Source organism: Diceros bicornis, chromosome 4 (genome assembly GCF_020826845.1).
Source record: "Diceros bicornis minor isolate mBicDic1 chromosome 4, mDicBic1.mat.cur, whole genome shotgun sequence".
Classification (NCBI taxonomy): Eukaryota; Metazoa; Chordata; class Mammalia; order Perissodactyla; family Rhinocerotidae; genus Diceros; species Diceros bicornis.
Genome location: NC_080743.1, coordinates 49,258,977 through 49,383,707, shown reverse-complemented (window position 1 = coordinate 49,383,707; position 124,731 = coordinate 49,258,977). Strand labels below are relative to the sequence as shown.

At 44.1% G+C, this 124,731-nt stretch overlaps 2 protein-coding genes across 3 annotated transcripts; both read right to left on the bottom strand.

Moving 5' to 3' along the window:
* Positions 1 to 9,374: 9,374 nt before the first annotated feature.
* On the bottom strand, positions 9,375 to 51,272 carry CD101 (CD101 molecule). Of its 2 annotated transcripts, XM_058538899.1 has the most exons (10): positions 51,122 to 51,272; positions 42,705 to 42,822; positions 34,986 to 35,366; positions 33,217 to 33,633; positions 29,278 to 29,664; positions 25,915 to 26,298; positions 24,804 to 25,208; positions 21,773 to 22,187; positions 18,806 to 19,197; positions 9,375 to 10,607 (listed from the first exon to the last, which is right to left on the bottom strand). In XM_058538899.1, exons 2-10 carry the CDS (start codon positions 42,745 to 42,747, stop codon positions 10,372 to 10,374), a joined length of 3,060 nt encoding a protein of 1,019 aa, XP_058394882.1. In that variant the 5' UTR covers positions 42,748 to 42,822; positions 51,122 to 51,272; the 3' UTR covers positions 9,375 to 10,371. The 2 variants fall into 2 exon arrangements, with proteins under 2 accessions (XP_058394882.1, XP_058394883.1); XM_058538900.1 differs by lacking the exons at positions 9,375 to 10,607; positions 18,806 to 19,197 and having other exon boundaries at positions 22,095 to 22,187; positions 25,105 to 25,208; positions 51,122 to 51,240.
* A 44-nt stretch (positions 51,273 to 51,316) lies between these two features.
* Positions 51,317 to 119,797, bottom strand: PTGFRN (prostaglandin F2 receptor inhibitor). The gene is made up of 9 exons (XM_058538901.1): positions 119,578 to 119,797; positions 90,562 to 90,930; positions 87,516 to 87,929; positions 82,750 to 83,130; positions 70,569 to 70,994; positions 68,169 to 68,588; positions 60,912 to 61,019; positions 56,353 to 56,658; positions 51,317 to 54,834 (listed from the first exon to the last, which is right to left on the bottom strand). Exons 1-9 carry the CDS (start codon positions 119,780 to 119,782, stop codon positions 54,668 to 54,670), a joined length of 2,796 nt encoding a protein of 931 aa, XP_058394884.1. The 5' UTR covers positions 119,783 to 119,797; the 3' UTR covers positions 51,317 to 54,667.
* Positions 119,798 to 124,731: the final 4,934 nt, after the last annotated feature.

Sequence of the window (124,731 nt, the reverse complement as noted above, 5' to 3'; positions counted from 1 at the left end):
AAGCATGTGACAAAACAGGCACCTATCATTGTTTTCTGTCCCAGTGCTCCTCTCATTACCTGTGTGTACTGAGCTTTGCTCCTGGTGAGTTGGTAGAATCTTTACAACTCAAGGACGCATACTGTGATAGAAAGAGCGTTGCTTTTGGGGGCCGGCCCCATGGCGTAGCGGTTAAGTGAATGCGCTAAGCTGCTGGCAGCCCAGGTTCGGATCCCGATCCCGATCGCGCACGGATGTACCGCTTGTCAGGCCGTGCTGTGGCGGCATCCCACATAAAGTGGAGGAAGATGGGCATGGATGTTACCCCAGGGCCAGTCTTCCTCAGCAAAAAATAAATGAGGAGGATTGGCAGATGTTAGCTCAAGGCTGATCTTCCTCACACACACAAAAAAGAGTGTTGCTTTTGGAGTCAATGCACCCGAGCTTAAATACTAGCTCTGCCACTTAATGATCAGTGACCACAGGCACAATACTTAACTGCTTTTTCTTGGTTTGTGGTTTAATCTCAGCTTCTTCACAAGATTGTCGTAAGGATTCAATCCTCATAACACATGATGGCTCCTCAATAAAGTAAACATTAACTCCTTTCTCCTTTCCTCTTTGAGGGAATGGATGATGTCGGTTATTTCTGCATGTCTAGCTCCTAGTGTGTGTCTTGGCACATGCTAAATATCAGAAAATGCTTGTGAAATAAATAAATCTAAAATTTCTCTTGTACATTAAAATCTCTCTGTGTTAGTCATCTAGCTGTTCTGAAATACTTTTTGAAAGAAAGATGCTTTTTTTAAAAAAAAACTTAGGTTTAAGTTATTTACATGCAGTTATTTATTGTTATGTTTATATTATATATTTTTTAAGTTATATGTTAAGGTATTTACATATTATAAAGTACTCAAATCTTAAGAAGACAGCTCAGTGAATTTTTACATATATATAACACCTATGAAACCACCAGCTAGATCAATTTCAGTTTGCCCCAGAAGATTTCAGTTGCCCCAGAAGATTCCTTCATGCTCCTTCCTGCTCAATACTCCCCCTGCCAGAGGAAGTTATATTCTGACTTCTATCACTATAGATTCGTTTTGCTGGTTCCTGGACTTCAAATAAATGGAATCATATGGTGCATACCCTTTGTTTCTGCCTTCTTTCACTCAACAAATGCTGTGAGATCATCCATATTGTCATGTATGTCAGTAATTTGTTCATTTTTATTGCTGTGTAATATTCCATGGTATGTATAAAGTATAATTTATCTATTGACCTTCTGATGGACAATGGGGTTGTTTCCAGTTTTTAGCAATGATGAATAAAGCTGTAAATATTCTTGTATATATCTTTTGATGGAAATAGGCATTTATTTCTCTTGAGTAAGTGCAAGTAGTGGAATTGCTAGGACATAGGGTAGATACATGTTTAACTTTATTAGAAACTACCAAACTATTTCACAAAATAGTTGAACAAATTTATACTCCCACCAGCAATGCATTGAGTTCCTATTGCTCCAAATTCTTACCAGCATTTGATATAGTCAGTCTTGTAAATTTTAGCCATCCTGGTGTATGTATACAGATATCTCATTATTGTTTTAATTTGCATTTTTTTGATGAGTAATTATGTCGAGCATCTGTGGCCATGGAGCTGCACCACTCAAATCTCCCTGGGAACCTGCTGCAGGGAGCATAGTTGATTGACAACCTACAGCAGCTAGATCTTTAGATCTATCACTGTTTGCATGCTGAGGCCATGTTTCCCCAGGGCTGCTCCCAGCAAAAGACTAAGCATGGCAGAGATCCTAGAGCTAGGCCATTTCTGCCCCATGGGATACTCCTCCAATAGGCAACCTTTGTTCACAGCTCCCATCAGCTTGACCCAGATTATTTCAAAACTGTTCTAAGTCTGAAACTCTTCCTATACGATCCTTCCTTCCCTGCTTCCTTCCATAGATGTCAGTCAAGGGCTCTCTCCACCTTCTCCTGCGCCATCTCCCTTTTTCCTTTGCAGGCTTTTCCCTCAGTAGACCCCTTGCATGTCTAATCCCATCTTGGCATATGCTTCACAAAGCACCTGAACTTATATCTGCTTATTGCCTGTTATAATATCCTCTTTAGTGAAATCCCTGTTCAAGTCTTTTGACTATTTGTAAATTGAGTTATGTGCTCCTCCTTTAAAAAAAATTGGTTTATAGGAGTTCTGTATATTTTCTGGATATGAGTCTTTGTCAGATATGCTATGTGAATATCTTTCCCTCATCCTTGGCTTGTGTAATCACTTTCTTAATGATGTCTTTGATGAACAGAAATTTTTTATTTTAGTGATGTCCAATTTATTATTTTCTTTTATAGTATAAAATGTGAGGTAGATGTCAAGATTAATTTTTTTCCCCATATGATTGTCCGATTGCTTCAGTACCATTTGTTAGAAAGAGTATGATTTCCCCACTGCAGTAGCACCTATAATGGAAATTAGGTAACTCTATATGTGTAGATGTATCTCTGGACTCTATTCTGCTCCTTTGGTTTCCTCGCTTATACTTGTACCTATTCCACATGGTTTTAATTATTGCAGCTTTATAAAATGTCCTGGAATCTGAGACTGTAATTCCTCCAACTTTTTCTTCTTAAATACTGTCTTGCCTACCCTAGATAATTCATATTTTCATTTATTAGAATGAGCTAGTCAATTTCTAAAATTACCTGGGATTTGGATTAGGATTCCAATAAGTCCGGGTTTCTCAGCCTCAACACTAATTGAAATTTTGAGCCAGACAATTCTTTGTTGTGGGGAAAGGGAGCTGTTTAATCATTGTAGGATGTTTAGCAGCGTTCCTGGCCTCTACCCACTAGATGCCAGTAGCACCCCCTCGCCCCGCCCCAGGTTGTGACACAAAAAATGTCATCATAAATTGCCAGATGTCCCATGGGGAGCAAAGTTGCCACTCCTTCCCTCCCCCACTGATAATCACTGCATCAAGTCTATAGAGCAATTTGGAAAAAATTGACATCTTAACAATATTGAGACTTTCAAGTCATGAAAATGAAATATCTCTTCATTTAGTTAGTTCTTCTTTATCTCAGCAATGTCTTATAGTTTTCAGTATAGAATTCATGCACATCTTTTGTTAAATTTATTCCAAGGCATTTGATATTTTTATGCTATTATGAATGGCAATTTTCAAATTAATTTTTCAATTGTTTATTTTTAATATATAAAAATATATTTCATTTTTGTATGTTGATCTTATTCCAGAAATCTTGTTTGTAAATTGGATTTTCTACAAATGTAATAATGTCATTTGTAAATAAAGACAGTTTAACTTCTGTTCCAATCTTTTTACCTTTATTTATTTTTCTTGTGTTATTGCATTGACGAGGACCTGCTAGCCAGTAGGATATTGTTCAATAGACACAGTGATAGTTGACATTCTCATCTTATTTCTGACTTTAGGAGGGAAGTATTCATTATTCCATTGTTGAGTATGATATTCTTTATCAAATTTAGAAAGTTCCTTTCTATTACTAGTTTAGTGAGAAATATTATCATGAATAAATGTTGAATATTATAAAATGCGTTTTCTGCATCTGTTGTGATGATCAAGTGCTTTCTTTATTCTTTAAATATAATGAATTACATAGATTGAATTTCAAATGTTAAACCAACCCTGCATTCCTATAATAAATCATGCTCTATAATAAATTGTGATTAGTCATGAGTGGTTGTGATTTAATATATCACTGACCTCTATTGAGGATATGTGTAGATTTATTAAACAGTATATAAAAACATATACATTCACCTAATTGATGTTATATATGCCACTATAGTAGGAAAACATGCTTTTTTGCAAAGGGGGTGCTGGGGCAATTGGATAATTACATGGAAAAAAATGAATCTTGACCCTTACTTCACCTTTTATACAAAAATTAATTTGAGATGTATTATAGACCTACTTTTCAATGATAAAATAATGAAGCTTCTAGAAGAAAAAGGTAAATTGCTTCATGACCTTGAGATGTAGGCATAACCTTGAGATGTTTTGTTTCTTGTTTTGCTGAGGAAGAGTCACCCTGGGCTAACATTTGTCATCAATCTTCCCCCTCCCCGTTTTTTTTTGCTTGAGGAAGATTTGCCCTGAGCTAACATCTGTGCCAGTCTTCCTCTATTTTGTATGTGGGTTACTACCACAGCATGACCACTGACGTGTGGTGTAGGTCCATGCCTGGGAACTGAACTCAGGCTGCCAAAGTGAAGCATGCTGAACTTAACCACTAGACCATGGGGCCAGCCCTTGAAATGTTATTTTGATGGTAAAGTTTTAGTATCAGTTGGTGGCTTTAGGATGTGACACAGGGATTACAAAGGACAGAATTCCACCCCAACATGTCTTACTTACCTTGCACAACAACTTATATATCAAATTTAGGTGACTAAATAGATACATATACTCCAATTGCTCTAGTCTTCATCACTGCCTCTGGACTTTCCCCAGACTAACTGATTTTCTCTTAATTTACCTGCTTGGACCCTGAATCACCTAAGTTTATGATCCCTGGTCTATAGTATTAATGTACCCAAAGAACTATTCCCGATATACCTTAATTAGGGACTCACAATATATATACACATGCATTGCATCAAAGAACATTTATTGCTATTGCCATAGTCTATCTCTGTTCTATTGTCCTGGGACTCTCAACGAGTCCCATGATAACCACGAATAGTTAAAACTTTTTGAAACTCCTCACACTGAAAAACTATTTATTTTGTACATAATAAAAGGTAAGGTAGTAGGCTTTAAATTTTCACAAGTGATATATGGCAGGTTCCATATTACTTTATCTCTCCATGTGTATGGCATGCACGTACATCAGGCCACAGAGGAACACCTCCCCACACAGTATGCTCATGGAGGATAGGACCCAAGATAAGATTGTGGAAGTTCATAATCTTATAGTTACCAAAAGGCATGATGGGTTAGGGGGCTTTCTGAGATTTTTGCTTGCATCACAACTCTCTCCATATGAACACAATCCAGTCCAAAATATGCAAATAAAAGAACAAACAGCATTGTTTCCCCCTACTAAGTATCTTAGGCTGACACTCTCAGCGCTAAACAAATACTGAAGTCAATTGAGTGAGGACGGGCTGGATCACAAAAAGGAAAAAAAAATTCCAAAATGGAAGGCACAAAATCAGGAATACAGTTGGGAGCCACCAAGTAACTTGGTGAGGCTGGAGGACAGGGCATCAGAAAGGCACTAGGGTGAGATAAGTCCATCCAAGGATCATGTTATTGAACAAGGCAATTTAAAACTGAAGCACACATCCTCTCCACCCCCTACCATTGAGACCTTAAAGGTGTAATGAATTTGAGTTTTCACTTACTGATTATTTACAACATATGAACTTATTAATAACTCCTTATCCAATGTGGTCTTCCATCTCAGCAAATGGTTTAATATGATAATTATGCTTCTAGTCAAAACATCTCTATTTGGCAGTCAGAGCTGGTCCAGAAGGAGCCTGAGATTCAGAGATGATATGGTAGAAACTCCAAATTTCTAAAAAGTAAATTAAATGTAAAAGCAAGTATCAAAAAGATCAGGTAAATGGAAAGCCAGTTAAGATAGCGAACAGGATGTAACTCTCTCATATCTCTACATTTATCAGTAGAAAATTAGATTAACAAATATTTATTAAACAGAAGAAAAACTTCATGACATGTGTCATTGTATTTAACAATATATATTAGCTGCCTCTATGAGCTTGATATAATACTTGAAACTTTCCAATAATTTTGCTCAGTCCTCAAAACCCTCACAAAATTGGTATTTTCTCCATTATACAGTTTAGGAAGATGAAGATAGTTTCCTGAGGTTAGCTCTTGAAACTATATTTCCTGTATTACCACAGCCCTCGCCCCAACCCCCATCCTTCATCTATGCTGTCGCTTTTTCACTTCTCCTAAAGGACAGCTGCTCCTTCCCTACTAAATAACAGACGGCGGCTCACCATTGTCTGCCAAATAAAGTCCAAGTTCTTATGCCTGCCCTCAGAATTTTGCTCTAACTACCTTTCCGTGTATATCTCCCATTGCTCCCCTCCATAAATCTGACACTTACATCAAACCAAACCTATTCTACATACTATGCTTTTTTTTTTTTTGTGAGGAAGATCAGCCCTGAGCTAACATCTGTGCTAATCCTCCTCTTTTTACTGAGGAAGATTGGCTCTGAGCTAACATCTATTGCCAATCCTCCTCCTTTTTTTTTCCCCCAAAGCCCCAGTAGATAGTTGTATGTCATAGTTGCACATCCTTCTAGTTGCTGTATGTGGGACGTGGCCTCGGCATGGCCGGAGAAGCGGTGCGTCGGTGCACGCCAGGGATCCGAACCCGGGCCGCCAGCAGCGGAGCGTGTGCACTCAACCACTAAGCCATGGGGACGGCCCTACATACTATGCTTTTCATGGAGCTACCTCTGCCCCCAGACTGTTTACCCCAACTTCCTGTCAAAATATTTCCTGACCTTTGAAGCCCAGTTCAAATGACATCTCCTGTGTGAAGCTGTCTCTGATTTCTCAATGCCCACAGCACTTGACTGCATTACGGGTAAACATTAATAGCCAGCATAACAGAAGTCCCAGCTGAGCCTACAGGTAATGCAAACTTCTCTGGACTTGTTGGATGAGTGGGGACCCTCCCCACAAACATAATTTGCATGACCCACATGCAGGAGAGAAAGGGGGCCTGTGATGAAGAGGTCAGTACAGAGGTTCCTGGGAGCTGAGAATGGGAAACAGACAGCATAGCATGAAGTCTGTCTCCCAGACTGGTCCCGGACTGGCTGGTCTCAGGACCCTGTGGAGAAAGGAGATATTGGGCAAAAGCTAAAGGAGCTGTTTTCACAAGAGAACCTTTAGAGAAATGGGATCACAAGCAATCTTGGGTTCGTTTGCAATCCAAACAGAGTATAATGCAAAGACAGAATGAGAGGTAGGCACTTTTCCTTGCTTACCACTGAACACCGTCTAGCTTTGGCATCTCATGTGCTCCAGCATGCCAACTGCAGTGGGAGCTCGTAGATCTGAACAGAACAGCAGGAAACCACGTGGGAGTGGACTTGTTTGTGAGCTCATATGAATTTCCAAAATCTTAGGGAATGCCCAGAAATACTGAAGAACACTTTACAGATGGCCAAGACTCTGCGTAAGCAGCCTGGAGCAAAAGTCTGTAGAATTTGGATTATTAGTGATGATACAGACAGGTAAGGCTTGGAAAAACTTAAGTTATGCCAACCTTTATTTACGACTTGAAATGGTTTAAAACTTATCTCCATATAAGTACTGATTTGATCCTCATAACAGCCAGGTGAGGTGAATATTATTATCACCAGATTTCCCCTTTAGCAATGGATTTGAGCCCAGTGTTTATCGTGGAAAGAGTTTGGAACTTGTCATCAACAGACCTAAATTTGAGCTCTTACTCTTCTGCATATGGCTAGGTGATCCTGGATGAATCCCAACCTCTCTGAGCTTCAATTTCTTACCTTCAGGACAGGAATAACAATCCCTTTTGCATGAGGATGCTGTGAGACTCTGAGATGATGAACAACTCCTGTAGAATTGTAAGAAATTATTATGGCATGTGACTTTCTACCATTGCATTCATCTTCTGCCATAAATCAGTTGTTCCTATACATGTCTCAACAGACTAAAAATAATGAAAGAAGCCTTATTCCTACCTTACTCTTCTGTGTCATCTCGTCCTGCACAGAGTAGGTACTCAATAGGATGGTGTGGAATGGGAGTGATGAGTTTCCCATCTCTAGTAGGAGTGGAGTAGAGAAGATGCAAACTTCACAACTGCTTGGACTAGACACCAATCCTGAGAGACTCAGCTTATTTATTAAATTAATCGGATATACAACAGGTACAGATATAATAAGTCAAATCAAGTTTCCCAGGAACATAATATATGACTAAGACAGATAGAACATCAGCCACTAAGAGAGCAGGGGTTGGCCAACTTTTTCTGGAAAGGGCCAGATAGTAAACATTTTAGACCTTGCAGGTCATACAGTCTCCGTGGCAACCACTCAACTCTGCCACGTTGTGACAGCGGCCACAGATAATATGTAGGTGAATGGGAGTGGCTGTATTCTAACAAACTGTATTTAAAAAAACAGGTGGTGGGCTGCATTTGGCCTGTGGGCCATAGTTAGCGAACTCCTGAGACAGAGGTTTGTCCTGTTGCCAAGGAGGATTTATAACACAAGAAGCTGAAAGTTAAACCAAGCGGTAACATAGAATGGAGAAGTTGAAATCAAGGTATAAAAATAAAGTCCTCCATTAAGTTTTAAAAACTAAAATGAACAAGTACATAATTGGAGAGAAAAGAAGTTTCATGTAATATGTCTACTGAATTAGATAAAAACAAATTTTATTCTAGAAGTTCAAAAAGGAAAAAAGAAGACTTTGTGGTTTTAGTTGCCTGAAAACTCACTATGGACCAAATAGTGCAATGTGGCTTCTTAGAAAATCTAATGTGCTCTAGATCCCATCAATGAAAGCAGAGCATCGGAACAAACAGAATGATAATCTCAGGGGAGCAGGGCTGTGTCTGCCTGAGTCCCCACTGGCTCCCGCACCCCTGTTCCAGCGCCAGACACGCAGGAGGCTCTTACTGAGAGGTCATCATGCCCATGCTCTCTTTGCGTGGAGCAGTTGGATAGCTGAGTGTCTGCTCCGTGCAATCTCCGTGCTGGATTCAAACATGAAGACGTGGTGTTTGAGCTAAGAGCTGAAAGGTGGTATCCAGGTGAAGAAGGAGGCGAGGGGCTGGGGAAAAGAGAACCCCAGGAAGGCGACAGCACCAGAATCTACTCTGATTCTCTGACAGGGCTCAATTCCACTCTTTTTTCCCTTCAATATTCCAATTAAAATACATGTTTCTAAAAAAAAATGGGGGGTATCATACTTTCTAAGAAGTCTTGACTTTACCTTTGTTTTCTGAAAAATATGCTCCCTTACCTGAGAGAGAAGAAACAAATATGTTGAAATGTTTAAGGCAACATTTGGAGTATTTCAAACGAAGCTATAAAGGGAGATGAATTTCAGGAACCGGTAGGTCTACAGTGGGAGTTCCCATAGCCACCAATAATCCCCTTGCAAAGGAACTAATTATGTTTGGAGAGGATGTGTGTGCCTGATAAAATAATTAAAAATGAATTATTCTTCTTGGAAATGCAAATTACTGAGTGTTAAAGCAACACTGTTGGTCACATAGAAAATAAATTACCTGTGTTTTCTCAAGTCTGTTAGGCGGCGCTGATTGATTTCCAATTCTGGCTACAACAGGGCCTGAGCAGCTTTTGAAACAAAGACGAGGGGACCTCAGGGCCAGTGGGGACAGTTGTTGTCTCCTGGGGGACAGGTTTTGAAAGCCTTAAGCCATGACACCCCACCACCACCAACAACACCTCTGACTTTTCCTGGCTGGGAATAGGAATCTTGAGGAACGAGACCTGACCCACTGCTCCCCCTGAACTCCTAGCCCCTGCTGGAGTAGGAGGGGATGGTGGCAAAGAACTACCACCACACCCTTTCCTACCACCTAGTGCTGTCAAGTCAAAGAAAATAAGGCATCGGCTAAGAACCAGAAGCCAGCTGGACCTTTTGGTGTGGGGAGGAAGGGGAGACCTGAGCCCTTGGGGGGCTGACTGGAACACTGTTGGGAAATTAACGAGAAAAAAAAGCTTTTTCCTTAGCAACGACTTAAAGAGTCTTAAAGAAAAGAGAAAAAGAAACTCAGGCCACGAAATGTGTTATCATTTTATCAAAGGACCAATATGGATGAAGCACCTACTATGCAGAGCTTGCTCTTGAGTCGCATTTATAGATAAGATGGAGGAAGAAAATGGGCTTTCTGCCTTGAAGGAGGTCACGCTCTTGTTGGGAGGCAGATTTGATGGGCATTTCCGAGGGGATCAGTGACATAGAGAGGTGGACAGCAGAGGGAAGCCTCACCCTGGGCTTTGCCATAGGTCTCATTTAACCACCAAGAGGCTATGTGAGGAAGGCACTTTCCTCCTTACACATGGGGACCCTGAATCTCTGTGAGGTGTGGCAAATGTGAAATGGGATAATGATGCTATCTAGCTCCTAGGGGGATGCTAGGGGTGGATGAGGTAATACACAAAGAAACACTTAACAGTGCCTTGTACCATGCACTCAATAAATGTCCCTGTGATTCCAAGGTAAGTTATCCAAAGCCACAGACACAGAGAAGGACAGAACCAGGATTCATTCATATCCTAGTCAGTCCAATTCCAAAGTCCACACTCTTTCCATAGGGCTGCAGGCGCCTCTTGAGAGTTAATTGTCTTTATCTTCCTCTTCTCTCCTGTTTGTGGTCCTGTCTCCAGCCTCTTTCAAGTCTATCCAGAGAGCCTTTTCATTCTGTGCGTTTAGACTCAGTCTTGACAACTTCCTGGTCTTCCAGTATAAGCAGAGGAGGGAAACGAGCAGAAGAATGAACAAAACGATGGGGCAGACGAATAGGAAATAGCGTAGAGGTGCTGATGAGCAGATCCTGGAAGGAAATGTGGGCTCTGCAAAAAAAAGGAGAAACATGAAGAGAATACAGTCTTCAACTTATTTGTACTAATCAATTATAAACACTTCTGGGATTTATTATTACAGGCAAATATATGTAAAAATAACAGTGCCAACTGGCAGTCGGCCCCTTAAATCTTACGTGAGCAGCAAAGGAAAGAGTGCTGGGAGAAGAAAACTCCAGAACGGTGCTCTTCCAACCTAACTCCCCCTCGCCCAGTAATTTCCAACCACTGGAGGTTCCAATGACCTACTTAAAACTAACAGCCAGAAAGCAAAACAAAACAAAAAAGAAAACCTCTCCTTTAATCTTCTTTTCTCAGAAAAGATATCTATAATTCAACCTTCGTTCTCAACTCTGTTGCTGGTCCTGAATTTTTAACTGAGTTATTCCCACTGCTGCTTCTTACACACACACACACACACTCTGCACGGTCCTTATAAAACAACAGCACCTACAGTGAGAAGCACCATCCCTTCCTGACTCTGCAACTGGGTCTCCCACTCCTCAGGCACCCTCCATTCGGCTCCTTTCCTGTGTTACTCTTACTGTCCCCTGCATGGAGCATGCTCTCTGCACCCTAACCCTCTGGGTCCTTCTGGCCTAGTTCAGCCCACACTTCCTCCCCCAGGTCTTCCTACCTCAAGTCAGGCAGAGTTCTTCTCTTCTAGCCTTCTCTCACACATCCCTTTGTTTAGACCTCTTTCATTCCCTTTTAACCATCTCCTTTGTTTCATACTTGAGTATATCTGATAGTGCCATTTGTTTCTATATGCCCGACAGTGCCTAGAACATGTGCTTGATAACCTTTGCTGATCTGAATTAAATTGGACTGACTGCAACCACACAGACAAAAGATACTATATAAAGGCATGCTGAAGCATATGACCATCCAGCAGCTGCAGTCCGTGGGGAAGTGCAATTAGCATACAGACACTCAGAGCACGCACAAGCAGCCCCAAAGAGCTTCCTGGCCACACGGAGCCAAGGAAGCAAAGGTGAGAGGACTGCAAACACCACAGGTTCTAGGAAACAGTGCCTTGAGTTACTAGTCAAAGGACTGGGTTTACAGTCATTGACGCAGAAAGACACATGCTTAAAGAGACACCAACTACTAAATGTAGCTTTCCACCTACACTTATTTATGACAAGATATTTGAAATCAGGGCTGTTCTGAAAAATCTGATGCTAATAGAAGCTGTGCTTTTATTGGAAAATTGCCATGACACAAGCAATTTCTGCTTCAAGGGTTAAGCTATAGGATTCATGGGATTATAGACTCTTAGAGATCAAAACAACAGGTTTCGACGTCATTTCGACCAACCTCATGCTGCAAGAATTCCATTTTCAGCACTGCTGATGCATTTTGCACCTTGAAGAATGTCTCTTTGTTGGAAGTCAAGGAAGAATCTAAATATTTGTTCACCTCCTGCATTGTGAATTCCTGGAGGACAGGGCCTGTGTCTTATGCAACTTTTTATTTGTGCAGCACTTTGTCCATAGGTCATCAATGGAGACTGACGAATGAATCAATTGCATGAGTGCATTCCACACGCAGGAACCCAGGGGTGGCTGCCATCACATTACACAGAGTAAAGATCATCACTGAACATTAGGCTGGCAGCCCTGAATGGGGCTGGCAAGCAGCTGCAGGGGTTTGTGGCCTGGATTTTCTCTGGTCTCATTTGTATTCTACATCTTTTTTTTTTTACTTTTTTTTTTTTTTCACCCAAAGCCCCAGTAAATAGTTGTATGTCATAGCTGCACATCCTTCTAGTTGCTGTATGTGGGACGCGGCCTCAGCATGGCTGGAGAAGCAGTGCGTCGGTGCGCGCCCGGGATCCGAACCGGGGCCGCCAGCAGCGGAGCGCACACACTTAACCTCTAAGCCACGGGGCCGGCCCTGTATTCTGCATCTTAAATTTGGTTTTTGTTTTTGAAAGGGTAGGTCATGATAAAGCTAGATTTTGAATTCTTTATCACGCCCTCTCCATATCTGACCTGACCCTTCTCTCCAAGGCCCTACTTGACTGCAATAATTCTCCCAGGTCTTATCTGAATACATTTGAAGGCATGTGGTTAAGAAGGAGGTATAGACTGCAATGCTGAAAGAAAATGGAGCTGTAGAACGAGTGGGTAGGAGTACTGGCCTTGACACTTCACGCTACTCATGTGAAGGGTGGTGACTGAGCACCTACTACATCTCAAAGAGAGCTATGTTCAAATACTTCTCTTCAACTTACCATTATTAACACTGGACAAGTTACGTATCCTCTCTAATCATTAGTTTCCTGGTCAATCAAATGGGGATAATAATTTCTAGAGTTGTGGTGAGATAATGCATAATAAAGCATTTAACGTGGTACCTAAAGCATTTGTTGATTCAGCAGGGAATGTTAGCTAGAATGCTACTGAGAACGTTAAGAAAATGACAGATAACCTTCTCCCGAGAGACGAGGCAGGGAACAGGGTTGATTACTCACTCAGGGGCCACAGGCTTGGCTGTATTCATCCACAGGCCAAGTCTTTCCCTGAAACCTCTGATCTTGCTGTCCCCAAGACTAGGTGACATTCATCCAAGACTCAAATGATTACTCAGGAGACTCTGGCTTCCTTTTCCAGTCACAGGAAGCAGAGAATTGGGAAGTGAGAGTCCATGGTATCCATGCATCACCATTACTAGGATGGTGGTGTGATGACGGGGAGAAGGGGCCGGCACATAGAAGGTGGGAAGAAATCGGGTACTTGGCTTTGCTGCCACTGAGACTCTAATCTTCAGCGTGAAGGGACTGCCAGAGGGCTTGACTATCTTACTAGGGAGGAGGCTGCTCTGCCATCAAAGGACAGAAAAGTGCCCTCCTCACAGTGCTGAATTGGCCAACAGCAAGCAACTGTCAGCTCCAGTGCTTCTAAATTACCTCTCCTGGGAGGGCCGTGTTTGCTCTAGATCCTACCATCACCATTTCCCACCATCTGCTTCTCACTCAAATCTGGATTAGAATTGGTGAAATTCGAACCCATTAAGGTTTGGCATTTTGAATCAATCTGAGTAAGTGCCCAATGCTCAAAGTACAAGGCCTGCAAGACAGAGCCAAAAATGTAATGAGAACACTTCATCATGAGGTTTAGTTTATAACTTGCTTCTACCCACAGCCAAACAAATCACAAGGAACATTCCTTTTTGATATTACGTCAGAAATACTGACTTTGGAAGAAGAAAGGTATGCGATAATGAGGGGGCTACTAACTCCTCCCCCACCCCAACCAAAACTTGGGCAACTGACCATGCCATGTGTGGCCATGTAGGAGAGTTGGCTCCTGCCAAGAAATAAAAAGTAAAGTAAGGTAGCCTGATACAAGTGCATGCCAGAATAAGTGAACCTCTGACAGAATCCTGTTTCAACCTAATTGAAGACTAGCTTGCTCATTCTTTCATCAAGCATTTGTCGAGCACTATGTGCCAGGCCTTACTGGAGGCACTGGGTAGCGTAGATAAATGGCATGGTTTCTCCAGAAACTTCAGTGTGGTAGGGGCACATATCTTCTTTGGGGATCCACTTTCTAAATATATCCTTCCCCAAATAAAAGCTGGGAAATAGTAAAAAATACCATACTACTACAAATAATCCAATCCCCAGAAAGCCTGATGGTCTTGCCTATTAATTAATCACAGAGAATTCTCTAGAATACAGTATTTATGTCTAGGGTCTGCGAGTAAGGTAAAAAGACTCAGGTAGCTGTAGCCCCTGCCTTGGCTTAGTCATAGCTAAGGAAGAAAGATGGAGAAGAAGACGCAAGGTCCACTCCCCCAGGGAAATGCCTCTTAACTTTTCTGCCTTCACTTGAACCACATGCTCTAGAGTTTTACTCTGTATTCCTAAGCTAACTCAACTTGGAATTGCCAAATAGGGGTAGTGGAAAACTACTTGAGAAGTGCGAATAGGTAGCATATTATAGTTGACCTGGACTTTATTAATATATAGAGCTGGTCCTTACCAGGAGTGCAATGACACTGTGATTCAGTATTTGAGCATCTTCTATGTGCCCTCAGGCACTGTGCCCGTGCTGGGAATGAGACACTGAGTCTTTGCCTTCTCAGAATGTACAGTCTAGCAGTGACAAAGGATGTTAAACAGGTGTGATGACTAAGAGAATAAAGTAAGTCACTGAGAAAGTGGCAGTTAAGTTAGCAGATGAAGGATGATTAGATGTTGGCCAGGGAAAGATGGCATGGAGGAGCACTCCAGTCAGGAGGTGGTATAAGTTCATGCGAGATGTTGGACTGTCAGTCGTGTCTATTCTCTTCTAATCTTCATCCTCTTCCTCTCCACTGGCTCTTTCCCCTCTAGAATGTAAACGTGTTCAAGTCCCTACCATCTTCAAACCAAAACAGAACAAAGCAAAACTTTACTGACACCTCTTGCCATTTTTTATTGTCTTCTCTCTTTCCCTTTACATCAAAGCTCTTGAAAGCCGTAGTCCGTATTTGATGTGTCCACTTTCTCACTGCAGTCTGACTCTTCTCATTACTTTTCTGTAATTGCCTTATATTGTTAAATCCAATGGATATTTTCCCATTCTTATCTTAATTGACCTCTTCACAATAGATGAGTCTGTTGGTTCTCCCTTCCCTCTTGATAACCTCTCTGCCTTGGGTTTCTAAGACACCATCAAACCCTGGTTCTCCTCCTAACTCTCGGCTACTCCTTTTCTTCTCATTCGCAGTCTCCTCTTCTGCATTCTTCTGATAAATAGTGGTGTCTCTCAGGGGCCCATCCTTGGGCATCATTATGGCCTATAAGTTGATGACTTCTAACCTACAACTCTGGCAAAGATCTTATCTGGAAGTCCCTATTTCTATTACATAACTCTCTCTGGATAACTCACAGGTACTCCAAACTCAATTCCAGCCCAATTTACTCAAAATTGAACTGATCTCCCTCTTCAGACCTTTCTCTTGTATTATCTAGTTTAGTGAATGTCCCCACTATCCACCTATGCAAGAAACTTGATATTCATCCTTGATTCTCCCCTTCAGCTCATTCACCCTCCACATACATCTAATCAGTCTCTAAATCCTGAAGATTACATCTCCTAATACTGAATGTGTCTCCTTCTCTCAGCCCTCGTGGGCACTGCCTTAATTCAGGCCTTCATCTTGTCTCACCTGGGTTCTTACAATCAATTTCAAATAGTTCTCCCTGCTCTGTGTCTGCCTTTCTTCCAATCCATCTTTAACATCACTCCCAAAAGGAGCTTTCTCAAATGCAGATCAGGTGATGTCACTCCCTTGCTTGAACTTGTTCAATAACACTTCATAACTTTCACTATAAAGTCCACTTTCCTTAGCTTCATACCCAAGACACATTTGAGATCTCTACCCTTCCCACCTCACTAGCCTCATCTCTTGTCATTGTATCACAGTTTCTACGATAATCTTGAATACCCTTTCCTTTTCCTAAAGTATGTTTCTTCCTTTTTTATAGGCCCCATACTCTGGGGAATCTTCTGAGGTCTCCTCCCCACGCAGCCCTTCACTCAGCCCTGCCTTTGCTCCTCCAGTAATATCCTGAGACTACTTCTTTGATGACACCTATCATGTTGGCTTCACTTCCCCCAGGAATGAAGTGGGGGCTCAGGACTCTGAGCTCTGTGGGAACAGACTCTGTAATACAGTCATGCATCGCTTAATGACAGGGATACTTTCTGAGAAATGTATCATTAGGTGATTTGTCGTTGTGCAAACATCATAGAGTGTACATACACAAACCTAGATAGTATACTGCATACCTAGGCTCTATGGTACCAATCTTACGGAATCACCATTCAATATGTGGTCCGTCGTTGACCAAAATGTCATTATGCAGTACATGACTGTACATGCTTTTGTGTCCTCAGAACTTCATATAATTACTTATCGAACAAATTAAAATATTTTGTCACATATATATATGCATATGTATGTACTTACGTGTGTGCGTGTGTAGCATGTTTAGAGGCATAAGGGAAAAGGAGTTAACATCTACTGAGCACTTACAATATGCCAGGGACTCTGCTAGATACTTTAGACACATTTGTGTTACGGTCCTCATTTTATGAGAAAGCTGAGGCTCACAGCAGCTGAGTAACCAGGGTATGATTTCATAGCTAGTAGGTAGGTGGTAGACCCGCAATTTGAGCCTAGGTCTATCTGGTTCCAAACCCTGGGATTTTTCATCACCCCATGCTACCTCCCCAACTACCAGAAAGGAACAGCCAGGTAGAGGAAGCCAGATGCTACATGACAAGGATTTACTTGGGAACCCTTAACTGTACTTATAATGCAAACTCTCAGGTTGTCATGTCACAGGCTTTGGAGCTTCTTCAATTGTGAAGAATACAGACCACTCCATTTTTAATCTTTTCTTTCCAGAGTTCATCTTTTTAAAACCTTACATTTGTTTTACAAGGATTCCACAAAGATTAACAGTATATGTATGCTGTAAAGGATCCCATCTGTCTCAGAAGAGATGCGCTTTTTAGTCACAGAATATACACTTTTTACAGTTATTATCTATTTATTCTACTGCAGAAACTGCTGAGTCCACAGAGCCTAGGAATTCCAGTGGGAAAATGTATATGGAATGTGCTCAGGGGTGTGGGACTTCCTGTAATTGTTGGAATGGAAGAAAAACTGATAGGAAGAAAAATTCTGCCTGGACACTTGGGAGAAAAAATCTGTTGAAGAATGGACAGAGGAAGAGGGTGATGGACCACCAGGGAACAAATTAGATAACTCTGACTTCCACTCTAGAAGCCTTGCTGGGGTTGAGATGAAACTATCCCTACTTCTGAGAAGTTGCCACACATTCTCGGTAGCACTCTTTTCCCCCTAAGGAGTGTCAACAAAGCTGGCTGGTGGTTTAGGAATTTTTTTTTTTTTTTTGGTGAGGAAGATTCACCCTGAGCTAACATCTGTTGCTAATCTTCCTCTTTTTTTTGCATGAGGAAGATTAGCCCTGAACTAACATCTATGCCAGTCTTCTTCTATTTTGTATGTGGGTCACTGCCACAGCATGTCTGACAAGTGGTGTAGGTCTGTGTCCAGGAACTAAACTGGCGAACCCAGGCTGCTGAAGAGTGTGCTCCAAACTTAATCACTAGGCCACAGGGCCAACCCCAGGAATGTTATCTTTAATGATCCTTTTTACTCATCCTGGTGTGGGGCACCAAGATCACACCTCTGCCTCTCCAATAACTCTTACCACTGTAAGTTTAACTATAGTCATCTCTCACCTTCTCCTTAAACCCCGCCAGAAACAAGTGGCTCAGAGAATGAGCTAGCTATAAAATCTGCCAGCTCATTGATCACCAGGGAAGATTTACTGGGCTGGCTGGAGAAATTTTTGCTTTCATTAACAAATGCTTCATGAATGCCCATTATATGCTTGGCACTGTACTGGCTGGAAGGATTCCCTCTTCTCCCTCACAACCTCTGGTTCCACATCCCTCCCAAAGCTGTGCACTCAGCTGAATATGACGACCTTCCTGCATAGAGAAGGATCACCCTTTGGCCAATGGTCTTCAAGTAGCTGCCTTCCTTGGTGGAGCCTGTAAACAAGTTCTGTAGGGCACACTTCCTCCTTTGGTGTCTTTCGAGGTGAAATTAGGCACACCAAATGATTTTCATTGTCAAAGTCCCGGTAGTTTGTCGAGCACATAGAGAGATACGAAGCTTGGCACTTATTCACTAAGAAAGGTTTTTTTGTTTGTTCTGTTTTTGACTCAGGGAGCATTTAGAGGTAGCTGATTTTGGTTCACTGGTTTTGGTTCAAACAAAAAGTCACCATGTCCCTATCCCTCATTCCCACTCCCACTGCAGATCAGCATTCTGAGATTAGAGAGTTGGCCAAGAGGTAAGGATGTCTGCTTCGAACATTATTTGGTTATTTAAAGGGATACAATGTTGATGGCTTTTTTTGTTCGGGAGGAGAAAGCGTGGAGCAGGTCAGATGCCCCTGACACTTAAATGTCTATGCCAAAACCTCATGTAGACCTTGTCTGTCCAAATGAGTTACTATTGAGAGAAATGGCAAAGTCATTTTCTTTAAGGAGTCTGTAAAATTGTTTTCAGCCTGAAGACGGAGCAAAACATAGCTGGGAGGAAAAACATAAGAAAGGACCATGAGTCATGGCAGATTAACCCATAGTTACCTGAAGGCAGCACCGTGAGTACCATCCGCTGTGACTCATCTGACGCTTGGTTGACCCACTTGCTTGGGTTGCCATGTAGCTGCCACTCTGCCACTCTGCACCAATACATTCCAGCATCCTCCATCTCCACCCGATGAAGCTTCAGGACAAAGTCTGTAGGGGATGAACGGTAAGAGTGCAGGTGCCTCCTGAGCCCCTCTTCACCATACTCTAGCAAGCCGTCATGCTGCAGATTCACCAACATCTTACTTCCAGAATTTTCTCTGTTCCAATACCACGTTACAGAGAACAGGGAGGCTGAGCTGCCGGAACTCTCCAAGCTACAGTGGATGGCCACCTCCGTGTGCTCGGTAGCATTTTCTGAACGGTGCATTTTGGAGACACGTACTTTACTTCCTAGGAAATAAAATGGTAGTAAATTAGGGAAAAATTCAAACTTTTAGATTGGACACTTCCTCTGAAAAATCTAGTTCTCATTGAGGAGATCCATCTTATAATCTTTAGACATCAAGTCCTTCATCTTTAACATTTTCCTTGACCCCTGTCCTTCTTCCATATTTGCCAGAACATTCTCTGCTATGAATCAAACCAGCCACTTCCCTTCTTTAGTCCTACCTCTGGCCTGCTGACCCTGCCACTGAAAACCATCCAGCTTTGGGGGGTGCTCTGCCCTGCTGCTTTTACTTCTCCATGGTCAACTCTCCCTTCTACTCCCCAGACGGACCATTCAAAACTTGCAGCCCTCCCCTCAAGTCATATATTTCACCACTACCCTTCATTCTTAGCAAATTACCCTCCTCCCATACACCAAATATCATCTCAGGTATATACGCAGGGAAAGAGGAGGCTATCCAAGAGACACAGCATTTTTACACAAGTTTTAGAATACCACTCAAGGAGACTATTAAATTATTACATTAGACTAAGTTTTAAATAGATTTTGACATTTACATTTTAAAATTTTTCCCTGCTAATCAGCAGGTGAGGACTTGGAACAAAGGCCAGAGTAGTCACAAATAAAATAAAGAAATTATAGTATGCGCTAAATTTTCAACTCTACTACAAACACATTTATTAATCTATCTTTAAAAGAATGACTTTGTCCGATCTTGGATTCTTTTTTAGTTATCATCTTTATTCTCTCCTTCCCTTCATGGTGAAGCATGTGAAATATTAGTTTATATGACACTGTCTCTGCTTCCTCACCTCAAATTACTCCCTACTTCATTGCAATCAGCCTTCCAATCTCTCATCACTCTACTCTGGCCAAGGTCCATAGTAAGGGCCCAATTTCCCAGCTCAAGGGACCCTCCAGTCTTTTTTGTTGTCTCTGTGGTTTTTGTCACTGAAGTCCATTTTCTTCTTGAAATTCTCTCCTCTTTTGACTTCAGAGAAAATGTCCTTCTCAGTATCTTTCCCTGGGGCCTCTTCCTTAACTCACTCCCTACACCAGGTGCTCAGCTGGCCACCCTCAGCCAGCCACATCCAGATACGTTTTGTTTGACATTCTCAGTATTTTAAAAGAATTTGAATTAGTTGTGAACATTCTCAAACTGAGTGATGTCACCAAAAAAGATTTTAGGCATTTCTTGATATACTAAAACATCGGACAACGCTGAGCCCACATTTCTAAACGGAAAGTGCTGGCTGGAGCTAGGAAGCAGCTGCCTCCTTAAATGGGTGTGCACACACTTCAAGATTTGGCTTGGACAACTGGGAGAAAGGGATGCCAGCCACACAAACGGAGAATGCAGAAGTATGCATGAGTCTTGTGGGATAACGGAGATAATAAACACGATTTGGGACATGCAGAGTGTGAGGGACTCTGGGGCATCCAAGTGGAAATGTACAATAGGCAGTTGGGTAGAAAGGCCTGGAGCTCAGGAGATGGGGACTAAGCATAAAGACTTAGACCTATTTCATTGAAGGTGGTAGTTGAAACCTAGGCAGTGTCTAGGAAGTTTTGAAGAGAGAAGAGAAGAAGAAAAACAGGCCCAGGATCTATCCCTGAAGAACACCCACATTTAGCAAGGAAGATAGGCCTGAAGGACACAGAGAAGGGGAGCCAGAGCGGCAGGAAGAGATCCTCATGCTCAGCTACTATTTTGCCCCTGCTGCTTCAACACACTGTGAGCTCCTTAAGGCAAGAGCTGTGTTTTATTTACCTTTGTATTCCTAACTGCCTAACACAGAGCAATGCTCATTATAATCTTATTTTTTTGATGTTACATTCAAAATAGAATTTTAAGCGCCAAACAAGATTAATTTATTTGCATTCTGCTGTTGGATCTTGGCCAGTTCCTGAACCTTAGCTGTGATATTCATTTAATTTTAATCAACATTGGAGGTGACCTAACTAACGCTGAGAGATCTAATCAACCCGGCCCACATTTAGACCGCAGCACTCTTAGACCAATGCAGATGGATGGAACTTCTATTCCATTTTTACAGATCTCCTAAGGAAGAGGAGATTCCCTCAGTAAGCCATTCCAACAGTTAACTACTCTTATTTGCCTTATGTTTAGGCAGCCAAATGTTGAAAAGCAATTTCTCCACACATCCCTATAGAGTTGTACAGTTTCTGTTCACAGTGGTAGAAATATGCTTCGTATTACTCTTTCTTTGCCAAATTACAGTAGAGCCCCACTGGAATGACACAGCTTGTTATTATAGAGATCTGGAGATACGACACCCTGGGTAGCTGCATAGACCAGGCTGCCAGGCTGATAAGCAAACCAATCAAAGGGATCTTGTTCCCATCCAAGCTTCTCGAAACCTCAGACTGATTCACCTTAAGTGACCCCTGCCACCTCTGGTGGGCTGCCAGATCCTGAAGTCATTGTGAGGGTGGACACTATTTCTGTGACTCTAGGTCATATTTTTACCTTCACATAATCACTCCGTAGAACAGCTGCCCAAGAGAAGATGGCCATCCTATAGAAAGACGTGAGAACACATTCATAAGACTTGCCTGTGAGCCTGAGTTTCAATTCTGTTAGACCTGACTTCTTTTCCCCAAGCTTGTTCCAAGCACCATTTGTAGACAAGAGCCATTCCTCCACAGCACAGTGATATCTGCCCTGATCGCTGTCTTCCACATTCAGAATGTGTAGCTGAAACAAGTCTTGGGAAACTTTCTCAGCGTGGAATTTTTGTTTTTTCCGTGGGGTTTGAAATTCATCCCCATATTTTACAACATTGGTCTGGTCCATTTCCAGGATCCTCAGCCAGGACACATTAGTGGTAATGGGGGAGAAGTACCAAATCACAGCTAACCGAAGGTTTCCAGGGGTCAGGGACAAAACGCTACATTCTATGTCAGTGTTGGAGTTGATGGAGATCTCTTGGACTTGACTGCTTGAATTCACTTTTAGCTTGCTCTCTAAATTAAAAGAATGGAAATACTTTTGTTACTTTCCAGAAAAATAGAATTTTAAGGTAGAAGGGATATTAGGTCAACTAGGGCAATACCTCCTACTTCCACCAGATATGTGAATTCCCTCTTCAGCAGCCCCACTGACTGTTCATTCAGCCTCCAAACAACTCACTACCTGACAAAGCAGCCCATTCCATCTTCGAACAGCTCTGCCACAAGAGAATTCTTTCTGATATCAAGTTGAATTTTACCTCTCCATAACTTCCACCCACAGGTCCTTGTTCTACCCTTCCCCAGGGGAGTGGGATAGGGAGGGTGGGGCAGGGAGGAAGTGTACAGAAAAGCCCAATCTCTTCCACATGATAATGCTCCAGTATTTAAGCATGACACCTTCACATCTATAGCATTTCATAAATTAAATCGAGAGAAAGTAGCCCTATTAATGCTTTGCCTGTGTGTTCACTATCCTGAGTACTCCTGGATTCACAATTTGCCAAAGTCTGTATCTGCCTTCAAACATGGGTAAACAAAAGGAATTGTATGTGGGCTATTGAAATTGAATGTCTCTTTGCAGCCACTCTACTGTGGGAATATTGTATAGATAAAGAGTCAACTACCCCTTAACCCCAGCAGCTTTTCTGCTTTGTCACAAAGATGAATGATAAAACCTGGTTTCCAAATCTTATTCTAACTTCTCGCTGACATCACCAATTCTAATTTTGTAACTGCTTATTGATGTTGCCAGTAGGTCCCTTTACTCTTCCTTCAACAAACATTTATTAAGCACATACTATGTTATGTGACAGACTATTCCAGGCTCTGTGGGTACTTCATTTCAATGGGTTCACAGTCTAGAGGGAGAGACTAGTACAAGGACAGAGTCTTAGAGATTACAGGATTGTGTCACCCAAGTGAGACAGAGGTATGCAGAAGTGGCTATCAGAGCACACAGCAGGGGTACCTCACCCAAGTACGGGGGTGAGAGGAGGCTTCCTGGAGGAGATATCTCTAATCTAAGCCTTAAAGGTTAGTAGGAATTAGTCTAATGGAGAAGGGGTTAAGGAATTCCACACAAAAGCAGCTTGAACAAAGACTTTGAAAATGAGAGAGAACATAGAGAATTTGAGGAAGTGCAAGTAGTTCAGCGTGGCTGGAGCTCAAATTCAAGAAGGAAAGTGAAAGGAGATGATACCAGAAAGACATAAAGGTACCAGATTATAACGGACTTTGCATGCCATGCCATGGGAGTATGGGCATGAGGTGGACATGGGGGAGTTGTAGATGACTCAGTTTTCCCACTTGGGTCACTGGTGGATAGTAGGGACATAGAGAACAATGTAGGAGGAGCAGCTTGAGAGGGATAATAATGGTGCATTTATGTTTTGACACTGAGTGTAGACATGTCTTAGCGGCAGTTGCATAGATGAGTCTGGAGATCAGAAAAGTCTTTCAGGATAATGGATTTGGGAGTTGTCAGCATATAAGTTGAATCTGTGGGTAGGAATAAACCTACCTCAGGAGACTGTGTAGAAAGAGAAGAGAGCAAACTGAGGATGAAACGCAAAGGAATGAACCAGTGGAGGAGAAGAATTCTGCAAAAGAGAATGAGAAGGAGCAGTCAGAGTGTTAGGAAGCAAACCAAGAAAATCTTGTGCAACGAGGCCAAAGAAAAAAGAAATTTCAAGAAGAAAGGACTGGGCCAACAATCTCAAATACCACAGAAATGATAAGTAAATTAAGGCATGAGTTAATCAATGAGCAGATCAATACTATGGCCAAAAATATTGTTCCAGAGAAGAGAGAATAATGACAGCTACCATGTGTGGAGCATCTCCTTGGTGTGTCAGGTACTGTACTAGGCACATTATATATGTCACCACTTTTAAATTACACATCACAATTTATTGATGAGGTAACTAGGCTTAGACAAATTAAGTGACTTGTCCAAAGCTACACTGCTATCTAGTGCTTGTCAGATCTAAATGACTTCAAAGTCTTTTGAACACTCTGCCCTAAGAGAATGGATATCATGAAAGAAGATACAGGACACAGCAGAACTTTGCCCACTTTTAACCTCTATGCTCAGTTACCAATTGACAAGGTAAACTATATTTGACTAGAATAATAAATTCTCTAACACTTATATATTAAAATAAGTGGATAAATGTATGCTAATGGAATTTAAATTATCCATACCACTAGAGTATAGATAGACATTCCAAACATTTAATGACTGGTAAGGCATGGGCAGCGACCAATCCAAAAGAATGCCTCACCACTGGAGTTGGTCCTAGAGGCCCCCTGCTATGCCACACGGTACCCTTTAGTTGCTGGGTGGTGAAGACTTAGGGGAAGATGGGGAAGGATCATGGAGCAACAGTTATTATTAATCAGTGTGGAAGTATTTCAATATTTTAACAACCAGTATGGCCATCCCATGTATACTAACTTAACATCAGCCCGGACATCACTTATGTATCACTTATGGATATATATGGTGCTTACTCATACAGTACAAACATGAGGAGAAGGTATTTTATGCTTTAATTCTATAACCTACCCAAAATTGGGAAAATTTTTTTTAAAAAAAAAAAGCAGGGATTAATTTCAAGTAGTGTTTACCTGGTAAAGTGACAACTATCCTCAATGGGGAAGAGATGGCAGAAGCCCTGGCGGGGCTGTTTGTGTGTAGGGAATTTGTGCCATAAACTTCTACTTTACACTGATAAACTCCCGCTTCTTCCTCGGTGGCATCATAGATTAGGAGTTGAGAACGAAATGAAGACTGCGAGACTTTCGTCTTCCTTTGGAACTGGGATAGGAAATCCCCCCATTCAATAGTGCCATTATGGGTGATTAGAATAAGCTGATGAAAGACTTGAGCTCTAGCTGGCTGGAACTGCCATATCACAGTGAGTGGTACCTTGAGGTCAGAGTAGCCAGCCCTCACTATGCAGGACAGGTCAAATGTATTGGTTAATTTCACTTGTGGTTGACGGCTCATCAGATTAACTTGTAAACTTGACTCTGTGGGCAGAAATGCAAAACACAATTTCTAAGATGTTTATCAAATCAAAGTATAGTACTTCCACATTTTCCTAGTCACTACTTCTTCCCATTGAACCATGCATTCGTACATTGGGAGTATCAAATGTTTTGGGGTAAAAGTTGATTCACAGTACAGTCTGTCTTGAATTCTGACCTCAATTTTCCAAAGTTGACTCTATTCTAAGAGTATTCTCAGCAGCAACAACAAACAGGCATTGTTTCTCCAGTCTGCTGCTTAGACAGCTGCTACTGAGTGGGTGGAACGCTCCCCAGCCCCAGTGGCTGGCCTCCTTCCCTTACCCCCACTCATGGGTTCACATCACTCTTTTGCATGTGCTAGAAGAAAGTCTGCAATCCCAGGGCTGCAGCTGTCAAAAACCTGAATGTGTGAGGCTGAGCTCCCCTCTGCGTATCTCTTCTGTAAGTCTACCCCAATTCATAGGATTTTGTTTTTAGCCTTGAATGACAACTTACAAGTTGTATCCTAAATATGATCTTGATAAAGATGAGTCAAGTTTAGAGATGAGCTCACAGACATGGTAACCAGAGACTATGCTCCGTGTCCTAGGGTACACATACCATAACTAGGGGATTCAAGACGACAAACAATAAAACTCCACTGCATTCCACTGCAAAAGGAAGGTACTGAAGATATGCAAGATCAGAGGATTTCTTTGACACTTACGCAGAGATTTGACAGTGACCAACATCTTCTGAGTCCAGCTCAGATCTCTGGCCTGGTTCCAGGTCCTCTCAGACACCCTGCACTCATACGTGCCGCTGTCTGTGACAGTGGTGGAGGTGATCTCCAGTTGGAAGGTGGCCCAGTTCATTTTCTCCAGCCTTGTGTTGCTGTGGTTATTGAGCTCCCTGTGGGAGGCACCCAGCTGCACGGTGCCATCCTGCTCCATGCTAGCCACAAACTCCGGCTGAGTCTGGTCCTGTGGGATGTGCCACCACTTCACGGACAGGAGACCCGCAGCTCCATCTGCCTTGCAGAGAAGGGTTAACGCCTCTCCTTCCCACACTACTTGCTGCTGGTTCTTGGTAAACACAACCACACTTCTTGCTGTGGATTACAGATTTTAGAAGATAAAAGTATTTCAAGTAAGTGAAACTTTTTCTAAAACACAATGAAATCTCATTAATTAGGGCTTGACTAGTTTGTGACAAATCAGATCAGGCTTTTTACTCCTGCACCACCCACAGAAGAAAGATTTACTAAACACTTAAATAGTGGAAGCAAGACAGCAGAAAGACTACCAGAAGACTAATAGGAGAACATATTTACACTTAATTTATAATTTGCCCTTACTTTTAGTGATTTGTTAAATTAGCCCTTCCTTAAAAACATCTAGTTGGAAAAATATCTGGTAATATTTTGTTAGATTAATTAGGGTGGATGTATGAGCCTGAAAGTAATGAAGCTCTGTTTATTTAAATTTTTAGTTTTTTGGAATTCAGACTTTCACAGTTCAAAATGACCTTCCTCTCCCTACTTATCTTTCCCTAATTAGTGTGTGTTCTGAACAGGGAAGGAGTATTAGCAATTAGATTTCTGTTCAAAATACTACCATTAAAAACAATTACTTGGGGGAAAACACATATACACACATATATATATATATTTCTCTTTCCAAAATCATATATTCATTCATATATATATATATGTTGTTGGTTGAAAGCAGACTCTTCTTATATCTGAACCACAATGTAAAACTATAAATGTAAATCTGGCTCCCAGCTGGGAAATTCAAGACGTGTAGAAATGCAGACATTCATTCAACAGACGCTTCCTGTGCAAGGCCTTGTCCCGAGTGCTTTGCGGGTGATGCAAAGATACCTCAGGAGCTCATACGTCCCAGGCAGCCCAGTCTCATGCTTAAGGCCAAGGTCCCTGGAGTCAGAATTATCTTGGGCAACACAGTTGACCTCTCTGAGCCAATTTTCTGTCCTGTAAATATGAGAGTAATTACAGCACTCACCTTATTGCATTGTTGAGAGGACTAAATGAATGGCACATGCAAAGGGCTTAGCCTGGCTGGTAAGGGAAAGTACCCAGTGAAGGTTAGCTGTTAGCATTAGTATATAATGACAGGCATTTAGTGAAAGCAGAGGTAGTTCAAAGCCAAAAGAGAAAAACAAAATAGAATAGAAATCTAAATAGGATCTAAATGAACTTGCAAATTGTTCTTCTCTGCTGAGGAAGGAATTCAGTCCTCTGCTGTTTTAGGTATATATATATATATAAGTTACAAAGGCAGAATGAAGTTTAATGTCCACAAACAGGTTAAAAAAATATATATATATGCAAACCTGCTTCCAAATTTTGGGTATTAGAGGCATGATTATACTTAAATTTTTTTAAGTTGAAAATAGACTCATAACTGAAGTTTAGAAATTAGAGGGAAATTATTACTCATAATCCCACTACTCTAACCACTATAACCATTATGAATAGTTTCAACTAACATCAATTTTTTTAAAAAAATGAGGTTTCCTTAGTTCATTGTGGTCATTACTGCTTCTTGGTAAGAAGTAATAAACTTACCAAGTGTATGTAAGTTACACATTCACAGTGATAGTGAGTACCCCCTTCTATTTAAAATATTCATAGAATGGTAAAACTCTGCTCATACTTCAAGTAATGGTTTGACTTTCAAAACTGAATGCTCAACAGGATTCTTAATAAATTCACTAATAAATTTTTCTGTTTCTACATATTAGGCCTAGTTTGGACTTCAGCCTACATAAAGAACTATTTTTAGCTTTGGAAGGCCACTCTACTGATAGACTTATGATGTGTGCACCATGAAGTGCACCTTTAGATTCCTTTGGCACAAATTCCCTCGTACTAAGTTTAAGAAAGGTCACAGATATGTTCCAGGGGAGAAGGAGATGCACAAAGCAGAGATTCAGCTCTGTGTAAATATGTAAACCCACCTACATGGTTTTTCCTGAATCCTAGAAAGTCAGACCAAATGTTTAGTATGAAAACTAACACCAACACACTTCCTGGCTGCCACTCTAGGCCAAAGCTTGTGCGCCTTCATTCCTAGCAAATAGGGTGACGAAGAACAGCATGAAAGGGAAACATCTATCTTTGAAGATGCCTCCAATGGGCAAGCGTAACAAGGATATCTTTATTTTTAGTTTGTTTTTGTCTTTCTTTTCGATTTTTGTTTTTGCTTTTGGGCAATTAATCTTTCTAGACTTTGAATTTAAAATCCAGCCCAGAGAATCCTAATATTAGTTGTGGATTTGTCTGTTTTCTCTCCACACAAAAAGCACTGATTGTTCAAACACGTTTAAGGTCACTCAACCTTCACAAACTAAACAAGAGCTGAGTGCCTTTCAGTTTCACCTACAGATACTCAGACTCATTTGGACAGGTGTCTCATCACGTCACAGCAAATGCACGGATTCGAGTCTTCCCACTATCATTTACCTCTTCGTTTCTTACTCTGAGTCAGGCTTGGTGAAGAATTAAGACTTAGTATCACTCCCCATATCAGGTTAAGATAACAGAGGATTGACAAAAGACACCTGAAAGATGTTGGGGATGTGGGGGGCATAATGCGGGTGTTCATTCTCCAGGAAGGAGGCAAAGTGTAGCTCTTTCCTCTTAACCTATTTATATCACACAGAACAAAAGAAGACAGAGAGCTCCGTTAACAGAGGTGTTCTCAGCTTGAAGAAAAACCCCATGTACAAATATTAGGACTAACAGCAAATAGAATCAAAAATGTAAGACAGCAAGAAAGACTTAAGGACAGCCTAACTGTATGCCATTATTTTATAGTTTAGGAAGCTGAGATTTAGAGAAGAAAATTTGTGTGTCTGTGGTCAGGGCCCATTTAACAGCTCAGGAACAGGATTTAAGTCTTCAGCTGGTTTGGGTGCTTTCCCTTACTCTGCTTCATCTCAAAGTGATCTGATTGGCCCCCGACTCTTAGGAGCCCTCCACTGTGTCCATAAAGGCACCCTGCAGTAACAAAGGAGGGGATCTGAAAGCAGCCCAGTCATTTCTGGTCCCAACCTCACATACCTGCTGGCTTCCTCAGGTGCACATGGCTCTCTGGTGACTGCTTTGTCTGAAGCACTTGCCAGGAGCCCACCTGAGCTCCTGCCACCTCTGCCACTGCACATCTGTAGGTGCCTTCATCCTCCGGGCCGGCAGTGAAGATCTTGAGAGAGAAAGCCCTGGGGCTTAACTTGGAAACCTGGAGCTGTCCTTGACTTGTTCTCTTTTTGTAGTCTTTCTTCAGGCCCAGCACTCCACCAGCATCAATGCGGGCTATTTCAGTGTCATTGAAGAACCAAATGACCTGAAGCTGTGGGTCCCGGCTGCTGCCCACCACCAGGCACACCAGTTCTAAGGGTTTCCCTTCAATAAACGTGCTCTCAGTCGTAATGTTGACTTGAAAATCTCTCACTGGGAAACAAAAGCAAGTCAGGTACTTAGAGAGGCCACTGCACTTGTCCTTTCAGTACCAGAGAGAGATGACACCCCGTGTAAGGACAGTACAGGTTGAATTTCATGTAGGAGTTCAGTTCTGAGGAGCAGGTAGGCCAGAGAAATGCCTAGAATCAAAAATGTCCTTGACTACCTCATAAATCACCCAGAAAGAACAGCATACGTGGTCTTCTGAATCCAAGCCTATTAAGCAAGATGTCTGCATAGATGTAGAAAGTCTACAGTAATGCATCGTTTTTTAATAAAAATGCAAAACATTTTATACTATGTTGAATTGCTGTAAATTGTGATTTCTTTCTCTTTCTCAGCTCAGAATATCCAGTGGAATTTTCCTAAGTTAAAAGCACGTGTGATATATAACAAGCGCACAGCTAACATCATACTTAACAGTGAAAAGCTGAAAGCTTTTCCTCTGAGATCAGGAACAAGACAAGGATGCCCACTCTCACCACTTCTATTCAACATAGTACTCGAAGTCCTAGCCAGAGCAATTAGTCAGAAAAAGAAACAAGAGGCATCCAAATCAGAAAAAAAAAAGAAGTAAAATTGTCTCTGTTTACAGATGACATGATCTTATATAAAGAAATCCCAAAAGACTCCACCAAAAAATTATTAGAACTAATAAATGATTTCAGTAAAGTTACACGATACAAAATCAATGCACACAAAAAAAGATTAGTTGCATTTCTATATGCTAACAATGAGCTATCAGAAAAACAAATTAAGAAAACAATCCCATTTACAATAGCATCAAAAAGAGGAAAATATTTAGGAATAAATTTAACCAAGGAAGTGAATGATCTGTACACTGAAAACTATAAGACACTGATGAAAGAAACTGAGGAAGACACAAATAAATGGAAAAATATCTGTGTTCATGGGTTGGAAGAATTAATATTGTTAAAATGTCCATACTACCCAAAGCAATCTACAGTTTCAATGCAATCTCTAAATTCTAATGGCATTTTTTACAGAAATAGAAAAAAATCAATCCTAAAATTCATATGGAACCACAAAAGATGCTGAATAGCCAAAGTGATTTTGAGCAAGAACAGAGCTGGAGGTATCACATTTCCTGATTTCAAAGAATATAACAAAGCTACAGTAACCAAAACAGTGTGGTACTGGCATAAGAACAGACATATAGATCAATGGAACAGAATAGAGAGCCCAGAAATAAATTCAAGCATCTCCGTCAACTGATCTTCAATAAAGATGCCAAGAACACAACGGGGAAAAGGTAGTCTCTTCAATAAATGGTGTTGGGAAAACTGGATGTCCATATGCAGAAGAATGAAGTTGGACCCTTATCTAACACCATATAAAAAAATCAACTCAAAATGGATTAAAAATTTAAGCATAAGACCTGAAACTGTAAAACTACTAGAAGAAAATAGAGGGAAATCTTCTTGACATTGGTTAAAGCAATGATTTTCTGGATATGACCCCAAAAGCAAAAGCAAAAATAGACAAGTAATTGCATCAAATTAAAAAGCTTCTGCACAGGAAAAGAAACAATCAACAGAATGAAGAGACAATCTACGAAATGGCAGAAAATATTTGCAAACCATATATCTAATAAAGAGTTAATATACAAAATATATAAGAAACTCATACAACTCAATAGCTTGATTAAAAAATGGGCAAAGGATCTAAATAGACATTTCTCAAAAGAAGATATACAAATGGCCAAGAAGTACATGAAAAGATATTCAACATCACTAATCATCAGGGAAATGCAAATCAAAACCACAATGAGACATCTCCCCACATCTGTTAGAATGGCTATTATCAAAAAGACAGAAGATAATAAGTGCTGGTGAGGATGTGGAGAAAAGAGAACACTTGTACACAGTTTGTGAGAATATAAATTGGTATAGCCATTATAGAAAACAGTATAGAGGTTCCTCAAAAATTAAAAATAGAATTACCATATAATCCAGCAATCCTACTTCTGGGTATACAACCAAAGGAAATGAAATCAGTATCTCAAAGAGATATTTGCACTCCTATGTTTATTAGTCATAATAGCCAAGATATAGAAACAATCTAAGAGTCTGTCAATCAATGAACGGATGAAGAAAATGTGGTATATTATACACAATGGAATATTCTTCAGCCATAAAAAAAGAAATCCTGCCATTTTTGACAACATGGGTGAACCTGGAGGACATTATGCTAAGTGAAATAAGCCAGACACAGAAAGCAAACACCGCAGGATCTCACTTATATGTGGAATCTAAAAATGTTGAACTCATAGAAGTAGAGAGCAGAATGCTGGTTGCCAGGGACTGGGGAAAATGGGGAGGTATTGGTCAAAGGGTACAAAGTTTCAGTTATGCAGGATGAATAAGTTCTGCAGATCTAACACACAGCACGGTGACTACAGTTAATAATACTGTGTTGTATACTTGAAATTTGCTAAAAGAGTAGATCTTAAGTGTCCTCACCACATGTGCGCGCACGCACACACACGGTAACTATGTGAGGTGATGGATATGTTAATTAGCTTGCTTGTGATAATCATTTCACAATGCATACATATGTATATCAAAACATCATTTTGTACACCTTAAATATATACAATGTTTATTTGTCTAAATGAATAAATAAGAATAAATAAAGGCTGTTTTACATTTTTAAAAAATTGTCTTCAAAGAGAGAGAAAGGAAAGCACATGTGATGTGCCCCAATAGGACTCACTGGGTGTAACTTGGACACTTAAGGCCAACAGGACAATTTTTAATGGAACTGAATAACAATCTTCCTAAAAAAAGGAAGAAAACTTCAGTGATCGGCCATCTGATCAGTGCTTTTAGCAATGGATATATATGATTTATCGACCTGCTCCTATTGGACCAAAGCCTCTGTAGAGAAACGCAGGAATCACAGCTGAGGCTCTGCTCGCTTTGATGAAAATGCCAATAGATAGTGAAGAGTGACACCATTCCAAATTGGAAAAGGGGTCAGGTGGAAGGAAATTCCAGCACTGAGACAAGACCTCATGCTGGAAACTGGAGCTACCGTGAGGCCCAGGTGTCTGTGCTAAGTGCGCTTTTGAGAGACTCACCTGTCTTCTCTCACCAACCGGGTGAGCTTAGACCAACCAGGTGAGCTTAGGCAGAACATTTAGCATGTCTGAGGCTCAGGTTCCCTGTTTTTAAAATGGGGAGTCGACCACTTGCCTCATAGGGTGGTTGTTAGGACTAAATTAGATAATGTAGATAAAGTGCTTACACAGAGCCTGGCAGGAATGGTAACAAAACTATCTGTCTGTGTGCCTTGTGGAATCTATCTAACCAGTCTTACCCATGTAAAACCTCCTGTGGACAGAGCCCGAAATGGATGTCCTTCTTCTTATTTATCCTTCCCAGATAACAAAAACAACATTGACTCAAACTCTCTAAACCACTTTTTTTTAGATCCAAAAAAAGATTAGAAAAAAACAAAAAGATATCCCATAAATACCCATTACCTGCATGTTAATGAATTTCCTGAGAAGATAATTACCTGCTGGCTGGATCCTCAGAGTTGTGTGATCTGTTTGCTTTTTCGTGATGAGAGTCCAGGTTTCATCTGGATCCTGAATCCATTCAGTTGCCTCACAGAACAGTTGCCCTTGATCTGAGGGCTGCAGCCTCCTTATGGACAGCCTGAAGGTAGTGACCCCAAGCTTGGCAAGCTGCACATCACCGGCTGCAAACCTCTCTGTATATGAGGGCCCAGGGATCAACATAAAATCTTTGGAGAGGGAAATAATCTTGGTGGCTTGGCTCCTCTCTCCATCCTGCATCAGGTACCAGGTGACAGAGAGGTGGGTATGTTGAGCTGTGGCTTTGGATGCCTCACAGGTGAGTTCTAATGGCTCCCCTTCCTCCTTACTGAGAGTCTGGGAACTCATGGCAGCAGAGAGGGTATCCGGAATAACTGCAAGCAAAGGAACAATGATAATTGACTTGCCCAGTACCTATCAGACTAGCCTCCTTAGATGAAGAATGTGCCCTGACCCACTATCTGTAAAGCACATACTTTGAGTTGCTTTTCCATTAGCCATATGCTTTCTCAGCCATATGCTTTCCATATTGCCAATGGGAACACTGGCGTCTGTGTACATACAGTCTATGGAACTCAGCAAAGCTAATGGCTCCCTGATGTATGGACACTGACTTTACTTTTTTAGGATAGGCTGTAACCAATTTAGCTACTCAGACACAGAGTATTTAAAGGGGAAAAGCAACAGGAGCTGGAAGACCTAGATTCTGATCCTAAATCTGTCCCTATCTAACTATGTGAACTGGAACAAGTCACTCCACTTCCTTAGGCCTTAACCTGCTCCTTTATAAAATAAAGTTCTGAAATAATCTGTTATAATATATCATTCAGAGCCAAAATGCAAGCCTTGCCAAGGTTTTGATAACCATCCTACCACCCTACCATTTTCTTCTTCCTGAGAGGAAATCACACCACCTGAGCATGAAAACAATGCTTAGATTCAATCAATGAATATTTATTGAGTATCTACTCAGTGCTAGCCACTGTGTTAGGGGCTGAGATAAATGTTCTCTTCTCATGGAGCTCAGGGTGAGGTAGGAGAGAATCATATAAGCAGCCAATTATCTCATAAACTGGGTGAGTGCTAATAATAGTGGTATGAAGAGAGCACCAATAGGAAACAAAGATGGGAATACTGCCTGAGACAGTCAGGACAGGTTTCACAGCAGAGGTAATATCTAAACTGGGTCCCGAAATAAATGTAGGAGTTTGCTAAGCTGAAAAAGGGGTGATAAGATATTCTAGGCAAAGGGGCAAAATAGTAATTGCAAGGACTATGACCCTCTCCCCACAGGTAAATATGTTTGAGAATAGCAGTGTGAGTATAATCATTTCCAAGTTAACGACTTACCACCTATGATATTAATACCAGCTCTCTTATCTAGTTAATGTTCTGCCTCTAAGAAGAGACATAACATGGGGAGGACTCTCAAAGCTTTGTCTAATGCTGTTGCTATTATCAACCTATGGATAGCTGTGGACAAGGCTTTGGGAAGACCACACTATCAAAATCTTCATGGCAAAGTTGATTGGAAAAATGAATTGAGAATTTTAGACAATATAAGATAGCTATTTGTGACAAATCTCCAAAATATCCAGAGGGGTACGTGGGCTCTTTTGCCAAGGCAACAACACAATATAAAGCCACGTCACACTGACAAGGCATTGTGATGATGGAGACTCTGGCTTCTCGGGGGCTGACTAGCAGAGGAGGGCAAACAGCTTACCAGTTAGATTAGTCTTCGCACTGTAACTTCCATAGTATTTTTCATCAGTGTTTGGTGTGTGACACTCATACTCGCCAGAATCCTTCATCTGAAGCTTTGAGATGTGCAACAAGACTGAGTTGCCCTGGACCCTCTCCACGTAGATTTCTCTGCTTTGCACCCGCTGTGCATACACCGCGTAAGAGAAGGTGCTATCCTTGGTGCTAACGATCTGGACTTCTTGGGTCGGGGCTGTCGGCAGGTAAACAGACCACTGGAAATCCTGCTCCAAAGGTCCCTGGTAGCCAGTTACATTGCAGCCAATGCTGACAGGGTAACCTTTGGCTCTAAACAGCGGTCCTTTCTGAACTGTTACTTCTCTCTGGCCAATGCTGAGCTTAGCTTGCAAGTAGGAGAGAGAGGGGGAATAAAAATAGATTAGTGATCCAGTTCCCAATGCGCCGCATTATGTAGCTGCTTGTATTACAATTCTAGTAAATGAGATCGCAGGTTATTAGCTATAATCAACTCAAATGTTCAACACCTTCTTCAGGCTGAAGAGCAGTGGAATGGCTTGATGACTTAACTGTTCTCGTATAACTTTAACTGCCTTAGTAATCTCTAGTCTCTTAAAAAAAAGTTCAGCTTCATCAATGTAACACGGCCACTTCCATAAAACATATCTGCTTACCTAAGTGCACTTATTTTAAAGATGATTCACCTTTACATTATTTTACGGGACAATGCAGCATACTTCCTCTAGCCTCCAATTCCTGGGTACGTGATCTCACACAGTGGTTGCTGGAGGGGCAAAGTCTATGACATTGCCCATGGTGCCATGCTTTTTCTTGCTGCTTAGCTGGAACTATTTGTAGCTCCTGGCCAGGTCTGATGCAAGACCAGCTAAAATTAGAATCTAAAGAGGCAGCAGCACTTCCTTTCTATACTGTGGAGGATTTTTTTTTTGTAATTTTTTAAAGAGCCACTACAGCTTTATCGAAAAGCTTCATAACGATGGCTGTCAGGTCCAGCAGGATCTGGAATCAGAATTTATTTTAGTTCTTCTTTTACCCAAAGTTGTCAGTTGGGACCACTATGGAATGTTTCCTGTCGGGGCAAATCTTATGTATTAGATTTAAAGGAGAAAACATTATTAAATGGTAACATTTCCTCTGACATACACATTTTCAAAATCAAGCATTTTTTAGAAATTAAAATGTATGTGTTTGTTTATTATGATAATATTAAAGGCTACTTTATTTTGTGTTACAGAAAGAACAAAGAACAAATGACAGAGATGCTACAAAGGTGAGCAAGGTCTTTCACTAGGGGCCTAGGGCCCAGGGGAAGGGGAAGACAGGGTGGAAAGACATCAGAAGAGTCCAACAGGGAGCCGTTGCTGGTATTAACAGCAATTAACAGAGTGGAGTTCATAAGAAGATATGGACGAAGTAGAGCATCTGCTGAATTTTGTGAATCTACAGGACAAAGAGTAAAGGAGACTGGAGTGAAAAAAGTGAGAGAAAGGAAAAATGACATTACAGAGACCATGATAAGGCTAAGAATGGGAATTATGGAATGAAAACAATTCTGTTAGAAGGGGGCCTACAAAAAAATAGGCAGAGAGTGTAGGTAATCACCTGATGCAGTTAACTAAAAATTGCATATTGTATACTCAATGCAAAACTGGAAAACAAATAAACATCTGACCAACCAATCAACCAACCACACACATTTCCAGTAATAATTTAAAATACACTAATTTATTCATAAATACCAGTTAATATGATATATTTATATTATGCTTTTTTTGTAATAAGTACTTAGGAATAGAAGTTAGACCATCTGAGAAAAATTTAAATTATTACTTACCAAAAAGTTATACAGAGGCAATCTAAAACATTTTCAGCAATGCCACCAAGTCTTAGACATACATTTTAGAGAAACATGTGCACTGTGCACCAAGCTACACATGAAAGAATATCCATAGCAGCACTGTTCATTAGAGCCCCAAATTAGAGATTACCCATATGTCCATCAACAGTAGAATAGACAAACTCTGTACATTCATAAAATGGAATATTATACAGAAATGAAAGTGGATGAATTGCAACTAGTTGCAATAATGTGGATGACTGTGTCTAATGAAAGATGCAAAGCACTTTTGAATCTTTTTGACTATACATTCATGTGTTGCTTAACAACGGGGATAAATTCTGAGAAATGCATCATTAGGCAATTTCGTTGTTATGTGAACATCATAGAGTGTACTTATACAAACCTAGATGGTATAGCCTGCTACACACCTAAGTTATATGGTACTAATCTTATGTGAGCACCATCGTATATGCGTTCCGTCGTTAACCAAAATGTCGTTATGTGGCGCAAGACTGTATACAGAATGATTCTACTCTTTATAAAGTTTAGAAACAGGCAAAACCACACTGTATTGTTTAGTAATGCAAACATAAGGGATAAAAACATTTAAAAAAAAAGAAAAGCTAGGAAGTGGTTATCACAAAAGTCAGGAAAGTCAGGATTGTGTGTGTGGGAAGGGTTGTGATCTGGACGGAGGACATGGCAGGGTAGGTCCTACTACGGCAGGTAGGACATTCTAGGGTCCTCGTAATATTCTATTTCTTGACCTGGGTTGTGATTACATGATTTTTACTTTTTACTTATTTATTAAAATGCACATTTGTTTTATTAACTTTTCTCATGTATTATATTTCACAATAAAAATGTTTTAAAAAATATGATTTCTGAGGTACCACTAACCTGTTTTTATCAGGGCATGTTTCCACAATGTTATTTTTGTGGCTGGGCAACACTTCTTCAACAGTTCTTGACTTTTCAGAGAGATGGGTACCACATTAGAAACATTTTTTTTTTTTTTTTTTTTTTTTTTTTTTTTTTTTGTGAGGAGATCAGCCCTGAGCTAACACCCGCCAATCCTCCTCTTTTTTTGCTGAGGAAGACGGCCCTGGGCTAACATCTGTGCCCATCTTCCTCCACTTTATATGGGACGCCGCCACAGCATGGCTTACCAAGCAGTGCGTCGGTGCGCGCCCGGGATCCGAACCAGCGAACCCCGGGCCGCCGCAGCGGAGCGCGCGCACTTAACCGCTTGCGCCACCGGGCCGGCCCCCACATTAGAAACATTTTATTGTGAAAACTAGCACTTCATTTTCTACTGCTTCATTTGCCAAGTCAATAAATATTTATTCAACCACTTACAGTATTTCTGGTGCTTCAGGGATCAAGATACGAAGATGAGTTTGGGATAGTCTGACTTCTAGATTTTATAATTTAGTCAAGTAGGGTGATAGTCATCTTGCTATGAGAGAGATATGATAAAGGGTTTTGAGGAATTTGAAGGAAGGAGAGATTACATTTTGCGGGCAGGGAAATAGGTAAGGTTTATGAAAGAGATAGTATTAGAAACGGACTTTGAGGAGTTGGAAAGAGTATGACAATTTAAGTGGGGAGATAGGGCCTTTTAGGTAAAGGAGAATTCATGACAAGACTGTATGAACAGGAATCAAAAGACTGGTTCAGGAAACAGGGAGTCATCAGTTGGATTAGGGGGAGAGTTACATGAAGATTAATGGAAGGAGGTAAGATTGGATAAAAATTTTGGGTCCAGAGCATGAAGGACTTGACTATCATGTTTAAAAGTTTGGACTTAATTGATTGGGCAATGGGGAATCCACTGAAAGCGTTTGAAAGGTCTTAGGAAAATTAACCTGACAGTGGTGTATAGGATGATGGAACTAAGAAATAGACATCAGGTGATTATGGTAGCCCAGGAGAGAAGTGAGGAAGGCAAAAGGAATAGAAAAAAAGGGACTATACTTTAAGAGCCACTGTGGAGATAAAATCTACGGTTTTTCAGTGTCTTGGATGCTTGGAGGTAGTAAAGGTGGATGGAAAGATGGAAGGCAGGAAGAAATCAAAGATGATACCTAGGTTTTGTGAGGGTGACTGGGAGAATAACAGTACTGTCAACAGAAATAAGGATATCAGGACGAGTGACTGTGGTGTGTTCAAGGGTGAGGGAGAAGATAATGCATGTAATTTTGGAAATACTAAATTTGAGTATCTTGGAATAAATAGGAAGGGTACCCAGCAGACATTTGGCAATCATATTTAAATATATATATTTGTATTTTAAAATCTACTAAACCCTTTGAAAATATTTGTAATCTAATCCTTTCAAGAACTCTGTGATATTCCCATACTTAGCAATGTCAAAACTTATAAATGGTTGAGCCAGACTTAAACCTAGATTTGTGAATGACAAATCTCTAGCTGTCTTCATTGTTTCTCACAGCTTCCTGTAAATGCCTGTTTGTAACTAGGGAGAGTTTGGGCTATAGATGCAGATTAAGTCAGTTACATATAAGTGTTGGGAAGTGTTAGAGAATATAAGGAAGAGGGCTAAAGAGAGATTACTAGAAAATTTCTCTATTTAGGGGATAGGATGAGGAACCAAAGCTACAGAAGGAAGAGTTAGGAAGGTGGGAGGGCAGCCAGGACACAGTGGCTTGGGAACCAAAATAGGCAAAACACTCCAATAAGAAAGGGCTTGTCAGCACTGCCCAATGCTGCTGAGGGGTTGAGGAGTCTAAAGGCAGAAGAAAGTCCTTATAGTTTGATGATAAGGATGTCAGTGGAGACCTTTGTAAAAGAGATTCCAGCAGAGCAGAAGCAGCAGATTTCAAGGGTAAGAAACAACTGCAGGCAGTGTAAACTACTTCAAGAAGTTTCACGGAGGAGGCAAAGAGAAGAGTAGGATGGCAGCTATTAAGAGTAGCTGGATAGGGAGAAGCACTGAGGACTGGGATGGACACAGACACCACTGAATGTTTAGGGGCAGAGGAGCAGTAGAGGACAGAGATGGATAAAACCAGAGAGAGGATGGTGAATGGAGTAAGGTCCTAGTAGGGGCATGAGGTCAAGAACTTGATTGGGAGGGTACGCTTTCTCAGAAAAGCAAAACAAATGGAGTACAGGTTTCATAGTTACTTTTGACGTGGAAAGGAATGACTGACAGAGGTCAATTTAAATGGCTATGCGTTGGGATCATACACTGAAGCATCTTATTACATATACTCTGTGGGATATGTTGTACATATCTCTCCTCCTCTTAAAAGAGTAAGATACTTCAAAGGACTGTCTATTGCTTTCTCTTTTAATGGACAGAGGGTTAGATACCTTTGCACAATCGCCCAGACTCTTGTTGACTGATGGGCACACAGCTCAGCACTGACATACTACATCGGAGTCATACTTTTGAAACACGAAGAATTTTCTGATGGTATTGCCTTTTTTCAAAAATATCACTGGGGTTGCCAAATTTGCCATTTCAGTATTATTTGAATGGAATTAGATTGAACCATATAAAATGGCCCATATTTGACCATTTTTGATACACAAAAATGATTCCACCTTATACAAAACCTACCTGGAGAACATCAAACACACACAAGCAACTTCTCTTACTTTATACTTACAAAAACCCTTTATGCTTGGAGGCTGAGAGAGCTTCCATCCATAATCTAGCGGAATTTTTTTTTCACGAATACAGTCTCAGTAAGAGAAACAATAGGCCCTCCCCAGGACCCTCCCATGTTAATGGCTTTTCTTTGTAGGACAGCTAGTCAGGGTGAAGGGTGAGAGATCAAGCAGGCAAAGCTAAGCACTAAGTCCAAGAGCTAATTTACCCTTGACATTAACCTCATCTAGCGCCATGTTCTAACACGATTTATCTGTCTTTATATTTATTTTTTAAAAATTAGGACAAAGTATACATCTGTCACACAATGCAATTGATCAATTGATCATTATTTAATTAATTTTCTTCATTTCCCCCTCAATATGTGTAATGACAAACAGCAGGCTTCCAAAGATTTTTCAAGTTACTTTCTGATTTATGTGTTCTTCACATAAAAACTGTGGTTCTATACAAAATTAGTGCTTAGGATGAGTCAGAATTTAGAAGAAATAATTATATAACCTAGTTAAGATAATCGTTTAAATGGGTTAAGGAGAAGCTCCCAGTTTCCCCTTTTTGAACCTCGGTTACTACTTTCCTTCCCCCACGCCTTCCAGTCTGCTCACAAAAAAAAAAAAAAAAGAGAGAGAGCGCATTTGCAATAGTCTGACTTGTACAATATAAGCCACAAACCAAATACACAGTCCAAATACACAAAACACATACACTTGAGGATCACACTCAGGCAACTGAACAGGACAAACAGGAACACACCAGCACCAGCCAACAGTCCCCACAGGATCCTGTCAGTCCACCTAGCTATCAGCGCCTGCCACACTAGCCTAGTGGGCACTGATCACCCAGCAACTGGTCCTAGTAACTACCCTGCAGGCCACTTCTCGCCCCATCAGGCCCCAGATCTGATCCTTACCTCACACTATCCAACGTCCCTTGAGACATGAGCCCAGTTCAACTCAAGCCAATGTTCCTTAAGTACCCTTTGTGCTGAATGCTGTCACCTTTTCATGCTTTAGCCATAGCCCTGGTCACACTGATAAGTTCTTTTAGTTCCCCTATCATCCCTTGCATTCAAGTCCCTACACTAACTCAATCCAGTCCCTCTAAAGCAGGAGTTCTGAACTTGGGTCCAGATATGGCATTGAAGGGTCCATAAACTTGGATGAAAAAAAACCCTATATCTTTATTTTCTTAATCTTAATGGAAATTTAGTATCTCCTTCAGTCATGAATGTAGACAACAAACCATAGATATTTTCATGTCACATTATAGTTGTTGCAGATATCTTGAAATATTGTTCATATTCATCACTACTTTGAAGTTTGGTGGTGAATAGACCGCCTCTAGATCTTGTTATGTAATGTATAAGGAAGCAAATAATTACTACATCACAATTTATTTTAAAATATTTTGATAATTGCATTTCAGTATGATTGATTTCCCATATAATCCTATGCATTTTATTTTAGGCATTTAAAAAGTTATTGTAAGATGGGATCTATAGGCTTCATGAGATGCTAAAGGAACACATGGCACAAAAAAGTACCTGCTACCTGCTCTACCTGCTCTGGAACTATTTCATTCCCTGCCCAGTTCATCTGTTTTCTCATCTACCTCCAAATTCCCCCTTCCTCCACCCTGTTCTAACATGTTTAAACGCCCTTGCACCAGCTAAAGCCCTTCAGCAGAGCCAAGTGAGTTTTCCTGCCCCTTCCTCAGTCTCTCAGTAGTTAATTCCCACCTCAGCTCACAGGTGAAGTCCAGAATCTTCTTTTAGCTTAGCTTAAAATTACTAAATGTTCTCATAACATTTCCTTCCATCCAGCCACATCCCCATGCACACTTATCTAGTCAAGCTCTAACATTAGGCAAACCTTAAGGTCCCCTCTCAGTTGAGAACCTAAGCTTCATACTCTCTCCAGGGATGGGTTAGCCCAGGAAGATAAGATAAAGGCAGGGCCAGCAAAACTGGTAACACAGATAAATGCAAAAAACAGTGGGATCAGGATCATGGAACTCAGCCAACCATTACACCTCCCTGGAAATTGAGGATGTCTAGGTTAGCCAAGAAAACGTTATCAATAAGTCAAAAATTATTGGCAACACCAGAGATGTGTGGCACAGTTTCTCCTGTAAAAACACCAAATTGTCCTGCTCCATCACCCAGCAGCCTCCAGTTGACTAGCTCCTGTGACAATAGAAACATGCAGAATTATGACACTTACTCAGAAAGAGAAGGAAAGATGCCACATGTAGGATGTATGCCATCTGGACCAATACAGACCTTTCCTGGTGGTGTCACTGAAGTTGCTCCGACACTGAGTGACAAATGCTGTGCTCTCACTACAAAGATAAAGAGGAAGCAATAGTGTGGTTTTCAGCCCACAGAGAAACAGAAATGGCTAGCAAAAAGCAAAATTGGTTGCATTATACAGTGCTTTGCTAATCACTCAAATTTGGATGTGAAAAAGTTAGTTATCTTCATGGGTAAGTAAACATATAGATAAAAAATAGGAAAAGATGGGCCTCATCCTGGGTAAATACATATCTATACATAATCACGAGGAATCAAGCAGAAATTTTCTCTTCTTAGCCCTTACCTCTCCTTCTATCTTGGGGGAGGGAAGGACCGAGAAATGAGAGAAAGGCCTCTGAAAAACACGAACTTGGGGAGACACGAGGTGGTGGTGACGACACACTGTCGAGTCAGGCTGCCTGGGTTTGCACGCAGATTCTATGTTCAACAGTTGTGTGATCTTAGAAAAGTTAATTAATCTTTTCTAACCCTCATCTATAAAATGGAGATACTAATAGTATGTACCCCAGAAGACTGCTGTGAAAATTGAACGAACTAATTCACTTAAAGCACTTATAACAATATCTGGTACAAAGTAAGTGCTCAGTGAATAACAGCCACTGTTAGGCGACATTTAAGTGAATCTTCATCTGCCCAATGTGGGCCTGGGCACCAAGGATGGTGGGAGAGCGCCTAAATGTAACAGTTGGCCCTGAACTCAGGCCAACTTAATCCTACTCTAGTCCTAGAAGGCAAGACCATACAAGGGATGAGCTCACTGAGGACATTAGTTCCTTATGTCAAGCCTACATCTAGATAGGTCAGTAACAAACTGGTCTGCTTTAGGTCACAGTTACAGACAGATCCCTGCTCCATCCATCCAACAATTTTTTAGTACTTCTTTGTTCTGGTGCTGTGGTAGGTTTTGCACACACAAAGATGTTAACAACCCTGTCTTTGTTCTCAGCAAACCTCCACTTAATCAGATAATCACAATGCAATGTTGCAAACATAATAATCAATGTGGCCCCTGAAGGGAGTGGGGGAAGTTGGTGGGCAGGAGGGAAGGTCACGATGAGCTGGGCTGGGCCAGATGAGACAATTAGGGAGGAAGAGGGGCGGGGTTGAGGAGAAACAGTCTAGCATGGATAATGACACACCAGCTGTGCCCTCCTGTTGGAGTAGATCAAGTCTGAGGCTAGCGTGAAGGGAGAAGCGTCTATAGAGGTAGGCTGGGGCAGATCTTAGCGCGCCATGCATGCCAGGGGAGCTATTGAGAAGGTTTTTTAGCAGGAGAATAGCCCGGTTGGATTTTCCTTTTGAATTGAATTCCATGTTGTGCATTGCTAACTGGATGAAAGATGAAGGAGGGACACAAGGTTAGAAGAACGAAGGCCAATAGAAGATTTTTGCAATTTTCTGGGAGCAATGATGAGGGCCTGCATTAGGGCATTTAACATAAGGAGAGAGGGGAGACAGATGAAGACGTAATCAACTACTTATAGAGCACCTGCCATGGGATAAGCAGGTGCTAGAGATGCATACGGAATTGCAGTGTAGCTGCTGATCTTAGGAACTTCTATTTGTGATGGTGGAGGTGAGCGAGAAAGAAATAAGAACATGACTGGCTATCACCCAAGGTAAATTAGGTGAGGTCCCCTAGGAGAAATACAAGTAAAGCGATATGGACATTTGAAGGAGGGAGTGAGCATACCTAATTTGAGGAGAATGGGAAACCAGGAAAATCTTCAGGGAAAAGGTGACATTTTTAGTTAGATTTTATTTTCCCAATGGGAATTAGAGTAGAGTAGGGTAACATTCTACAAACTCAAGTCTGGAAGCCTCTAACTTCTATCCTTGTAAAAATTTCTTGCCCCCTCAGTTGGTTTTTTTTTTTAACTTTTTAAAATTGAGATATAATTGACATAAAACATTATATTAGTTTTAGGTGTACAACATAATGATCTCCCTCTGGTTTTATTCATTAGCAATAATACCCAACAAATAGCCCCTCAATGTCACTCAACTTACAAATATTAACGTCTTTAGTAAAAGGCCCTGTACTTCCCTTTTCAAGGTATTATGCAACACTTGGGGGATAAAAGAAATGGAAGATGAGCCCTGCCCCCCAGGAACTTGGAATCTAGTTTAATAAACAACTGTAGATAAGAAACAGTAGCCATCTAAGGCAGCATGTGTTGAGTATCCAGTTGATGGCCCAGGCAAGAAATACCCTAAGAGTTAATAGGCTGGAGAGGCCACAGGAGGCAGGGGGCAGCCACAGGTCATTCAGAAAAGGCTGATTTTAAGTAGGTCCTTGGGGATCTGGAATGATTCACATAAGCAGACAAGAGAGGAGAGGACATTCCAGTAGGAGAAATGAAATGTACAAAGATACAGAGGCAGAGATGTGCATGTTGTACTTAGGAAACAATTAAAAGGCAGTTTACCTAGAATGGAGATTTCAAACTACCTCTCCAGGCTGTTAACTGTAAATCAGTGGGCTTGAAGTACAAGGATTTGTTTACCATTTCAGCTGGAGAAGTCATGGATCACCTCCAGGCACCAAAATTTTAGGCAAACATATGGGTATCAGCTAGTTATTGCTGTGTAACAAACAACCACAAAGTTTTGGTGGCTTACAACAGTAAACATTTAGTTTTGTTCACAGCCTATGGGTCAGCTGGTGGGAGCTGGGTGGTCTAGGATGGCCTTGGCTGGGATCCCTCTCACATCGCTCCAGTAGGCTAGCCTGGGCACGTTTTCAAGGTGATGTCAGGGGTCCAAAAGAAATAGGGGAATCACACTAGCGGTTTTTAAAGCTTCTATTTCCATCATGACTGCTAATATCCCATAGATCAAAGCAAGTCACGTGGCCAAGTCCAAAGGCTAATAGACTCCATCTCTTTAGTGAGGGGAACTGCAAAGTGACAGGGCAACAGGAGAGGTAAAGAATGGGGGCCACCAATGCAATCAATCTGCTACACACTGAGAAGAGAATTATCTTAGAAATAAGCACTGATCACAGAGGCAATTGTTGCCTATAATACAGAGTACCCTGTATTCCTGAAATACATACAAACAAGTAAATGCTATGCAACTTTTCATTCTGGCTGTTGCCAAAAAAATTTTTTTTTCTTTTTCCATTTTACTGGCTCCATTTCTGCCAGAATTTAATATTGACAGGGTGATGTCCCTTTTTTCTCTGGAGGGAAAAAGCAGCTTTCTGTTGTCAAGGAAAAAAAAAAAAAGAAAGAAAAAATAGAGCCAGCGAGAGACAGTTATTCTATTACCTTGGGAATCGCTGCATTCCAATTGTATCAGCTGAAAGGAATGTAAAAATGCAGTTCCTGATTCAGATGAAGGGAGTGGGCCAGTACTGGACAAAGCAACAGAGAAATGTACTAAAGAAAAAGTTCTGTTCCAATTCCAGGAAGATTAAAGAAAAGAGATGTATTTTTTTTCAGGTCTGCCATGCTCAAATATTAACTCCATAGAATCATAGAAATTATAGGTATTGCAGACTCATATCCTAAGCATTCAGGCCCAAGAAATATTTAAACAAGGTCCTTTTACATGTCAGGCTCTGTGCAAGGCATTTTCACATATGCAGTTTCACAGAATAACTCCTATCACCGTGTGTGATAGGTCTGAGTAAACTGAGGCTCACAGGAATCAACTAACCCAGCTGGGATTGTATAGCTAGCCAATGGCTGCATTCTAAGGCTGCCTTCTTACTTTTGGTTCAGTGCCCTTTCCTCTATACCTTCTAGCTTGGCATTCATGATTTTCAGAAGGCAGAATGTGTGTGGGATAGAGAGTGACTGGAGGAAAAAAACCCCAAAGGGTCAGCAGGAAGCTGATCGTGATTTTGCCCCTTTCCCTCCTTGGGCTCTTACAATCCAGGTCAGATTGACGGCTGCTCCACCAGTGTTGGACTTGCCAAGGTGTAGGAGGCCCTGGGGCTGAGCCTTATGCCTACATGTATGGAGTACCAAGCAGTGACACCACAGGAAGGGACCACAGTGATTTCAGTGCACTCCCTCATAGAAAAGAGGAAGAAACTGAGGCCTCGAGTGGGCCCGGTTGTGACATGGGCCCTGTGTCGGAGAATGATGCCCAGGTCTCTTACTTCCTGCTGGCCTGGCTTCACCAGGAGCTGACAACTAGTTAACCAAGGCTGAAGATGTTTTCAAGGCGGATGGCAAGTCCTCCCATCTGTGGGGAAAAGCCTGAACTAGATTTCTCTGGGCAGAGGCAAAGGCCAGGGCATGGGATGGGGTGGGGGATAGGAGATGGGGAATAGGGGATGGTAGCAGAAGAGAAAGAGCCCAACAGACGGATCTTAGGCCATCTGCTGTTTCCAAATACTCACATGGGAAGGGCTATTCCTGAAATTTCTTAGCAGAGATTAACTGACAACCAGCTCTGATTAAAACATAACCAGTGGGGGAGCAGGAAGCTCAGAGGCCCCAAAGAGAGGGAGAAAGGACAAGAAGCTCTCCTTACCTGGGCTCTAGATCCCGCCTACCTCCTTGGACACAGGTGTCCACTCACGGCTTATTGGTCCATAAAGAAGCTCAGGTGTCTCCTACCCTACTAAATAGCCACCTTTTTACTCTAGTTTCAAACCACCTCCTCTTCTCCCCCTTCTTCAAACTCCTGCCAGAGTTTTCCAGTGCTCTGAATGCTGTCTGACTTCCTAACTCCCTGGGACTTCAGCCCACTGTGGTCTGGCTTGGCTCCACCCAAATGGCCAGGGTCACAACAGTGGACACTGCTCAGCTCTCCCCTGACTTGGTCTTCCTGTGGCACCAGGTATGACCGGACATTCGACAAACCTGCTTAGAATTCTCTCTTCCCTCCTCTGATCCCACTGTCTCCCCAGCATTTTCCCTCACTCCTTTGGAAGTTCCTTCTTACTGGATCCTCTTCTCCAGCCCACCTCTGACACTGTGGTCTTCTCCAAGGTTCTCTCATCAACCCTTCACTCCTTACACTGCTGCCTCTCATCCCTCATCCATACACTGACAATCATAAATATATCTCCAACCCCAATTTCTCTCTTAAGCTTCAGACCAATTATCTAGCTGGTGTTGAACATCTTCATCTGAAGGTCCCGCAGGAAACTCAAACTTGAGTCTAAAAGTGATATCGTTTTCTCTTTCACTGGTATTGTCCATTGTGTTGAACGTACCAACATCCACCCAGAGCCACGGTTGGCCTCCACACTCCACTTGCAGTTACAAAGTCCTATCAGTTCTTCCTAAAATCTGTCACGAATTCATTATACCTGTTGCTGTCACAACTGAGCATGATTTTTCACCTGGACTAACGCAGTTCATTCATCTTCCTGCCTTGCCTGCAGCCCCACCTCCCCTGCTGCCAGAGTAATCCAAAATGGAAACATAGCCATGCATTCACTCTCCTGATTAGAGGTTTTCAATGGCTCCCCAAATATTTCTAGATCAAGCCCAAAGTCTTTGACATGACCTTTATGAGCTGGCCCTTGGGAACTCACCCAACATCTCACACTTTGACTGTCACCCTTCAGTATTTCCCTGAAGGTGTCTTACCATCCCGCTTTAACTTTGCAAATGCATCCCCTCTGCTCAGAACCTTGCCCCACCCCTCATCCGGTAAATGCCTAGTCATTTAAAAATTTTTAAAACTAAGTTTGCATCTCGTATGTGAAATCTCTGACATCTTAGAGTTCACCACTCCGTCCTGTGGGCTATGGCAGTGAACTTCTCTAATTTTACTTATTACATGGTAATAAAACGAATTATTTACATGCCTCCCTCTCCTACAAGACCATGAATTTCATGAGGGCAGGGTCCAGCTCTTACTCATCTTTCTCTCTTATTCAACAAATACCTACTGAATGCCTAAAACATTCAGGCACTGTGGCTGGTGTAGTGATCTAGAACACGTAGAGACTTTGGAGTCAGATGTCAGATCTGGGTTCCAATCTTGAGCAAATTATTTAATTTCTTTAAGTCTCAATTTCCTCAGCTATAAGAATGAGGACAATAACAGTAGGAACTTCATTATCTGACCACAATTAGGGTTGTTAGTTGAGTGATTAACAGAAAATGTCAGGTAAAGTTGAGAATCATAAAAGACTCCTAAAATATCTTAAAAACTTTATTTTCACCTCAACCATATATATTCATTCACCAATCTCTTGACACACGCCCAGGTGTTTCCTCTGAGTATGGGTCCATTGTGTGGAGTCTCCTATCACTTTTCTGCATAAACCAAACCTGTAACATCTTTTCTACAATTTTCAGGTTTGATTTTTTTTTTTAATGTAGTAAGAATTTTAAAAACAATTGTGAAGCCAATGGAGTAAAGAATCTTTCCATGTTTTTGTAATTTGTCCCCCTCAATCTTTTACAGTTGTTTTGCCTGTACCTAAATTGATAGCATTTTTTTAGAAAAGCAATTTGCCTCTATTGAGTCTTTGCAGATATTTCATCTTACTTTTATCAACACCTCGTTCTTTGGCACTCAGATTTCAGTGGTTTACATACCTTCAACGTTATGTAATCATAGTAACAGGTGCAAACAGGTTCGAGAGTAAATAGAATAGAGAGGACACGGGAGCGTCACCTCCCAGGGCAGAGCTGAGTCTCCCAAGTATACTGTGCAGTCTACAAGCCCCGGGTGGTGAGGGTATTAATCATGTCACTTTATTTTCTATGTTTTGTTACTTGGACATCTGGAGCCTTGCTGACCTGGAGAGACTGCCCCTCCCAGGGCTAGCCAGTCCCTAGAGAAAGGAAATGATTCACTCGTCTGTGAGCTGCCTTTCTTGTGCGAACCAACCAACCCAGAGCCCATCCCCAACCACTTTTTCCACTGCGCTCGCACAAGCAGCCCCACTGTCCCCTGCTCTAATCACCCCAAGGCCAGGTACCAGATAACTAGGGACAACCCCTATGCTCCAGAGCCCATTGAAACTATCCAAAGTAGTCAATCCTGAGCCTGCGTACCCTGACTTGCCCATTCTGTTCCTTCCTGTGAAAACCACAATAAAGGCTGTTGCCCATGTTTCTCCTTCACTCCCTCTGCCTCCTGACAGACCCTGGTGCTTTCCCGTGTGGCCCCCCAACCCATGGCATGGTGTGGTGTGCCCCCTCCTCCTGGGATCTGTGAGTATAACACACTGTCTTTCCAATGGCAGTCATCTCCTGATCTGTCAGCCCTGCCATACCAAAATAACAATAAAACCTGTATTTTAAAATGGTGTGCCATGCACATTGGTCTGTGGGTTAGAGGAAATGGGAGCGGTTTTTATTGGGAAGATCCAGTCACATGGAGAGCAGGTAAGATAGCTTCTGCTGTAGCCATCAAGGTGACTTGAGGCACTTGGCCCAGTGCGTGGCGCATCACAAGAATCCCAGTTTGAGCTGTTGTCACAATTAGGCACTGGGGCCACAGCGATGAATGGTCCCTGCCCTCACACCACTTTCAGACTACCAGAGCATCTGCCAGGATCCTCATCTAGCCTAGAGGGGCAGAAAAGGCTGCCTGAGACCTGACGGAGAAGTACGAGTTAGCAGGGGAAAGAGGTTTCTAGGCAAGAAAACAGTATGTGCCCAGGCCTAAGAGCTAGTAAGTGGCAGGTTCCCTGTGCTTTGCACAATGCCCAGGCACATAGTAGGTGTGCAAGCAGACTTTTGTTTTGTTTTTAATTTAAACTGAGGCAGGCACAGATTCAGTAATAGGTAGGGGACTGCTGAAGACCAGCTCTGCGTCAGTGTTTTGACAGAAGCAGAATCCTCCCAGTTCACTGGGAAGCATGCCGTGATGGGCCATTTCCCACAGCAGAGCGTTAAGTGTGCATTTATAAACCTCCAGTACCTTCTACATGCTTGGAACTGCGTCATCCCCTGAGCAAGGTTAGTAACCAGGACACAGACCCAGCTCCTGATGACCTCACAACGTGAGGTGGTCCCCGCCCAGGACACAAATAAGGTCCACCAGAGAGTCTGTGCGGCAGGCCAGCCAAGGCCGAGCCGCTGCTCCAGGGTCCAGCAGGGAGTCAGGGCTCCCGGCACTCCCTCCTGTCCAGGCCCCTGAACCCAGCGGCCTGGGGAAGAGCACTGTTTTTATTACAGGGGCTAGCACCTTCTGGACTGTTTGGCTCCAGACTGGGTCATGAGTCAGAAAAGCCGTTCTGTTCCAGTCACAATATGGTCACAGAACTCTGGTGTTTGTTTCCTCATCCGCAGAGAGGAACAACATCTAACTTCTCTCTTTCCTGACAGGAGACCTGTAAGGTCATGAGAATTCACCGAAAGACCAAGAGACTTTCAGCAACAGGATCCTAGCCCTCACCTTTCTGCTTGGTGGGAATCTCAGTATTGATCCTGTTAAATCCATTTCTTCTTTTATCTGTAGTCAAAGTCTACAATGCTTACACAGGATTCAAAGAGATCAGAAGGTGCTAAAGTTGCAAGTGGAATTCAGCCACAATTCCTCATGCAGAGGAGATGAAAGACAGAGGCCAATACCAAGTTCTTCACACAACTACAATTTAAATTAAACTTCCTTTAATGAAATAAAAAACAAATGGTGCATTGCATAATATTTGTGGTCACAGTATAAAACAATACAATTAGTTCATATAACATTGGATATGGACAAAAATACACAAGACCCTTTCTTTGTCTACGTAAAATTCGGCAGATCCTTATGTGCCACGCTAAAAAAGAAAGAAAGTCAACTTTTTTCTCCTAGTGATCTGCACACAATATTTATCACTGAGAATTTGGTCAAACAGCGGAGGAGAACTTACCCAAATCCCAGTTCCCTTCTTCCTCTGTTGTCATCGGTGAAGCTAAAAAAAATGTTTTCTGAAAGTAGCGAGTTGTGTAGTATTGCTTATTATTCCTGCCAAAAAGGCTCAGTCTTTGGCTCACAGACGTCAGTGACAAAATCATGGCTGCAGGCAGTCTGCAAAGCAAGAAGCAAGAGCCTCCGGGGGAAAAAGACAAGGGTCTGGGCAGGAGGGGCCTCCTTTACCAGGTTAGGGAAAGCCAGGTGGACTGGAGGGGGAAACACACCAATAAATACATTTCTAAATTAGAATTTAAATCCAGTTGGTGAGTCAGAGTTCCACCGTCCCATGAAAAATCTGAAAAGTTGTTAAAAAGTCAGAGTTTGCATTTTTTATTTTTTTTTAAAAAGTGAAAAGTGTATGTAAACATTATAAAGTAAACAATTTAAAGTAATTTCGAGGCTTCTATCTGAACATAGCTTAGGCTCTTTCTGGGGGTATTTTTATGATTAGAAGAAAACCCAAACTTTTTATCAAGTTTCTTTTTGTTAAGAAGTGCAATTTCATCCGTGTGAATCGTGGCTAGGTCCTTCTTCCATTCACACCAGTGCTTCTGGCAGGAACCTCTTCTGGAAAAGCACTTTGTGGGGAGCCCTGTTTGGTACAACAAGAGTGTACCTCACACTTGTAGAAGGACACACATTCCACGCGAGTTTACGTCTCTGGAAGGAACGAGGCCTTGGTACAACACCCTGGGGTTTCTCCCCCCTTGTACCAGCCCCCAGACGACTTGCAGTTCGGCCAGCCCAACGGACAGAGGTGGGGCTGGGGTCAACGCCTTAACATCTCCAGCCCTGAACTGCAACAGCAGTTTGAAAGGAAAAGGTACAGTGTGTGAACACGTCACCTTTTACCACTACTGAGAGTCTGGTGTCACCCATCCATGGTTTTACATACATCTGGGGCCACCTGGTCACGTCCAAAGCTGAGTACCCTTTCCTCCCACCAGGAGGGGCCTGTGCTGCAAGAGTCCTGAGTCTTCTTTTAGTAAGTGTGACACTGTGAGGGCTCAGAGGGCACTGGCTGCCACTGACACAGCACCTGTTCATGTGTCCTCTCTCTCATTCCCCTTTGTACAATCACCTGTGACCCACCACCTGTGAAACAGCACAGTGAGGAAATGACATGTAGAAAATACCCAAATCTAGTGCTATCAAGACCTCCTTCTCTTCCTCCAGTCACTCATGCTCTGGGGGGGTATCCCGCTGCCCGTCTTCCCGCCATGACACCAGGCCTGGGATTCATCTGTGCTGCTACCATTAGTGCAGAATCAAGAGTTTCTATCACATGAGTAGTCCCCTCGGTGAGCAGAACAAAAAGGGAAAACTTGGTGGAAATCTGCCTCCTGGGGGCGACTCAGGGATAAATGCAGAATGAATCGTGGGCAGCAGAGCGAGGGAAGCGGAGGGGAGGATGGTGAGCTGGGAGGAGTACAGCTTGTCCGGCCCATTGTGACAAAGAGCCACACATGAATGGCCATCATTTTGTATTACTTTATTGCTCAAAACAAACGAATCTTGTTTCCCCTTTGGAAGACAGAGCAGTGTTAGATCCTTCAGAGCCAGGATAAAAGCACAGAGGATTGCAATGTAGGGCACGAGTCACCAGCGAGCCTCAGCAAACCCCACTGTGGTGCTTCCAAAAGGCCAGTGCTGTACAGGGGGCGAGACACTTCTGGGAGTGACACATCTGTGTTGGCCCACTGTCCTACTCCTGGTATGGGCTATCGGGCACAACCGACTGCTCTCAGATCTACTTTGTAGGCTGTTCACATGGCAATAAATCACTGGGTTTCCTTCGTGTTCCTAATAGGAAAGCAAACAAGCCACAAAGTATACCCTTTCTCACTCACCCTCTGCAGGGGAGCTTAAAAAGACTTGAAGGACTGCAAGGTCATAGAAAATGCATGGTTCTCCCAGGCAATTTCTGATTCCGTGCAGTCAGTCAGTCTTGCAAGCAGCAAGTCACCTTCATGTTAAGGAGCTCAAGCAGTCCGTGAAGGACGTGGGTTATCTATGGGCCCCCCTGGCAGTCCCTTGGTGGCCAAGGCCATTGTCTCCTGCAAGGGCAGGAGAGGAGAATGGAGGTGGCTTCCTCCGCCTGACACACTCCTGGCACCACTGACCCACCTGGCACAAGCTACAGAACTCTAACTCCCAGGACCCCTCCTCTGCTCTCCCTGGGGCCCTCTGAGGCACAGCGGCCTCAGAACTACCAGAGTAAGTGTCTGTTCCTTTCCTTGTCCCCAACCTCCTGCTCCTTGCAGCCCTTCTCACTGCCCTGGACAGACGTGGCTGTGTATTTTTCTTCATATTCATTCTTAAGGCTAAGGTGGCAAGATAAGGTGCTTGGTGGAGAGCCAAATTCTAGATTCCAGGGCCGCCATTTCAGCACTCGCACATAAAGCAACTACAAAAGAAATGGAAAGGGGGCAGAGAAGCAAGAAACCAAAAAAATGCATTTGGGCTCAATAAGAAGTTACATACTGCAAGTTTAGATTTCAAATGTCGTCTAAACCCCTGAAAATAGGGGTGGGGTAGGGTAGTAAAAGCCACAAATTAGCCTTCGGCAGAGGTCTGTGTTGTCGCTAAGCCGGGGTAGAGGGTCCTGCCTCCAACACAGAAGGCAAGCCGGCTCTCAAGTGGGCGGTTACGTCCTCAACCAAGACAAAGAACTCTGAATGCCACCACCCCTTCCTCACCTCAACCCCTGGAAACAAAAGGTATAAACACACACAAGTCAGAGATCTATAAACCAGTAGGAGAAAAAAATTAGACGAAGGTTAACCATTAAAAAGCCGCAGCTGGGAAAACACACACTCGATTGTTCTATCAGAAAGTGCCGTGGGAGGAAGAGCTGTGTGCTGGTAAACATGTCCGCGCTCGGAACTTGACATGCAGAAAAGAGAGAGCGCCAAATCCCACCTGAGATTAGAGAGGACTGGTTTTTAGTGTAACACACTTCACGTTAAAATATCACTGTCCTCTTCTTGCCCAAATTGCTCCTAGACTGTCCCTCTGTCATTGCTTTTCCCGGGCCCCGGCCTAGTCCATCTCCATGGACATGAGCCGGCGGCGCTCGCGCCTCGTCTCCTGGACCTCCTTCTTACAACACCAGTGGGAGCTGCAGTACCCGATGAGGCAGGACAGGAGCCCGATGACAGTGGACAGGCCGATGCCGATCAGCAGCGGGTACTTGAAGGCATTCAGCACTGGGCGGGAGAGATCAAAGGGAAGCCGGGTTAGTGATGTGAGGGAAGACCATCGCCTCCCCTCCCCAGCACAACAAGGTCTCCCCGAGGGACTGGATCTCATTCGTCCGGTATCCAGCACCCAGCACAGCACTGGAGACGGGAGCGGCTCAGCCATATCTGTCCAAAAAATGAGCAAATGTTTGCCCACCCAGTTCTTGGGGAGGGGGGAAACAGAAAAAAGATTTCATTTGATATCTTTGAATGTCAACTTGCTTTTTAGGGTTTTGGCAGATTGATTTTTAAAAGTCAGTATAAGGGCACAGCCATTCAGCAGCAGATGCATCCTTAAAAAAACCGTGCATAAATCAATTCTATGCGTCAAATAGCTGAAGTGTACTAGGGGAGCTATTTTAAGTAACACTATAGTAAATTATCTAGCAAAGTGAATAATCACTCCCTTACTTGTTTGGTAAATCTGCGTTTTCAAATGGAGTTACTTCAAGCAAGGAATTTCGAAGATGCAAAAACGGTATAAATGGCCAAGTCTCAGGAATGCACCAACAGTGTTTAGATCCCACACCCCTAAGTCCCATGTCCCCTGCCCCCATAGGTACCAACACTCCTTGGGTGGATGCAGGCACTGTGGTAGGTGCCTAATATTTAATATGGCTTAATTTTCACAACAGCCCTATGAGAGACTATTATCCCATTTTACAGGAGAGGAAATGAAGGATCAGAAAGGCTGTCAGCTGTGTAAGAGCTGGGGCTCCAATTCCAGTCTACCTCAACTTGACATAAGAGGGAAACACACTCAAAGGCTCCTGCTACTCCTCGGAGGCACCTGGACTGTAATTCTCTCCATGTAGTCTTTTAAATTAATGTTTACTCTGAAGCTTTTTTGCAGAGAAGACATATTTCTTGTTAACCAAAGAGCAACTGCCCCCACTCTAGATGCTCAGGGAATAGAGGGGTGAAAAGGGGGCCCTCTGACCACACAGTTAGGCTGACCGTGGTGGTCAGTGTGGGCCAGCAAGGCCGGGAGCTCCCCCTTCCATCTTGGCGTTCTGTGAAGAACCCTCTCCGTGCTAGTGACACCAGGAGGAGCCTCCCTTTTCCAAAAAGCAAAACCAATAGGAGGGCAAGAGTGGCAGGGACCTACTTACAGCCTTGCCTGGAGACCTGAACTCGCCCTCCACACTGCTCTCTGTCTCTGCCTTGGCAGAATCCATGCCAACCCTAGGACACAGTAAAGCAGGTTTGTATAGAATTATAGAAGAGACAAAGCATCGAAAATCTTTCCAGTAAGTCTTAAAACTAATTTCCCAATGGTGCCTCCAGCACATGATACCAAAGCTGGGAAACAGCAAGGGCTACTTGCACGCCTTCTGGGTACAGGCCCTGGCCAGGTCTAGAGAGAAAGCAGGTTGTGTTGTGGCACATTCCTCAAATGGTGGAAACGGCATTCTGTCAGCTGCAGCAGAGCACAGAGAGAAGACAGTCCCCCAACGCTGAGAATTATTTGCGTGTCATTCTCACCATCCATCTTCACAGTTATAAAGATGGGTTTGGAGTGGATCTCTGCCTCCCTCTGCCAGGAACCTGTTGGTGACTTCACCCACGGAGTCACGGAACAGTAGTAGTTGCCAAAGTCCTGGTCCTCGGAGCCATGCACCTGCAGCAGGAATTCCAGCACGCTCACGCGCTCCAGGCTGAGGTCGCTCTTCCAGTCTCTCTGGGCCGTGTTCACAATCCCCTTCCGATCCAGGGAAGACAGAAGGACCGGAGCCTTGTCCAGGCCAAAGGAGTGCACCGCAAACCAGGACACATCAAAGGCCATGTCATCTAAGGTTACCAAACCAAAAACCCTGGGGTCAGTGCAAGGGGCAGAAATACCACGTATGGAAAACACACGTCAACTTACTGTGGGCCAGCACTGCTCCACATGCCTCAGGTCTCACTGAATCCTCACAACAACCCTGTGATGAAGGTACTGTCATACTCCCCACCCTACGGTGGGACGGAATACCTTGTTCAAGGTCACATGGCCAGGAGGAAGCAGAGCATGCGGCTTAACCCAGGGAGTCTAGCTCCAGAGTTCATTCTCTTGACCACACCACTGCCACTACCCAGCCTAAAGAGCACAGGAAGAAGTGTCAGACCCCAAAACTGTCTCCTACAGAGAACACGAGACACAACGCTGGCACGTGGTGACATCGCATGCCGTGTCTCCCAAAGAAAGCAGGGTCCTTTGACATTTCAGGCAGAAGAACCCAAGACCAGAAGAACACTAAAGTCGTAAGAAAAAAAATGTACATAAAGTGAATCGTACAAAATTGAGAGTTGTAAACAGTTTAGATTTTACTGTTTGCTGCGGCTTTTTTTCCCCTGCAGAAGTGCTTAAGTTCAAAACAAGAGGAAAAAAATGTCAAGCTGAGAAAACTGAACAGTTCAACAGTCCCAGAGAGTAATGCTTCTGAATCATAAAGTACTCTAAAAAATTAAGGTTCTAACAGCCTCAAATAAATTAATATGGGCATAAGAGAAAGAAGACTTTGGCACAAGTGGTAATTCTCATAGAACGTGAAAATAGAGAGCACATCATAAGCCCTTGACCTCTTCTTTGACTGTAACCAACCGATACCAGCTGTGTCAGGTCTGAGATTCATCCAGCAGGCAAGAAAGGACCAGAAGACCACAAATGCTGTTTTATTTTAAATTCACTTGAAAAGGCTTTCTATATAAATGTTAAATAACACAATTTTTGTTAAACAAAAAGTAACATTTGTTCATTCAGTGGAAATAGACTAATAACCTCAAAAAGCACATTATTAGGCAAGTAAATTCTATTCAGATGCTTACATATTAAAAAAGAATGTAAGCAAAACTAAAAGCAAGAATTTCTACAAAATCATCCAAATGATAATTCCTTTTCAATTCACTTTAAAAACGTTAAGGGCCACCGGCAAATCTCAACTCTACCGACACGACGACAGCTCTCCACTCTGATGCTCAAAATATCTTCTTTTCCTCCCCATCAACCCACTGTGGCACTTGAGCATAAAATTTGATTGTTCCCAGCATGTAGGTCACCTCTCGCCAAGACGAACTCCCTGGGGGCAGAGGGAGTGCCGTAAACGCCCTCACACCCTCACAGGGCCGGGCAGATGGGGGACCAGAGCACACTCATGTATTCAGTGAAAACTCAAGCTCAGTGCTGTTGTCACCTGCAGGTGCTGGGTGGTTACTGAAGGCAAAAAGTCACAACTGTGTCCCTGTTACTTGTACCCAGACTCTAATGCCAGTCCCACTGTGCCTTCTAATGTGGGAGCCAGGCTGCAGGGCCAGGCTACCTGAGCTAGACTCCCAGCACCAGCACCTGTTAGCCATGTGACCTGGGTGAGTCACCTAAGTTCACTGTGACTTAGTTTCCTCATCTGTAAAAGGAAACTACACTAGCACCCATGGCTAAATTAGCTATCTTCATAAAATGCTTAGAACAGCACCCGGAATGCAGTACGTGCTCCATAAAAGTTGGCTGCCATGAACATCCTTATCTCCACAGTTCAACATACATGCTCTCTACAAACAGATGCTGTGAATAGGAAGGGCATTACCGCCTGCAGCAGAGGCTCCTGGTGCCCTGCCCAGACCAGCTGGTGCCCTGAGCCCCCAGCTGCTGCAGGTGTTGGCTGCTAAAGCTCTCACACGTGTACCCTTCACCAGGTGGGGAGTGAGAGTGTTTCCTAAGGGTGTCCATTCAGCCTGTGGACAATGGGAGGATATGAAAGCCCAGTAGCTTACTCAAGGAGGTCATACTCTGTGGTACAACCCACGCTGCAGAGCTCCCATGGGGAATCAGAATTGTTTGAATTCACATCTTTGCCTGGCTTCTTTCCCTGCTCTATCTCGACTCCTTCATGGCTTTCTCCTGAGAGCACCTCCTCAATTAATCACTTGCACACTTGTCTCAGGCTTTGCTTCTAAGGAACCTGACTTAAGACACTGCCTCTGAAGGGCCAGGATGTGCCCTCGGCCCTCCTCTTACCTTGGCACTGGAGTGCCTTGGCACTTGGCCCACTTATGCAACATGTCCTTTCCAAAAGAGAATTCCTTCATAGCCCATAGGATGCAAGAGGAAAAATTAAATTACAACTTGTGTTTAATTATTCACAATCTTCCACCCACAAAGTCCCAGAGCATAAAGTTCTGGAAAATTGTGATCTGCAAGATAACTGCTACCTATAGCTTTTACAATTACACTGGAGGAAAAGATTTTTATATTAAGGGCACAATTGGTGACCCATTAATTTACTGAGAAAGAGGATTTAAACAATTTATTTTTGTATATATCCGTAAAGAAGCTTTACGGGTAAAAAGGGCAACGCATTATTCCAACTTTTGAAAAGGCTTTCTCTCCCCTTTCCCTGGCAAATCCCTTCTACCTTCACCTTTGTCTTCACTTCTGAATCCTACTTCGCATCCTCAATCCTCTGCTCCTCAGGCACGGTCGTGGCAGCTCGTTCAAGACCTAGGTTCCCCACTCCTCACCCCATGAACACAGCTAACCACTCTGTTGGTTTGGATGGGTTTCTTTTCTTTTTCTTACATCTTCCACAAACTGTTCTTTTTCCTACCTCTCAAGTTCAACCATGTTCAGTTCCCTAAGGGAGCCAATTTTGGTATCAATCAACTAGTCCAAGGGTCAGCAAACGATGGCCTGCAGGCCAAACCAGCCCACCACCTGCTTTTGTACATGAAGTTTCACTGGAGCACAGCGTGCCCATTTGTTTACATTGCTCTCTCCGGCTGCTTTCACACCACAGCAGCAGAGGTGAGCAGCTGCTGCAGAGAGCATCTGGCCCACAGAGCCAAAAATACTTCCTACCTGCGACCTTTCCCGAAAATATTTGCCAACCCAAACTAGTAGCCACCTGAACCTTCAACTGGAGGTCCTGTAGGAGCTAGACAGAGGGTGGCGGCCATCCAGGCCTCTGCTCCTCAAACCAGCTCTGTCCTGTCCGCTGCTCATGGTATTCACACTGGTTTCACTACAGGAACCCTCACCTTGCTTATAACCTGCCCTTTAATCTGGAATGAAAACCTGCTCCTAGTTTCCACCCTGGACCACAGGGCTGGTGGTCTCTGCACAGAACTTCGTAAACCCTGTACAATTTGGCCTATTCAAGGTGCAAAAATGGCCTGTGAGAGGCTGTGGCTCTGCTTGTGTTGGGGCAGGCAGTATAAACATGTCCAAGGTCAAAGCATGCAGAGAAGACAAGGGCAGCGCCCAGACAGTGAGTCAGATCCTCACGGGCTCTTTAGGAGAAGATAGAGGAGGGTACAGTCCTGTTCAGCAACAGAGACACCTAACTGCATTTAATGTTCTTTCAAACCGTGAGGGCCTAAGAGCACGAGTGGGACATCAACTGGTCACTAAGGGGGCCAAGTAGAAAACGTGTAAGACTGATGGCCCACAACGCTCAGGCATCTGTTGGCAATGCCAATATTTTCTGCAAAGAAAAGATTTACAAAGATCTCCTAAGAATTTACACTACAATAACACCCCCTGGTCACTTGCTACTCGTTTGCTCTGTACTTCACAGCGTTAATCGTTGAGTTATCATATTATATGGTAATTTCTTTCTTGCCTGTCTCCTTCACCAGGTTGCAAGCTCCATGAGGACAGACTTGGAGTGTTTTGTTCACTCCTCTATTCTCAGCATCTAGAAGAGCACTTGTATACAGAAGGAGCTCAATAAATATCTGAATGAACAAACGAAAGACAAAAAGTGAAGGAGCTGAACCTGCCGCTGGGTTTCAAACCAGCTTGAATCAGCCCCCAAAGCGGCCCCCTGATCACCTTGACCACACAGATTCAAATGTCTGGATGTGTTTCCAAATTGTCTAACAGACAGATGCAGCCATCGACAAGTAGTTATTAAACACCTACTGAGTACCAAATACTAAGCTAGGCAGTTTGGGGATAAACAGACAATCCAATCCCTGACTTCCACATCTGTGTAACATAGTGGGGATGATAGAAGAAACATTTACAAAAAGCAATATGGGGAAGGAGAAAGGATGGAGAGAAGTACCTGGATCCAGTGCTGCTCCTTCAACAGTGACGATACAAAACAATTTGATCAGATCTCCCCGGATGACCGATGGTGTGTCCGAATGCACGGAGGCATTAAATATAGGACCTGGAAGAAAGTCATGCCACCTCATTATTCTCTTTCACATCTTGGTTTAAATTCTATTCTTAGTGCTCTAATGCATCTAAACGTGGCTCCCTTTCCTTGGAACAGGGCTGGAAATTCACAAAATAGAAGGTGCTTTAAGGTTGCTTTTCTTCTATTCAGAGAGATATGTGCTATGGGCACATCCAGATGAGCTTCATCTGAAGATTACACCCCCAACAGAATTCTTCCTAAAGAAGTACATTTGCTTCTGGCTTTTTCTTTACCTCTTCTCTGATGACCACCACAGTCTCATTTGAAGGCCACCCCCACCTCCCACCCTGGCACAGCCTGGGTTGTTTCTGGTTCCACATGGTTCACTTCCAGGCCAGCGTGGCTTGGAGATCAGCAGGATGAGGACCACATCAGGGAGCGCTTTTGGTCTGAGGGAGTGATCAGCCTCATTGTGCTGGGTGCTGTGGACAGGGGCCCTGCTGTGAAGAGGTTGAAATCCAGTCAGGAGATACACATGCCAACAATGACAACATTTCTATAAAGCATGATGACAGCACTGAAGACACAGTTCTAATTTGCCAGGGGAAACTGAGGCAGCATGGATGTTCCTTTAAAAAACTACCTAGACTGGATTTGTCTTGCACACCTTCCTGACAACACTCCCTCGATAACCAGTTTACTTTTATAAAAGACCCCTCTCCTTCTTCCAAAGGCCAGAAGATGTTTCTACCCAAACCATGCTAATTCTTCACAGTACTGTCTACGCACTGCAAGGCAGAGGTACTCCAAGTTTTTGAGTTGTAAGGTAATAAGTATACATATGAGCAACAAAATACAGTATAGCATAAAAGTATAAAGACTGAACACATAAAGAGAATTTAGTGCCAGAATTTAATAATATTTACCATAGAGTTAGCTGGATGCATTTGACCGTAGGCATAATTATTATTGTGCTATTTGACTACTAGGCAGAAATAAGTGACTTATTAAATTTTTTTTAAAAAGTATGCCTCGCATGGAAGGAATCTGTGGCTCCTATCCACTCCTTAGGCAGAGAGAGGAGCTAGGGACTGCATTCTTTTTGGTTTTTTTAACCTCTTTATGGCTCACTTTTAGGTGAAAGGATTACATGGCTTTATGTCAATCTGATCATAAGAGCCCAATATTTACCTTATCCGAATTCCTAATATCTAGGAACAGGCAAACCGAAAGAAGGTTCCAGAATACCAATGCTATGGGATTTCCCTTGGGTTTCCTGGGAAGCAAAGAGAGACGGCCCTGCCACTGATTCTGAAACTCAGAAGCTAAGAATACAGGTGTTACTACCTTTTTAATCAGATTACCAGAAAGGAAAAAGTTTTTTTTAACCTCCAAAAGAAATGACTGCGAGAAAGAGAGTAAAATGTCATGCAAACCAATAAGGCAAAGAGTTGAAAAGGCTGTATTTTCATTTCAACATGAGTAGTAAGGTGAATTCATCAAATTGCTTTCCTAACACCAGTACATGAGTAATCTGAGTTTTGCTGGGAGAAAGTTGAAGTGGGTAGACTATGGAAAGCTAGGAGGTCAGGCAGCCCTGGGCAGGTTCTGCTGAGAGTCCAAACCAGCCTGCGAGTAGCAGGAGGATACTTCCCTCTAGGGGACAGAGAATATAACAGAATGGCAGTCCCAGGACAGGAATGGGATGAAAGCAAAGAGAACAATGAAACTTCACCTGGGGCATCATGTCCTTCATTAACTCAGCTCTTAGCTGCAGTTTCCTCAGGTCCTTTCCACTCTGGACCTGCTCTGCTTATGGCAGTGAGGTGGGAAAGGATTAAGCCAGTTACTCTGAGTTGGCTCCCTCAGCGCTAATGACTGGGGGGACTTCATGCCATATATGACCATCTGTGAGTACAGGTTAGGAGCAACCATGGTGAGCAATGGGGATCCCATTTGTTTTCTCCGACTAGAAATTTCATGGTAAGAAACAGAGCTATACTATGGGGCTTTCTTTAAGTATCCAGGCCCCTTCTAAGAGAGCACAAAATGATAAAACATAAAGAAATCCTTGAAATTCTCATAATGTATTTAGGTTTCTATTTACTTAATTTGAAACAGCAAAGAAAGACTTACCTCATTTGGACAAATTTCACTTTACTTTACTTTATATTTGCAAAGAAAACCCCAAATACCTTCTAGGTCACAAGTTACAGTTTTCATTTCCCCTAGGGGCCACAGCTGTGGGAACAACAGAGCATTTGTGCTATGGCTCACCATGCAGACAAGGACCAGGGAAAAGGCTTCATTGAGAGCTATTCACAGAAGTGGATTTCCTTCTAATGAAATCAACAACTCACTGTTAATGTGGGTCATTATCCCCGGCTTAGAAATATTTTTATTATGGTCCATTTCTGTGGTAATGCTGTTTTTGTGAGGGAATTTGTCTGGTTAACTTCACAGATGACAGACTACTGCACAGAGAATTTAAGTGAATAACCAGAGTCACTAGATGTCCCCCGATTCCTAGTCTGCAGAGAGCACACAGACCACTTAGCTTTTAAATGTAAACATTGATGCAAACCACGTTCCAACTCCAGCCCCTAAAAAAAGGCTGTTAACAGCAGTATTTTTGTGAAAGCAAAAAATTACAGACCATCTGCATGTCCATCAACAGGGTAATGGTTCACCAAGTTCTAGCATGTGTAGTCATTAAAGTTGGCATTTACCTAGAACTTGTAACATGGAAAACGCTTAACTTTTAACATTATAGGGGAGGAAAGCGGGTCATAAAATTGTACATACAGCCTGATCTCCAAGTCATGAAGAAAACACGCAAGGGAAAAATTCTAGGAAGACGAACAACACAAATTAACAGTCTCTGGTAGGATTTTGGGTGATTCTCTTCTCCTTCTTTCTACTTTACTCTATTTTCAAATTCTATCTATTCAGGAGAAAAACATTATTATTATTCTTTTAAAAGGCCAAAACCTTTAAACATCATATTTAAACCATATTTTTCCCCCTGACACTTTAAGTCAGTAAAATTCATGACTCAGTAGGGCCCCTTGGGCAACACAGTCTCAAAGCAAGAGGCAAGTGCCTTGAAACCAGGGGACAGAAAGGTGGACACCAGGAAGGGCCTTTTTGTTATACGTATCTTACAGGGTTCTGCTGCTATTTAGGAAGTTAAGGCTCTTCAGTATCAAGTTAATACTTGGTGGGAGCTATTCATGGCTACAGCATTATGCTGGGTGCTGGATTTGATGGCAGCTTCTCTTAACTAACCTGTAAACTGGCCATGACAGCAACATGGATTAAATAAAATAAAAACCTCATGCAGTCTATTCATCCTGGAAGCTACAGTGATTTTATCTGTTATGCTGAGATGTAAAGAACTGAGAAACAGATTCAATACCCATTCCTTACCAGAAATAATACAAAAGATTTTATGTCTCCCCCTCTTCCTCACAACAGTTTTAAAGAAACTATAACAAAAAACAAATGTAAAACAAGATGGAATCAACTCCTACAGACAGCAAAACAGATACACCAGTAAAGGAGAAAACCCACACAATCATCTGATCTCAATAGACACAGTAAAAGCATTTGACAACACCCAACACCTCTTCATAAAAAAAACATTCAACAAACTAGGAATGAAAGGACACTTCCTCAACTCAATAAAGGGCATCTATGAGAAACCTACAGCTACCACGATACTTAATGGTGAAAGAATGAACGCTCTCCCCCTAAGATCAGACACAAGACAAGGATGTCACTTGTGCCACTTCTATTCAACATCGTACTGGAGGTTCTAGCCAGGGCAATTAGGCAAGAATTAAAACTGTCTTTATTCACGGATGATATGATCTTGTATTTTTAAAATCCTAAGGAATCAACAAAAAAATTGTTAGAACTAATAAATTCAGCAACGCTGCAGGATACAAGATCAATGTACAAAAATCAGTTGTGTTTCTATACACTTGCAATCAACAAACAGAAAGCGAAATTAAGAAAGCAATTCCATTTACAATAGCATCAAGAAGAATAAAATACTTAGGATAAATTTAATGAAAGAAGTTTAAGATGGGCCGGCCCTGTGGCTTGGTGGTTAAGTGCGCGCGCTCCGATGCTGGTGGCCCGGGTTCGGATCCCGGGCGCGCACCGAGGCACCACTTCTCCGTCCATCCTGAGGCCGAGTCCCACATACAGCAACTAAAAGGATGTGCAGCTATGACATACAACTATCTACTGGGGCTTTGGGGAGAAAAAAATAAATAAAATCTTTAAAAAAAAAAAAAAAGAAGTTTAAGATTTGTACACTGAAAACTACAGAACACCATTGATAGAAATTAAAGATGACCCAAATAAATGGAAAGACATCCCATGTTCATGGATTGGAAGATGATATTGTTAAATGGCAATACTCACCAAATTGATCTACAGATTTGACACAATCCCTATCAAAGTCACAGCTGTCTTTTTGTGCAAAAATTAATGGGGCCTAAAATTCAGATGGAAGTGCAAGGGACCCAAGATAGCCAAAACAATCTTGAAAAAGAATAAAGTTGGAAGACTCACACTTCTTGATTTCAAAACTTACTACAAAACTACTGTAACCAAACAATGTGGTCCTGGTACAGGAACAGATATATAGATCAATGGAATAGAACTGCGAGTCCAGAAATAAACCCTTACATTTATGGTTAAATTATTTTTGCCAAGTGTGCCAAGTCAAGTCAGGGAAAGAACAGACTTTTTAATAAACGGTGTTAGGACAGCTGGGTATTCACATGCAAAAGAATAAAATTGAATTTCTTCCTCATACCACACACAAAAATTAACTCAAAATGGATCAAAGCCCTTAATATAAGACCTAAAACTATAAAAATCTTAGAAGAAAACATAGGTATAAATCTTCATAACCTTGAATTAGCAATGGTTTCTTAGATACAACACCAAAAATATAAGAAACTAAAAGAAAAAAATAGATAAATTAAAATTATCAAAATTAAAAACTTGGGTGCTTCAAAGCTCACCAATAAGAAAGGGAAAAGACTACAGAGTAAGAGAAGATATTTTCAAATCATATATCTGTTAAGGGACTTGTTTCCAGACTCTATGGAAAACTCTACTAGTCAACAAGATCCCTCCATATTATAGCATGTATCAGTACTTCATTCCTGTTTATGGCTGAGTAATATTCCATTGTACAGATATACCACATTTTGTTTATCCATTCATCCATTGTTGGACAAATGGGTGAATTTTACAGTATATTAACTGTATCTTAATAAAGCTATTATTAAAAAACAAACAAGCAGGGCCGGCCCCGTGGCTTAGTGGTTAAGTGCGTGCGCTCCGCTACTGGAGGACCGGGGTCAGATCCCGGGCGTGCACCGATGCACCGCTTCTCCGGCCATGCTGAGGCCGCATCCCACATACAGCAACTAGAAGGATGTGCAACTATGACGTACAACTATCTACTGGGGCTTTGGGGAAAAACAAACAAACAAACAAGCAAGCAGATACACAATTAAAAAAAAAAAGAGGCCTGTGCTTTCTCTGCTCTTTCTAAATTTATGGGTTTATATCAATATTTACTCTTTATTAATCTAAAGGTTAAGAGATTAAAAGACGTCAGAAGACTATTTTACTCTACATATAAGAGGTTATAATAATACAGAATAATATTAATAGAAAACAAACTTTATTAGGGTCTAGTTTACCTTTAATATAAATGGTAATAATTTAATTCAACAAATATCTTGCATTCATTATACTGATTCAATTAATATCTGAATTTTCACAGGTGCGCATAAATTTACACATTCAGAAATTTCTAACTGGAACCCAGAGCAGATTTAGTGAAAAACATTCAGTCTTAAACTCACAAATGATGATCCTTCACCTTCATATTCTAAATAAGATTGGGGATCAAAAACTTCTAAATTATCTACCTGCTGAAACACAAACACAGACAGGTTTGTCAGAGGAGCTTAATGAATTACACAGATGAACAAGAAATATTTCTATTTGAGAATATGTATCTATGCCATTAAAAAAGTGGACCTTTCCACCTTATAGCATGAAAACATTTCACTTACCAAAGATAAAATCAATTCAAAATAGACGTAAAAATGCTCGTTTTAATTAACTTTCCCATAGATCAACACCACTAATAACTATTCTTAACAAACCAGCTGACAGACATATTCATCCACACCAGCACAGCTCTGCCAACTTGACTATCTGACAGGAAATCGTCTTCTAGTCCAAAAAGCAAGGTGAGGCATTAAGGATGGGATCCTCAGCCTCTGTATGGAAATACTGCTCAGATAATTTGGCCCAAAAATAGTGCCCATCACATTCAGTCCTAGGGACCTCTACGAGTGAAAGCCACAAGGCTGGATAAGACTGGGGTCTTCGCTCTGATTCTTCCACTTTTGGCAACTCATTTAACCCCTCTGGAGGCTCGGTTCTCTCCTCTCTTTATTTATACTCTGCCATGTTCCCTAAAGGATCTGAAATAGCTGAGTTTCAGTATATTTATTCTTTTAAAAAGGGTCAAAATGATTGATGGTAGAATGTGCCCACAAAAATTTGTACACAAATGCTCACAGCAGCATTATTCATAATGTCAAGAACTGGAAATAGCCAAACAGCCATTAACTGATGAATGGATAAACAAAATGTGGTGTATCCACACAATGGAATATTATTCAGTCATAAAAATGAATGAAGTACTGATACACGCTATAACATGGATGATCCTTGAAAACATTATACTAAAGTGAAAGAAGCCAGACTTGAAGACCACATATTATACTCCATTAATGTGAAATGTCCAGAATAGGCAAGTTTATAGAGACAGAAAGTACACTAGTGGTTGCTGGGGAATAGGAGGTAAGGGGGGTGGGGTGGGAATTGAAGGGTGTCAGCCAAGGGGTGCAGGGTTTCTTTGGGGTGTAATGAAAATGCTCTACAATCGGTTGTGGTGACGGTGGCACAACTCTCTGAATATACTGAAAGCCACTGAATTATACACTTTAAATGGGTAAATTGTATGGCATGTGAATTATTCAACAAAGCTGTTAAAAAAGAAATGAAGCCATTGGATCAAAACTCTAGGGTCTCTTCTAGTTCAATCTGTGATTCAACAGGTACCCTGCTCACCTGAGGTTTGGAAGTCTATCTCAATAGGATTGGAGAGACTAGTTGCTGCTTCTCGCCACAGGCTGCCTCTGACAGGAGACCAGGCTGTCACCATGCAGCGGTATAGCCCTGCATCCGACACCTGAGTCTGGTACATTCGATAGCGAAATTCATCTTCCTGCACTTTCTCTAACACAACACCATCCACCCGTGATGCGTCTGTCCAATTCTCCAGTTTCACCACTGAATCTTGGTCCAGGGAGATGATATACTTGGTTTCATTGGGACTGGAGAGGTCCCCAACAGGCTTCTCAGCGGTGATGAGAACAGAGTAGCGTGGTGACTTGATATTCTTGGAAGACACTTTGCAAGTCATCTCAAATGTATTTCCTGCAGCAAAGAAAGGCTTTGGCTGCCTTGCCTTCACCACAAGCACGGAATCTGGAATGAAGTACCAGAAAGAGGTGATTTCCAACAGGATTAGTTAAAATGGATACGCATCTGAAAGCACAATGTCAAGGAAATAAGAATTTATTTGCAAACTGTCACAAATAGCAATTTATTTGCAAATTGCCACACAATAGCATTTAAGAAAATCCGGAAAGTCAGGGGAAAAATCACCTGTATCTGTAAGCAGGCTGAAAACCACCATGCTGGATACAGCAGGGCAGTCTAAAGCGATTTAATGGGTGTGAGGGAAGAGGGAATTGATGGGTGAGAATTTGGGAAGCTACTCGTGCCCTCAAGGATGTGAGGAAGAGCTCACTCTTAGTGAACTGGCGATGACATGGCTCTAGCTGATGCCATCTGCCTCTCTTCCTCTGAGGTTCCACCGGGTGCAAGGAAGGTACCCTTAGCTTAACCAGCCTGCCTGGAAGAGCAGAGCAAGGGAGAAATGCTTTTCCTGGTAGGGCTGAAGGGCTGATGTTGGAGAAGTAACTAGAGGGAGTGATCGAGAAAGACAGAAGCCGTGGTTAGAGGACAGGTTGTTTGGAACTGAGAGTATGGAGGGCTTTCAGTTATCAGAAGTGAGATGGTCTAGTGTAGGGTGTCAGCATGAGAGTGAATCACCAAAATAGGTCAGAGGACATAATGACGAGAGAGAAGGACAAGGGACTGAGAATGAAAGGTTTATCTACATTAGGGTTCTCGACCTTGGCTGCACATGAGAACCACCTTGGCAGCATTTAAAAATTCCAATGCCTAGACTGCATATAACTTCAGGCCAACTAAGGCAGAATCTCTAGTGAGACTCAAGTATCAGTATTTTTTTACAACTCCTCAGGTGATTTCAACGTGCAGCCAAGGTGTGACCCAGCGTTCTATAGGGATCATGAAGCTGGCAAGACAGGAGGAGTACTGGAGAGAGTGGCTGTGAAACACAAGTTAACATCTTCAAAGAACGAATGAGGAGGACCTAGGAATTGACAGGCGATGGCAATGAGAGAAGGTGGTATGATCTGATGACATGAGATTGGAGCCGGATGTTTTTAGGGAGGAGGGAAAATGTTCTGGAAGCTGCAGTGAGGGACAAGGAGGGCACCTGCTCCACATAGGCTGAGTTATACAACGACTGTGGGAAGAAAACACCACCAGTCAGGAAGGCTCCAGAGGAAAAAGAGTGAGGTTGGTAATGTTTAATGTGAGAAAGAGAAAAGAACATTCAGAGATGAGGTTCAGGAAACAGGAGATTTTGCTGAGTTCTAGAGGGTCCTGTTTGGGGTTTGGGCATATAGGAGGGGTGGTAATGAGTCAACAGTAGCATGCAGAGAGCCATATGGTGCTTTACATCCGGGGCATGAAGGAGGACTAGGAGGCCTGGGCTTCCTGTGGTGACAGACAAGGACAGGGATAAAAAACTTGATGAGTCTGATGTCCCAAGGCACACAGTGCTCTGAGCATTCAGAAGGAGATGTATCCAAGAAACTGTTTCCCTTAAGTTCCTGTCACCTCTCCCTAGAAACAATCTCTCTGAATGGATGACTGGCCCCTTAGGGGCAGGCACAATGGCCCGTAGCTGCCCACTCACTCTGTGGCACCTCAAATGTGTCTGCATCCAGCAGGAACTCATGGACACGGAGACATCCTCAAAGGCCTATGTGAAGTTTGGCCTAAGACCACCCAGGGGAGAAAGTGTCAACAGCTTACCCCATGCACACTGTGAACTCCTACAAGATGACCTTCTACCACCGACCAAGCCCCAGCTCTCACTAGGACTTACCCTTCTGCAGCATCATCATCTTAAAGGGGTTCATGCTGTAGATAAAACCAACAGTCATTTGAGCATGCATTTCTCGGATGTCTAGTGTAAATGAAAACCTGCAGGGTGACTGTGCATCTGAAAACACGCAGTGGGATGACTTAAGCCAAGACACAACACAACAAAACAAAAATGTTAATGAACAAGAATAAGGCACCTACCTTCTGACACCCAAAATATGTTAACAGGTTTGGAGAAGACATCCTTGCTCTTCACCCAGCTGTTGTTACGCTGTTTGGTCCAGGCAGACACAACACAGTAATAACTGCCTCTGTCTTCCTCTGTAGTCCTTTGGATTCGGAAACTGAACGCGTCCGTGTGCTCCTTAGAAAAAATAAAGTCTCCATCCTGGGCCCGTTGCTTGCTCCTCTCTCCGTACTTCAGCGTCCAGTCCCCGTTCATAACTGCAAGAAGCTCGCTGGCCACCACATCATCACTGCGCCGGTTCGTCCTGTAATACCACGAAACCGTAAAACGGACATTCGCCTCCAGGTTCTTCTTGTCCGCTATGTGGCATTCCAGCTCTGTGAGGTCGTCCGAAAACTCGGGGACCTTAGAAGCATTCAGGTACACCTGATAGTGTGGTTCTGAACAAAAAAGAGAGGGGCCGGGATAAAAAAAATCAGACAGAGCAACATACCAAGAGCTAACAAAAGGAATGAGACAAGTACTACTCTTGTCCTGACAACTCAATGCCTATCCTACCCACTGTAGTGACAGAAATGAAAGTATTTGCAAGGGTTTGTTATTGCAAAACTTGTACAACAGTGCTCCCTCTAAGCCCCCCCAAGAAAACCACCCAAGGCCAGAGCCAAATGTCCCCAATCTTGATCCTTCCATATGGTTGGGGTCTGCTGTCAGTTTCCCCAGGAGGTGAGAGTCTTCTGAGAAGGATCTCTTAAGACTTAAAGCTTGGTATCCACACTCCACCAAGATTTTCTCTGGAAGGCCAAGCAGCACCCACAGACTTCCAAAGCCCCCACTGGAGCAGCACTGGGAAACCCTCTCCCAGAGTACATTCTAACACTTGAAGCCAATCAACCCTACCATGGCTCGGGTTCCTGCCATCGTTGGCTGTGCCCCAAATACAAGGCCCTCAGGTCATTATTATCCCCGTGCATTCTCATCCTCCCTTTCTGGTCCTCTGACTTTTTCTGCTGAATCTGTGTTCAGTGGTCAATAAACACAACCATTCTCAAACTTCCCAAATGACATTCTTTTCACTGACGCATGTAACCTCCCATATGGTTCTGACAACCTTGAAGCCAGCTCACTGTGATCCTGGCTCTAGTAAGGCCTGCTCACTTATGACCCCCATTTCCCTGCCAGGTACAAATTCTGACAGGGGGTGGGAGGAATGCCAGTGCTCTCTTAGCGTCCCCACTGCCACTGTCACAGTCCTGTTATTTTTCACTTGTATAAAAACCCCTCCTTCCTCTGAGGTTCATTGCATTGATTGAATCCATTTCTGCAATGCCACACTTCTGCCTTCGTTGGCCTCAAGGCCTTCTTCTACACCTGTCAAGGAACTGGTATTCAGACCCTTTGTCGCCTCCTTTCCTCTACCCTCAGCGCCGCTGTGTGTCACACTAATTACCTGAAGTTCTCCAATTAACACAGTCTCACACCACCATGCTGATCTGTTTGCAGTGGCCCTCTCCTCTTGATTGCCCTGCAAACTTCCACTCACCCTTCAGTGTAAGCTGCTCTGTGTCCCCTTTCTGGGTCCCCAGAGTGTGACACCCTTTCTTCTGTGCTCCCATAAGACAAGTAGGTACTTCTGCATAGCAGTAATCCCACTCTGCTATTATTCCTTGCTTGAAGGTCTCATCCCCAAATACACAGCCTTGTATACATGCAGTAGGCACTCAATAAATGTTTGCTGCCTTAGCGCTAAGGCTTTTAGAAAAGGCTATATTTTTCTTTCGCAGCACTTTGCCTTCTAGGAGACAAATAATTCTACCTAAACAGAACTTTCCACTTGCCAACACTATCTTTATTCACATCACCTCCATCCAACAGTTTAGTTTTATTTAAAATTGCTTTTATTTATGACTCACACAAGACTATAAACTGCTGAGGTCAAGGGACTGTTCTTTTATGATTTACACTTCTAATGAAATGCATAACATCATGACTTCTCCAAGAATGATTCAGTGGCCAGGAAATGGAAAGAACTCAAAATCCTAATTCCCTCAAATGTCATCTTCACAAGCATTTAATTGCAAGCGAGGTGGCCCCTGTGTGGTATAAAGTCAGACCACTGCAGCCCCTCCTGCCCGTGGGGGGAAGCCCTGCCTTGATGTGGACACTGCAGAGAAATACCACAGCCTTCTAGAACATCATCCCACCTCCTCATCTTACAGGTGAGTGTGCTAACGTCGCACAGCCAGGGTTTCCCGTCTCCCGGGCAGAGCGCTGACTCACCACACCGCCTCTCCAGCAACAAGTGACTGCAGAACAAACAGCACCAAGATGTATTTATACTGTCAAGTGCATGAGACAAGGTGGTCCCAAATCGCCCCACATCCAAAGTTTCAGACCTTGTCTCATGTCGGATTTTGACACAGCAACGTAGGTGCATACAAGGACCACCAGGTTCACTTAACGTGGAAGGACAGACCTGAACTGGCTGTGCCTACGTATGGCAAGATCACACTCCTCTCAGGCCCGTCAGGCCCGACCTGCAGCGCCGCAACGCCAAGAGCCCCACCCAGCGGCAGTAGCTGCCGTCACTTACGGAGACCCAACTCCATGTCGAGCACGATGCAAAGACCCTTCACGTGTGTTACCACATAATCCTGAACAACAAACTGCGAGGCAGAAAGAGCAGCGGGGAAGAGCCAGGGGTCTGGAGCCAGACTGTATGTGCATCCTGGCTCTGCCACTCACTTGCTATGTAACCTTGGGCAGATTATCTAACCTCTCTGGTGCCTCCCCCGTAAAAATGGGGATAATAACAGTAACTACCTCCTAATGTGACTGCGAGGATTAAAAGCTAAAATATACATAAAAGTGCTTCGACTGGCGTGTGGTACGTGTGTGTATGTATGTATGTGTACACACACACACTCATACACATATACACATGTACATATTTGTGAACCACTATTCACTATTCTCATTTCATATCTGAGGAGGCAGAGCTTTAAACAGGTTAATAATGTGCCCATACAGCTCAAAAGTGGCAGATTTGAACCCAGGGCTTCACCCTTTCTACCACCTTTCCAGTACCTTTCCCTCATCTCCCAGAGGAATCAAACTTCCTGTTTTCCCAACTTAGTATTTTCTAAGTACCACTGACGGGCACAGTGACTTTTAGGAACACTGAAGGCCATGACTGGCATGACACCATGGTTACTGCCACAGGGAATCTGACCCAGGAAGACAGCTCCCCATGGGCCATCACCTCAGCCTGGCTGACCAGCGCCATCCAAAATGCCACAACGCAACCTGTGGGGATTTCTCTCCTTACCGATTACCAACTCTTTAATAATAAACCCTTTGATCCTTCATGGCTTAATTCCACCCCCTGAGCATATTCTTCCCAAGTGACACTTGGAAAACAAAGGCTGCACAAGTTACATGAAGATGGGAGAGAAGCGGTGACTTGACTGACCCATTAGTGGTCAGACCACGGAACACATGGAAAAGGAGGTCACCACTAGCTCCCACGCCAACCACCAGCGCAGCTCTCTCCCCTCCTCCTACCCCAGCCTGGTCACGCCCCAAAGCTCCCTCACGGGGATACTGGAACCCAGCTGCCCTCTGCTCTGGCCCAACTCTTCCTTGGGCTCCAGACGCAAACACTGGCACAGAGCCAGGTTCCAGGCATCTCAGTTGGTGTCTCCACGGCATCTCACACACAGGACATTTGCAATCTAATTCACCTCACTCCTACCTGCCTCTGCCAAGACATACACACATATATACATACACACACACACACACACATATATTCTTTTTTTTTTCTTTTCTGTGAGGAAGACTGACCTTGGGCTAACATCTGTTGCCAATCTTCCTCTTTTTGCTGAGGTAGATTGGCCCTGAGCTAACATCCGTGCCCATCCTCTTCTATTTTTTTGTATATGGGATGCCGCCACAGCATGGCTGGATGAACGGTGCATTGCTCTGCCCCCAGGATTCGAACCCACGAACCCTGGGCCGCCGAAGCAGAGCACACGAACTTAACCACTACGCCACCAGGCTGGCCTCCCACACATATACTCATACACACACACACACACACACACACACACACACGCACGCAGCTAAAACTCCACTCCAAACAAACACAGCCAGCTCCTCCTCCTAACTTTCCAATTACTGTTCCTGTTGCCACACTCACACCATTTACCTTCCCAGTCACCTCTGCTGGAAATGTCTGCCATCTCCAATTATCCACTCTGAGGGTTCTTAAGTCTCACACATTCTACCTCCTCAGTGTCTCTTCCATTTCTCCCATTCCAGGCTGCACACACAGTAGGTGCTCTATAAATTTGTGAATAAAAGTGAAACCCTCAGGAACACCACCCTCATCCTGGCCCTCTCTGCCTCCAGCCCAGACTATTATAACCTCCCAACCCACCTGTGTAGGCTGACACAACCGCCAGGTCATCTGTTCGATAAACCTCCTGTGGCTTTTCCTCTCACCTACTGAGTTAAGAACACACTCCCCAGCCTGGTATTCAAGGCCCTTCGTAATGTGAGTCTAACCCATCTGTCCAGCCCCACCACCCACTGCCTTCTTGAATATATTCCAGACTCCATTCGAACGACACCCCTCACCATTCCCTAATCACCTCCTCTTCTTCCAGGCTTTCTGCCTTCCTTCCCACGGCACCCTCTGTCTCAGCAGCTGGGACACCTGCTCAGTTAGTTGTTGAATAAATGACTGAACAGATTCTCCCATTCTACTCCATCCTCCACCCCCATATGGATCTGTTTAAATCCTGTGTATCCAAACATAGCGAAAGGAGAGTGCAGGGGAGCTGCAGCCTGTGGCATCTGGTTACAGGAATTCCAGCTTGGCAGCAGGGGAAAGTCTCTTCACTGACTGGTTGGTCTCCTCATTCTTGTTAAAACTAAATCTTACGCCCCCAAAAGGAGGACTCTAATACAAAGACAAACAAAGTGGCTTCTTGGCTTGTGAACTTACAAGGCATAGGTTCTAGCAATTTAAAGGATGTTCAGGGGGCCTGATCCAAACCCGGGCTTCGGATCCCGGGCGTACACCGACGTACCGCTCATCAAGCCATGCTGTGGCGGCGTCCCATATGAAGTGGAGGAAGATGGGCATGGATGTTAGCCCAGGGCCAGTCTCCCTCAGCAAAAAGAGGAGGATTGGCAGATGTTAGCTCAGGGCTGATCTTCCTCACAATCAATCAATCAATCAATCAATGATGTTCAAAGGTCATTTGAACTATCCACCAGCCTTGCAGGTTGACTTTAGATTTATACTCCTAGAAAAGATATGACTCCACTAGGTCAGAATGGTAAAAGTATGGGGGGGGGGTTCTTAATTTCTTTTTTGTTTTGGTGCATGTGTGGAAGTTTTCCTTTAATATTGTTTTACAATTTATAAAACTGTATGCAGAGACTGTGCCTGGACCTCAACGTCCATGACGCATACACGTCCTCCATGGAGCCCCTCCCACTTAACAGAGAATGCCTCCTTTGAACTCATGGAGCCTGTCACACCTCTACTTCTTATTCAACAAACATTCACCGAGAGTCTACCACTCGCCAGGCTCCGCGCTCTCTACAGATTTTATCTGAACACTGCCTTGAACTTTGGTTCAAGTTTGTCTGCCTTATGCACCTCCTATAGGACTTTTTGCAGGGTGAGAGACTGTCCACCTTATTCATCTGTATGTGCTATGCATGCAGCGCCTTGTACATAAAAGATATTAACACACTTGCTGAATTGGACGAAATTTAATATTTTGCATAAAAATGCTCATTTTTGGCATAAGCATTCCACTACTGATTACCACTAAATTCTGCTTGATCTCATCATGAAATCAGCTAAGAATGCAATGGTGGTTATGCTTTAAGCTTATCAGTTAAAGATGCATACTAAAGTATTTAATGGCAAAATGACATGATGTCTGGGATGTGCTTTAAATTCTTCCAGAAGAAAAAAAAAGAGAGAGGGAGTGTGTGTCTGTCTATCTGTCTGGAGGAGGGAAGAGATATGAAATAAGATTATAAAGCTATTGATAATTGCTGAAGCTGGTGGTTCTTTCTTCTTCTGTGTAAATTTCTTTGTAAATGTCTATTCCAAAAGTTACAAACAAACATCCCACCCACACTGCAAGCCCTTTTTCACAGACTGAGGCCAGTCTAAGCACAATGTTGCCAACATTCTGAGAAGCAGGGATGTGCTCCCTAATCTGGCTCCAGGAATGGTATATGCTGACATACACAGCACCTCCTGAAGCTATGGCCTCAACAGTACCAATGCCCCCAGTGAAAGAGTGTTTTTTGAATATGAGTCATTAAATTCCTTTGTTACAATTTTCAAAACAATGAAAAGCTTTCAGGATCATTGGCTAATTGGTGAAAGCAGATATTTTGTGCTGACTGTGTGCAGGGACCTGACCTGGAGTTTTCACATGAGACTACCTTCTTTTACTCTCAACAATCCTACAAGGAAGGTATCATCATCCCCATTTTACAATAATAATAACCACCGGCATTTATGGAAGGCTTTCTGTATGCCAGGCACCATGCTACCCACTTGCCTTGCATTCTCGCTTAACCTTCACCACAACCTTGAGACTCGTACTATCCAAAGCCCAGAGGAGTGAAGTCTGAAGACTAAGGTCTTGCACAGTGTGCGTGAGCAGAGGTGTAGGAGAGCCTGTGGCTCCATGGCCTGGCTCCCACTAGGACCAAGAACTGCACAACCTCATTCCACACCCAGTTATTACTGCTTCCTCAAAGCCTGCTACCTCCCAGAAGACAGGAGTGATGATAACAGCTGAGGCACTAGTCCTGAACTGTGTACCACAGGGCCATGTCCTAATACCCCCTCTGAAGCTTAGGTAACTTGGTATTGCTAATTAGAGTAACAGGCTGCATGCAGGAGCTGGAGGAAACAGGAGGCGGCGTGTCCTCGCCTCTGTTCGGCTGGTTTGGTTATCTTGAATTGGGCAAGTACTTCAGAGACAGCTGAGCACGGTGACCAACTGTCCGAGTTGCCACTATCATCATTTATATATAACAATTAAACATTCTCTAACATTTAAACAGAGAAGATTACAAATAAGGAGCCGTTGTTTTGGGGGGACATTATACCCCACCTTAGTAGAACCATTAGTACGAGGCTGTACTTAGCATTAGCCATTTCAGAGCAATGAAGATATTATCATTTGAATGGGACACCTATGCCCCATACCCAAAGTGACACCCGTGGGGGTTTTTCTCTCTTCCTCCTCACTCTCTCCTCCCAGAGAAGGAAGAGGGAATTACCAGATTTGGGGGGGTGGGGGCAGGGAAGGGGTGGGGTGTGGCCAGCTCAACCTCTTCTCCTTGGGAGTGGTGCTTCCAGGACACACACATTCCTAGTTCCCGCAGGCCCTAAGACAGACTCCTACGTCTTACTTGGTTAAGAACTTGGTAGGAAGAGTATGCTATATACTGACCCCTGGAACACCAACAAATCACCACCACCACCACCATGAAAACGTACAGAGCACTTAAGTGCCAGGCACTGTGCTACGCTCTTTACATGCATTATCCCACGACACCAAGAAAACCAAAGCTTGGAACTCTTAAGCAACATACTCAAGATAACAGGCCTAGAAGATGGAGCAGGACTGCAAAGCTTGCCCACATGCTCTTCTGTGGTCAGAGATAATCCTGGACAGACAGCTGATAACAGTTGCCCATAAAATTCTTCAGATCTAAATTGTATCTCCTATAGATGGCACAGAACTCTGAAGTTGCTACCAAGTACTTAGCAGGTTAACAGCTTCTTTTAAAGAAAAAATAATTACTTTCCTCACTGACACACTGCTGGAAGAGGGGACGGTTCTCTAGTGGGGAAGAATGCAAATCAGGTTCTTAAGCCTGAACAGCAGAACTCAGCACTGCCTCCTCCTGCTCTTGTACCCGAGGCCCGTGCAACCCCTCCAATTAACACCACAGAAATCTGGTACTAGGGGCGGAGAGCTCAACCATGAACTGATCAGTATCCAGCCCTTGCCAAAGCCTCATTTAAGACATCTGATAGCAGAGAGAGATGGCTTAACATGTAGATTAACCAGCCATTCCTCCAGATTCTCTATAGTTTTAGCCATACACTAAATTGGATCAACACAAAGCAACCTTTGTCCTCCATGGCAACTCAGCTTCTTACAGAAACTCCTTCACATACTTAAGATTTACGCCCTCAGCTTTTATAGAGCATGGGTATAAGAAACATCATTTAAACAATCACTTAGAGTCCTCTGTAAAAGAACAGTTGAAAGCACTGTCCATTATGTTATCCAATGCCCCTTAAATAAAAAAGCCCATGATAAATTCAGTGCCAAGAAAAAGTTTGTCTCTGAAAGGGTTTGTTTTCCTCTACCAGAGGAGAACTGTATAATCACATCTCTTTTTGCCTCAACTCTTCAAAACTTCAGAGGCAAATTCAGCGCTCAGATGCAGTAACTAATTCATCCCAACCACCTTGCAATATCTAGTCTTTGATTTTTTTTTTACCCCTTTTGATCTTGATTTTATTTTTATGTCTCCTGCTTTAAATTGTGCTTCATTTTGCAAGCCAACTTAAATCTTTTTTTTTTCCCCCTTCAAAAGTAGGACATAAATCCTAAGTAAAAGAAGCTTTTTCTCACCCTCTAAAAATCATCATGGTCCTCGCAGCTGCTACAAGTGCTCTTGGACTAGCCAGACCCATTCACATCATTGCCTGATATCTCCGTGTGGTTAACACAATGGAACATGAAAAGACCCCAATCAGCTTCAACCCTCTCATCTACTCAGCACACCAACCCTAAGCAAATAAGAACAAGAACAGCCCAGCTTTTAGGACTCCGTGCTCTAGAATTTCAGAAGTGAAACTGATTCCCAAATCCAAAAATGTTTCCACATAAGATGATAATACCCGGGACAGACTTGACCCAGAGCATAATTCTCTCTAAGCCATCCTAAACATTTCTTTTGAAATAAAAGAAAAAAGCATTAACCATGTGGTACACTCTATTTTCCAAAGATGACTACAGTAACATTTCCCACTCCACATGCCCTGTTGCAAGGTGACCTTGCTATTATCCCATTAAGAGATGGGGTCTCCTTCTCTACCCCCTTGAACTTGGGCAGACTCTGTGAAGGCTTTGACCAATAGAAAACAGCAGAAGTGACACTGTGCAGTCCCAAGGGTAGCTTTTAACTGGCTGGGCACTCCCACTTCCTGCCTCTTGGAAGCTAGCCGCCATGTAAGAAGCGTGACTGTCCGGAGAAGACCATGCTGTGAGAAACTCAAGCCACATAGAAAGGGCCTGGATGAGAAGCCATGTGGGGACAGAAAGAAATGCCCAGGAGCACAGTGACATGTGCATGAGAAAGCCATCTGGAAGGGGATGATCCCCAGCCCTAGCCATCCCAGTTGTCTCCATGTGCATCAGAGATGAACCCCACTGAGTCCTTCCCTAATTCCTGACCCTCAAAATCATAAGCAAAATAAAAAACAGTGGTTTCCAGATGGGGATAGGGGCAGTACCTCACTCACAAGGTTGCTGTGGGGATCAAATATTTAATGCATGTAAAGCCCTTAGCCCAGTGCCTGGCACTCAGTAGGTGTTCAATAAATGGTAGTTATTATTTTTAATCTGTCAAGTAGCAAAATTGAGAGTTTTGTGTAACACCCCATAGGGAACCAGCTTTCTCAAGAGTTCTTTTGTGACAACATTCCACAGTCGCACAACATAAGATGACCTATAGAAATAGAGTACTTGGCAGGTAACCTGTCTCCCTGTCTTTTTGGTCACATGTCAGTTATCTCCAACAGGCCCCAAGTTGCAGGTGGTATGGTATCCACATGCATACACATACATGTTGTATATCTAGAGAGAATCACACAGTCAGGCCAGGTCAATCAGCTTCTGGGCAGAGGATCCAATTGGGAGGTCCTGGAGAAAGTTCCGCTGCTGTACTCATGTCTAACTTGCCTCCTGACTAGTGTCCAAGCAGCTGTAATGGTGTGAGTCACAGGCACAGGGAAGGAGGAGGAGATTTAAGAAGAAAGGAGATGAACCCAGTTGGGTTTTATATCGCTTACACTCCCAGTAGCTTTACCCACGTGCAAATTTCTCTGAATATTCTAGCCTTTCTTTGCAATTCTTGTTTTCCTGTGCACATATTTTAACACTACCCATGTGTTGGTGCTGGTTTATCTATCCATCCAGCCGATGTTTACTGAGTGCCCATCACGTGCCAAGCGCTGTGCAAGGGATGGGGTTCTGCATACCTTAGCATCAGTCAGGGAAAAGCACCCTGATGACTTTCACGGCAATGGTGCTGGCACTCTGCAGGAAAACAAACAACTGGATCCTAAGGATAATAACTGAACCTTTTCCCACAATTTAGTCTCTATTTCTTCTCACTCCCTGGAGAACACAGCCACCAACAAATCCCTTCCAGTTAAAAGAGCCTATTCCCTCCTGGAGCTCCCATCCTGTTTTCTGACAGTCCCTGCATCTTCCCCTGGGTATGCTGGGATCAATGCACGAGTACTTCAAAGAGGCCCTCAAATTGGAGTGCAGGCAACACTTTCTAAAAAAAAAACCATTCGAGCTGTGATTCTACGCTGGAGGGGGAGGGGGTCCCGGGAGTCAGCGGTGGGATTTGACAGCACCACACAATGCACCAAGGATCAGAGCTGTGAAACAAATTCAGCTCCAGAGATGCAAAGTCTTCTTTTGGTGCTGACAACATCTGTTTTATTTTGAAGGTTGCTAAGGAGAGTCCTAGCTGGGCCAACATTGTTCCAGTTCAGTACTTCATAGCGAGTCTCTTGCACGGGGTTCAGACGGCAGGATAAAAGCTTGCCAGATAAGCCCTGCTCCTTTTATTTTTCAGATATCAAAGAGTCACTCTGCTACCAGGGATCACTAACACTCCGCCTAGTCTCACTCTGAATTGGACGCACCTTCTGCTCACTCTTAGTACTCTTCTTCCCCCTGCCCCCTCTGGCCCTGCTTGCCAACTCCCCATCTTTGCCAAATAAAGGCTTATTAGGAAGAAACAGACACCGAATGTGCCCTAACTCCAGAGAAGATGTCGAAGCAGAGACGAGGAAGAGCTAAGTACGAGGGGGGGGGTCACAGAAGGAGGATGTTTAGCATCAGATGAAGGAAGAAATGATTTCCTGGCTTTTAAAGATCTGTTTACCTCCTAATAATCAGAGCAATGACGAATACCTTCATCACGGCTCAGAACACTCAGGGGACAGTAGAGAGACCAAGCTAAAAACATAGAAGAGTTTGATCAGCAGGCCTGTCCCCATCTTTGTGATAAAGGAGATGGGAAGCAAAGCACTCCACTCTCCACTTGGCCCCACCCTGCCTAAGCTTACCTGTAATTAGTTACAAGATAGCAACAAAAATTAGGAAAAGTCAGCCCTGGAGGGCAAGCATTTAGGGAAGTAAGAGATGGGGAAGACGAGAACAGTAAAAAAGAAGAGGACATGACAATGATCTTCACATATACGATACGTTGTTATAAAATGGGTGGCAAGGCGGGCAACAGTTGAGAGCCACTCTGCTCCTCCACCAGGAATGGTACCTGGTGAGAGAGCCCACCACAAGAGCCTAGGGAAGCAGGAAGGCCCCTATATCCAACTGGCATCTGCAAAACAAATCATTTGGGGATTTCAGGGCATTCAGTGAAAAAACCACATTCCATTAACTGAAGAAATTTTCTCTCTGCACTGGGCTTTAGCAAAGCACTAGCTCCTGCCAGAGAGCACCTAGGAGTCTCAGAAAGGGAAGGAAGAATGGCAGAGTTCTCCCTCCAACAAAGATCCACTTCAAAGAGCCATTCAGCAGGGCCCGACCCTGCAAATCTCGACAACAAAAGGAAACTATATCCTCTCAAATGAGGGTATTGAGACAACCGAGGCCACATTATTGAAACATTTCCCTTGCCTGCCAGATCCTATTTCAGCCAGTTTTGCTTTCACCCCCAGCCTGGGATCTATCCAGGATAAAGTATGCTTGCCCTGATATGAAAAACACCAAAATAATGCAAGACGCACAGCTCCCTGACTCCTCTAGATACCCCAGAGGAGGGATTAAGCCAGAGAGGTGAGGAGCCATCCTCCAAACCACTCACCTAGCCAGGTCACATCCACACCGGCTGGGGCAGACATGGCCTCTGCCACCTTGTGCCAGCTCCTGTTGTGCCCGGGTGTCCAGAGCGCCACGTGGCAGAAATAATAGCCAGAGTTTTCTTTGCTAACATCCCGAACCAGTAAATGGTAGGAGCGTGCATCCACATGACTCAGAGCAATGTGAGGAGAACTATGCACCAGGGAATCACGGTCCAGCCGTGCCAACACATGGAGGCCAGGCAAAGTGCTGTCAGGCGTCCTGCTGGAGTACCACGTCACCTCGGGGCGGACGTCATCCGCTCGGTCTGTCGTGATGTTGCAGGTCAGGTCCAGCTCCTTTCCTTCAGCCACAGACACATTCCTGGCCACAGCTGCTCGTAGAACTTGAAAATTAAGAAGAAATACATCTAGATAATCTGGATTAGGTTTGCCCTGTCCACCCCCTCTTTAGATCATCTCCTTTTATGTTCTTATTTATGGCTTTAAAGTTAGAAGGCTTTGTACAGTTGTAAGTGCTTGAGAAATGTTGATGAATGAAACATACCACATTTCTTTTTATTTGATAAAAACAATAATAGCAGCAAACACACATACACTTACTATATGCCAGGCACTGTCCTGAGTGCTGAGTGCTTTACAAATATTAATCTTCAACACAATCCTAGGAGGTAGGTACTATTATTATCTCCACTTTACTGATGAGGAAACAGAAGCACAGAGAAGTTAGGTAACTTGCCCAAGGTTGCACAGCTAATATGTGGCAGAGCTGGGATTCAAATCCAGGCTGTCTGCCTCCAGGGACTCTGTTCTTTTTTTTTTTTTTTTTTGTGAGGAAGATCAGCCCTGAGCTAACATCTGCCAATCCTCCTCTTTTTGCTGAGGAAGACTGGCCCTGGGCTAACAGCCGTGCCCATCTTCCTCCACTTTATATGGGACGCCACCACAGCATGGCTTGACAAGCAGTGCATCGGTGCGCGCCCGGGATCCGAACCGGCGAACCCTGGGCCGCCGCAGCGGAGCACGCGCACTTAACCGCTTGCACCACCAGGCCGGCCCCAGGACTCTGTTCTTAACTGCGACACTATCGTTTGAAAAGAAGTCTGCTGAACATCACAAAACTAAAATTATACTTCCTCCATGGGGCATGATAAGACTTGGGTGATTTTCAGAGAACGGCCAGCTCAGTTCTGACAGGTACATAGTGTTAGTTGAGACTGGGGGCTGGAGGGTAGAAGATGAGGATGAAACCATCTTCTGGGTAAAATAGGGGAAAATCCTAAACAGAAAGACCATAAAAGTGAAACCAGACAATATGCCTTAAGAAGAAAGCCTTCAAAATGTAGTGTACTTAGAGCATCATTTATTCCATTTGACATACCCACCTTAAAGTCAAGCATAAAGCACACATTCTAAAACCAAAACACAATGGTTTTTGGATTATCCATGCCACTGCCCTCTCTCCTTAGTGCGGATAACTAAAAGGAGACTATATTTAGAGTAAGCACTGAAGCATTTGGTGTCATAGTCTCAAGGCAGATCTGGTTTGTGCATTCCCTTGTCAAAGCTTTTTACATGGAAACATTTTACTTTATTCAGGGGATTTTTAAAAAGAAGTTGAACATCTGTAATCAGAGTAGAAAAACATTCAACTTGTGGTAATGCTCTGGGAACCACTGCTTAGATGATAAATGGCCCACACCTCCCCAGGGATTCAGTGGAGGCACAGGCCTGGCCTTCCAGGAAGCGTCACTCAGCGTCAACCGCTGTCCCGAGTAAGCTCAACAAAGGTGCCCAGTTCAGGAAAGACTCGACCTCAAAGCCCATGCTCTCTGGAGTAAACTGCTTTCATATGAGTATTTCCACAGCCTGACAACATTGCAAATAAATGTTTCAGGCCAAGTTCAAGATCCACCTTGATGAAGACAGAAAATGAGGTGGGCATAGTATTCGAAAAAGGAATTTAAGAGTCTCATTTCTCACCTCCACCCACCCTCCAAATTTTTCCTTTTCCTTCACCCCTTTAAAGGGGCCAAAAGTAATTTGACAATATCTTTTGAGAGAAGTCAGGATGGAAACTGTTGCCCTGAGCTTGTGCTGCGGTTTGAACCACCCCACGTACAAGGCTTGCGGTCAGAGACTCTGGAAGAAGCTGGCGTCCTTCTGTGATGGCCACCAGCTACCGGAGGTAAAAGAAGGCTCAGGAAGGAGCCGAGGGAGTGAAGAAGTGGTCCATATGCAGCCGTGGACCATATGTACAGAGAAAACGGATTCTTAGGTTTAGAAATATTGGCAGACATGTCTCTCTAACTACGTAGTTCACTTTGCAATTTTCTCTCTGCAAGTGGTCGAAGATCCTGTCACATCACTAACCATCGTTCCCACAGGTTCTGGATTGGGGGAGTTCACTGGTGGGAAACAGGATGGAGCAGGCTGACAGGAAAAGAGAACCAGTTCTAAGGACTCCTAACGCAGGAGGGGACCTCAGACGAAGCCTGTGGTGGCGCAGGCTTTCTCCTACTGGATATAACTGAATCCATAAACTAGACACCAAGATCTACATCAACCAGATCACTCCTAACACGGAGAGAAACACCGCCACATAGGAAGAGAGCCCCGGCGTTTCAGTAGCCTTGTGCTGTTTATCACAGCAACGCGATAAGAACATTTAAGAAGTCAGCTACGGATAGTGCAGGTGTTGACAACAAGAGAAGACCAGCACTCTAGGGTGGTGGTTCTTACCGGGGGGCCACAAAGAGAATTCAGGGAGTCTGACATGAATGGGAAAAAATTTTATCTTTGTTTTTACTAAACTCTACTTGAAATATAGCATCTCCTCTCATTATGAAACTAAGCAACAAACCAGTGTAGCGTCATCTGTCCCTGGGATTTTGCTCCCAATAGAAATCATAGGTATTTTCACATCACATTACAACTGTTGCAGATATCTTAAAATATCATTTACATTCATCACTACTTAGAAATTACAGTAGTTGTTAGGCCTGCCACAATATATTATTATTTAATGCATTATTAAAGCACAATGTTACTATACAACAGATCTGTCTTGAAAATATTTTGATAACTATTTCAATATAATTGTTTTCCATCCTATGTATGTATTTTATGAATTAAAACACATTAATTCTGAGAAAGGGTCTGTGGGCTTCAAATGACTGTCAAAGAGGCCCATGGCACAAAAGGGTTGTGCACCCCCAGGCTCAGGTAAGATCCAGTGCTATTCCCTGCATAATAGGTTCCGAGTGGTCAAACCTTATAACTCGAGATCATAGGTTTTGTGCCTTGTTTGAAACAAAAAATACCTTTACGATCAAAACTCCCGCATAAAAAAAAAACTTGCTACAAATCTAAAACTCTTAACCCTTCTGCCCCATTAACATAGTTGTTTGATGCAAGCTGACTATCTGAGGTTTTTTAGGACAGATTCCAGGCAGATCGCTTCTGAAAAGGAAGGTGACCCAAGTCCATCTGGAAAGTGATTTCTGCACCCAGTGGAACCAAGACTGACAGTGATGGGCAGCCCCTCTCCTTAGCAACAGCACCTCCCACCTCATGGCCAGTCACTCAAGAACCTCAGTAAGGCTTTTCACCATCCACTTTCACCAAATCCAGCTCCTGTGCGCTGGTGTAAAGTTCTCAGGACAAGGCAGCTTGTAGAGGAAAAATACTCCCCATGTCTATTGTTTCCTGCTTTCCTTCCCATCTGAGCAACAGAGCAGCCACACGCTCATATTTATATTCAGGAAATGAGTCCGACCAAAGTCTTCTCAGTTTACAAAACAAGAAGCAGCAGCAACAGAAGCCAAGTACTCTGAGATCTGAAGATGTCAGACTCCCAGAAAACCAAGTACATCCATCCATCCACAGCAATGACATCATTCCAAGATGGTCTCCTCACACTGTCGCTGCCGAAGCCAGAAGCTCCAAGGGGCCTGGGGACGATCCTCAACCACCTCTAACCTCAGGGCTCAGGACAGAACTGAGCACACAGTAGGTTCTTTATCGATTTGTTGGACACTGAGTCAATAATGCCTTGTTTTTCTTTTATTTTTATGGGATTTCTAAAATGCATTTTGTATTTTCTTAATTACTTCTATAGTTGGAGTAGGAAAGATTAAAAAACATTCACAGATGACAGACACAGACTTCTTGGGGCTGGATGCTTCTGAGGTATGTGCTGTATAGGAAACAAGAAGAGGCCCAGCCCTAGAGAACTCCTCACGTCGTAGGAGGGGATGGTGCATCTGTGGGGACCTGAAAGGCAGGCTTAGAGGATCCAAGCTAGAGGAGGGGTTCTGGGGCGAGCCAGACACACATCCCCAACAGCTGTGGGGAAACCTAGATCCAGAGACTCAGGTAACGCCAAACAAGGTAAAGCCAAGGGAGCAGGGTCAGGCCAGCTCAACCCCAAAATCCCTCTGCACACCAGGCTGGACTTCATTCTGGCAATTAAACGGACTTAACCTTCCAGTCAAAAATTGTCTTGGTATTTTTGTAACCTGCAGCTTCCCATAGGTATGATCCAGATGAAAAGAGGCTGCGAAGTAAAAGTATACGCACACAGCACAGAACAAAGGCACCCTCCCCAAACCATCACCACCACCCCACTCCCTCACCCCTCATGCAAGGCCCCACAGGAGCAGCAGAAACCGTGTCAGAAAAGGATGGGACTCCCGCCTAGTTCTTTACAAGGTTATTGGTCAGAAGACAAGACACAGCCGTCTACAACAGGCAATTTCCAGAAGCTCACCTGTTGGCTGGATGACCACCGTGGCCACGTCCACAGATTTTTCTTGAATTTCTTGCCAGTTACCCAGCTCTCCGATCCACTCGCTGACGACACACCTGTAGGAGCCCTGGTCGGCAGACAGGGCCCGGGACACGGCGAGGCGGTAGTCGTCGCTCCCCACGGTGTCCAGGCGCACGTCCCCGCTGTGGTAGCGCTGCTCGTACCCCGGGCCCGGGCGGAAGCGGCCCTCGTGGCTCAGCGAGAGCACGCTGCGCTGGACTGGGCCGCGCCGCAGCTCCCACTGCAGCGCCAGGTGCGTGTGCAGCGGCGACGCGGTGGCCGCCGAGCAGCGCAGCTCGAAGGGCTCGCCCTCGCGCAGGCTCAGGTCCGGGGAGGGCTGCGGGCTGGCAGCCACGCGCAGAGCGTCGGCCAGCACTGCGCGGAGAAAAGAGAGCGTCAGGGACCGCCCGCGCCCCACCCCAGCCAGCACCCGCCGCCTCCGTGAGCTTGAGCCAGAGCGGGATGTGACCAGGGACAGTCTCCTCCTCCCCTTCCCCGCTCTAATGCCCAGATGGGCATTGTTCCCATTTTGATTCATCTATGAGCTCAAGTGACCTTCTGACTTGAAAATGAAAAAAAAGAAGAGGCACTAATAAAACACCCTGCTAGAACTGGGCGGTGAACATTCCCTTTTGGGAGTTGTGCCTTGGGGATGGGCTTCCTCCACTCTTAAGCAAGTTGCTTACCCCTCTGTGCCTCAGTTTCCTCATCTCTAAAAAGGGATGACAACAGGATCTATCTCAGGGAGCTGACTGAGAGCTCAAGGAGTGATAAGGGAAAGTGCCCAGGACAGTGCTGGCACTTAGTCATCACGGTAAAATAACTGCCATTACCGTCCAACACCCTTTGTTAGGACATAGGACCAGAGTAGGGAGCCGGAAGGATCTTCTAAGAGTTAAAGCAGCAAGATCCACGGAGGGGAAGAGCATGGCCTGAGCTGCCTGTGCCTTGAAGCCTGGGAAACACCTAAGAATGGCTAGGGAGAGCAGAGTATCTGCAGGTTAGGAGCCCGTCAAGGAATACTGAAGCCTCAGCTCTTTATCAGGGCTGTTTGGAAAAAGGCTGGGCTCTTCTACAGAGTCTAGAAAAAGTGGACCAGAGATCAAGGAAGTATTGGTGAGTGCTATTTAGGAAGGGAAGCAATAATCAAGGAAACCAGAGAGGAGGCCTCTTCCAAGGTATTGTACTAAGCAGGGACACTCTCTCAGGCTTGTCTACAAGCTGGAAAAGAGAACCTGCAAACACTACTATTCATCATCTCTTTGGTTTTCCCACCATTCCACACTCAGAAACTAATTCAGTGTCCTTGAGAAGGGACTACTCTAGATAACAGAAAAGACTGCTACCTCTTTAGAAAGACCATCTCTACTGCAAAACGAATAAAATGACCTGCCAGTATATGCATCAGTCTGTGATTCCAGCTAACATGACTCGGTCCCCAAGGCCAGTTAGCTCTCAGGGCACAGTTTCAAGACCCATGAAGCTCAAGGCCAGACAGACCCTGGACCATGCATGGCAGCTGTCAGAGGCTCCACCTGGGCAGTCAATCAGTCTCTTTCATGCATCCATCTGCTTTCCTGACCCAAGGAAACCCTCTCCCTGCTCCTGCCTTCCAAAGACTGGAGAAGAAAAAGAAAGACACTGCAGGGGAAATCTCCTGCTGCCTCCGACTCAAGATGAGAATTACAAGGGGAAACAAGGGTGCATCTGACCTAATGGAGGTGTAGCATGTGTGTGATGATAGAAAAGCCATGTATTACTTAACTGCAGTGTAAGAATGTCTTATGGGACTTTTTTCTAAAAAATGTATTTGGGATTTTCTATAGGAATAAGGAAGAGGTAATGGAAGAGATAGATTTGATGTTATAATAGCCACATAATGGACATGGCTGTTTTATCCTTTCATGAGTTGAATGGGGGAACAGTATCTGACATACGGTAGAGTTCTACAAGTCATTACAGTAGGAATGAATGCCGGGATCGACCCCTCTTTCTATATCATCATAGACATCTTCTACTTTCCTGACTGTTAAATAGACTTTTACCCTGACATAAATTCTTTTCGGAACAAGGCAGGGTACAAATAAATGCATAATTAAGTAATAATAATAATTATGCTTCTATTTTGCTAGCCCCAAATTAAAATGGTTTGCTCTTGCTCATTTACTAATTAGCTCTGTGATTTTAGGCAAGTAATTAACTTACGCCCTTCCATTTCTTCATGTGTAAATTACAGAAATATCTTGCCCTATCTTCACTGGATTCAGAGAACTGAATTTGTGAGTAAATCTAATATAGGACTTAGGAAAATGAAAAAAAAAAACCAAAACTCTAAACATTCCAGATATATGAGGTGTGATTACTTGCACAGCCAGGCCAATAAGCTTGTAGTGTTCCATCATAAGCTAGCAGTGACCACATCCTTCTTTCTCTATATATAACCCATAGGACTTCTACAACAGCTACTTAAAAATTGAAGGGCACGAAGAAAGAGGTGAGCTTCGAAGTATCTGATAGTCCCATAAACCTGAACAGTATTATCATGACCATCACCTTCTTGTTGCTAACCTCTCTGAGGACTTACTATGGCACTGCTCTGAGGCTTTACACATGCTAGCTCGTCTTGTCCTCATAACCTTTAAGGGAGGCTCTGTTTTACAGACGAGGAAGCTGAGGCATGTAACATGCCCACAGCCACACAGCTGACAAGGGGTAGAGCCAGCAATTGGACTAATTAAGTGCAGGCAACCTGGCTCAGAACTGGACTCTCTACCACCAGACCATGCTGCCTCCAACTCACCAGCCGCGGGATGGTTCGGAATCACAGTAGAGTGAAGAAAAGGCCCTGAGAGGCCACCTGGCCCATCCTCTGCCTTTAATCAGATATGATGGACAGAGAAGGGAACAGAACCCCAGGGGAGTTAAGTTTCTTGACAAAGTCACCCACAGCCAAGTGGCATAGGACGGTCTGGCCCTCTGGCATCGAGATCCCCCCATGAGGATGTACCTTTAACCTGCACTGTATCCTCATAGTTGCCCTGGACGGTGGCATCCGTGCTGGGGGTTGAACACTTGTAGTGGCCTTGGTCTGAGGACTGGACGTTCTTTATGTGGAGCTCCACAGCGTCATTGGCCGTCCGCCTCAGCAGGATCTCGCCCCTCTGCAGGCGTTCACGGTACTGCTGGGCAGGGAAGCCCACCTCCCAGGTGCTTGCGAGCGCCACAAAGCTGCTCCCCGAAGATGAGAAGCTCCAGTCAAAGCTCTGCTCGCTGGGGCCGTCATAGTCGCTGACGGTGCAGGGGATGACCAGCTCCGTGCCCACCACCCGCACCAGGCTCCCCGTGGGCACTCTCACCACGCGCCCTCGACAAAGAGCTGCAACGACAAGAGAAAGGCGGGTCTTGAATCACGGAAGGTCTTCCCAGTACAAGGGTGGCAAACCCCTAGGTGCTCCTGTTCACAGGCACATGGCAGAAACGTGACATCCAACTGGCTGGGAAAATGGGGTGCTGCCTGTGTCTGTGCAGAAGGAGGTTAACCCATCCTTAGGACCACAAGCCAGGAGTACCTCGCACACAACCGTTTCCCAGGATTGACAGGGAGAAAGAGAAGTATTAAAAGAAGGCGAACCATAAACCTGAATGGCTTCTTCCCTCCCATTACTATTTAACATAACGTTATCAATCAATGTGATGTAGAAATATTTTAGGTTTTGTGTGAAAGAAAAGGACACAGCTAATCAAGTATTTACTTTTCTTCCCAGCCTGTATCAACCCTCATCCCTACAGACCATTCCCTGGGGCTCCTGAGACCTGATTTACAATGATGGATGCCAATTTTTAAATCCTAGAGCAGCCTGCTGATAAAATGATTTAACTCTGGTTATCTGACATTGCCTATAAATTAATTTTAAAATATGACGACTCTACCAAGTATTAATTTTCTATTTTCTGGCTCATTTCCTTCTCTGTACTCTTCATCCTGATCTAAATTCAGAATGAGGATAGGGAAGCACAAAGGGAGAAAGTGCCTCTTCTGGATGGTTGCTGGGCGTTATTAGGAATGTAGTGGCTGCTGGGGAGCATCCGGATGGACAAAGCCAAGAGTTCACTAGCATTCCCTGCCCCAGAGCACATACCTCACAGGCCTCTGGTGGGGCCCTTAGGGACCGTCACCTCTGCGTCCTTTAAGATATCTTCATTGCAATTAATTTTGGCACAATTTCATTGTGTATTTACTATCTGTGTTGAGCATTTCAATTCAGACCAAATGAATTTGTATGGCTCTTTCTTGATGTTCTATGAATAGGCACAGCACTAAGGTATACAGGAGAGAGCATGGGCTCTGAAATCAAGGAGACCTAAGTTTAAATCTGAGAGAACTCTCAGCTTTGGCTTCCTCAACTATAAAATGGGACAAGAAAGATTCAATGAAATAAAATGTCTAGCTGAGAGTATGCCATGTAATGAGAGCTCAATAAAATGGGAACTTCTATTATTTCTTTTCAATTTTGTGTTTTCATCATTTGTTATGGGTTGAATTGTATCCCCTCGCCCCCACCCCCAAAGTCAAATGTTGAAGTCCTAGCCCCCTGTACCCAGAATGTCACCTTTTCTGGGACTAGGGTCATTGCAGATGCAATTAGTTAAGCTGAGATGAGGTCATACTGAAGTAGGGTGGGCCTCTAATCCAATGATCGGTGTCCTTAAAAAGGGGGAAATTTGGACACAGACATGCACACAGGGAGAATGCCATGTGAAGATAAAGGCAGAGATGGGAGTGATATATCTATAAGCCAAGGAGTGCCAAAGACCACCAGCAAACCACCAGAAGCGAGGGGAGAGGCAGGGAACAGATTCTCCCTCACACCCTCAGAAGGAACCAACCCTGCCAACACCTGGACTGCTGGTCTCCAGAACTGTGAGACAATACATTTCTGTTGTTTAAGCCACCCACCTAGTGGTGCTTTGTTACAGCAGCCCTAGTAAAGTAATATACCATTGCTGCTTGTTTTTCAATGGTTTAATTCATGTTTTTAAAACTGTGGCTTGCCACCGTTTAGTGGGTTGTAAAATGAATTTATAGTGGTCGTGACCGGCAAGTGTGTGTGTTTTTTAATGAAATTAAACAGAATAGAAAATATTAGAGTCCATTACACTTAGTAAGGGGTAAATATTATTTCATTAAATTTTGTTACATAAACAAAGGTATGTGTATACCAGATTATGATGAAAACCTTATATCTTGAGTCAGTGTTTAATAAAAATTGAAGAACACTTTTTTAAAGCTATCTCTTGTTTTCTCTACCATCATTTACTTTGAGAAGGGAAAAAGGAGGCATCCATGTAAGATAAATGGTGATGAGGTCAGTGTGCACACTGAGCAGGGGCTGACCGCAGCCCAGCCCGGGGGCAGGTCCAGACTGATCTCCAGGTCTAAGAAAAGCTGCTGTACTCAAATTACTCTCCTTAAAAATAAAGTTACAAGTACCAGTAACTCAGAACTATAGGTCACATTTCTTCCTGTGGAAAATAGCACAACCAACCCAAATACTGTTAAGGAGTACTGATGGAACATGCCTCTCTTCCTAAGACAGCCCAGTGCCCATCGGATGACATCCATGACGCACACCTACTAATGATGTTCATCTACTAATTCTGGCAAACACTTATTGATGGGTGGTGCCCGGCATTCCTTACGTGCCCCTCAGATGGGGCTGATCCTGCACCCCCAGTCCCAGGGATGGACACTGGGGCTGAAACCAGGTAAATCACAATCCTCCTGGCTCATTTTTGCTGAAGCTTCTCAGGAAGACACGTCCACTTCCTCTGGAAATGGTACTATAAAGATGATCTGCTCTGAAGGTGCACGTGGGCCACCCTCCTGACTAGCAAGGAAGCCATCCACAGTAGAAGAGATCCAGGCCAACACCTGGACCAGAGCAGTGAAAGAACACGCCCTAGTGACCTGGTGGTATCTCATCCGAGCCACTGGATCCAGCCACACTTTCTAAATCATTCCACACGCACGCAGACACGCAGACACACACACACACACACACACACACACACACACACTTTTCTTCCCGTGGACATTTCAGTTTCTTGCAATTCCACTCACCCCCTCATGTTCCTTAAGCTAATTTCTGTCACTGGCAACTCAGGGTGTTGAAATAATACGTAACTACTTAACAGTGAAGCCGCCATCACCACGGTTCACAAAGGAAATAAGAGGGGCCGGCCCCGTGGCTTAGCGGGTAAGTGCACTGGGCTCCGCTGCTGGCGGCCCGGTTTGGATCCCCGGCCCGCACCGACGCACCGCTTGTCAGGCCATGCTGTGGGGGCGTCCCATATAAAGTAGAGGAAGATGGGCACAGATGTTAGCCCAGGGCCAATCTTCCTCAGCAAAAAAAGGAAGATTGGCATGGATGTTAGCTCAGGGCTGATGTTCCTCACACACACACACACACAAAAAATAAATTAATAAATAAAATTAAAAAAAAAAAAAAAACAAAGGAAATAGCTTTCTTTCTTACGTTTAATTTTAGAGATGACCAGACAGTTCTGGATCTCCCTAGGAGACTTTCAGAAAGAAGCGCCATGGCAGATCCCTTAAGGGGCAGCACGGCCTAGTGCTCCACCTCCTTGAGCCCGAGGTTCCTCATCTAAGAAATGGAGACAAATGGAGTCACCACGCCCCCGCCTTGGGATCATATAAGGATTTACTAAGAGCACTCAGACAGTGCCCAACACATGGTTAAGATAGGTGGTTATCTGTTGTGCGTGTTGCCTCTAGAATAAACCTTATCACAATCATTCACTTTGCTTCCTTGGCAAGGTTTACAAAGGAATTTCCTAACATGTAAATCTTTTCGATTCCTATCCCTTGTCAAGGAGTTGACCAGGGTTGACAACCTGCCCAACAGGGCCCTCTGGCACGAGACTACATTCCTTATAAGGTGTGTATTTTTATTCTTAGCGAGTGGAGCTTGGGAAACTGATCCAGCTCCTCGTCTCAGCTCTCCAATCCTTCCTCTACGTGGTTGCCAAAATCATGTTTTTAACACACAAATCATACGTCACTTCACTGGTCAAAAGTCTTGAATGGCTCCCTATCACCGACAGGATACAGTCTACCTTCCAGACACCCCCACTGCAATCACCCGGGTTCAAGCCACCACTCCCTCAGCTGAATTACTGCAACAGCCTCCCACTGGCCCTCTACTCTCAACACAGCAAGGCAATCTTTTAAAAACTTAAGTTGTATTATGTCATTACAACCTACTCAGCACTCTCCAATCATTCCCCAACTCACTCAGAATAAAGCCAAAATCCTCACAGAGGCCATCAAGACCTCACAGGATCTGGGCCTCTTTGTTTCTCGAACCTCCTCCTGCTCCTCTCCCTCTGGCTCCCTCCACTATGCCTCAGCCAGGCTTTCTTTCCTCTTAAGCTTTCTTGAGCAACCCAGACCTACTCCAGCCTCAGGGCTTTGGCACATTTCCACAGTCCAGAGCACTCGCAGACATTCGCCCCGCTGGCCCCTTCACCAGCTTCCGATCTTGATTCCAACGCTGCCTTCTTAGTGAGGCCTTTCCTGACCACTTTCAAGATGCACACACTCCCCGTTCTTGCTCCTGCCAAATTTGCTTCTTATCACGTATCACCAAGATACTTTATGTGATTGTTACTATTATCTATCATCTGTCTCTTCCTAATAGAATGTAAGCTCTGTATGACTAGAGATTTTGTCTGTTTTGTTCACTGCTGAACGCCAGTGCCTAGAACAGGGCCTGGTACATAGTAGTTGTTCAATAAATATTTGCTAAATGAGTGAATGAATTAAAGACATACAAGATCATCCATGGTCTGGCCCACAGCTACCACTCCAGGTTCATCTCCCACCATTCTCCCACCCCGTAATGCTTATATTATAGTCCAACAAAACAAATGACCCTTCATTTTCTGGAAATGACGTGCTCTCTTGTGCCCCATGGCCTCTGCTTCTGTGCCTCCTTCACCTGGAATGTCCTCTCAGCAATCTCCGCAGCCTCTTACAAGAAGCAGCTCCAGCATTACCTCCTCTGTGAAGCCTTTCCCATCTCCTCTGGGATCACTTAGGCACTTCTGCCTCCACATTCCAGCTCAACCTGGAAAAGTGCCTTCAACACTGGCCACATTATAGTGCCGCTGGGAAAAGTAATGCAGATATGAACAGCTGCTTGACAGATCAAATTCTAATCTAAAAAGATATAAACCTGAGCAGTGTCTTGCATGCAGAACTGGATGTCCCCTCATCTGTGCAAACCAAGATTTTAAATTTTGGTAGCAGAATTTCAACTTGCTACCAGCAATCTGGTATTTAGCACAGATTTCCTTTAGTATTGTTAAAAAACAGCTAATAATATTTTTTAAAAAATATAACTTGTAAAAAATAAAGCATATGGCTCTTTTCAAATCAAAAAGAATATCTGCACAGCCACACTCTCAATTTTTGTCAAACCTCCTGTAATAGTTGATAACTGAGGGAAAAAGAACGAAATTTTCCTCTAGTTTTCCAAATTCTACCAGTGCTTCATATTAAGAGTCCCAAACACTTTGGTACCTGACTGTATTCATTTAGCTCTCCATAAAAAGGTCTTTACTAAGTAACAATCTAAAATTATGGTTTCATTTGTTTTCAGGGGTCAATATAAGAAACTTTCACATGAAAAGCATTCATCAGTCTTAAAAGAACTATTGAGAACATTACTGTGTTGTTCAATGACACAAGAATCCATATGATAAAATTCCCTTAAAATTTAGTATCAGAAAAAAATACCTATTGACAGAGTATCGCATTCTTTCCCCAGAAAACAAGAACTATATATGTATCTCTCCCCACCCAAGCCAGAGAGTACCTTTGATACTGAAGACAAAATAAAGGTGCTCTAATATCACATTTGTGCAGTGGTATTAAGCCTTCTACGCCAAACCATTAGCAATCCCAATTACTAAGTCCCAGCACCACATCGCAATGCCATGATTAGATCAGACCCTTTTAGATAAGTCTCAGAACCATCTATTGCCTCCTAACTGCCATTTAACAAATTTTTGCCTGAGCCTACAAAAAAAACATCTAATACAATTGTTACTGCTAACTTCCTCTCTTTTCTCTATCCCAACTTCCAACATATATAAAATTCACATGTCCTTTTGTACCTTAGCTTCAAGGAAGTCCAGTACTAAATATGATGATGAAGTATGGAAATCATCCATAGTTTACATCTCTAACAATTATCTCCCCTCTATTTATACACCTTCCTCTGCCTTCCCTGCTGCCCTTGTGCTTTTGATTTTTTACCCTTATTTAAAGGTTTTTATTGTATGTATGTGTGTATTTCACTGTAAGCTGCCTCAAATACTTTTTTGGGAGGAGGGGAGGTAGGTAGAGCACACATTTCAAAAGACCAATAACTGAGATTTCCACTTCCAGGAAATTCACTTTCTGCCATGATGGAGTAGCTCAGATGAACCCTCCCGTTCCCCAAGAACAACTACAAAAGAGGGATAAAATACAAGAAACAGCTGACTGAACGCATTGGTGAGCAATCAAGGTATCCATGATCAAGAGGCCAAGATCACAGAACAGAAACACCCTGAGGTGGGCCTGACAATGTCCACTGTTCTTTCTCTTGAGACATTTGCCAATTTTTAAATGCTGTAGGCCAGAGACTAAGCAGAAATTAGTAGCTCAGGGCTTCCAGAACCTCAAGGGGCCAAGAAGACAACTGAAGTTGAGGGCTGCCAAGAAAGTCATAGTTTGAAGAGCCAAGATCCTAAGAAAAAAGGCAGCAGCAGAGAAGCAGCCTTACTTCCCCAGCCTCCCTCAGGGCAACTGACATTAAGAATGCTGCACTGGGGCAGGGGGTGGAGGGAAGGGGAAGTGGCTAAGAAGCTAAGCAGAAAGTAAATACTAAGAGGCTAAAAGGTTAAGCCAAGTTTTCAAGCATCTCACAGTACTAGGGAAACAAAAATTGGAATTCTGAGTTCACAAAGGAAGGTAGACTACAGTAAACACCCCAGACTTTCAGTTACAACCCTGGAAGGGCTATGCTCTTGGTGTAAGAGCAAAGCTGAAAAAAACCCCAGCTCTCCTCAATAATGAAATCCAGTCTCCAACATCTCAATTCCTTACTGGATCAAGGTGAGCTTCTCTTACTCTATCAGCCTGCCAGAGAAAAGGTAATCTTCTTGGGAAGAAGATAACATGCTACAGAGCCTCTACAATTTTTCAGTATTCAATCAAAACTGACCCGACATTCCAAACAACAGCAAGGAAGGACTGAAAACAAAAGTGAAAGAAACAGATCCACAGGGATCCAGATACTGGTGTTATCAGACGTGGACTTTAAAATAACTATGATTAATTTACTAAATAAATAGACAACAAGATTTCACTCCCTAACCGAAATCTATTAAAATAATCAAATTGAATTTCTAGAACTAAAAAAAATTATAATCTGAAATTAAAAGCTCAATAAATGGGTTAGTTTCAGCAGATTAGATGCAGCAGAAGTCAAGTATAAGTTATCCAAACTGAAGCCCAGAGCGTAAAAAAGGGTGACAGATACAAAAAAGAGTCTACAAGACACATGAGAGACAGTACAAAGGTTACATGTGTAATAGAGTTTCAGGAGGAGAAAGAAAGAATGTGGCAGAGTTAGACAGAATTATTTTTGAACAGATAAGGGCTAAGATGTCTCTTAAACCAACGAAAGACATGCCACAGATTCAAGAAGTGCTATGTATCATAAGCAGGATAAATACAAAGAAAACCACACCTGGGTACATCATCGTAAAACCGCTGAATGGCAGAGAAAGAGGCAACAATACAACTGAGAGCTGACTTCCAACAGAAATGATGCTCGTAAGACAATGGAATGACATCTTTAAAGTGATGAAAGAAAACAAATGCCAACCTAGAAATCTACACAGAAAAAATATCCTTAAAAAGGAAGGTAAAGGGGCCGGCCCGGTGGCGCAAGCGGTTAAGTGCGCATGCTCCGCTGCGGCGGCCTGGGGTTCGCTGGTTCGGATCCCGGGCGCTCTCCGACGCACCGCTTGGCAAGCCATGCTGTGGCAGTGTCCCATATAAAGTGGAGGAAGATGGGCATGGATGTTAGCCCATGGCCAGTCTTCCTCAGCAAAAAGAGGAGGATTGGCAGATATTAGCTCAGGGCCGATCTTCCTCACCAAAAAAAAAAAAAAAAGGTAAGGTAAAATAAATATGCTTTCAACAAACTCTCAACAAAGGAAAGAGAATTAATAAAAAAGAAACACCAAAAAGAAATACTAAAAGGAGTTCTTCAAATAGAAAGAAAATGATCCTAGATGGAATCATGGAAATGTAGGAAGGCATAAAGGGCAATAGAAAGGGTAACTATATGGGTAACTCTACTGAATATTGACTATATAATACGATATTAGTAATGTCTTCTGGAATTTAAAATATATGCATAATTAAGGTATATAAGATTAACAGCACAAAAAGTGAGGGAAGGAATGGAATAAATGGAGCTTAAATGTTCTTGCATTATCCTAAAGTGATAACAAGACCAGTAGACACTAATAAGTCAACAATGTATGTTCTAATCTCTAGAATAACCACAAAAACGAAAAAATGGACAACAAACTAATAGGGGGAGGGAAATAATAAAAAATACCTAGTTAATCAAAGAATCCATAATTTGAACGAAATCATAAGCATTTCTCAAGTATTTACTTTGTAATGCGTTCACTTTGATTCATCATCAAATCTCTCTCAACAAGAAGACTGGGATAGAGGAAGAGGAGAGGCAATACACTGTGTGTCTCTAATATGCCATGCACTGAGCTGGGTGCCATTCATAACTTGTCTTAATTAACCCACAGTACAGAACCATAAGGTAGATACTACCACTCTATCATAGAACTAAGGAAACTGAGACACAGAGAAGTTCAAGAACTTGCTGAAGGTCATAATAGCTATTAAGTAAGGGACTCAAACCCAGGTTTATCTGGCCTATAGCACTGTCAAGCCAAAGATGGGCTGGGTTGGTCTGCCTTCAGCTGCATCAGTGATATTACCACCTTCTGTTAATTTTATCTTTGCTCTGAGTAGGAAGGAGAAACAGCTTGAAATTCCCTATAAAATACTTCAAGTTCTCCACAGACAATGTGAACCAGAGAGGCAGCAAAGGAACAAAAATAAGTTACTAAGAGAAGAAATATATATTCTCAGTATGAAGTAGATAGATGAGAGAAATAGAGAAATGGGATTGTTATTATATGTAATGTAGGGATTGTTAAAAATAACTTCCAATTTCTTCAAATTTTTTTCTGACATACTACCTTCAGTATTTTAAGTGATAGTAACTGTAACATCTCACATTCATATGCAAAAAGGTGAAGAGAACTTTATTCTAAAATCATATAGGAAGGACTTTCGGAAGCCCAGTGCTCTGACTTTTCAGCAGTACAGATAATTAATAAGCAAGAGGTTATTGTTTCCAGATCACCATTTCCCTATGTTTGAAGTTCTCAAGGAAATAATTAAATGCTTTCAACTTTCTTCTATCATGTAGAATGGATGGGGATAGGCAAGAAAAGTGAGGTAAGTTTTTCAAGGTAAACTATGCCCTCAATGTTTATTTCAATAAGTGTTATTGGCAACTGTGAGGAATCATTAAGACAGACAAGCTAATGAAGACCAAACTGTATTTATCTACCCTCTTCCACCCCCTCGTGATACTCATGGGAAACAGATTTTATTTCTTGGGTTATCATCAACACTATTCTAAATCAAGACCTGCAAAGTACAGCATATCTTGCAAATGATTTTTGCAATTGTTTCTATTATTGTTCAAATTTTATTGTCTCACTGAGCTGTCTAGAAGCAAACAATCTGACTTTCCAATCTGAGGCATTTGTGAGATAAGTATTGGCAGATATTGAAGCCAGTGGTGCAGGCAGAGCTGATGTACTGAAACTAAAGAGCTTACGGTATCTCAGTCTCCTTGTCAAAGGACACCTAGATCCCCCTTCCCGAGTCCTTACAAGGCCTCTAAGAGAGACGGAGGGCCTATGGATTGCCACATGGAGTTCCCAGACCACACGTGAGCTAGAAATGAACACAAAGGTCAAACTCATAAACTCGCATAGAGTCTTTATTAGAGTATCTGACTCAACAAATGAAAAACCTTTGTCTCTTCGTGTCTGCCACTGAGAGGTCTGGCAGGAAGGGATCACGCCAGCTTTCATCTAGACAGTCCCTGAGTGATGAAAAAGCAGCACTGTACACATTAAACAAGTTACAGCCAGCAGAGAATGTGTCATGAAGCCACGTGTGGCAGCACTTCAAGATCCCATCGGAATGCAAATAAGGTTCTACTAATCATTAAAAAAAGAAGTTCAGCTAAGACCTCACTGCGATACACGAGACAAATATAAGATAACATTACTCATTCAACAAACAACTACTGAGCAAGAAGGCCCCATGCTAGCCTCTGTGAGAGAGAGAGAGGTGAATCAGCCTCCGGCTCTTCTTTTAGGGGACTGGCGGCACATTAAGGCTCACAGGTGTACAGGAAAATTATAATATAAGGAAGGATACAAGTAACCAAAGAGAGGTACTAACAAGTGCCATGGGGCTCAAAAGTGAGGGCACGTCCCCCCAAAGGGAGAAGTGAAAAGCTTCACTCAGTGTCAACAACATTTGAATTGGGCCTTTGGAAACTGGCTGGGGGGCTGGACAGGGGACACCGAGGAGGAAGGTGACTAGAGTGAAAGGAGAGGGGACATGTGGGGAGTGGTGAAGAGTAGAGCAATCAGAGCAGTGCATTAGGAGCAGACCGGGTGGACACAGGGGGATCAGTGGGAAGACCTCTACCAGATGACAGGGACGAGGTAATAAGAATCAAAGCAAGGGCAGTGCCGGGAATGGACGGGCAGCAGCTCTGGGAGCCACGCTAGAAGGAGCAATGGGTGGACCTGTGAGACGAGAGAGATGGCCAAGGGAAGCTAGTAGCTGGTGGGAAACACAGGGCAGAATAATAGTCAGTGAGACTTAGACAAGATGAAAGGTCTGCCAGGCAGGGGGAATGGAAACCCCCAAAAGGTATCTGAGCCCAAAATGAATGTGGAGTCAAAGGCAGGGAGGGAGGTGGGTGGAGATTTGCTTAAAGGTGAAGATGTGGGAGTCACGGGGTCAACAGAGGGAAGAGGGAAGGGCACAAACCATAGCGAACTCCCATATATAAGACACAGCAGAAGAAAGTGACCAAAGAAAAACGAAATAGTAGCCAGTTAGGAAGAAAACCTGAAAGGGCTTATGTCCTAGAAGCCAAGGGATGTAACAATTTCAAGAAGGAAGGGTTGGGAGTAATACCTACTGTGTTACTTATGGACATACCCGTCTACTAGCTCCTGGTGGACTGCAAGCTCCTAAGGCAGGGCCTGTTTCCTCCCCATATCTGCATCCTGCACAATATCTAGAGCAGACTCCTATTGTATGTTTCAGTTTGGGAAAAAAAAGATGAACAGCAATGTCAAACCGGCAGAAAAGTCAAGGTAGACGGGTGCTGAGAAGACTAGTGAGCTAATGACTAAGCGATCACTGGTAACCTCCCCAGAAGTGAGTTTGCAGTGTTCTGGTGAGGGATCTGGAGAGAAAGAGCAGGGAAAAGGGAACCATCAGAGAGGCAAGGAAGAAAGAGCACAACGAAGAAAAGATCCCAAGCCGCAAGAGGAGACGAAGGGTACAGCGGGAAGTTTATCCTAGAAAGTCAGCCAGTCAATCCCCTAGCACCTTCCAGGCATTGGGGACACGTGGCCAAGAGTGCTGACTGTAAGAAGCTTGTGTCCTAGTAAGGAGAGAGTGAGGTAACAAACCCAGAGCACTGATAAACGCTACCAGATAGCTGATAAACACTATCACGCCACTAGGACAGTGACTGGGGAATAGGGGTAGGCCACTCTTAGCCAGTGTGGCAGGAAAGGCCACTCAGGCAAGGTCATGTCTGAGTTCAGACCAGAAGGAGGAGGAGGCAGGGGTTGAACCCTGAGCCAAGACTCTTCCAGGCAGAGAGAACAGCAAATATAAAAGCACTAAGAGGGAGAAAGCTTGGTGCGTTCAAGGGGAGAAAAAAGATCAGTGTGATTGAATTACAATGAATGAGGGGAGAGGTCTTGGATTCTGGTTGAAACGGGAAGCACCTAAACTAGGGAATGATAGAGCCTGCTCTATCTGGAGAAAGTTCACCCTGGTTGCTGTGTGAAAGATGCATTATAGTGGGGCCAGTTTGGAAGCAAGGACACCAGTATGGAGGAAGTTACGATAGACAAAGCAAAAGATGAGGGACGCTTGGCCTCAGGTTACAGGGTGGTGATGCTCAGGAGGAGTCAGGTTCAGGAGACAGCCTGTATATAAAATGAAAAGACGTACTGCCATTTTGAATGTGGAGAGTGAGGAAGAGAGGAATTGGGATGATGCAGGCTCTGGCTTGAGTATCTGGGTGCATGGTGAAGACATTTTTGTGGAGGGAAGCAAATTTGTATCAGCGAAGCTAGAGTTCTCTTCTGGCCATTTTAAATCTGAGATGCCTATTAGACATGCGAGTGGGGGTGCAGTGGAATAGCAGTAGATGTACATGTCTGGAGCTCAGGGAGGAGGGCCAAGCAGGGACATTCATTGAAGAGTCAGCAGGACATAGATGATATACAAAGCCACAGGTTGCATGGAGTCACATAGCGAGAGAGTGTATACACAGAGGGAAAAAGAGTCAAAGATAGAGCCTTACTTTTTTCAGAATTTAGGAGAAAAGGATGGGTACAAATACAGAAGTTTTGAAGCAGAAAGCTTGAGGAACCTTTGGTTGGTCTCCATTGTCTCAGTAAAGTAGCAGAGAGGGGTTTAGGTCCTGGAGATCATGGAAAATGATCCATGGAGATCATTAGAAGGAGTATAATAGAGAACCATCCCAAATGAATACAAGGGAGGGCTGAGGTGCAGTCAAGACACCCTGACTTAGTGGGAAACTCAGGTGGGCAGGTTCTGACATTTTCCCCATCAAGACAGATGATAAAGCTCAGGCTCAAGGACTATGGTTGGTGCGGATTACTCACCTACAATACGAGGACTAGCCAAGAAATATGGCAGAGGGCCGTAGGCTATAACAAGCTCACTGCTCAAATGCTGACCACCAGGATTAGAGCCCAGGAAAGTGAGAGTGGCCTGGTTGACTGGAAAAAAGGAATGTTCAAGATGAGGGGGATCACAGTGAGAATGAAGAGAAGGCTCAACAGACACAAGGGAATCTGAAAGGAGTAAAGGGAAGAGGTTGTGGTCACAGAGGGAAATATCAGACTTGACAATCAAAAAGGTGAAAGAATTCTGAGTGATGACAAGGTCCAGGTGTGGCCGTTAAATTGCACAGTATGTTATTTTCCCAGGGGCTAAGATTACCATAGAAGGCACTCTCTGAGTCCTTGCTGGCCCAGACTGACTGCAGAAACACAGGGAAGGGCGGCGTGACTAAGACCATGGTGGTGAAGGGTGATCCAGAGATCTAAACCTTGTTCTCACTTAACATTTACATGACAGTTCCTGGCTCTCCTCTGTAGTCATACATATCTGGAAATCTTTTAGCCTTCATACAGGGCAAGGAGGAGGAGTAAAAGTATCTATGTTCCCCAGGTCAAACAAGAACTCAGAGATAGAAAGGAGACTTTGCACTCCACTGGAATTGACAGGCTCTTTGGAGACAATGAAAACTTTACTTAGCTTTTGTTGTTGAGATAACCATCATCTCCAGCACTAAAGACAGGAAAGGGAAGGAAGACAGGAGAGATGCAGTGCCACCAGCAACTGAGGAACACAACTCCAAGTCATTTCTTAAAGACTGGATCATCACCTAACTGAACTTCTTGCCAGTGAAGCACTAGATCAAATGCCATGGCAATGCATGCAGTTCTGTGGCCTTTGAGAGACCCTGGGAGGCCAGCACCATGCCAAATCTTTAATTTCATATCATGAAATTATGGAGTTTTATACTGTGTCAACTTGGCTAAGTTGGAACTACATTTTCCAGAATCCTCTTCCCTGTTCAGTTCCAGATTAGAATTGGACAAAATAGAAATGCATGAGATTTGAGAGGCGGAAGGGAAGCAGCAGCCATGATGCAGCACCCACAGGCGCTAGTGGGCACCAGTTTATCCTTGTTCTTCTTTTTGCTCCCAGTTTCTTCCCAACTGCTAACCCTACAGACCAACACAACCCCAAGACACCAGATGCTTAGCTGCAAACTCAGAGGTATGAAGAGGCAATGACCGTTCCAGACTCCTACACCAGCCCCCTTCCCAGTCCCACCCTGCCTGGCTCCCAGATTCCTCTGCCAGCTCCCACCTGTCCACCCCACAGTACTCCAGGAGGGCTCACTAGTGGCTTTCTCCTGCTCCTCCAACTCCCCTTTCCAGGCCCTCACTTCCCCAGGTTCTCCCATAACTGTGTAAAGTCTAATTCCTCTCATAAATGCCTTATTCCATAATATTTATAGTGGCTCTGCTTCCCCAATGGAACCCTGATACTGCAGGCCAAGTATTGAGCAGACAGCTTTGCCCTCAAGAACTCAGTAACTGACAAAAACCACCTTACATTTACAGTACGGCTTTACGGTTTGCAAATCCTGTTTACATGATTTAACACTCAACTTTGAGAGGATTAAATATGGAAACTGAGGTTCCAAGAAGTTAGGTGACCCAAACAACAATGAAAAGATGCAAAAACCACTTTGAGGTAATCTGTACTGATGAGTAACCAAAATAACTCAATAAACATGAAATGATTTAAACAGTTCTCTGTCCAAGGACCACAGACAAAAAAAGCTGAGGCAAGATCTATCCATAAGGATTATTTTAGAGCATTCTATAAAATTAACAGCTGCCAGAGGCCCAAGCACTGCCCAGCATCCCTCACTACTCAGCCATTTTCGATTCTCCCCATGTTCGAACTGGCCAACACAGTCTGCCAAGTTCTGTGTGAACACCTGGTCCTCTTTTTCGTCTCCAGTCTAAAGAGATGGGGGATTCATATTGGGTTTAAACTTGCATCTGGGCATGAAAGGGACCTGAGATAATTGCTGATGAAATTCTCCCCGACTCCTTCCCTTGGGCAGCTTTGTCCTCTCTCCTATTTTACTGTCTCCTACACCCACTTTCTGCTCTTCCTCTGCCTTTTCCATCCCTCCTCCCCATCAAGGCCTTAAGCCTGCCCTTAAGGTTTATAGACACATTGCCAGATGTCATGGGTAGTGTGGAGGTCTATGCCCAGCTTCCCCCATGAGGCCAAGCAAGGAGTACAGTGTGGTAGTTTGGCTTGAACAGAAAAAGACTCTGAGTTCACATGCCCTTTAAGGAAAAGATTTTAGCTTCATCAATCTGATATTTCATTCCTTCATTCAGCAGTTCTTTACTGCACACCTACTGCGTGCAGAACCACATCATCAGGTAAGTTGATGAGCCAACACCTAGCCAAGCGTCAGAGTTGAGGAGGGTAGAACAATGTGGAAGCTTCAGAGAAAAGCTGGTAGGAAATAAGTCCTCCAACAATGAGAATCTTTTAAACTATCAAGTAAATAAAGGACACAAAGAACTTAGAGCATTCTGGGGAAGGCAGAACCAGAAAAAAATATCAACATATTCACCCACAACATCAGGCTTAAACTCCTTCAAGTGACATTCACGGCTCTTCACAATCTTATGACTTTCTTTACAGTCTCAACCCTTTCCCTCTGAAGACCCTACCACTTAACCTTTCACTCCAGCCACACACACACACACACACACACACAAAAGCTTTCTTCATGCAAGACCAGCACGCTCTTATAAATAGGTGCAATTCTTTACCTATGCTCTTTCCTCTGCCTGAAACAAATAACTCACTCCTGCTCTGCCAGACAAAAACCTACTGATGGTCAAGACCTAATGAGCTCATGAGTCCCCCTTGTGGAAGCCTTTCCTCATCCTCCCCCAGCCTCAGCCCTCAGTCCCAGGCAGTCAACTCAGCATGGCCACCATGATCATCCCAAGCTGGTTTGCTTGTCTGCCTCCCTCCTTGGACTGTGAGCCCCGTGAGAGGGCAGGTGGCTCCCTGCTCATCACCACATTCCTAGCCCAGCAACATGTCTGTGATGCAATGACTGTGATCACTCCTATCTACATGAGCTTCTGCAAACTGGCATTTTAGAGCCAGAATTCATCTTTGGATCATCATCTAGGTGAGTTAACAGGAGTTACTTAATCTCATTTATATCAGAAATGGCCCCTCATCAATGAATTTTCAAAAAAAGCTCTTTGCTAAGCTCATCACAGAAAGTGAAGAGCATACAGTCAGAGCAATCACAACACACAGCATCAGTCAAGAGACCAGTTCTCAGTACCCAGGGAAGTGATACAACCTCAATATTCCAAACCCTAAATTTTACCACATCAGTTTCATTATCACTCTTCTGTGGGGCCAGAGAAGGCCACTTTCTGGGTGCTTTAGATCCTTACAAAAGGTTCCCAATCCAGACATGGCCCTAAAGCCTCAACAGTCCATATACAGGTAGAGAGGAGACACAAATAGTGATACAAAGGGGTAGAGAGGATTATGTTAGTTGTCTTACCTTTTCTGCAAGAGCACCTCTCTCTATACTAGCCCAGAATGCTCTCCCTTTTCTCTAAACTTTCAGGTTTTTTTTTCCTAACAATCCTTGGACACTTCTTCAACGCCACCCCTCTTCCCGTGTATATGTCATGCCTCCACATCTGGATCAGCAGCCCCAGGAGTCGAGCAGCCATGTCTACATCCTTATGCATCCAGAGGTCTAGAATAATGCCTGGCCCGGGGTGGATACTAAATAGTAGTTACAAACTAGGCAGACAGTGAGACGAGGCACATGCTGCAGGCAGCAGCGCCACTGCCCCTTCCCTCAGACCTGGCCAGAGCTGGCTGCTTGCTAGAACAGTGATGACAAGCCATGGTCTGTGGTTTGGACTAACTCAGCCACAAGGCACTTGAAGCCTGCACTGGAACTGGAGAAGTCTGCTTCTCCATACCATGAACAACCAAGATGAAGCCCAGGAAGGGAGCAGATGCCAGTTCAGGATGAGAGAGGTTGTGTCAACCCCACAAAGGGAGGAAGGGGTGGAGGGAGTGGAGAGACAATAATGAGAACCCGTGAGTCGTCTGTCTTCCACACAAGCTGCCAAGGGAAAAACAAAAAATCACACAAGGAAGAATGGAGACTTTCTCAGCCCTTCTTTTTCATGTGTGGACTCCATTTTCTCCTACCCTACCCCATAAATCTCTTAGAAATGAAGTCACAAGCAATTCTTTCAGAAATACTATGGAAGTAATAAACAAGACAGTAAGCACACATACAAAAGATAGTAAGGACACATGGGTAACCTCTGTCCCTTTGTGACTTAAAGTCCACAATATAGGTTTTATATATGTATTTCATATATGTGTTGCATATGTCATAAACAGTGTATATTATATATGTGTATGTACATATGAGATATATACAGGTGTTTTCTAAACACATAAGTTAATTTAATCATTCAAAGACCCAAATTCCTAGATACTGGGATGAAAAAACAGGCATGGTCCTGCTTTCATGGTGCTTACAGTCTGGGGTGAGACAGACAAACACTCATCCTAGCAAACAGATCATCATAAATCAATAGTTGTGCTCTGAAGGAACAGGCTTCAGCGAGAGCTCACAACAAAGGAAATGACGTGGCAGGCCCGGACTGCAGGCAGCTTCACCCCCTGGTCAGAACGTGCCCTCATCTCTCTGGGGAAGTGGGGCTTGAGTTGAGATCCAAAGAATCAAACGAATGGAAATAATTCCAAGACAATATAAAACAAAAGAGGGACAATGTGTACAGAGATTATATAGTCGTATCCAAGGGCATGGAGTGAGCGATCCTTGCAAAAATTTTAAGAGGATTCATCAAAACTGGATTATGTGCTCAGTCTTCACACTTCTTTGTGTGAGGCCCAAATGCCCTCGGTGAACACACTGGACAGAACACAGAGACTGCCTTATTGTCGTTTTCTTAGGACCAAATTTGTATCCTGCTGCATGGTAATGCCTGTTAGGCCTGTGGATCATGAGGGTACAATTGGGTAGTATATTCCATCTTATTACACCTCTGTAACACTCCAGAGATGCAGTAACAGAGTACTTTTCCCAGTTACTTACAAGCCAGGTACAACACTATGCTTTCTGGGACTATATTGATGTTCAGATAAAACTTGTTTGTGGGATTAACTGTTATTAAAGTGGGACTCTGAAGAATAGAACACATGATTGCATAAACCTTGTTTCCATAGAAAACCATCTAAAATTCTCCATCGTTCCTCTAAAACTTAAGTGTCCCTTATCAGGTGATAGTCCTTTAAAGAAATGGTCTGATAAACTACCTAAGGGGAACATTAGTAATTGTTTTGTGAGCCATTTTCCTTGTAAGAAACAACCTAAAATAGGATTATGGCCTGACTTATCACTTCAATTTAGCAGGCCAGCTTCCATAAGCCCAGCAGACCTCACCAGCCTCCTGCGTGTGGGCTCTTAGCTGCTCTGTGGGCACTGACGACGCTGCCAACACCTTTCAGGGTGACTTTGCTCACATTCTTCCTCTCTGCCAACCTCCCCACTTCAGAGTTTAATATCCACATCCCCTGAGGTCTCTTTTAACTGTTCCAGCTTAAGTCAGCTAATCCCCAAATGGGACACCAACCCACACACATTGATCTACTGCCACCTCTGAGAAACCACGCTGGTCATCTTCATACCTGAAATGCTTTTCTCGCTCCTGGCTCAAATTGCTTTCCAGTCCCCCCTGCTCCATGGAGCCTTTCCACAATAACAGCTCCTGGCCTCAGTTTCAGCCCTCCAATTCTGATAGCCCCATGCACACAGCTATCTAACAATTCATCCACTCAGATCTTTAAAAATCACCCATGACCCATTCTGCTTTTTGGTTAGAACTGGTTCAGTTTCCATTTTGGACTCCATTTCCTAATTCCCTTGTAATCTCCGACAGTGTCAGAAACATGGTAAATATTCCCTAAATGCGGATAAAGTACTAAAAAATAAGACCACAAGGAAAAGCAGCCCTATCTTGTATTGCAGCGCAAGGTAAGAGTTGGGCACAAATTATTTACTCACAACTGTGTTTCCTTCGACCAACAGGACAAAGCACCCACCATGAGCCAGGCTCTGGGCTAGGCACTACGGTCTTAACTTGGAACTGACCGTTTGGATTTTTCAATCAAAGATGATCAACTATAACGCCTTCTAATAAACAAGAAAACATTTGGAGGTGCCAGTCTTCAGAAAACGGAAAAATGAATAGTTGTGCCAAAAGTGGTTTGCTTTTGTTCTTTAACTCCTCATCGCAGCATAAGCAAAGCAGCACACACTGCAGAGACCCCAAATCAGCTAATATTCTGTTCTCAGGACATCCTAGAGGGGCAGTGCATTTATAAAGCACTATCCACCCTGCACCTCCAGAATAGCGTAAGACAGCAGGCCACCTCAAACACATCAAGAGTTCACTCCTAGATGGTTCTTGATAAGCCTCAAAAATATCCGCATCCAGTGGGGCCGCCGGGCCGGCCCGGTGGCGTAGCAGTTAAGTGCGAGCGCTCCGCTGCGGTGGCCCGGGGTTCGCGGGCCCGGATCCCAGGCGCACACCGATGCACTGCTTGTCAAGCCATGCTGTGGCGGCATCCCATATAAAGTGGACGAAGATGGGCATGGATGTTAGCCCAGGGCCAATCTTCCCCAGCAAAAAGAGGAGGATTGGCATTGGATGTTAGCTCAGGGCTGATCTTCCTCACAAAAAAAAAAAAAAAAAATCCACATCCAAGACAAGTGAGAGAACACCACTGGGTCAGCAGCAGCATCAGCAGTTGCACTTCCCAGTAGCCTGGGGGCTGGCAGCAGCCAGCATGCAGTGAGGACCAAGGTCATTAACAAAGGTTCCTAATAACAGGATGGAGGTTTCCAGGATGTATGCTTTTAGATGGTATTGTATCCAGCATCATTTTGAACCTTCCCCTTTCAGACTAAGAGAATGACAAGGAAGCAAGTCTCCAAACACTAGGAACACATTTCTTAGCCAATTAAGGCTACCAATTGGAGATGTCTGATCAATTCTCCTACTCTTTAGGAAGGTGGAAAATCCAAAGTAGTGTCAGCATTTGGACACATCTCAAGATGTCTGTGGCCTGGGGGGGTATCAGGAAAAGGAGAGCCTGGACGGCATAACCGTCTACCGGGCTCTTCCTCAGACTTGAGGGCTAAACGTCGGCGAAAACACAAGTCACGTTTCTGAGGGCTGCGACTTGACTACTCAACTCCAACTTACTCATGGCTGTTATCCTGTCATCTAGAATTGCCTACTGGTTTTACTGTTTCTGTAACTTTTCCCGGAAGTCCATCTGAAAGCGCAGTTAGTTACTTCCGTAACCTAGAGAACCATGAGGAAAGATGCCAGTTTCACAGCACAGGAAATGGGCTGGAAGGAGGAAGTAGTTGCTGACACAATGACAGAACAACAAACAATTCCCAGAGCCGTCTGAGGCACCAATCGCCTGTTGTGGAGAGGTGGCAGGCAGGTGAGAGATAAGAGACAGACAGGAGGAATGCTGAGGAAGACAGGCGAGGAGCCAGGGCTGGACCAGGCGGCCCATATGGCCAACAGCAGGGGTCAGCGTGGACTCAAAGAATTCTGGGGATGGAAGGGGGCCTTTGGGATCAGCTAGCCCAGCCCCTTACTTTACAGAGACTAAGAGCTATTCAGCAACTTGTCCAAGGTCACAAAACTGGGGAGTGGAAGATCAAGGGCCAGAATCCAAGCCTCTTGTTTTAAAAGATGAGGAAACAGGGGCCAGCCCAGCGGCGCAAGCAGTGAAGTGTGCGCGCTCCACTGCGGCGGCCCGGGGTTCGCCGGTTCGGATCCCAGGCGCGCACCTACGCACCGCTTGTCAAGCCATGCTGTGGTGGTGTCCCATATAAAGTGGAGGAAGATGGGCATGGATGTTAGCTCAGGGCTGGTCTTCCTCATAAAAAAAAAAAAAAAAGGAAACAAATGTTATCACATGTTGGCTAATTGTATCGATTCCTTTCTATGGTTCCAAACATATGTTTGACTCTGAATATCTGGACTAACAGAGAAGCAGAACGGGTGTGGTTAGGAGCCCAGACTGTGGAGCCAGGCCATCTGGGTTTGAAGCCCAGCAGCTCTGCCACTTACTGTGTAACCTTAAACAAGTTACTTCACCTCTCTGTGACTCAGTTTCCCAATCTCTCAAATGGGGGTAATCATAGTACTAACGGGGTTATGAAGCCTACAAAATGAGTTAATATATGGAAAGTGCAGTGCCTGGTGCAAAATAAATGCTATATAAAAGGTAGGAAGGAATTTCTTAGGGAGAAAGAATCCTCATATTGGTTCCTCCCCAGCACAGCTGCCCCCAAACCCCAATTCATCTTAGTCACAGGGTATTACCTTTTCCCTACAACACCTGGGACTAATGCTTCTAAAAGGCCACAGCACTGTCTCCTAATCCATCAGGCCCAACCCGGTCAGATACTAGAGGTCAACTGGCCAGAAGGACGTGAGGGGTGAAAACTCATGGTAAGTGTTCACTTTGGCTACTGCCAGCCCAGCCTACTACCCACCCCTTAGATTGCCACTTCCAAGACCCTGGTCTCAGAAGTTACCTCTTTTGATCCTCCCCTCCTACCTTCCTCGCCCACCCACTCCCTTGTACCTCTGAATCAGCTTTTTCACCCTCATCACGTCCTCTAGGCCCTCAAACCTTCTGCAATTCATCAGGCCTTCCAGCCTCACTCACCTGCCTGTCCCACCTGGACTCCTTGGCCAACCGTCTCTGTGATGCTGTTGCAGCCCCTTACAGATTCCTGCACCCCTCATCCTTCCACCTTTATCTCATGGAGGGATCTCACTATGTCCCTCCTTTGCTCCCAGCTTGCCAAACGTGGTGGGATCAAGTCACAAAACCAGGCTGATAGCCTCTACCACAGACCTAAGCTAACCCCATCCCTCATGGCTAACTGAACACCTGCCACATTCCCACAGAGCCCACCCCACCCCACTCTCCTCTAGTTCTGACGCCGATCATGGCCTTTGCCTCAGAGTTCACCAAGGAAGCCCAGGTCACCTAATAACCTGTGTGTCAAGCACTTTTCCAGACGAGGGCTTCCCAAACTTCATGTGCATTCGAATCCCCTGGGGGTTTGGTTAAAATGCAGCCTCTGATTCAGCAGACTGCACTAGGCCCATGCTGCTGGTCCCCGGAGCCCACTTTGAGTAGCAAAGTTCTAAGGATCTACATACTTTAAGTTTAATGTTTGCATTTTTCTAGATATATTACTTTTAATTTTCATGACCAACCTGCAAGAGAGATATTAGTCCCTTTTTACATGTGGAAACTGAGCTTCAGAGAGGTTAAGAAACCTGTCCAGGGTCCCCATTGCTGGAGGCAGGATTTAAACAGACGGCCAATTCCGAAGCCTGAGCCCTATTTTTTCTCTACGTAAGTGATTTTCAAGAACAGAAATAGTTTAGAAACACATATGTAATGGTTTGTTTGTAACACAAACTATTGGAATCTTCTTAGCTGATGAAGACAGGAGAGAAATGGGCTATAAAACTGTCACGAAGTCCCTGAGCTGGAGCTACCAACAAACAGCTGAAGGCCTGAAAGCAGCGATCAGAAAGTAGGTTAATTCCACTAAGCAACATGGAAGAAGACATCCCGGGGAACATGGGGAACCTTTCAATTTGTGCAGAGAATGAAAGGGAACATACAGAGAGCCTCTAACTGGCATGCCTGGGACTTTGTGGCCACTCCCAGGGCTGAGAAGGCCGGCAGCACTGCAGAGACCCCCTCCCCACACCTCAGTGCCCCTGCACGCCCCCTCCACCTCTCTCTTTCCTCCTCCTCACAGTCTCCAAACCCAACGCTTCTCGTGTCTTTATCCTTCTGGTTTTCAGCATCATTTGACCAATCCCTCTTTAACAAGTCTACTCACACCCATCTCTGCTTGGCAGTGATCTTCTGGTTCTTCTGCCATCCAACTACTCTTTCTAGAACTCTCCCTCCCATTTCCTGTCCCCTAAAGCAGGCATTCCCAAGAACTTGCCCATGAAACCTTGTCTCAATCATCTGGGTGGTGCTGCACTTTATGGCGACACCACCAACCACATGTCCAGTGCATCCCGTCCCACCCTTGGAGGGCAGACTTGAGTCAGCTCCGTTCACTGCAGAATCCTGGGCACTCAGGACAACGCCCAGCCTGGAGTAGCAGGCACTCTCTCAGCATTCACTGAATGAATAAATGAGCTACCTGCCATGTCACCAAGCTTCTCAAATTCCATCTTCAAACCACTCACCCCAAGTCCAGGCCGGGGCTAACGGGCTGTGGTTCACCAGGTAAAAGTTATGTGGTTCACCAGATAACTGCCAACCCGCATCAAATCGCAGCAGACATAGGAATTGATACTATCTGTATGGCTCTCTGGGAAAACAGGGCTTCCGATTTAGAGGTGGCTCTGACCTGTGGGCTCCAGAGGCTGAGGGCAGGAGTATCATGACACATCTACAACCCACCTAAAACCGATGCGGCTCCCTTACCATGGCCCAGGGAAGTTCTGGCCCAGTCCACCTCTAAATAAGAACAAGGAAGAGCCATTATCAGGATGTTCTTGGCTTGGTGTCACTGTTAAGGTCTATCTGTCTGCACACTGCCTCTATTTCATTAGCATTCAAAGGTAGCACACTCACTCTGACATGTGCCCTGAAACAGTAAGCACAATTCTGTTCTTCAGGGTTCTAAGCCAAATTCATCCTAGACAGAGCAACAGTGGCCAAACGATGTTTCCCCATTCCCCTGAAATACCGAGTGATGTAAATGCTTTCATGTTCTAGCTGCTTATAAAGGTGTGAAGCAGGATGCAATTAAGGTCGCAGAACATCATACTTAAATTTGAATCACGCTGCTCGGTGACTCGATAATCTAGCACAAACACTCAGAGAGTATTGTGGAGAAATCAGCATTCAAAGAACACACACGTGTACACACTGCCATTATCTCTAGTCTACCGGAAATCGCCTTGCTGGTACGCGACAGTGTTAACTACTGGGTCTAATTCTGTTGCTTCGCAAAGACCACAGTTGGTGTGGGGAAAAATATTCCAAGATCTAAAAAACCACTGATTGTGCCAACTGCAGCACTTCGCCTTTTCCAGAAGATAAATTATGAAGAATTTTTGCCAGTTCAAGTTATTTTCCCAAAGCAGAGTCAAATAGCCTCCCTAGCCAGCCTTTAAGAAACCAACGTAATTAAACTGAACTGCTGTACACTGCCCTGACAGCTCCCCCTCACTTCATTTGATAAAGCGAGATGCAGACACACACGTTGACAGACAAGCACACACCTTATTCAACTGTCAAGACACAGAGCCAATAGGAAAATGTACATTCAGTCTAGGGGGTAAAACTCAGCTCCGCGACTCGTCACTGAAACAAAATAGCCATATAAATGCCGACTAGCCCGCCTGCCTTGTAAGGAATAATAACTGACAACTAGAGTTCCTGTTCAGCAGGCTAATAAGAATAATTAGAGCCACGGAAGGCATTAATCAGCTCAGCAGATACAGGAATTCTGTTAACAGGGCTAAAATGAGTGCTAAGGAATCTCTGAAGGCCACAGCACTTCACAGACTGTCAAGCTGGGTGGATTGGCTGGTGTTCCTCCTGCCAGCCTTCCTCCTCCTTCAGTGCCTTCTGGAGGAAGTTGCAGGTCCATCCCTTTCCTCAGAGCAGGCATGGTGATCTGCTGGCGGCTGCAGAGTTGCCACCTCTGTGAGGTGCATCCTGGCACCGCCTCTCCCTTTAGGAATCTCGTCTCGGCTGCACTCACCCCAGACTCTCCTATTTTTAACTGCACTTTCGCTTTCAAACCACTATCATCCTTTTTCACATAAACTACTCTCAACCAATACACAGCACAGGTTTATGGCGAACATCTTTCCCTTAGTAGAGGCAGAATGGAGTCCTGGGATCAAACCCTGGCTCTGCCACAGAATAGCTATATGACTCTGGACAAGTGATTTAACTTCTCTAGGCATCAGTTTCCTCATTTGTAATATGGAGAAAATAACAGTATCCTTCTCAAAGCGTTGCTGTGAGAAGAGAATGTTCGTAGGAGCCTGACACTTGATATGCACTCTACAAACGGCAGCTATTATTACTCGGTGCCTGTTAGGTGCAGAGCCCTGTACAGAGGTTACGAGAAAAGAACAAACAAAATATTCAGTGTGCAGACACACGTACATTATATATGAGTGGCTGTGCCTGGACGCTGGGAGGGTGGGCATATTTTTCTTTTCACCTTATACCCTTTATAACTGACACAGAGGCTGCTAGCTGTCCCCTCATATCTGTTCTCTTCTTCCACAGTGGCTGGCACATGGCTGTCAGGCTATTTCACATTTCTCAGCTTCCCTTGCAGCTAATGTGGCATGAGATGAAAGTCTCGCGAATGGAACGTGTGCAGAAATGATGTGCGCCCCTTCAGAGCCTGGTCCAGGAAGACTCCATATGTTCTCCTCCACACTCTTTCCCCCTTATGGGGCTGGAAGGGCAATGATGACAATCAAAGTGATCTTAGAAACCATAGGTTGAAGACAGCAGAACTGCCAGCAGCCTGGGAACCAGAAGGACTGTGTGGAGCAGGAATCCCACCCAATCTTTCATCTGAAACATCCCCTCAGGAATGTTATGAAAGACACTTCTATTGTTTGAACCACTCTGCTTTGAGTCTATTTGTCAGAGCAGTTTAGGCTACCCAGTTAATACAATACCCTTCTAGATTATTTGAATTTTAAAACATAGATGCAATGCTTTTCATTTAAAATCCATTTCAATGGATTTGCAATTTTTTTTAAAAAACACACAAATTAAGAAAATACCTTGATCCCTCTCCACAGTCTTCATACTTTCCATTCCCTAATTCATGCTGCGCACCAGAGATGACTGACCTTCCTCGAACACATCCCCATGTTGTATTCACCTCCCCTGTGAATTTTCAATGGCTACCTGTTACCCACAGATAAAGGGATATACACATGTATTCACTCAGTCAGCCAATATTTATCAAACATCTACTCTGTGCCAGGTATCCTATTAGCGACAGGGATACTACAGTGAACAAGACCAACATGGTGCCTGCACCCAGAGAACAAACAGGGTGGAGATTTAGACCAGGAACAGACAATCATGTACAGTGAGATAAATAAGTACTATGATGGGAGAAGCACAGGCTGCCTGGCAGCCCCCACAAGGCCAACAAACCCACCCCTCATAGTCCAGACTTCTCAGCACAGCACAAATAGCCTTCAGGATCCATCCCAAATCCACCTCTCCAGTTTGCTCTCCCATTATATCCTCCTCCTCCCCCCTCCAGTTACATGGAACTTACATGCCATTTCTAAGTGAGCCAAGTACTTTCACTCATCCACACTCAGCGTCTTTCCCCAGAGCCTGGAATGCGCGTCCATCCTTTCTTTCAAAATTCTCATTATACTCAAGGCTCAGCTCAAATGTCACCTCTTCAGCCAAATCAACCCCAATGCCAAGTCAAAATTAATCATCCTTTTCCTTGCTTCCTACCAGCACCTGGTTTCTATGTCAGGCATTTCATTCTGTCTTGTAGCTAGCTGTTTGATTATCTGTCCACCCACCCCCATGGACCACTCAATGAGACACTGTGTCTCGGTCATTTATCTGGGACACTTTTATAGACACAGTGGGCGTTCACGAAATACTGTATTGAATGCATGGAGGGAACAGCTCAGACATAGGCAATGGAAGTGAAAATGTGCTCTATGAAGCTGAGTGGGTTCTGATGTGATCACGATAGGTAGACTTAGGAAAGCTTTATGGAGGAAATGAGTCTTAGAGGAAAAAGGAAATAATACAGGCAAGAAGAGAGAGGCAGGAAGGGCATTTCCAAGCCACGGGAAATGGAAGAGCCAGAAGGTTCACATCTATTCTATGTAAAGGAAGCAAACAGGATACTTAGAATGAAGTGTCTGAATCAGAGAGAAGACTAGAGGAGAGAAAACACAGGGGCAGCATATCCTTGGAAGAAAATCATAGAGAACCAATGAGCAAAGACGGGATCCCCAAAAATGATCCTTTAGGAAAATGATGAACTTAGAAGGGGGGCTAGAGGAAAAAGCCAACCAGGAAGATGTCAGAAGTGATCTATATGGGGAACTATCAGAACCTGGGCTAGGATAGTAGCTTTAGATCCAGGAAGGATGGGAAGACACTCAAGTCTGTACTCTGGGAAAAGCCACAGAGTTGAGGGACAGTGTGAACGTGGAGGTCAAAGAGAGTGACAGTAAGATTACGCCCAGGTTGCAATACAAGAGGAAAGACGATCTTGCTGATCAACATATTAAGTTTCAGGAATCAGTACCATGCAAGAGTGGTACAGCAGGGAGGGCTTCCCAGAGGTCAGACTGAAGCCACACCGAGTGAGATTCTGGGGGGCAGAGTTAGCAGGCGCGATATTAAGTTCAGGGAACTGATAGGAGAAAAGGCATTGGCTGGTGACACCACAGACATTCCCTATGCATAGTCAACATGAGATGTCCAGCCAGGGCAGGATACACTGATATACATCCAAGACTTCCCCAAGCTGGGCTTTCCCCACTTGTGTTTTGCTTTCCCCAGTCTCTCTTTGCCCCCTCTCCCTTTTTCTCCCTTATCATTGTTACTCAAAGACATTCTTTTCCAACTTCTACCTGACTCCACCCTCTTAACTTGTACTCAGGTTGTGAACTGCACAAGTCTAGGAGGAGTCATTCACACAGACTACGAAGTGAATAGCAGCCCCTAGAGTTTGTGCAGGGCACAGTCTGTGCAGCCAGTGGCCATGGCCCTGCTTGACTCAGACACATTAGCCAATTAACAGGTGTGGACTATCACCAGCAATGTGCAACAAATGGAGAATTTACAAGAGTCCCAGAGTAAAAGAAAAAGAATAAAAGCACTAGGATCCGAGACCACAGAAAAGATGCTACAAAATGGAGAGATCTGAAAACTTTCTGGACATGGTTGCAGCTAAAGCAATGCGGCTGGACGAGCTCTCTTAAGGAGTGAGTTCCAGAAGACCCCACAGAGGTGAAGGAAGAAAACCCAGTCGCAGCTAGAAAGGCTGACCCAGGAGCACCAGGAATCGTGGGGGTTGGGACAGTGTGGGCCCTGGTGCCAGCAGGATGGGAGTGGCTGTAGAAGGCCTCCACTGGGACCCTCTGACCATAAGCGCAGAGTAGTCATTTACCCTGTGTGCAGCTGGGGCCTGGCTGGGATTGACACCACACACCATGCGCTTCGTAAAAGATTCAGATATGCCTTCTCTAGAGGTGTGGAAGAGAATCCCTGGTCAGATCGCAGAATTCATTCTGTTCTGGTTGACACTGACCAAAGGGATCCAAGAATATCAGAGCATTTAAGAGTCAGCCGTCGTGTACCATGGTGGGCACTTAATAAGCAGATGTATTTCTGTGGCTGATAACCACATGATTATGTTAATATACCATATTACACTGCGTGAAGATGGTGTCTGTGTGTATGGATGAATGGAAAATGGAGAGGAAAAAAACCCACCAAAGATTCCTGGGGTTGGAGGAGGGCGCTAGGCCAAATAATCAAGAGGTTTAGGTTTAGGAACAGTGGAAGATAGGGAACAATAAGGGAGGAAAAGTAACAGGTCGGAAAAGTTGGAGAGGCCAAGGCTCCTAGGTCTTTGTGTGTAAATATGCAGCCAGGCAGCTTCAAGAAGAGCTAAAAGAAAAAACTGAGGCAGAGGATCCCGCCACAACTAACAGGACGGAAGGACTCGCACACCGATTTCTATTGTAGCGCTCTGGGCCATCCCGTGACCTTCGTAGAAGGAAGTTGGTTGGATTCCCTCGCTTCCCTGGAAAGGCAGCTCGGCGTGGGTTTGTGTGTGTGCAGAGCGATCCCGCCGGTCTCGGCTATGGCGGGGCATATCAAAGGAGCATATTTCAGCTCCCAAGCTGGGGACGCGGGCCGGAGACCGCAGCACCATCCGGGCCGGGAGTTCAAGGTGAGCCGGGCTCCCGGCCGCCAACAGGTAGGGAGGGATGGGGGAAGCCGGCCCCGGGCCACTCCCCCCCGCACATGCTGGGGGCGAGGCTCGGCCTGGCAGAGCGGCGACTCGCACCCCGCGCGCGGCCGGGCCGGGTTCGCGCCCGGCTCCCGGCGGCCCCGCAGCCGTCCCCCGCCGGGCCGCGCCGCCCGCCTACCCGGCCGGGCTCCCGGGAGCGGCCCCGGCACCCTCGGCGCCCCAGGCCGCACGCTGCAGCCGCGCCCCGCCGAGCCCCTCGGGCCCGCCGGTCCCCGCGCGCACTCACCCAGCGACAGGAGAGCCAGCAGCAGCGGCCTCGGCGCCAGGCGCCCCATGCTCGCCGGGCGGGAGCGACTCTCCCCCTCCTCCTCCTTCCCCGCCGCCTCTCCTCCTCCTCCTCCTCCAGCTCCGGCTGCTCCAGAGTCAGCGCTCCTCCGCCTGGGCCGCGCGCCTGCTCCGCTCTCCTCGCGAGCCGAGAAATCCCAGCGCTGGGGCGGACGCGCGCCCCTTGCCCTGCGCCCGCCGCCTCCCGCCCTCCCTCCTCCAGCCGGCCGGGCACCGGGAGCCGGGCGCCAGAGCCGCCCCGCCGAGCCGAGTGTGCGGCCCCGACCGCTTCCCGAAAGCAAAAGGGAAGAACCGCAGCGCCCGCCCGCCCGCCCGCGCCTCCCATCCGGCGCTTTGCCAGCAACAAACACAAACTTTCCCAAGCCCCTCCCCGCTCCAGGTAACGGAGGAAGCGCCGGGGCCACCCGCTTAAAGGGGAGGAGGCGTCGGAGCCCACCCAGCTCTCCCCCTCGGGGCCCCCGCCCCTCCATCAACTTTCCGCCGACCTTTAAAAGTTGGCCTTGGAAAGACTCATCTGGAAATCCCATCGCTTTAGCTCCATTCCGGGACACCCCGCATTCCACCACTCTGGAGTCACCCACGCGTGTCTGCTATTCCCTCTCCTAACTCCCGGCACATTCACCCACTCGTCCCAAGCTAAGCACCCCACCAACCAGCCGCTTGGCCCTTGCTAAAAATTATTCAGATAGGATTGAAAGAGATGAAAAGATTTTAAAGGCCGTGAATTCCAACCTATTTATGGTACAGAGACCTTAAGCGTTTAGGTGACTTGCCCAAGGATTCACAGGGTCTGCTCCCTGCCCTGTGGCTGGGTGGGCCTCGCCTTCTCTCCCCTACCTCCTTCCCTTTCCAGGGTCCCTCTGGCACTGATGAGAACACTTCCCACGATACACCCATGAAAAAAAATAATAAGTGTATTAATAGCTACAGTAAATCATGTGGAATGTACTCTTAAGATTTTATATTCATTGCTTTAAGTAGACACAACTGGTTGCCAATAAAGACTCTTTTTTTCCCCACAATAAGGTTTTGTGCTTTTGATTTGAATACAAAAGGCCCAGTATTGGGGAAAAAATTAGTGTTCATTGTTTAAAATTTCTCAAGGATGACTCAAACAGGAGCAGCATTGGCACCCCCTGCCCCCCAACACCACAGCCTTTCATTAATATATTCAAAACAAATCACAGATGTTAATGGGAAAACTGCCCAAGTTGGGGAGAACACTGCTTTTACTTTGATGCATCATTATTTCCATTAACAAGTGTTTCTTATTTCCACTAACGAATGTGTGATTAGCCAGGTATGAACCCTTCTGAAAGAGACCCTTAAAAATTCACCCCTGGTGGTGCAACGGTGTGAATGTACTTAATGCCACTGAACTGTACACTTAAAAATGGTTAAAATGGTAAATTCTATGTTATATTTATTTTAACACAATAAAAAAATTTAAAAAAAATTTATTCTTGCCATCAAGCCTTTCTTCATGCTGTTCACCCAACCTGCAATTCCTTTCTGCTTCCCATCCCATGGAATCCTCTAGAATTTCCCTGGGCAGTTTTTCACTTTAATTCAATCAACCTTAAATCCAAGCCTAACATTAGGCCTTGGGAGATGCTGGAGGTGCAAAGAGGAGTAAGGCCTGGCTCCTCCAGAAGCTCAGATCTTTCCCTTTCTGAACTACCCACAGTGCTTAATGTCTGTACCACAGATTTAGGCACTTGATCACATTCAGTCTAGCACATGCTATGGATTCGTATATTGAAGCCCTAATCCCCAGTGGTATTTGGAGGTGGAGCCCTTATGAATGGGATTAGTGCCCTTATAAGAAGAGACGAGTGAGCTGATCTCTCTGCCATGTAAGGATGCCACGAGAAGACATCTGTTGGCAAACCAGGAAGAAGGCCCTCACTAGGAACTGAATCGGCCAACATCTTGGACTTCCCCTCCTTCAGAACTGTGAGAAACAAATGTTTGTTGTTTAAGCCACCCAGTCTAGGGCACGTCATGATAGCAGCCCAAGCTAAGACAGCACGATGTACATATGGCTCCCATCTCTGTCTAATAATGGAAGGGCCTAAGAGTGCCACATTCTCGTTTTGTATCTCCCGTGTTATTGCAGAGTCGATGTTTGCCAAAAACTCCTTTGTTAACAAACATGTGCAAGTCTGGGAGTGTGCCTGGCACATGGTAGGTCTTCAATAAACATTTATAGAGTGAATTAACACCAGTAGCCCAGGCACTGGGCTAGACACTGGGGATCCAGAGATGACTCAGACAGTTCCTGCCCTTGAGGTGCTTACAGCCTATGCATCAGGAATTAGTAGGTGTGACAGCATGTGCAAGGTGAAGGTGTGACACAGGGGGTGGTCAGTCCTGGGGAAGGTTGTCAAAAAAAAAGCTTGGAGGGGGCCGACCCGGTGGCGCAGCGGTTAAGTGCGCACGCTCCGCTTCCGAGACCCCGGGGTTCGCAGGTTCGGATCCCGGGCGCGCACTGACGCATCGCTTGTCAAGCCATGCTGTGGCGGCGTCCCATATAAAGTAGAGGAAGATGGGCACAGATATTAGCCCAGGGCCAATCTTCCTCAGCAAAAAGAGGAGGATTGGCATCAATGTTAGCTCAGGGCTGATCTTCCTCACCAAAAAAAAAAAAAAAACCTCAGAAGGGACGACTGTGAAATGAGTCTCGAACCATCAGTAGGTATTTAGCTGTGAGGTGTAGGGATGAGCTTACAAGAGATGTTGTATGTTTAATGTGAGAGGGATTCTTCTTGCCCCTCTCCACCCCCAGGTGTTATTAAATTAATGGTGTATCTTACAGTCATGGAAATAACAGTGGTTGGTGGTTGAAATGGAAAGAATAAATAAGACCGTCCAGGCAGGGCAAGTAGAATGGTACTAAAGTGGATAGGCTGTTGGTGGGCAGTCAGCTGTTGTCATGAGAGTCAGCCCAAGACAGCTTTTTTTGTAGCAGAAAATGAACGTAAATTAACCACTCCACACTGTTGGTCATAACCACCACACCCTTTGCATAGCCCTGACTACCAAAGGATAAAAGATGTTTCTAACTAAAGAAACACAGCACCCACAGCAGACCAGCACAATTTATTAATTCACGGCTCTGGAATCTGATGATGCATTTATTTGCCAGAGTGAGTAACCATCTGTACAGGTAAGGCTTTTGCTTCAACAAATTGTTCTCAGTTTGGTTAGTCTATGGGCTTGCCTGGGGCAGGGAGGCTCATTCTCCAGCAACTCTGACCCACACCCATCCCCAAGGGGGTGAGTCGCACCTTGGGTTTCCTTTGCCAGATCATTTTGACCGTCAGAGGCTCTGGTCACAACAGCCAGCCATTATTGTCTCTTGATTACACGTGTCTGTCTGCAGACAAATTGCCCCTGAGAACCCCATGAGGGTCCTCACTCTCACTCCAAACAGGTTTTCCTGCTGGGATCAGTAAAATCACATTATTTAGAGTGGAGAATGGAAATGTTAAAAAGTCCCACTGAAAGAATTTGCTGATTGTTCTAAGATTCACCCAGATCTGGTATGTTAGCCCTGCCACTTCACCAGCCCATACACGCAGAGTCTCCAGATAACCCTGCTCCTACTTCAGCCGAGTGGCAGGGGAAGGAGCGTGTTCCGTGGCAACATTTCATTCCATTAATCATTTTCATTAAAATAGTCCTTGTTTTGTTTCTAGGTGTCTAGTTCCCCTATTGAAGTCAAACAGGGGAATACTAATCAAAAAGAAATTTCAGATTTAATCACAGAATTAGAGACTAGAATTAAGAGTTGAAAAGGGAGGAGTGGGAGAGGAAGCCTTCATTTCCTGAGGAGTGAGAGTGGTAAGACCACCACAGGGGAAGTTGTGGAATGCCCATCTGACAAGGTTCAAAAACAGTACGGGGCCTCATCTGTTTGGAATGGGTTAAGCATGGGCCTGCCGAGGACTGTGCTCTAGGACCTCCAGCCTAAAAGCCTGAAATGGGAGATAGTGGAGAAAGGGTTTTTAGATGACTGGAACCTCCCTAGTTCCATTCCACCAGGCCAGAAGTGTCTCCTGTGCACCCACCCCATAAGCGTTTACTCCTGCAGAGACACTGGAGTGAAAGAGTGTGAGGAGAACATAAGAAAATGGAATGAGATGAGGCTTTTGCAATAAAAGCTCTCTACCAAAGTGAGGCATTATTATTATGTTAAAAGTATATACGGCCCCTGGCCCAGAGGAGTTTATAATCTAGTTTAAGATATCAAAGAAAGGGAAAAGACTGATGCCAGAAGAGCAAAGGAAATTGAAAGGGAGGTAAGTAGATAAGAGAGGCACAAGCCATGGTGTGCAGTATTCTGCAAATGTGCTATCATCTGGACAGAAGACACCCAAATATTACGTGGAGTATACTTATATTAAAAAAAGTATTCCTTATTTATCTGAAACTCAAATTCAGTTGGGCATCCTGTATTTTTATTTGCTAAATCTGCCAACCCTCATCCAGAGAGGAGTTACCTTATATGGAAATAGGTTCTTCTGGAAAACTTGGAGAAGGCAACAGGGAGCTCTGTGTAG

What these genes read in the sequence shown, in the direction of transcription:
- CD101 (XM_058538899.1), bottom strand. Translation starts at nt 42,747, where the DNA reads ATGGCATACATCCTACATGTGGCATCTTTCCTTCTCTTTCTGA. An exon ending in GCACCTGAGGAAGCCAGCAG is followed by an intron (nt 26,299 to 29,277) that starts GTATGTGAGGTT and finishes TGTAATCCACAG; the next exon opens with CAAGAAGTGTGGTTGTGTTT. An exon ending in GATAGTTGTCACTTTACCAG is followed by an intron (nt 22,188 to 24,803) that starts GTAAACACTACT and finishes CTTTTAATTTAG; the next exon opens with AGAGCAAGCTAAAAGTGAAT.
- PTGFRN (XM_058538901.1), bottom strand. Translation starts at nt 119,782, where the DNA reads ATGGTGCTGCGGTCTCCGGCCCGCGTCCCCAGCTTGGGAGCTGAAATA. An exon ending in GAGCGCTACAATAGAAATCG is followed by an intron (nt 90,931 to 119,577) that starts GTGTGCGAGTCC and finishes TTGTCGTTGCAG; the next exon opens with CTCTTTGTCGAGGGCGCGTG. An exon ending in GGATACAGTGCAGGTTAAAG is followed by an intron (nt 87,930 to 90,561) that starts GTACATCCTCAT and finishes TTCTCCGCGCAG; the next exon opens with TGCTGGCCGACGCTCTGCGC.